The 144,179-nt window shown below is 34.1% G+C and overlaps 5 protein-coding genes, 4 long non-coding RNA genes and 1 pseudogene across 12 annotated transcripts; 5 read left to right on the forward strand and 5 right to left on the reverse strand.

Annotated features, from left to right (window-relative positions):
* Nucleotides 1–7,668: 7,668 nt before the first annotated feature.
* On the reverse strand, nucleotides 7,669–11,966 carry LOC105156417 (uncharacterized; annotated as a pseudogene).
* A 2,329-nt stretch (nucleotides 11,967–14,295) lies between these two features.
* Nucleotides 14,296–16,767, forward strand: LOC148789328 (PPR containing protein). Its single transcript, XM_088877648.1, has 3 exons — nucleotides 14,296–14,631; nucleotides 15,346–15,553; nucleotides 16,266–16,767. The coding sequence occupies exons 1-3, from the start codon at nucleotides 14,296–14,298 to the stop codon at nucleotides 16,496–16,498; spliced, it is 777 nt and encodes a 258-aa protein (XP_088733774.1). The 3' UTR covers nucleotides 16,499–16,767.
* Nucleotides 16,768–22,416: 5,649 nt separating this feature from the next.
* LOC105156437 (uncharacterized) lies at nucleotides 22,417–23,702 on the forward strand. The gene is made up of 3 exons (XM_088879454.1): nucleotides 22,417–22,626; nucleotides 22,786–23,123; nucleotides 23,243–23,702. The coding sequence occupies exons 1-3, from the start codon at nucleotides 22,417–22,419 to the stop codon at nucleotides 23,700–23,702; spliced, it is 1,008 nt and encodes a 335-aa protein (XP_088735580.1).
* A 1,016-nt stretch (nucleotides 23,703–24,718) lies between these two features.
* On the reverse strand, nucleotides 24,719–114,852 carry LOC148789329 (uncharacterized). 3 transcript variants are annotated; one of them, XR_016064013.1, is made up of 5 exons: nucleotides 114,706–114,852; nucleotides 114,131–114,197; nucleotides 26,274–27,477; nucleotides 25,694–25,760; nucleotides 24,719–24,930 (listed from the first exon to the last, which is right to left on the reverse strand). It is a non-coding gene; the product is annotated as an uncharacterized LOC148789329 (long non-coding RNA). The 3 variants fall into 3 exon arrangements; XR_016064011.1 differs by lacking the exons at nucleotides 114,131–114,197; nucleotides 114,706–114,852 and adding exons at nucleotides 28,241–28,307; nucleotides 28,821–28,996; XR_016064015.1 differs by lacking the exons at nucleotides 114,131–114,197; nucleotides 114,706–114,852 and adding an exon at nucleotides 28,821–28,998.
* LOC105155679 (inorganic phosphate transporter 1-4) lies at nucleotides 44,156–46,467 on the forward strand. Its single transcript, XM_011071602.3, has 2 exons — nucleotides 44,156–44,361; nucleotides 44,747–46,467. Exon 2 carries the CDS (start codon nucleotides 44,788–44,790, stop codon nucleotides 46,360–46,362), a length of 1,575 nt encoding a protein of 524 aa, XP_011069904.1. The 5' UTR covers nucleotides 44,156–44,361; nucleotides 44,747–44,787; the 3' UTR covers nucleotides 46,363–46,467.
* On the forward strand, nucleotides 63,462–71,324 carry LOC110012831 (uncharacterized). The gene is made up of 4 exons (XR_016064259.1): nucleotides 63,462–63,691; nucleotides 66,641–66,739; nucleotides 66,890–66,989; nucleotides 67,216–71,324. It is a non-coding gene; the product is annotated as an uncharacterized LOC110012831 (long non-coding RNA).
* On the reverse strand, nucleotides 77,226–79,399 carry LOC105155697 (uncharacterized). Of its 2 annotated transcripts, none has more exons than XR_002288038.2 (2): nucleotides 79,156–79,399; nucleotides 77,226–77,594 (listed from the first exon to the last, which is right to left on the reverse strand). It is a non-coding gene; the product is annotated as an uncharacterized LOC105155697 (long non-coding RNA). The 2 variants fall into 2 exon arrangements; XR_016066583.1 differs by lacking the exon at nucleotides 77,226–77,594 and adding an exon at nucleotides 78,676–79,076.
* On the forward strand, nucleotides 82,035–84,498 carry LOC105155703 (protein cornichon homolog 4). The gene is made up of 4 exons (XM_011071627.3): nucleotides 82,035–82,370; nucleotides 83,173–83,354; nucleotides 83,953–84,075; nucleotides 84,142–84,498. The coding sequence occupies exons 1-4, from the start codon at nucleotides 82,299–82,301 to the stop codon at nucleotides 84,173–84,175; spliced, it is 411 nt and encodes a 136-aa protein (XP_011069929.1). The 5' UTR covers nucleotides 82,035–82,298; the 3' UTR covers nucleotides 84,176–84,498.
* On the reverse strand, nucleotides 104,296–105,365 carry LOC148789330 (uncharacterized). The gene is made up of 3 exons (XR_016067920.1): nucleotides 105,261–105,365; nucleotides 104,715–105,178; nucleotides 104,296–104,633 (listed from the first exon to the last, which is right to left on the reverse strand). It is a non-coding gene; the product is annotated as an uncharacterized LOC148789330 (long non-coding RNA).
* Nucleotides 114,853–133,764: 18,912 nt separating the features above from the next.
* On the reverse strand, nucleotides 133,765–138,183 carry LOC105155713 (AT-hook motif nuclear-localized protein 1). The gene is made up of 5 exons (XM_011071638.3): nucleotides 137,265–138,183; nucleotides 136,102–136,169; nucleotides 135,552–135,683; nucleotides 134,757–134,918; nucleotides 133,765–134,383 (listed from the first exon to the last, which is right to left on the reverse strand). Exons 1-5 carry the CDS (start codon nucleotides 137,665–137,667, stop codon nucleotides 134,159–134,161), a joined length of 990 nt encoding a protein of 329 aa, XP_011069940.2. The 5' UTR covers nucleotides 137,668–138,183; the 3' UTR covers nucleotides 133,765–134,158.
* Between the last annotated feature and the right edge of the window lie 5,996 nt (nucleotides 138,184–144,179).

Genomic DNA, 144,179 nt, shown 5'->3' on the forward strand with positions numbered 1-144,179 from the left:
CAAGGACTCCGTGGAGGCCCTATTTTCGAGTCTCTAGCTAGAACCAGCCACTGACTTTCTATACGTGCTGGCTCAGGTTGAAAAGTACATGAACTTGGAGAACGCCTAGCCGGTGAGAAGAAGGAGCCGCAATAGGCGGAGGGAAAACGAGCTGTCTTCCCGCTAGGAGAGCCCAAAGGATGCTTCAACTCCATTAATTCAAAGAATAAGTACTATACCCCGCTTATCACTAGCCCGACTAGAGTGCTCATGGCAATTGATTGGCATCCCACCTTACGATGGCCTAAACGCTCAGAGGTAGGTCCTCAGCTCCCTAAATCTAAACATTTTTGCGGATATCACAGGGAGTATGGGCATGACACCAACCGCTTCGCCAGTTGAGGCAAGAGATAGAAAGGTTTATCCAATCCGACTAGCTAAAGGACTACGTGGACAAAGAAAGGAGGCACGAACAAAAGGAAGAACACTCTCGCAATCGCAGCTCCTACAGAAGCAAGGCGGAAAAGGATCTCTAGGAAGCTTTCACGACCCCAGAACACTTAAAACTTCAGGAAGTTTTATACTGAAATCTCTACTCTCTATTTACAGCTCGCTATCCTTGTAATCAACCATTATCTCACATGAATAAAAATAATTGTTGCTTTTTATCTTGTGTTACTCGCAGGCTTAGCTTTCAAATAAGCTGTAGCCACCAACTACCACATGTTTTTACATAAGTTTTCCCTAGATGGTAAACGCATTTATGTAAGCTGCCACCAGCCGGCTCACCCTCTTAATAAGTCCCTTTAGTTGGCGCAGGCTTCTACATAGGTTGGCCCTAGTTGGCGCACGCTTCCGATAAGTCACCCCTAGTTGGTGCACGCACTTGTGTAAGTCGCCACTAGCTGGTGCACATAGTGACATGAGTGGCTACTAGTTGAAGCGCGCATCCAACTCAGTCATCTTCAGTTGGCACATACGCCTTACAAGCAGCTACCAGCTGACACAATTACTTCAGTTTCTAGCAATGAGATATATTCTCTCCTACTAAAGAAATTACATATTACTCGCTAGTGACAGGATTAGCTGGAATAAGTACGCATGAATTAGCTGGGCGCAACAGGTCAACATTTCTTGCCCTATAACAGGTTGTCTAATCCTACAGGCTTGTGGCAATAAAGGTGTAGCTACTTGGGCTAAGAATTATCTTACCACTTGCATAGTTTTCTAGCTAAACTTGTGTGATAAAGCATCCTCTTTTACTACTTGGATAACTTTTACTAGTAAGGAAACCTCGCTGTCTTATGCTAGTTAGCATTACTCTAACACTTGCAGGGAACATTCTTACGTAGGATATAAATTGGGTATTTCCCAGCTATACTTACACTAACTTGCAGGAACAACAAAGCAAAACAAAAAATTCAAGTAGTCAAGTTAATTAAAAAATATCCTAAATCCATGCACGCTAGCTGGTAGAAGGACTCTCCAGTTGGAGTCCTTCAACTGGTCAACATTACTCAATAACTCCAACGAGATTCGTACTTGTGATTAGCATGAAAGGTCTCTTATGTTTTGCAGGATAGCCTACCTACTCCAATAGTCCAACTCTACAATTTGCACTGCTGGAGTGGGGAGGGGGGAGTGATGATGCTCCCTAAATCTTTCATAAACTAAACCCACAAGCAAGACTGATCAACCCAGCTGGCCCACCAACATGGAGGCAAGGCCCACAGGCTTATCTGTTACTTTATTGAACTGGTAGGCCCAATAAGCAAGCTCATTCCAGCTGGACACGTCATCATATATTATATCTTGCCCACACATCGAGACACATCATTCTAAGATATCTCCAAGTGGCTCCTAGTAGATTGACGACAAATGAGCTGGGAGTCCACGAGTAACGGATTTTTGAATTTTTAGGTAGACCTGGCATTAACTGGTAAAATTGTCATAGCTCTTTCAATATTTATCCGAATCATAAACTATTTTTTCTAGATTATAGCCAGCTCAAAAGGATTTTCAATGGCGTATGGCACACCACAACACCCATATAACCTGCCTTGTACACGACTGTAAATAGAGATTTTGTGCAGTCATTTAGTAACATCATTCTTCATTCTCAAATGCTCACTTATTCTCACTATTTTCTCTCGATATTAAAGCTATTCTAAGCTTATATTTGCACCCCATACAAATATTTGTCACTCTCACATTATATATTTTTACCATTATTCTAACTTTCATTCAAATTTTCTTTATCCTTTTTGAGTAAAACTATTACTGAATTAAGTATTAGAGTGTAAATCTTTGTTTTGCAGGGTTAGTCCAGTGATCTTAGGATTTTCCTTGTGGTGTGGCAAAAAAATTGGTACGCATCAATCTTCTAACAAATTCATTGTGTAGAAATATTATTTGCCTTTTTTGGTTGAATATTGATGCATACTAGAAATTTGGCACACCACAAGGGTTGAAGGATCTTCAAGAAAAATTCTAAAATTACTGTGGACTAACCCTACAAAATAAAGGTTAGCACGCTAATGCTTAAGTCAGTAACGGTTTGTGAAGAGATAAAAGGAAAAACTTGAATGGGCCTAATTTTTAGGCCTGTCAGCTTAGTAAAGTAGGAGGTAAGCCTATGGGCCATGCTGATGGGTCAGTTGGGCTTCAATCTAGCTGGGATGTCCTACCTTGCTGGTGGGCTACAATATGTTTTATAGATATCTTTGGAGTTTATAAAATATATGACTTTATTTTCGAAATAAGATCGTGAAGTTTTTAGACGATTTGAGTTTATGAACCTTATATGATGTTATAGTTATTATCACAACTACAATGTGATTTGTGTTTATAATTATATTTTAAAATAGCTTCATAAGTAAATTTTTAATATGATGAGTTTCGCAATGTATATGGCAACAAAATAAATTGTATAAAAATCAATAAATTGAAAAGTTGCACTAATGAAGAACACGATACTTGTTGTTGTGCTTAAGCCGTGAACATCTCTCTAAGTGGATGTATTGATGGCTAATCATAATTTTAGAATAAAACCTCGTTAACTCACAAAAATGTCTTATCCCATCTACAAATCACGAAAAATCAATCATTAGTCATATTCTTAGAACTCTCAAACACTCATGGGAGTATAAAAGAGTAATTTGGAAACTCATGAAAATTCTCAAGTGAAAGAATCTGTCCATAGCACTAATTGGCATTAGTGATCTTCCTTATTTTAGCCCTCCAGTATCTAGGAAGCCTTTTAAAAGCCACTTGGCAAATAAAAAAATAACGAAGACTGTGTGACTTTTCAACGTGTCAAATGAAGAAAGCAAACAATATTTTATAATTTTAAGAATTTTGACCGTTATAAAAAAAAATAGTATAACAAAACTTCATAGTAACATAATAAACTTAATTATAAACAACGTAAATATACATATAAACTAGGGAAAAGTATTATTTTAGTCGGCTAAGTATGTCTAATTTTAATTTTAGTCCGATAACTATGTTCATTTTTGTTTAGGTTCAGTAACTGACGAAATTACTTATTTTTAGTACTCTGACAGATTTTCGGATAATTTTACCCCTATGCAACTTTTGAAAAATAGTTTTAGTTCATATGCACTCATAAGGGTAAAATTGTCCGAAAATCTGCCTGAGGACTAAAAGTAAGCAATTTCATAAGTTACTGGATCTAAACAAAAATGGACATAGTTATCGGACTAAAATTAAAATTAGGCATACTTAACGAACTAAAATAATACTTTTCCCTAAAAATTATAACGATAAAATACTTATTAAACTTCATATAAGATCATAATTAAATGACTATAATAATGAGGTCATCAACATAAAATAAATATCAAATTAAAATAGGCTTTAAAAAGATAATAGCTTTACCTTTTGAAAAAGAGCTTATAAACTTTCAAAAAACACCAAATATTTTTCAACATCTTATATATAAATCCTCTTCAAAATATTTATAGGATATGGTTTGAAAAGTTTATAACTTCACCCAAATATAAGTACACTACCCAAAAAAATAATAATAACTTTTCGTTATATTATAAATGATCACAATACAAAATCATGGTAAATCAATACTGTTAATCATGGTTAAGTAAAATCGTAAAAACTTAAATTTTTACCACAATTAATCAATATTTGTCATAACTTTTAGCTATGATCAAAATATTTATCATGGTCTAGCTATGACTAATGTATTAGTCTCACTTTCAAAAACAACAACTAATGATCATTGCGGAATTGTTATTTATTATGATTTTTTTAACCATAATAATTAATTATAACAAAAAATCATATTTCCTGTATTACCTTAATATCCGTTTTATTCATCACCTTTTGTGGGTTTCATCTTAATCAATTTGCAGTTTTTCTTGTTTTTTTGGGAGAAAAAAAGGATAATTATTTTATTTAAGTGATAATCAAAGATCAGATTATGAGATATTAGATGACTAAGTAGTTGGGTGACTCCACAAAATATATATAAAAAGAAAAAAGAGTAAGTATTATAATTGGTCCTTAAATTTTTGTTTAAAATCGTTTTAGCAATTAAAGTTCATTTCTTGTGTTACATTTATAAACTTTAATTTTTGTCTCAAATTAATCCCTTTCTATTACATAACACACATCATTTGCTACAATAGTTAGTTCATCATCTACTTAACATTTACATTTCTAGCCCTCTCTAAATCACCAAAAACATCTTTCAATATTTTTGTGATTTTTGGAGTTTTTGTGCATCATTCTCTAAATTTCTAACTTTCTTTAGTCAGGAAAGGACTGAAAATTTTATTAATTTAAGAGGCTGAATTGAGAAAAATAAATCTAAATTAACCATATTTTTAACCCCCCAAAAGTAAAAAATTGAAAACATTTTCATCGAAAAATGGGCAGAGGGAGCAATCTGAGATAAATGTTAAAGTTTAGGGATGAGAATGTCAAGAAATGAATTTGAAGAATTAAAGTGATTTCAAATACAAAGTTAACGGTCCAATTATTTGACTTGGTTATCATATATTTGTGAATGGAAAAGTTAGGGTAAATGCTATATTTGGTCCCTTAAGTGTTCGTTTAAAATCCCTTTAGTCCCTCAAGTTCATTTATTGACTTTAGCATTGCTAAACTTTAATTTTTGCTTCAGTTTGGTCCTTATAACCATTTTCCGTCGAAAATGTGGCCGGAGTTTGACTTTTTGTAGGGTAAAATTATCAATTTAAATTTAATTTTATCACGTTAGTCCCTTAAATCTATAAATTTATCAACTTAGTCCTTTTATAGAAAGAAAACCTTTTTTTTTTGTAATTTTTATATGGTGAATATGATGTAATTATCTTGTATGAAAAATAAAAAAAAACTACTCTTGTAAATATAATATTAACATATTGCTTAACTTAAAATAAAATAGTCTTTTTTTTTTATTATTTTCAAAAGTCACAAAAAATCAAAATTATAAATAAATTTTATGAAACTGATCTAATCTAAAAATATAATAAAAAAATCTAAGTCGATATTTTAATTTTAGGAGTTAAATATATGTTTAATAAAATTAAATCTTAACAATGTTATTAAATATTAGGGTAAATTACAACCACCTCCTCTGAGGTTTGATATAACTACAAATACCTTCTGTTGTTTGAAAAATTTCAAATGCCCTCTTATTTTAAAGTCCGTCTAACAACAAACACATTCTGTTAGGTTGTCATTCAATTTTTATGGTGAACTTATCAAATGCCCTTTTGAATTATACATTATAATTTTATGTATATTTTATAATTTTCTAAAATAGTTTTATGACCTAATATTCTCTCTAGATTATTTAGTTTACCCACCCTCAAATATTTTTATACTTTTTCAAATATTTTTTTATTTTTATAAAAAAACCAGTAAAGATAAAACAGTAATTTTTGCTTTACCGTTTAGGGGTTACATAATTATTTTTTATTTGTGGAGGATGTTCATAATTTTTTAAATAATAAAGGGATATTCGTAATTATGTAAATCTCAAAAAAGTTAGTTGTAATTTACCCTAAATATTAGCAGCTACCGTTTCGAATATATTGGGCTGCTACCTTGTGGGCTATTGGAGTGAAGGGAAAAATACATAGAAGAGTTTGGGACACAAAACCAAAAAAGGAAAGAGAAAAGAAAAGTTAGCCCACAAGATATACTCAAGTCTTAGATTTTCTACGTCTCTTGCAAACCCCAAATTAAATACAAAAAACAAAATAGAGAGAAGAAATTCGTAATTTATTCACTCTGAAACATTGTTCGTGATTAAGTTTCGAGAGGGTATATATAAACAAATTAAAATTGGAGTCACATGGAAAACGATATATTAAATATTAATTTCTATTTATATTTTAAGAATTTAATTAAATTTAGTTTTTCAAGTAAATAGTTAGTTAATTGATATTAATGTTTACCTTTTCAGCTAAGTGTCCAACTTTATATTATTGGCAAAGAATCCTACCTTTTGAATCAAACAAGTGTAAGTTAGTTTAGAAATAAAATCGTATCTTGCAAATTAAGGATGTAAATATCAAACAGATCATTACGGGTCAGTCAAATTGCATTACCTCATTAAGTAAATATGACAGAGTTTACCATTCTACAATTATATATAGGGGGTTTCTTTCAATAGAGGAGGACATAATTAAAGATACAAATGAAGACACAAGCAATAAGGCATTCAAGAAGTTCCGAAATTCTCCTTAGTGCAGTTAAGGAAGATCTGTTCACGTTCAGGACAATATTCAAGTTGTTCGTCATGGAAATCATCCAAATTCAATATTTAATTTTTTATTATGGTGCGAAACCCACAAATGAAATTTTATTCTTTTTTTTAGTAAAAACCACCTAGAGGTGGGGGAGCTTTTTGGAGACCTCAATCATTCTATATTAAAATGTACAAAATAGTTACAGCGGGGAGAGCTACCATCCCTAGAATTTCTAGAAAATTCGTAAATAAGGAGTATTATTCCCTTACAAATAGAGGAACATTAAACCAGGAGTACTACTCGCTTACACAAAAGACACAAATAGGTGTACTAGAAAAATTATTGCGAATCAAAACTTTGTTATCCCACCACATCGTGGATCGCACGACACCTACAATAAATCTGTATCAAAAGGCCAAGTCAGAGTGTGTGTAATGTTCCAAAATGATAAATAAATGAACATTAGTATTAACTTGATATCATGTTTGTATGACTGTCAGCCTTTTAACCTGTGAAAGGGGTTCATGAGACATGCAAAAATATAACAACCAAACCTTTTAACCTGTGAAAGGGGTTCATGAGACGTGCAAAAGTGTGAAGTATCAGATGTGTGTGCCGTGTATTGCAACATCTTCAATTCTGAAGAAAACTGAGGTTTATTCCATTCCAGAAAGTGAGAAAATCTAAATCAGTTTTTTGTAGAAATGAGTGAAAGCTTATATACAAATTGAGAGAAATAACTGTGTCTAACTACTTATTAACAAACTAACTGCAAAGTGAAAGCGTATTCCTAACTAATAGAGGCGTGTTTACAAATACATGAGAAATACAAGTGTAAGAAATAAATGAGTCAGCTTCTAATCAGTAGCATGAGTCAGCATCTTCTTCCTTGCTCTGCGTCTGCAAACTCTTGCTGAAACTGAAACCACAACATAACGCCCCCCCCCCCTCAAGATGGAGCTTGGGGAGCCAAGCCCAGCTTGACAAAAAGGCGAGTAAAGTCGGCAACAGAGGTGGACTTGGTAAATAAATCAGCGAGCTGCTCGCGACCAGGAAGGTGGGAAGGCTGGATAAGACCCAACTTGAACTGGTCACGAACGAGATGGCAGTCGATGTCGAGGTGCTTCATGCGCTCGTGAAACACGAGGTTCTTAGTGATGTGAATAGCAGCTTGGTTATCACACCAAAAGGAGACAGGGGAGGTGAACGAGACCTGAAGAGCTTGCAAGAGATAGGTGAGCCACAAAAGTTCACAAACGGCAGACCCCATGGCACGATATTCGGCCTCAGCGGAGGAGCGAGAAACGGTGGCTTGTTTCTTGGTCTTTCAGGAAACGAGAGAAGGACCAAGGAAGATACAATATCCGATGACAGAGCGACAGGAGTCAGGGCAAGAGACCCAAGAAACATCAGTATAAACCATAGGCTGAAGAGAATTCGTGGAAGGAAAGAACAAGCCGAGAGATGAGGACCCCTTGAGATAGCGAAGAACGTACAAGGCTGTGTCCCAGTGAGAGGACATGGGGTGTTGGAGGAACTGCGAGAGTTGCTGCACGGCGAAAGAGATGTCGGGGCGAGTGAAACCAAGGTAGAGGAGGCGTCCCACCAAACGACGATAAGCAGAGGGGTCAGGCAATAGAGAACCAGTAGCATCAGTGAGGTGAAGGCCAGGAGGAAGTGGAGTTGAAGTAGGCTTGGCAGCTAAAAGGTGAGTGTCAGCAAGTATGTCTGCGAGATACTTTTGTTGAGAGATAATCAATTCGTGAGATGATCGAGCCAACTCAAGGCCCAAAAAATACTTTGCAAAATCGAGATCTTTGATGGTGAAGAGGGAGTGCAAATAATCCTTAAGTGCAGCAACCTCTTCTGCCGAATCTCCTGTCAATAAAATATCGTCAACATATATCAAAAGGGCCACAAAACAATGAGAGGTAACCTTGAAGAAAAAACAATATCATGAGGACACTGGGAGTAGCCAAAATCCTGTAGTTTTGTAGTTAGTTCAATATTCCACTGTCGTGACGCTTGTTTCAAACCGTAGAGTGAACGATGTAGGCGACAAACTTGTCCAGGAGCAGCCAAAAGGTAGCCATCAGGAGGGGTCATATACACCTCTTTCATCAAGGTGGCCGTGGAGAAAATCGTTGTTGACGTCCAATTGCCAAAGGGGCCAACCGCGAGCCACAACAACGGTCAACAAAACTCGCACACTAATTGTCTTGGCAACGAGCGAGAAGCTGTCGAAATAATCCACCCCCTCGATTTGGTTATATCCCTTGGCCACCAAGCGCGCCTTATAGCGTTGAATGCTCCCATCGGGATTAAGTTTCAGCTTGAAGACCCAACGACATCTAATAGCCTTCTTCCCCGGGGGCAGTGAAACGAGAGTCCAAGTGTGGTTGCGATCAAGTGCTGCAAGCTCCTTGTTCATAGCAGCAACCCACTTAGTATCCAAGCTAGCTTCACGATAACTCCGAGGTTCCTGAATAGAAGACAAAGAAGCAACGAACGACATATGTGCAGAAGTATAATGTGAAGGTAAACAAGTAGAGTTAGAGGTAAGATCATAATGACACAGATAATCATGTAGCCAGGTTGGTTTCCGAGAAATTCGAAGTGATCGTCGAGGAGCAGGGGCAAAAACAAAAATGGGGGAAATGGATGAATTCGGGGATGACTGAGAGGGGATATTAGGTGTAGAAGGTGGCTGGGACTCTGAGAGAGCTAAATGTCGAGAACCAGGAGCAATGTCACTCTCATCATCGCATATAGGTAAGGAACAGGGAGGTGATTAGGTGAAGCAAAAGGAAAAAAATGCTCTTGTGGAAAATAACATCACGAGAACAGAAAATGCGATCAGTATGCAAACCTAAAACCTTGTATCCTTTATGGTTTTGACTATACCCAAGAAAGACGCATTTGTGAGCACGGGGTTCGAATTTTTGTTTTGAGGATGAGGTGTTTGAGGCGAAACAGAGGCAACCGAATACTCTAAGGCAAGAATAAGAAGGTTGTTTACTAAATAAAATTACATAAGGGGACTTCCATTGTAGAAGGCGTGTAGGGAGTCTGTTTATCAAATGTGTAGCTACAAGTATGCATTCACCCAAAATTTTGAAGGAAGATGGGCTTGAAAAGTTAAAGCTCTTGCTACATTGAGGATATGTCGATGTTTACGTTCCACCACACCGTTTTGTTGTGGCGTGTAGGAACAAGTTCTTTGATGGATTATGCCAAGGGATTGGAAAAGGGATTGACATGTATGACTAGTGAATTCTGTACCATTATCCAACCGAATTATTTTGACTTTAGCACCAAATTGTGTATGAACCATTCTGAAAAATATGTCTAATGTATGATGAAATTGAGCTTTGTAACGAAGCAAAAAAGTCCAAGTGCCCCTGCTAAAATCATCGGCAATGGTTAGGAAATAATTACAACCATTTAGAGTAGGAGTACGATAGGGGCCCCAAAGGTCTATGTGAAGCAGTTCAAAGATTTGTGTAGACTTTATTTCACAAGAAAGAAAAGGCATACGACTCTGTTTTGCGAGAGGACAGACAGTACAAGGTTCAAGTGTATTACTATCACTTACAATGTCAGGTAAATGTTTCAAAGTAAGCGATGAAGGGTGTCCCAGTCGCCTATGCCATAGTGTGTGATCGCAAGGTGCTGGGACGGTACAAGGGCCAACTGTAATAGAGTTCAAAAAAGCAATAACAGTAGGGTCAAAGGACGACTTGTCCAGTACATACAAGTTCTTGCAGAGCCTCCCTATGGCTATGACTTTGTTAGTCACTGGGTCCTGTAAGAGACAACAAGAAGAGTGAAATTTCATCTCAAGATTCGAGTGGGAACAGAGCTTTGAAACTGACAACAAGTTATGATGAAATTGTGGAACAAAAAGCACATCTGTGAGAGTCAGGTGAGGATGCAAGTTAATAGTTCCTTTGTGTGTGACAGATTGCGTAGTCCCGTTAGGAAGATATATGAGTGTAGGCTGAGAAGAGGATAGGAAAGACTGAAACATATGCTTATGTGCACACATGTGGTTAGTCGCCCCTGTGTCAACTATCCAAAAATTTGAAGAATTATCATGAAAACCAGAGGATATATAGCTCTTACCAGCAAAATTATCAAGTTGTGCGTAATTAGCCCGCAACGGATCATCGTGTATTTGTCCATGATCCTCGTCCTTCTTCATCAATCTTATGAGTTCCTGTAGTAAAACCTCTTGGCTAGGTGCTTTATGTTGTGAGTTTGAGATCTCAGTGTGTGTGTTGAAGGCCTTTGCAGCACCTGCCTCTTTCTTCCTCTTCTCTATCAGTTCCTTATACCATTCCGGAGTGTCGTGGAGCTTAAAACAAGTGTCTCTCATATGTTCCGATCGATCACAGTTGCTACAATGCATCCCTCTCTTATCCGCATAAGCCTTTTGCTGACCATATTTCGGTGTATAGTCCCTTCTGCCCCCTCTTCGTACTTGCATCACCATGCTCTCACCACTTTCAGCCCCCTCCATACTAACTTCTCTCTGTTTTTCAACTCTCAAAACCATCGAGTATGCCTTGTTTACCGTCGGTATAGGGTCCATCACAAGCAATTGGTCACGTAAATGATCAAATGTTTCACTTAAGCCCATAAGAAATTGGATGAGTCTTGTAAATGTTGCCTGATCAGCTGCTGTCTTAAAAGCCCCACAAGTACATCCACAAGTGCATTGAGGCACAGGCATCAACACGTCTAGCTCGTCCCAAATCATTCGCAGTCTAGAGAAATATTCTACTACTGATTTGTTCCCTTGCATCAAAGACGCGATCTCGCGTTGTAACTGATATAAAAGAGGGCCATTTCATTCCCCATATCTCTCCTCTAAGTCTAACCATAAAGTTCTCGCTGATTTTGCATACATAAAACTTCCTACGATCTCTTTGAAATGCAATTAAGTATCCAAGTTGTTACCATACTATCCACACGTATCCATTGTTCGAAATGAGGATCTGTAATAGATGGTTTCGCATACGTATCGTCAATGAATCCTAACTTCATTTTCGCTCGCAAAGCTCGTGTCACCGCATAGCTCCAAGTAAGGTAATTGTTCTTCGTGAGCAATGTGCTCACGAGGATCATTCCGGGATGATCTGATCCATGCAATTGAAGTCCCTCGGGGATTGATTGTTTTCCAGTTTCACCTGCGTCCATTCCCAGCGGAGTCGATTGTCTGGTAGCTCTGCCTGTGTCTGCCATGTCGAATCAAGGTTGAAGTGTATGAGATACGTATCCAGAGACCTTCAGAAGAAGGCTCTGATACCATATGAAGTATCAGATGTGTGTGCCGTGTATTGCAACATCTTCAATTCTGAAGAAAACTGAGATTTATTCCATTCTAGAAAGTGAGAAAATCCAAATCAGTTTTCTGTGGAAATGAGTGAAAGCTAACTGCAAACTAACTGTGTCTAACTACTTATTAACAAACTAACTGCAAAGTGAAAGCGTATTCCTAACTAATAGAGGCGTGTTTACAAATTCATGAGAAATACAAGTGTAAGAAATAAATGAGTCAGCTTCCAATCAGTAGCATGAGTCAGCGTCTTCTTCCTTGCTCTGCATTTGCAAACTCTTGCTGAAACTGAAACCACAACATAACAAAAAGATATAACAACAAGCAAACCAATATAGGAGAACACAAAAAGTGACAAAATTAGAAAGTACCAGACAAACATTGAAAAAGATCAAGGCGTCAAATTCCACCTTTAAAATTGTGAAATCGAAGATCGTGTTCTTAAAATATAAAATCAAAGGACTTAAAGAGAGATTTTGTAGGCACAAAATATTCAATCAAATTCAAAATTTTATTTGTAATATTTTCGTAGTTTATCAAATTCAAGAACACAAAAAATCTGCATTATAGCATAACAAGTGTATATATGAATAGACAATTTTAATTATATTATAAATACATTATAAGTTAGTATGATACGTGTACATTAATACACAATCTTAAATATATAATAAAAACATATAAATTAATAGGACCTGGACAAGTACAAATACTTCAGAAAATTAGGTGAATTGGCATCTGCGTCATGTCCATTAATTGAACAATAATTTCCTTTTTTATAACTAGTTATTGTTGCGCGGATTTTCGTAAATACATAAAAAATTATAGTATAAGATAAAGAGAATTTTTTTTAAAAAAAATAGCAAACGTCGGAGGACAAAGTAATTATAATTATGGGTTTATTAAAAATATGGAAGTTCATAAGAAAAAATAAATATGGAGAATGCGAGAAAAAAAATAATTAAAATTATAGAAATTTGTGAGGACAAAAAATATGGAGAACATGATAGAAAAAAATGGAGTAGTGGGTTGAGAAAGAAAAAGGAATTAGAACTATTAAAAATTAAAAAATATTAAAATTACTATTATGAATATATTTTTTTTAAAAGAATAAAATGAATGAAAGGGAAAACGGGACAATTAAAAATTGATATGACCTATAAATTTTATTTTATAATAATATAGATAAAGTTTGAGTGACTTTTGCTCCGATTATTACCATAGAGAGCATGCCCCTAAAATTATAGGTCACTTCTAGAAATATTTACCAATTATTCTCTATCATAGTTTTCGTATGGATAAATGGAATCGAACCCACTATAATTTAATTAAAAATAATTTATTATTATTAATTGAGCGAATAAATATTGGTAATTAGGCCTGTTTGTTTGTATCCCATTTCATGCTTTGAAACTGTAATTAAAGTGAAAACATGTTTGTTTATACGTATTGTTATTGAAAATATAATGATTTAACACTAAAATTCATTATAAAACGGGTTTAGTGCAATTTACTCTGTGATATTACAAATGAACAAATTAACTATTTGAAAAAATAGCAATTTACTCCTCTATATTTTTTAAAATGATGCAATTTACATTCTTATTTAGAGAAGTAAATTGTTTTATCTTAAAAAATACAGGGGGATAAATTGCTGTATTTTAAAATACAGAGGGGTAAATTGAATTTTTTTCATAGAAATGTAATTTGCTCATTTATAATATCAGAGGAGGATTGCTGTGTATTTTTTACAATAGCAAATACAATTTCATTAATTAAACACAACTCATTAATTTATATGAAAACTTATAAAAAAAAAATAAAAATATAGATTTTCCATTAAAATTTGAAAATAAAAACACAAATAATTTGACTTTAAAAGAAAAATAAAATAACAAGTATTTGGAAGGGTTGGATGTATACTTCATACGCGTGAAGAGCCAATTAAAGTTTGGTGTGAAAACGAAGAAAATAGAAAGTAATAGGGGTAAGGAACGAATAAGAGAGTAAATGGAGGACTAAACTGAAAAACGAGAGAGTGGAAAAAACATTGGACCTGTCTTCTTATGCCAACTACAGACCCCACACCGCAAATCGAATTAACTGCCTCTCCCTGCAAGCAACTTCCTTTGTCACTTTCATTGCACTTCTGCTATATATATACATACGACATCTTCTGTATATAATTGCTTGTGATCTACTGCAGCATCTGTGAGGCGTATTTTGTGTTCATATATGTCAGAGAGGGATTTGAGGAAAAGGGTTCCGGCAAACCGGAGATCGATCAGCAACACCAGAGCACCAAGACCGTCGCCATCGCCGGTGGCTAGGCGGAGAATCAGGCGGGTCAGTGGGGGGAAGTTGAGGAGGCCATCAGAAAGCGTTAAGGGTCTGAAGAGAAGCAAGTCGGAGCCGTCGCTGTGGAAAGCCTTCGGCGGAGAAACGGCGGTTGCGGTGGCTGCTTCAGGAGAAGATGAGGATGAGGGAGTACTTTTTCGGCCGCGGACATGTACGGACATTTTCTCCTCTTCGGATTACACGGTGGCCCGATCACCGGGGAGACTTTCGGAGGTAATTCGGATTATTATATTAGGAAATTAACAAAAGGTTCTCGCTTTTGATTGGTTGATTTTTGTCCTCTTATTTTAAAAGGGGATTCTATTCTCTCTGCACATTGATAAGAAACTATTTTTATACATTGAATTTTTCAAATGCAACAAAATATTTATTTAATTTTTTTAATGCATTAACTATATATATATCTATTTATTTTGAAAATAGCTATCAAGCAGAACTGAAAAGATAATCAAATATTACTATTTGAAGTATAATTCAGAACTGTAGTCAATGAGGCTGGTTTATTGGTTTATTGGTTTATTGTGAGCTTTAATCTTTTAATTCATAGGAGGGCTTGTGTCCAAATTTTGTTTTTTGTGTCGATTTTAATAATAGATGTTGTTTAATTATAAATTATTATAATGTGTGTGATAATTTATATACAGATTGCTATAATTGTAAGCTATTGATACTTATGATGTAATTGTGGTTGATTTATTAAAAGAAAAATTCAAAAGTCAAAACTGCAAGAAAATCGACATAATAAGGCAGTCAAATAAGTTCACTATAGAAAAATTAATATTGATTTTTGGACTTATTATGTGAATTCTGAGGAGTGTAAAGCATTCTGATTTTGATGGATGAAAAGCTGTTGATGCACTTGGTTTTGAGCTATTACTGCAGTTTTTTGCCCAAAAGATACATGATTTGTGCATTGTTGGTTTGCAGGGGTATAACAAAGAAGCCAAGGTTGTAGTTAATGTGACTGTTGAGGGAAGTCCCGGGCCTATTCGAACGATGGTCAAATTGGGATCCAACGTTGAGGAGACAATAAAGCTTGTGATCAACAAGTACAATGAAGAAGGAAGGACTCCTGCTCTGGATAAGCACGCTGCTTCAACATGTGAATTGCATCACTCTTATTTCAGTCTAGAAAGTAAGTTCACATTCGTTTTCAGACTTTATATACATATCGTGTTTGTCTTAGTTCTTCTGCCGAAGATGGGGAGTGGATGACATGTTTCGACTCAATTTCATGCAGTGAAGTGCATTTATTATGTCTATCTTATAGCCTTGGACCATACTAATATGTATGTTCTTCCAGTCTGTTGGCATTTATCACTTATGTTGCTGGAAACTAATCTATTGACGATACCTGTGATAATGGGGAATTAAGCCTGTTAGGTGCTGGCGACCTAAACTTGCTTGAACAAGTAATATAGCTGAGAATTCACCGATCAATTTCATACCCCACGTAGTAAGATGCCTTGTTATCACCAATTCTGAGTGATGATCACATGTTTTTGAATGCTGTCGCAACTTACACACATTTTGTTTGAAATAGCTTGTGGGAGATACATGACTGAATTTAGCTACATAAGTCCGATGGTTTTGTTATTCTTTGTTTAACGTGTACAGCGGAAACAATCTTTTCTATCTCACGGCTGTTCCCATGAGCAACTCAACCACCCTTTCTATTGGCACTGTTTCTTGGCTGATCACAGAGTGAAACTTTGCTTTAAATATGGGTTGAAGCATCAAACTTCCTTTAATTTTCTTGTCATTGAAGCAAAATGTGCAAGCAAATCTCCACTCAGATCCCCTTCCAGATGTTTTGGTTCTTAATTCTTGTTCATTCATGTTCATAGGCTTGAGCAAGTCAGATTTGATTGGTGATGTTGGCAGCAGAAGCTTTTATCTTCGCAAATGCAGCAGCAGTGGCCGTAGTGATGATGTTCGACTGGGAAAAACTTCTGCCTCAACAAATCAACTAGATCTCTCGCCTCTACCTTTTCTTCCAAGTTTCATCGATCGGAAGATCAAGAAGATTGTCCGAAGAACACGAAAACTTTGGAAACTCTTGGGTTGCATGCCCGAGTAGTTGCAGCCCATATCTTTGCCAGAGCAACATAATATTTTCTTGTTGCTCTGTCAAAAATTCATCATTATTTTTCCTCTTCCAAATGTGTGAAAATGTACCCTTGTGTTTGCTCTATTGGAGAAAGCTAGGATAGGATATTGAAATAAGCTAATTTTACTGATTTGAATGTGTAAATGATCTATGTCATGAAGTCAAATGATGACTTCAACTGTATTATACAATGATACTAATTTCTGGCATGAAATCAGCCTTGTGATGGTGTTGAATCAGACTGCAACTCTCTTAATTAAATGTGAAAATAGTCTACAAGTTTATTTATTTTGAGAAAGACAACATTGTTTGAGGGCCCCTGGCATTTGGTACAATTATTTAAATAATGCAAAAAAAAAAAAAAATTACAGATCTGGTGCGATTTTGAATCCTTCAAAATTCTGAGCGGCACCGCGGTGAAAAACCGCGGTGCCACAATTTAAAATAAAAAAAAAAAAGGATTTTACTATGTCACCGCGGTAAGACACCGCGGTGACATAGATTTCAAAAAAAAAAAATAATTTAAAAAGCCACCGCGGTGATTCACCGCGGTGGCAATTAAAAAAAAATTATATTTCCTGTGTCACCGCGGTAGCTCACCGCGGTGACACAAAATTATTAAAAAAAATAATTTTTTAATATGCCACCGCGGTGATGAACCGCGGTGGCATATAAAATTTTTAAAAAAAAATAAAGAATGAGCCACCGCGGTTCATTATTCACGTTTTTTTTTTCGTACCTGACACCGCGCTAACAGAGCGCGGAGATTACTTTTCTGCTTTTCCAGTCTCGCTGACACCGCGCTAAGATAGCGCGGTGATAAATAATTTTTCTGTATTATTGTCTGTGACACCGCGGTTGTTTATCGCGGTTTTTTTAACTATATATATCACACTCCATTCCCTCAGTCATTCACATTGAAAAATCGAACGACAACTTCAAAAAATTCAACATTCATTTCTTAGCTCTTACACTCTCAAGAGCAGTCAGCAAAATTTCATACTCCACCGTTGAAGATTTACAATTGGAAAGACGTTTAGTAAGTTATTTATTAAATTCTTATGTTATTTGTTCCTTTTAAATATCTGATTATATTAAAAAAAATTTATTGATGTGTATATTATTTTGTTTTGAAGATATGGCGGAGCAAAATACCGTTGATATTATTATATATTTTGGAGGTCAACAAATCAATTCGAATGGTTCTGTAAGTTATGATCGTCCTCCACTCGGATTCATGCAGATTTCTCGTAGTACTACATTTGCTGAGTTGGAGTTAATTTTGTATGATGAAATTGGTATGAATAGGAATAATGTTAAACTGAATATATTTTTTAAATACATAACATTTAATTTTGGCCAAAGGAATGAGATGTTGTTGGCAATTAAAAAGGATCGTGATATGAAATTTTTTTTAAATCCGGTGAATGGATATGTGTCGATTGATATTTTTGTCGAAGCGGAAAAAGTTCAGCAAGAAGCTGTACCCGATGACTCAGCTGTTGGTGATTGGGGAACGTATATGTCTATGATAACCCAAGATTTGCCGAGCTTACCAGTAGTAACTCAAGAAATGGGCCGGTTTGGTATTAATGAAGATTATCCAGGTCCATCGTCCTATGCAGGCCCATCATCATATGCAGGTCCATCGTCCTATGCAGGCCCATCATCATATGCAGGTCCATCGTCGTATGCAGGCCCATCATCATATTCAGGTCCGGCTGCATATTCAGGGTCATCGGGTTATGCATGTCCATCGGATTATGTGGATTCATCTGAATGCGATGATGAAGATGCCGAGTTCGAAGCTGATAGTTTGTTGAACACTGAGCAAGCTGACTCAGAACCTGATGAGGTCGATCTGCCAGAACAGATTGAACAGAATAATGACGATGATGGTGACGTAAGTATACCTGTTATGATGGATGTTCTTGGTGAGAATGCACAAGAGCAATTTGACTTGAACATGCCTGCCATGCCTGACCGAATGACCCTATATCCGGACATTCCATTTTTTAGCACAACACATCCAGAAGTCCCTGCTGACTCTATTGATATCCCTACTGGTAGGTGGGGTAATTTTTATGACTCTAACACTGGGGAGCTCGCCAACGGGATGTTGTTTAAAAGTAAGGACCATTTAAAAGGAAGCGTGCAAGATTATTCGGTCCGGTTTGCAAGACGAGAATACCGGGTGGTGGAGAGCAAGAAAAACTTATGGAAAGTCGCTTGCAAATATGATGCACAGACTGGGTGCTGTTGGATGCTAAGGGCCATTTTCAAACCAAATATGGGATTATATAAAGTTACCAGGTACGTCGGACCACATACATGTCTGATGAATGAAATTTCTGTTGACCATGGTAACTTAGGAAAGAGTATGACCACAAGTACGTGCTCGCCAACAATATCAGGCTCGTCAAGCTCGGGGTTGATTCTAGCTTGTTAAATGCAACTTTGTATCATGCTACATATGTATCTCAGATAGCGGTTCTTCACCTATTCATTTTTTTTTTTTATATTTTATTCAGCCACCGCGGTCGCTGACCGCGGTGGCCGTTTATATATTTTTTTTTTTTAAATTTCTGTGTCACCGCGGTGAAGAACCGCGGTGACACAATTTGTTTTTTTAATTTAAAAAGTTGGCACCGCGGTGGAACACCGCGGTGCCGCTCAGAATTTTGAAGTTTCCCAATTCACACCAAATCTGTAATTTTTTTTTTTTTGCATTATTTAAATAATTGTACCCTGGCATTTTGTCTCAGGACTCAAAACCAATATTCAATTATGATGGTCGGCAAACTTCTTGTCAGTTTTCACAAAGTAGATATTTCAAGTCTGAAACATTGATAGTGTTTTATTTTGTGTTTTGGAGATAAAGAGAGAAAAATAAAGATAAATAAATTTGTGTTGAAAATAGCTGAAATATTTGGATTTGTGCTTTGAGGTAATTCAAAATATTTTAAAATAAATGGTGTAGGTTTGATGTTGAAATTTGGGAGATAAAAATCACTGTTCATTGTCAAATCATATTTTTTTATATATATTTTATATATAAATATGTATATATATAAATATTGTACGTTTAATATTGTATTTTTTGGAGAAAAAAATCACTATTTGTTATTAAATCATGTCTCTTTTATATTATATATATGAGTGTATATATATTATATATAGAAAGTTAAAAAATAAAAAAAACACACAAAATAAGGTGTAAAAACACAAAAACAAATATTGAGTGTATCAATAGAATATCTTGTACAAAATTTAAAGAGTCAGACATTTTGTATAAAAATAAATAGGAATAGTTAAACCCACCGTCTAAGGTTTGTTGTAATTACATATAGATTTCTTATGATTTGAAAAATCACATCTATTGCACTTGGCATTTGTTTTTATCTAATCAATAGATTCATCTACCAATCAAAATTTACCGAATTTGCTGATATTAGTAAAAAAGTTGAATAAAAATTCATATTTACCTCCAATTGATGTATTACTCACTTATTACAGGTGAAACATCTTTTCCTAACTAAATTACCTTTATACATATTTACACACTTGCATAAGAAGAGGTATATCTTTCACCCTTATAACGATAGTTATGTAAAAAAGATTTTTTTGATTTGCAAAAAGTTAGTATTAAGACAATTTCCGTTAAATATTTTTGTCAATATCAACAAATTCAATAAATCTTTACTAACAAAAAGATTTATTTATTAAATAAAAATAAATATTAAAGACATTAAATATAATTATTCAAATTATAAGAAATCAACGTGTAATTATAGGAACCTCAAATGAGGGTTGTAAGTTATTCCATTGGAGGTGTTTGATCGATGTACAGTTACATTTTTTTGTTTCAAATGGTTATTTTAACCTTTCATATTTAATTATTAACCATCACCATAATGTAATATATTTATAGTGTTTTTTATTAAATCGTAAATTATCATTTTTCATACTATATTTAAGAAGATACATAAAAAGAGTGTGACTATTGGAAAAATCGTATTTTTAGTCTCAAATCTTATGATATTTTTTAACTTAATTCAATTTGTTGTGATTGCATCTCATAAATTAATTTTTTTTATTTTTTAATCCGTACGTGACTTTTTTCTTCAATAATTAATAAAGAAGTTACGTGACCATTAGTTCAAAAACGTGTTGGACTAATGGCCTAATAACTTTTCTGTCAGTTATGGACAAAAAATTCATGTGAGAAATGAATAATAGGTGCATTTTTATTATTGAAAAATTGAGAAAAGTGAAAGCAACCCCCTTGTAATATCACAAATGAGCAAATTACCCTCTTATGAAAAAACAAATAACAATTTACCTCCCTATATTTTTTAAAATACAATACTTTATCTCCTCTATATTTTTTAAAATGAAACAATATACCTGCCCGTATAGTTCAAGGTTGAGAAGTGTATTTGTCCCTATATTTTATTAACAGTTTAAAATCACACGCTCATCTCATGACTATGAACTTTTCTTCCCATTCTGTTGTTCATTAATGATCCCAAATTTATCGAGGATTAATAATTTAATTTTGGAACTCAAGAACTAGAAATTAATCATATCTAATTAATGCTATGGAGATTGGAGGTATTTGCAAAAATTTAAATCACTACAATAAAATATAATATCAATTATTATTAAAAACATATATTAAGTGAAAACAATATGATCTTATCACACTATAATTATTAATAACAAAAAAATGTGCATAAAGTTGTTACTACAAATAATTAGTGATCCATTTATAACGATATTTTAGTGACAATAAATAATTATTATTATTAGGTCATAACTATATTTTTCACTAATTATTGCTTCTAAGGACAATTTTATGTATAATTTTTGTCACCAATTCTTATTGATGATAATTCTCATTAAAACAATTATGACTATTAAAACTATAAAATTTATTATTGTGATAAACTTAAAATTTACTAAAATATATAATTAGTGACAACCTTAAAATTGTCACTTGATAATTTTTGTAACTAATCTATTTTTTTTTTTTTTGAAGTGAATTAATTGTTTTAATTAGAGCTTAAATTATGTGAAATGAGGGTGTTTGAAAATACAACTTCTGCTTATGCTTCTCTTGAATTAAGATTATGAGAATGCGATTATTGCAATTTAAGACATTTTTTTTTAAAATAAGTTGTACTTTTTTATAATTTCTTTTTTGCCCTAACTGTTTTTTATATGTTTCGAAAATACACCATTCCAATAATTGCTAAAACCTATCCACCTACTAGGATAGTTAGGTAATTGAACACATAAGCTAGTAGGGCAAAATATTTTTTTTGGTATCATTAAACATGGTCAATAACGCCAGTTAACTCCTATTGACCTTGATGGGTATCTAGTTAATTAAGAGTGCAAAATAACTAAAGTGCCCTTAATGAAGGGTATTCTAGATTTTTTGTAACGAGGATCCGCGCCTTCTTATCAACCGGGTCAGGTTGACCCTCATTTAGACCCGAATACCCACTTGAAGATCCAGGCAACGACTACCGTCTGATCTTGGACAGAGCTAATAGGATAAGGCCATGTGGCCCATTCAACAGTATCCATCTAAACCTTATAAATACCCTAAGACGCCATATTTTAAGGTAACAAATTTCGAATTTTTTTTATGTAAACCTTTAATCGAACCATTTCACCTCGATCTATCTAACTTGAGCGTCGGAGGATCGTTGTCGGGGACGTGCCCGACGAGCTCATCATTCTTGTTTTATTCCCAGGAACATAACACTTGATCCTGGAGTAATTAACTATCTGTGAGGAGATTGGTCTTCGGTCGTTGAACTCGTGCAAGATCAGTTGGCGCCGTCTGTGGAAAACCTCCCTGAGGATCGACAGTCAGCATGGAAGGTTCATTGAGGAGAAATGCAATGGAGGAAGAAACTCCCAGAAGAGGTGGAGGATCAATGGTGCCTATGACAAGAGACGAGCTTCAGAGAAAGATAGAAGAAGCGAGCAGGAATGCAATAGTGGCGTACGAGAGAAGGATCGCGACCCCTATGGTCAAAGAGACAGCAAAGAGGCAATTGTTTGAAAATAGAGAGCCTCGTACGGTATCTGGGGAAGCGAGTCAGCAGGAGTATAGAAGTTGAAGACAAGTACCATCAGAAGTGGGCTCCAGCAGCCAAATTCGAGTCAAAGCAAGAGAACCGGTAATATCCCGAGCTGAGGTTAAGAGTGTTGGAAGACAGATAGAGCTTTTGGGTAAACAGATAGATGAATTAAAGAAGCGAGGGGAGCTAGTCGCACATAACAAGAACTCTCCATTTAGCAATGATATATTGACTCATGTGGTAGAGCCAGGGTTTAGAGTACCCGACCTGCAGAAATATGATGGAACAAAGGATCCCCACGAGCACATAACTGCATTCGAGCTGGTGATAAATTTATATGGGCAACCAGGTCCTATTATGGCTAAGCTATTTGTCACTACTCTTGCAGGAAAGACTCAAGAATGGTTTACTAGCTTGCCCAGTGGAAGTGTTGAGTCATACGAGCAGCTCATACAAAAATTTTCTTTCCACTTCGCCAGTAAGAGAAAGCAAAAGAGGTCAGCTACCACCTGTTTAATATACGCCAGAGGGAGAAGGAGACCTTAAAGAGCTCGATAGGGAGATTCAATAATGAAACATTGGAAGTTCAGGATCTGTGAATTGATATGATGGTAAGTATTTTGATACACGGATTGAAGAAAGGCCAATTCACTTTTGCACTTGCACGCTATCCCCCTGATGATGTAGAACAGTTAATGGCCTTGGCACAAATGTACATTGACGAGGAAGAAATGAACGCTATGAAAGATCTTGAGCGTCGAGAAAGGGAGCAAATATATCACAGACCTCAGGAAGCAAGTGAAGGCAGGGGTACACGAATGAAGAATGACAAGCCGAGGGAGCCAAAGTATCAGCCCAAGTATCACACTTATACTCCCTTAACTGTAACGCGAGTAAAAGCCTTAATGCTAGTGGAGAATGCAGATTTGCTGAAGTGCCCTATACATACCAGGTACACTCTTTTTAAGAAGTTTTCTAACAAGTATTGCAGGTTTTATCGCGAGAGGGGGCACGATACTGAGGATTGCTTCCAATTGAAAGATGAAACTGAGAGGCTGGTGAGGCAGGGATATTAGGGGATGCAAGACGGGAAAAGACGAAGTCAGAAGAAGTCGATCAAGGATTCAAGACCGCAATCCAGGTCCTATTAAGACAAATAAGGCACCGGCGAACAGAAGTAATGAACCAACGAAAGGAGTAATATATACGATCGCTGGGGGCTCAAGTGTAGGGGATTCAAAGAGAACTAGGAAAAGGTGAACGAGAACCTTGGGATCGATTAGAGAGAGGGAGTTTGTACTAAAATTTGAACAAGAAAAAGCTATTTCCTTCGATAGTTCAGACCGACTTGGGGATACTGGAGCTATGAACGATCCGATGGTCATCAAGTTGGATATAGCCAATTTTACCGTTCATAAAGTGTTGGTTGATAGCGGGAGTTCAGCAAACATTATTTTTAAAAGCGTGATCGACAGAATGGGGCTAAAAAATGCTCGGCTGGAACCACTAAAGACCCCTCTAGTAGGACTTGGAGGAAGTGAAGTCGCGTTGTTAGGAATGATCGAACTGCCTGTTTCTATGGGAGTGGAGCCTAAACGCAGGACTCTAATGGTAAAATTTTAGTAGTGGATACTCCATTCGCCTATAATGTGATTTTGGGAAGACCAGGGTTAAATTTATTTTGGACAGTCATCTCCACATAACATATGAAGATGAAATTCCCCACGGAGCATGGAATAGGTGAAGTAGTTTGTGGCCAGAAGGAAGCTCAGAAATGTTATAATCTTTCAGTGAAAGGGGAATATGGACAGAAAAAGAGATAGGTCGGAGAAGATGCTGAGCCCCGGCCGTATGAAGCGATGATCACTTGAAACAGGAGGGTAGCAAGGTAAAATTACTAGAATTGGTTTGAAGATGAGAGAGATGGAAACAACCTTGGTCAAATTGTTGCGAAGGAACGTGGATATTGTAGCACCCCCTTCGCTACAAGGGCTATATCTATCCTAAACGTCATACTTATAGCAATCCCTGTGTTTATAAATATAAATGCACATAATAATTTAATCCATATGAATACGTAACCCATACGTCATAACAACATAATCAACCCACAACATCATATATACAAATCAAACACCTCGAGTAGTCCACCACAGTTAATCTCCATTCCTACGTTCTCTTTATACAAACAAAATAAGATTCGTACTCTAGCTGACAAAAAGGAGAAACAGCATACTGGCCCGACCGGACTAAGTATAGTGCGTAGACCTATTCTTCAACAGTCAGATACCTCAAAGTCTACTCCTGAAAGAAAATGTCAACAGAGGGATGAGCCTGCCACTCAGTAAGTAAATAACCAGTCCTATCTATATATGAATGTCAACCATAGCCCAAACAAGATAGACAAGCAACACTAATGGAATACAATCAATTTAATTCCAACATAATCAACTTTATTACACCACATGACTATCTCATAATGAAACAACTAACCAAACTCCATTTTTCCTAGTTTGCTTACCAGAAGGTGATATTGTGTTTTTCCCGCCAACTCAATCTCACCGTTATATAAATTCAAGTGAACCCCCTTGACAGCCGGCTCATCAATCTCGCACATAGCTGTTTCATTTCGCACATAGCATTTTCTTTTCGCACATAGCATCGCATCAAAGCTCTTTTCATTGCGCACATAGCATTTTCTTTTCGCACATAGCACTTTCTTTTCGCACATAGCATTTTCAACACGTCAAGGGGTATTCACGCCACAATTATATTCAATTTCCACCACTCCCTCATTTCCACATATCACCATTCTTGTAAGCAACTAGTAATGTAAAACCATATATCAACAAATTCTCATTTGTAGACACCCACAACACAACATACAACAAACATGATATTTCAACGTGTCTTCGCATTCCACGTACACAGTATCGTCAATCAAATCAAATCATTCACCATGCATATATTTTCAGATAAAACAATATCAGCATGAACCACAAAGTCATATAATAGTAATACCACACATAAAGACGACATATATAGATAATACTAATTATTTACTTACCTCGACCTTACAACGTTTCTTTCTACTCTGTCACTAATTGTCAGCCATTTCACCTCACCCCCGTATCCTATAATGAGTTATACCACATACAGTTAATATATCGAGAATATCGTAATTTCTTTTAAATATAATATTAAATATTATTTGTACAATTTCTAATAATTCTTTAATATTCTATTTCTATCAAAATACAAATCTTCATTTTTCCTCTTTATTAACATACCATTTATTAAATATAATTTTCAGAATATTTCTATGAATTTCCTATCAATTTCTTGCTATTATACACTTTAATTGAACAATAATACACATAATTGCGTATTTGGTTAATAATTCCGATAGAATTATACAAATTAGCTATAGTAATATTAAAATCTAATAAATTTAATAATCTAATTAACCAACGATATCATTTTTATATCCGCTTTGGTATTTAAGTCAGTACTAATTTAAATAGTTAAAATCATAAAGTACTCCGATTAAATAGTACATCACTTAGTATAAACAACATTTAATAAAAGAACTAATTAAATAATATTATTATATAAATTAATAAGTATTAAAATCATAATCTTCGTACCTCTGTTTCTTCTTTTTCCTTTCAGCCGAAAATGGTGTGTGTGTGTGTTGGCAATGTGTGTGTGTGTTATGTATGTGTATCTTCATTAAAAAAAACAACAAAATAAAAGAAAGAAGAGAGGCGGTGGACTGGTGGGCCCACCCTCAATTTTCTTTTCTTTCTCTCATATATATATATATATCACTTACTAATATATATATATAACTTACATATTTATATTTACATTATATTACTTATTTATATATATATACTATATATATATATAATATTATTATTATTTTATTTAATTAATTAGACTTTTCTCAAAATACCATTTACGTCCTTCCTAATTTTCTTAATTAATAGAAATTATCCCAAAATATTATAACGAACTCCAATTTAATTCATTCAAGTGTTATTATGCTCCAATTATGACCCATAATTTAGTGGCTAATTAACTAAATTTCACGAAAATTTATCAATTAATCCTACAATTATGTATTATAATATTTGGGGCGTCACAATTCTCCCCTCCTAATAAAAATTTCGTCCCCGAAATTTAACTATCTTACCGGCTCAGGGGATAAATATAGGTATTTTTCTCTCATGTCCTCTGCATCATTTCAACAAACTGTTACATAAAGGGGTTCGTTTCTAGTTGTGAGGCATTTTTGTTTTGGAATTCTAACCCCTGATGTTCTGATCCTGAATCATGACCCTGCACACACTCTAATGACTCAGTTGGGCCAGCAGCGTTTTCCCTTGACCCTTCCATCCTATATGAAATACACACATGTGAGTAGATTCCTAGCATATACATCTTACGTATAATATTACATTTCGTCTACTATCCCAAGGAAATCTAATCCCTGCTCTGATACCACCTAATGTAGCACCCTCTTCGCTACAAGGGCTATATCTATCCTAAACGTCATACTTATAGCAATCCCTGTGTTTATAAATATAAATGCACATAATAATTTAATCCATATGAATACGTAACCCATACGTCATAACAACATAATCAACCCACAACATCATATATACAAATCAAACACCTCGAGTAGTCCACCACAGTTAATCTCCATTCCTACGTTCTCTTTATACAAACAAAATAAGATTCGTACTCTAGCTGACAAAAAGGAGAAACAGCATACTGGCCCGACCGGACTAAGTATAGTGCGTAGACCTATTCTTCAACAGTCAGATACCTCAAAGTCTACTCCTGAAAGAAAATGTCAACAGAGGGATGAGCCTGCCACTCAGTAAGTAAATAACCAGTCCTATCTATATATGAATGTCAACCATAGCCCAAACAAGATAGACAAGCAACACTAATGGAATACAATCAATTTAATTCCAACATAATCAACTTTATTACACCACATGACTATCTCATAATGAAACAACTAACCAAACTCCATTTTTCCTAGTTTGCTTACCAGAAGGTGATATTGTGTTTTTCCCGCCAACTCAATCTCACCGTTATATAAATTCAAGTGAACCCCCTTGACAGCCGGCTCATCAATCTCGCACATAGCTGTTTCATTTCGCACATAGCATTTTCTTTTCGCACATAGCATCGCATCAAAGCTCTTTTCATTGCGCACATAGCATTTTCTTTTCGCACATAGCACTTTCTTTTCGCACATAGCATTTTCAACACGTCAAGGGGTATTCACGCCACAATTATATTCAATTTCCACCACTCCCTCATTTCCACATATCACCATTCTTGTAAGCAACTAGTAATGTAAAACCATATATCAACAAATTCTCATTTGTAGACACCCACAACACAACATACAACAAACATGATATTTCAACGTGTCTTCGCATTCCACGTACACAGTATCGTCAATCAAATCAAATCATTCACCATGCATATATTTTCAGATAAAACAATATCAGCATGAACCACAAAGTCATATAATAGTAATACCACACATAAAGACGACATATATAGATAATACTAATTATTTACTTACCTCGACCTTACAATGTTTCTTTCTACTCTGTCACTAATTGTCAGCCATTTCACCTCACCCCCGTATCCTATAATGAGTTATACCACATACAGTTAATATATCGAGAATATCGTAATTTCTTTTAAATATAATATTAAATATTATTTGTACAATTTCTAATAATTCTTTAATATTCTATTTCTATCAAAATACAAATCTTCATTTTTCCTCTTTATTAACATACCATTTATTAAATATAATTTTCAGAATATTTCTATGAATTTCCTATCAATTTCTTGCTATTATACACTTTAATTGAACAATAATACACATAATTGCGTATTTGGTTAATAATTCCGATAGAATTATACAAATTAGCTATAGTAATATTAAAATCTAATAAATTTAATAATCTAATTAACCAACGATATCATTTTTATATCCGCTTTGGTATTTAAGTCAGTACTAATTTAAATAGTTAAAATCATAAAGTACTCCGATTAAATAGTACATCACTTAGTATAAACAACATTTAATAAAAGAACTAATTAAATAATATTATTATATAAATTAATAAGTATTAAAATCATAATCTTCGTACCTCTGTTTCTTCTTTTTCCTTTCAGCCGAAAATGGTGTGTGTGTGTGTTGGCAATGTGTGTGTGTGTTATGTATGTGTATCTTCATTAAAAAAAACAACAAAATAAAAGAAAGAAGAGAGGCGGTGGACTGGTGGGCCCACCCTCAATTTTCTTTTCTTTCTCTCATATATATATATATATCACTTACTAATATATATATATAACTTACATATTTATATTTACATTATATTACTTATTTATATATATATACTATATATATATATAATATTATTATTATTTTATTTAATTAATTAGACTTTTCTCAAAATACCATTTACGTCCTTCCTAATTTTCTTAATTAATAGAAATTATCCCAAAATATTATAACGAACTCCAATTTAATTCATTCAAGTGTTATTATGCTCCAATTATGACCCATAATTTAGTGGCTAATTAACTAAATTTCACGAAAATTTATCAATTAATCCTACAATTATGTATTATAATATTTGGGGCGTCACAGATATGTTCCCATGGAGCCCATCAGACTTTAAAGGCATCAACCCAGAAGTGATCATGCATAGGTTGAATGTTGATCCCGCGGTTCGACTCGTTCAGCAGAAGAAGATGTCATTCGGGATTGAGAAGAACCAAATTATAGAACAAGAAGTGAACAAATTGATGAAAGCAGGTTATGTCTCAGAAGTCCAATATACTGATTGGTTGTCCAACGTAGTGCTTATTCCAAAGGCATGGGAAAAATGGCGGATGTGCACGGATTTCATTGACCTGAACAAAGCATACCCTCTACCCAGAATCGATGTCATGGTCGACTCAACAGCGGGCTTTGAAATTTTTTCGACGTTTATATGGCTAAGGAAGATTGTGAGAAGACATATTTCATTACTGATGGTGGTATTTACTGTTATAACATCATGCCTTTTGGTTTAAAGAATACAGGTGCAACTTATCAACGATTAGTGAACAAGATGTTTCACGAGTTGATCGGCAAGACCATGGAAGTTTTTGTGGATGATATGCTGGTGAAGAGCAAGAGATCGGAAGATCACCTCGAGCATTTGGCGCAAGCCTTCACTATTATGAGGTCGTATGGAATGAAATTGAACCCTGATAAGTGCACTTTTGGAGTGGGTGGAGGCAAGTTCTTGGGATACATGATTAGCGAGCGAGAAATTGAGGCCAATCCAGAAAAGATCAAAGCGATCATGAACCTACATTTGCCGAGTACGATTAAGGAAGTGCAGAAATTGACGGGTAAGATCATTTCTTTAAATCGATTTATCTCTCGATCTGCTGATAGGAGCCTCCCTTTCTTTAAAGTTGAGAAAGGCTAAAAGTTTTGTATGGGACGAAGATTGTGAGAAAGCCTTGCAGGACCTTAAAGAACAATGAAGCTGAGTACGAGGCGTTAGTTCTGGGTTTAGAGCTCACATATGAGGCTGGAGCCAGAGACCTAGAGGTTTTCACAGATTCTCAGATGGTCGCGTTACAGATTGAAGGTACATATGAAATGCGAGAAAAGACGATGACTTTGTACAAAGATGTTAAATGATGGGTGGGTAAACTCAATAACTGTTCTATCTTGCAAGTGCTGAGAGTGGAAAATGATAAAGCTGACGCGTTATCAAAATTCGGAGCAGCGATGTCAGGGATCAAGGATCGGAAGATAACAGCTCTAGGGCGAAAAGAGACGGCAATCGCAGAGAAGATGGTGGTACAAACAGTGTCCGAGGTCGTGTCGTGGAAAGATGAAATAGTAAAGTATTTGGAGGATGGCTCATTACCAGACGATCTGATTAAAGCAAAGAGAGTAAGATTCCGAGTAACACGCTTCACTATACTATCTGGACAGTTGTATAAACGAACAGTCAATGGTCCTCTGTTGAAATGTTCGGATGAAGAAAGAGCTGAACATGTGATGCGAGAAATCCATGAAGGGAGTTGTGGAAACCATTCTGGAGCACGATCGCTAGCTCAGAAGATCATCCGACAAGGTTACTTTTGGCCTACTATGATTAAAGATACAAGAGATTTCGTTAAAAAGTGTGAGAGCTGCCAGAGATACACGTCTCTGATACATTAACTAGCGACCCCCATCGAGCCGATCAAGATAGCTTGCCCTTTCGACCAATGGGGGATAGACATTGTAGGACCCTCCCACCTGCTCAAACTCAAAAGAAATTTATCATTATAGCAGTAGAGTACTTCTCTAAATGGGTAGAGGTAGAAGCAGTAGCGAGAATCTCAGAAAAAGATGTTATCAATTTCATTTGGAAGAATATCATTTGCAGGTTTGGGGTGCCTAGAATCCTGATTTCTGACAATGGAACTCAGTTCCAAGGAAGGAAGATCACTGAATGGTGCAAAGAGCTCAAGATCGCACAACATTTCACGGCAGTCGCTAATCCTCAAACTAATGGGCAAACAGAGGTGACTAATAGAACTTTCTTGCAACACTTTAAAAAGTGATTGGAAAGCAAGGGGTCGTGGGTCGAAGCATTGCCAGGAGTTCTTTGGGCTTATCGCACTACATCACGAACAAGAACAGGTGAGACACCATTCTGTTAACTTTATGGAACTGAAGCCATTATACCTGCAGAAATACCCGAGGGTAACAATGTACGACACAGAATCAAATCGGAGCGAACGGAACTTCGACCTGACCGTGATAGAAGAAAAGAGGGATGCTGCATACGCAAGAATTCTACATCACAAGGGGCTAATAATGAAAAACCATGATCAAACAGTGCGACCAAGGCAATTACAGGTAGGTGATCTAGTGCTTAAAAGAGTCGAAGCTTCTAAGCATGTCGATAAGTTGGACCCATCTTGGGAGGGTCCTTATAAGGTGATAGAAATCAGAAGGAAAGGAATGTATAGGCTGCAAGATATGTAAGGGCAGAACTTACATCGACCGTGGAACATTCAAAACTTGAAAAAGTTTTACGCATGAAGACTATTTTCTTATTCTGGTGCCTGAAAAAGGCCAAGGGAAGGAAGATCGCTCGCTGTGTGCCTGTGAAAGGCCATCCACCTCACTCATGAAGACTATTTTCTTATAAAAGTAATGGAGTTAAATGTTTGGCCCCATACTACAAAAGTCCAAAATAACGAGTATATAGCTAAGCATCAGATTCGATCTCATTGAGCAAAGCAAAGATTCATCATCTCCAAGGGCTGGTTCATCGGGATATGGCTACATCTTTCCATCTAAAGTGAGATCTAGATGGCTACGATCAAAGGATTCTGCGAAACCACCTAAAGTATCGAGCTGCATCTCACAGGTCTTGAATCCTTTGTTGAAGAAGTCAGCAGATTTTATTTCGACGGCTATTTTAAAAGAGGCAGATTTTAGGAAATCGCGAGCTATGGGCACATGCGAGCTAGAGAGAATGTTTCGATGTTCCTCAAGAGTTATCCGATCAGCCTTGCCTTCATCAAAACCTTGCTCGTGGCTGGCCCGAAAACCTTCTTTATGACCCTCTACTAAACCGACTTCCCTTCCAGCCTCGAACCCCTCTTTCTTGCCTTCAGATAGTACGTCCTCTCTAGCCTTAGATGCCTCCACAGCTTGAGCTGACAATTGATCTTTCAACTTTTGCACTTCAGCACTTAAAGCTTGCACCTCAGCAGCATGAGTCGTTTCGATCTTCTCCTCCGCCATTTGAGCCAAGAGATCTCTTACCTTCTTCTCAGCTACTATTTGGTTCCTGCAGTAGCTAGTGCATTTCATAGATAGACCCCGAAAGAAAGTAGCCATCTGCAAAGACGAGCAATGAGAAGATGGAAATTTACATAAAGAAAGAAAATGATTCATTACCTGCATCAGGGTATGGGCACCATGTTCCTCTAACCAGGTAGGAGCATTCATCAGTAGGGAAACCTGGTCGTGGGGGAGGATGCATGAGTCAAATAAATCCCGAGAATCTTATCCTGGCTCAGTGAAAAAGACAGAGTTGTTTTTCAATATGTTCCATTTTAGGACAAGACGATCCCCCTTTAGCTCAGAAGAAAGATAATGCTTACTCTTCAGTTCCTTTCTGGTCTCTTCCCAACAAGAAGTTATCAGTTCGAGCCTTAAGTAGTTCTCACGTTCCTCGTGTTCTTCAACTCGATCAGCAGCTTCTTTAACCATCCTGCTTTGTGATCTGGCTCCATGACCTCGATTGGATTTCGAAGACTTTGAAGATTTCGAGGATCCGAAAGGTTCAACAGGGCTCTTGCCTTTGCCCTTATGCTTATGATGATGTCTTTTCCTCCTTTTTGACCCCGTAACCTCATCGTTCGGACCATCTGGACCTTCATCTTGATTAATGTTTTGACCTTCACTCTGATCATCATCGAGATTTAATTCTAAGTCCTCTGAGTTGTATTCGTTTTGAAGAATAGGAAGTGGCGAAGTCTCCTCGCTATCGATCTGGATAGGGTTAGCCGGCATTGGACTTTGACTAGTACCTATTGGGCTACCTAGGATCGACCCACGAACAAGGGAAGGGGTCGAAGAAGTGTCAACAGTGGGGACTGTAGGCCCTCCTCTAGCTTTATTTTGTATGGCTTGAAGTTGCAGAGCAAGGCTGGAATTCATGACTATCTCATCTGCAAAACAAGGAAATTGAGTAAGTGATCTGAACACAAAGAATAATCACTTCAGCATCAGATAGAGAGATCACCTAAAGATTCTTGAATGTGGAGGGGTGCTGGAGATAAACGAGCAAGTCGTAGTACCTTCTCGGTTAAAAGCTTCTTCGGATCGTATCTATAAGCCATAAGGCTATTTATTTGATCGGCTTCCAGCCCCCTCCACTCGTTTTAGATACAAGCTTATATTTGCTCCATTCTAATCGAAGGGGCCATTCTATACAAGGGGAGGTCGGATAAAAATGTACTTATCGCGCCACGACTCGACATTGGATTTCAAAGTTTTGAGATATATACAGTCAGATTTAGCGGATAGATAGAAAAAACCCGTATCTCCAGATCGCTTGGAAGTAGTGAAAGAGTATAGAGTTCAAAAATTATCAAAACTGGGTTTGAGACGCAAGAATTTCATTATTACTATGAAAAGAATTATATGAGTTATAGAATTGGTTGACATCTGCATGGGACAAAGATCCAACTTATGGAAAATGGAAGCTAAAGGAGGGGCCAGAGGAAGTCTCAGACCGGCGTTGAAGTGCTTGATTGCACAGAAACCTGACAGAGGTCGATGCATGTGATCGAAAGATCTAGGAATCATGATCTCATAGTCATGGGGTATATAATAGCGCTCCCTAATCTTATGGATTGGGGACTTAACAGTGCTAATGATGGCCTCCCAGGGGTTTTTAATCATCCTATCCTGAAATTTCTCAAGAGTTGAAGGATTGGCATGCTTGTTTGATGGATTTCTGGTTTTCTGTGGTTTTCTAACAGTTGGAGGTTTCTTAGTTACCCTAGGATAATCAAGAAGGGGGATATCAACTGATTTTGGGGAGGTCGCAGACGACCCCGAACCATAACCGGAACTAGAATTTGAACTAAAGCTAGACGACATCGTACCTGGAAAATAGGATGGCTCGAGAAGCTGTAGATCGAAATCAAATTCGAATTCTAGCTACTCAAATAATGGAACAATGATACTTTTGAAAACGTTTTCACAATAGTCAAACAGGCAAAAGAAAATGCCACTAAAGTGGAAAAAAAATTCGATAATGATCCCTCCAAGGCCAACCTTATGAACCTCAAGAGAAGTAATGTGGCTCTCGTTCACACAGTCACATTAGAATCCGAATAGTGGAAGCAAAAGAGCAACTATAAGTGGCTCGAGGCAGGGGAAAGGAACACAAAATACTTCCATTCATTAGTGAAGAAAAAAAGGTTAAAGTCCACAATCCACAGAATCAAAGAAGAGAACCAAGAAGTTAGCAATCTGGACCAAATCAAAGACTCTGCTGCTTCATATTTCAAAAACCTACTCTCTTGCAATCCAGCCAAAATTCCCATTTCAATTCCCCCAAATCGCAGAAGAATGCACTCGCATTATTGGTAGTCTACCAACAGACGAAGAGATTAGAGATGCAATTTTTCAGTATTGATAAGGACAGCGTAGTAGGCCCGGATGGTTTTTCATCAGTTTTCTATCAAGCTTGCTGGGATTTCAGTGCAATAGATACTTTTTAGGCAGTCAAGGACTAGTTTTGTGGCACTCCAATGCCTAGGAGCTTCAAGACCACAACAATCGTACTCGTCCTTAAAGTCTCCTCAAACCTGGAATGACATTAGACCCATTTCCTTGTGTAATTTCACCAATAAAATTATGTCCAAGCTCATTTACAACAAGCTTCACCACACTTTCGGGTCTAATTTCCCCTTCTCAAAGCGGCTTCGTTCTAGGAAGACTAATTGGTGACAAAATTCTTATGGTTCAAGAGATGATTCACCATCTTGATCTTCGATATAACAAAGGCAATCTAGTTTTCAAATTTGACATGTCTAAAGCGTACGACAGAGTCAACTGGAATTTCCTCCTTATAGTCTTGTGGAAGATGGAATTCCCTCAAAGATTCCTCACTTTTATCAAGCATGCCATCTAAAACTGCTGGTTTACTGTTCTTGTTAATGGAGAAACGGCAGGATTCTTCAAATCATCCTAGGGTTTAAGACAAGGGGATCCACTCTCCCCAGCTCTTTATTCTACCAGCAGAAGCACTCTCAAGAGGCCTTGATCTCTTCTTTAATGAGAACCCAAGTATGTTCTATCATACTAATTGCGAGTTTAAGATATCACATCTCTCATATGCCGATGATGTTATCTTGTTCACGAATTGCTAGGAAGAGAGTTTGATCAAGCTTATGCAATTCTTGCGTAACTTCGAGGAATCCTCCGGGCAAAAAATCAATCATGCTAAGAGCGCCTTCATTCCCGAAAAAAAAGCTAACCTCATGGCACATCAAATCAAACATATCATCGAATTCTCAAGGAAGGCACTTCCCATTACCTACCTTGGCGCTCCTCTATACAATTGAAACAAGAAGAAATTTTTTTATGAAAAGCTGATTGATAAAGTCAGAATCAAAATTACGGGATGGGAACACTGCCACCTCTCTTATGGCGGTAGACTTTAATTACTCAAGACCATGCTTTCTTTTATGCCGATCTACCTCCTCCAAGTTCTAAACCCTCCGGTGGGAACCATACAGAAACTTGAACAACTTTTCGCTAAATATTTCTGGCGTAACACAACGGAACGAAGGAAAATCCACTAGACAAAGTGGCAAAATATTTTCTATCCCATCCAAGAAGGTGGACTTGGAATTAGGAACCTTCGGAAGATGATCACAGTATTCTCTTATAAACTGTGGTGGAGATTGAGGCTCAACAATTCTCTATGGTCTAAATTCTCCATAAGTAAATACTATGGAGGATATTTTTCCACGCTTTCCAAAATCTTCATACTGATTCAAGTACCTAGAAAAGACTCTGCAGAGTTCGAACAGAAGCACAAACAAATATCTTCTGGAGCCTGAGGGCTGGTACTATCTCTTTGTAGCATGACTGGTGGCTACAGGAAGGCATACTAGCAAATATCTTAGGCACTCACTGCAAGCTTCATGTCCCTGCTAACTGGTTTTGGAACAACTCTGAGAGGGATGTCAACAAACTCCAACAAGCTGTGCTACAACACATCATCGAATTGATCATGAAAGTTCCTATTACTGACAGCCAAACTGACTTTCTACATTGGAAGTTGTCCAAGAACGGTGCGTTTACCACTAAATTAGCTTGGAATGAAATTAGAAGTCATCAATCTCTCAGCTCTTCTATCGTACTCTCTGGTCTAAATTGATTATCCAAAACATTTCAGTATTTTCTGGAGGTTGATTCATAACTCGATACCTATTGATGGAAGGATTAAGCAGAAGGGGGTCATAATGGCCTCCAAATGCAACTGTTGTGAAGTAGAAGAAACCATACCGCATCTTTTCTTACATAATAATAAGTCTGTGGAAGCTTGGAGCTATTTCGCAGCTAAATTCCAAATTAACATCCCCCAAACAAATGACATCACAATCTTCATCCAATCCTGGAAAAATAGAATCTATGCTAAACCGCACATCAGAGATATTATCCCAATCTTGATTCTCTGGAACATATGGAAGCTTCGGAATGATGTTAAGCACAGGGGAGTCGCATTTAAGGCCAACACCATTATCCACAAAACACTGGCGTACCTGCATAACCTTTATAAAAGTGAGATGCTAAAACTTGTGCATTAGCAAGGGGATTTTTTCGCTGTAAACACTATCAATATCCCCCTCCAGCCGAAGACTAAGCAATAGAAAGCTACTATTGTCCATTGGAGAAAGCCTTAAGAAGGGTGGTACAAACTGAATACAGACGGAGCGTCTAAAGGTAATCCAGGTATTTCCAGCGTGGGCGGCATCCTCAGAGATCATCTCGATCAAGTCATCTTTATCTTTCAAGAACCTCTTGGCATTACTTCTAACAACTAGGCTGAACTTCGAGCTATACACAGAGGACTGAAAATATGCATCAAAAGGGATTTCACAATATTTGGATTGGAACTAATGCAATGGTTATTATCAAACTCATCTCCACACAACGACAAGGGGCATGGAACCATCAGATTATCCTTCAAAGCATTCGAAACCTTCTAAGGCAAATTGAATATAAAATCCCCCACATCTTTAGAGAAGGCAACCAAGCAGTGGACTTTCTAACCAATCAAGCTTGTACATCCCAACAACTTAGCATCTTTACTAAAGAACATCTCACAGGTAAAGTGAAAGGTATTGTTAACCTTGACTCTTGTGGCCTATCACACGTTCGATTCAAAATTATTATTGATCCCCCCTAAGTAGCTTACTTGTTACCGGTAGCCTTAGTTTCGCGTGAATCCTGGGTGGGCTGCTTTGTTGTATTTGTTACTGCATTGTTGTCTACCTATTCTGTAGCTTAATTGCGTGGCTGTTATCTATGGTGCAATCTCGTTTCCTTTTGTCTTGTGAGCATGCTTAGGTTGTGCCCCATTTTGTTACACATATTGTTATTGCTTTGTTGCTCATATTTTGACTTATTTTGCTCCATTATTTTGACTTCAAAGCTGAGGTTTCATGTGACTAATATTCAATCAGCTCTTCTCCCATTTTGTTGCATTACAATTGTTGATGACGCATCACTTATGGTGACAATTGTTGGATTGCTTGTATAGCTTGATCCACAGATACTAGTTGGAACCGATGATTCGAGTGTAGTGGCAGAAACTTTTTGACACACTGGATTATCGTCTCCAACTTTTTCTGTCATCTTAGCACGTTTTACTTTTATATGGGAGTAGTACTCCTTATTTTTACTTTCGTGATTTATTGTAAGGGAGTAATACTCCCATTTTTACAGTTTTTTTAGGAATGATAGGGAATCAGCACTCCCCGTTATAAATTTTCTCACATTTTGATCTTAATAAAGAAGAGTTGGGGAATCCAAAAAGCTACACCCTCCTCCGGGTGGTTTAATTTAAAAAAAAAAATCGTTATTAAGTTGCGAGCGGCGGATGCTTTTTCTGTTAGGTGGGTGCAAATTTGGAGGGAAAATGTACCAATAAATAAAAATTCGTGGGAAAAGTTTATTTCTTCTTCTTCTTCATATAAATAGCCGATTTGTTTCTTATTTCTTCCATTTAGTAGAAAAAAAAGTGTAAAACATGGTTGCAAATGGAGATTTTTTTTTTTTTTTCATTGTGGAAGGATTGCAAGTTTGAGAATCTCTTAAGGAATGATGATAACTCAGGTAGGAGGTTTTTCTGGTGTTCAACAAAGAAAGAAGTGGATGTGGTTTTTGTGTTTGGAAAGACCCGTCGATGTGTGACGAAAAAACCACATCCACTTTTCTTTTTACGAACAGCCAAAAGACTTCTGCCTAGGTTGTCATTGGTCCATGAGGTTCTCAAACTTGCAATCCTTCCACAATGACAAAAAACTTCTCCATTTTTGCAGCCGTGTTTTACACTTTTTTCCTACTAAATAGAAGAGAGAAGAAAACAAATAAGCTATTTATATGATGAAGAAGAAGAAATAAACCTTTCCCACCAAATTTTCATTTATTAATACATTTTCCCTCCAAATTTGCACCCACCTAATAGAAAAATCATCCGTCGTTAGCAACTTAATGGCTATCTCTCTTGTATCCTGAAATTAGAAACAAAATGCACATATGAAATGCAATATGCAAATTATCTACAGTATGAGACCAAAATTGAAAACATGTCCACTTATAAGACTAAAATACAATTTTCCCAATCAATCACAATAGGAAAACAAAAATTTATTATGACAATATATATTAATAGATTTCAAGGTTAAATATATACTTGAATGTGAAATTAATTAATAATTTATGATCAAGAATCCATGTGATAATTAGGTGTACACTCAATAGGATTATCAATCATCTCTCTTGATTTCTACTCTAGTTTTTTACTCTTACTTTCAGTTTATTCTCGATTAATTAGTTAGTTAACGTCAAACCCCCCTTTTTTGCATACCAGAGTTGATATTGAAAAATTAACACTTTGTTGTCTCGAAATTTGACGTGCTTCTGCTGCTGCTATAATTGTAGAATCAGTAATTAATTTTGGTGGCTTCTACAATCAATACATCAATTTTTTTTTTATTTATAACTATTACTTTCAAACATTCTGAAATTTTATATTTTAATTATTTACCACTTCCTTTAACATTAAGCACTCTTGAAAAAGCATATCTTTTTGCGAAAAAAGAAAAAAAAACCCTTGACATGTACGTTCCTAAAAGTTAATTACGTTTTCCAAAGTGATTGAATATATACAATTAAACTTTATACGATTAAATGCAATTTATCTCATGTGAAAAAAGAATTAATAAATTATCCTCTTTATTTCAAAAAATGAAGCAAATTATCCCGTATCATTGGTTTAGATAGAGGGTAATTTGCTTTTTTTTCCAAAATACAAAGGCTAATTTGCTATTTTATTTTTCACAAAGAATTTTTTGCTCATTTTTTATATTATAGGCGGATAAATCACATTTTTCCACATATATATATATACAGACACAAATGTGATGATTTAACAAAGATATGCTGCCTACTTGACTAGAAAGCTGCTTTGAATTTTGCTTCCTATATAATTGTGCTATTCTTCCCACAAATCTTGGATTCATTGAAAAAAACATGAGTGGGCTGCAAGAAAATGGAGAGGAAAACATATGATTAACTTGGCTTATTGTGCACTCCTGGCTGCTTGCATTTATCACATTTGGAGGGAATGAAATTTGAGACGCTTTGAGCATACGGAGCGACCACCGAATATAATAGCCACTATTATTGTGGAAAATATTAGACAGAGGATTATCAGTGCTAATTTATCTCGTTCTGTTAGTTCATGTCATTATATAGATTATGGCGTATCCCTTGACCTGTCGAGAGAGAAACCACCAGTTGAGCACTGTTGTACTGTACGATCTTGTTTTATTAATGAAACTTACATTTACCAAAAAAAAAAAAGAAAAACATGAGGAAAAGTCATTCCACCTTTTGGTTTAATTACTTTGTAGTTTTCAATAATCAATGTTGAAGGTGATATTGATGCACTGAAAAGAAAAATGATCAAAGGACGTAAGTGATATATATTATTTGATTGTTCCATCAAGATATCGACTTATTTGTGATCAGGAAACGACAATCAAGATTTAGATCGAGGATGAAATTATATTTTCGTATATGTAAATAGTAAATACCCTCAAAGAAACTTTTGGAGGAAGGAGACTGAAACAATATAATTGTAATTTAGGGATGTTTGATTTTTTTTTTTTTTTTTTTATTGAGTGGTGAGGTTAAGATTTCAAAATCAGGAGGTTGTGAGTTTGAGTTTTACGAATGTAGGTGTTTAGTCTGCTTTTATAAAAGTATATGTATGTTGTTTCTTTATTTAAGCTGTCGATTGATTTAGAAATATTGTTGTATTGCGTAATAGTGTATATGATTGATTTAGAGATATCAATATATTTTTAGAAAATTATATTTTTTATTGAAATTAATTAATAATTTCTCCTAAACCAATTTTCACTAGATCAGTTTTTTTTTTCTTTTTTAAAAAAAGGATCAAAATTGGTTCCGTAGTTAGAATAATCATGAAAGATCAGTTTAAATGTGTTCTTGGTCCTGCAGTCATGGTCTTTCGCCATTTTGTTCTGTAACTTATTAGGGTAGTAATTTAATCATATATATTTTTATTTTTCACTATTTTTAGAATAAAATTGACCGAAATTTCCAAGTTGGGTGGAAAGGGATGTCTTTTTCCGATCATCTTTAATAATTCCGACGAATAATTTATTCTAAAAATTTTAAAATTAAAATTGTATAAGATTAAATTACTATCCTAATAATTATAAAATTAAAATACCAAATAACTATAATTCCAGAAATAAAATCCAATTAAACCATTAAAGATCTAGGAAACTCCAACTTTGAATCACGGCCTTTGAAATTGGACTTGCACTATGACTACATCTACCTCTTTTGCTGAGCATATGCAAGCACGAACAAAAGTGGAGTTGACCAAAATTGTTGATATTTTTCTAAAGATTTTTTTCGAGCACTAACACATTGTCATTATTTTCCTATGAACCCTACAATCTCTATAAATTGTCCACTCTATTTTACTATTTAAACACTACTTAGTTTTATTTTTTATAAATTACATCCATCGTCTCTAAAATTAAATTTAGTTACAAAAATATCATCTATCTTTTTACAGAGTACAAGTATTCGTAGGAAAAAGTATTATTTTAGTCCGTTAAGTATGCCTAATTTTAATTTTAGTCCGACAACTATGTCCATTTTTGTTTAGGTCCAGTAACTTGCGAAATTGCTTACTTTTAGTCCTCTGACAGATTTTCGGACAATTTTACCCCTATGCAACTTTTGAAAGGCAATTTTAGTCTCTATGCAACTTTTGAAAGGCAATTTTAGTCCATATGCACTCATAGGGGTAAAATTGTCCGAAAATCTGCCAGATGACTAAAAGTAAGCGATTTCGTAAGTTACTGGATCTAAACAAAAATGGACATAGTTGTCGGACTAAAATTAAAATTAGACATATTTAACGGACTAAAATAATACTTTTCCATAATAGGTATCAATGTAATTTATTTTACAGGTATTTGTGTAAATTTTTGCTTCGAATAGATTTTGATATAAATTATAATTACAATTTCATGAACATGCTTGTAATTTCATAATTGATGTGAAGAATATTTGTATATTTAGATATAATATCAAAAAAAATTGTAATAATTATCATTTTATTTTTCCATGTGTAAAATGTTTTACTTTATGTTTGAATATCTTCAGAGTTTCATACGACTTCACTACTTCAATACGTTTTTATGTTTTTTATGGGGTTAAGTGTAATTTATCCTCCTGCGATATGGGATATGAACAAAAAAAATTAACAAATTATTCTTTTGTACTGAAAAATAAAGTAAATTATCCTTTATATATCATTGGTTTACATACGGAGTTTTTTGATTCATTGTTTAACATATAATGGATATTTTACTTTTTTTTTTTTATGTATTGTATAGTTGTAACTTGTACATGGATATCAATATTCTTAATCGTGGTAATTATCTGCTCCGAACAAAATCTAATGAGTTTCTCTTGGATAACGTTTCTTTGGCAAAAAATAAAAATAAAATAAAAAAAAGGAAAAAGAATAAAATAAAAATCGTAGGGCTACATCCTCATCCAAAATTCCCCAATGGTCGAATCACAACAACAAGTATAACATTTAACGATATTAATTATCATAATTAAAAATAATTAATCATAATAAATAATTATACTGTCGACTACGGCTATATAATGGTTGTTGACTGTAGTTTTTGTCTAGATAACTACAATATTTGCCATGATAAATAATTTTTTTATTATGAAAAACTATATATATCCATTAAAATTGTAGTCGATAGTAATTTTTTTCATAATGAACTTAGTCAGGAAAGATGTAATATGTTCGAAATTCACCAATGTATGAGAATTGGTCTATTGTGAGAAATATCATTTTTTGTCCTGTAATTTAGGGAATTTTCACTTTTGATCCCGTATACTTTAAAAGTAATAATTTTGGTCCCAAATACATTTTTATTAGATATTTAATGGAGAATGTCACATGATCGTAATATCACGTGATCGTTAAGTGCCATGAGATCCAAAGTGCTACTTTTTTAAAGTATGAGATCAAAAGTGAGAATTTCTAACCAATGAAGCGGAAGTATAAAGGCCTTAAAGGTAACTTGCGAAGCACGTGATATTTTTAGTTTAATATCTAATGAAAAGATGCCAAGGAACCAAAATTGTTACATTTTAGAAGTTACAGGACCAAAAGTGATAATTCGTAACCAATGGAACCAAAAATTGAAATGTCCCAAGTTATGAACAAAAAGTATTAGGGCAAATAGCATTTTCGATTTCATAAGTTAGGATTGTTTCACTTGGGGTTCTATTCATTATAGGATTAGTACTCTAGTTCCATAACTTACAAAACTTAGCACTTTCGGTCGATTTTTACTTTTTCATCTATAATTTAACGGTGTAGGTCATGTGTCCAGCACGCAGCCATTAAATACTTTTGATTGGAGGAAAAATTAGCCCTTCTTCTCACATTAACATATGAATGCTCCAACCTACTTGATTTATTTGTGGAAAATATGATTCTTTATGTTCCTTTTATTGGTCTCAACTACAGCGATATGGAAAGGTTGGAATTCAATTTTTAAAAGAGAAGACAAAAACCTCGATTTCATTGCCCTAATTTCCTTCAAAATTAATGCAGTTATATTTCCCCTCCGAAGTGGTTACAAGCTAAAAATCGTGCAAATTTTCCTCCATCCAAAATCCGCAGTGGCCACGCGTTGGACTCGTGCCCTACGCCATTAAATTATAGACAAAAAAGTGGAAGAAGACCAAAAATGCTAATTTTTATAAGTTACAGGACTAAAAATACTAATCTTCTAACGAATGAGACAAAAAATAAAACAGTCCTAACTTATGAACCAAAAATATTGTTTTTCCAAAAGTATTATTTTCTCATTTATTATAATAGTAATTATTAATCAGTTATAAATATTCAATGTAAATAAATTAATATAAATTTAAAATTAAAATTTATATTATAATTAAAGTCAATTCATTAGAAAAAATAATTAATATTCTCTTCAAATTCCTATTTGTCGCAGGAGAGAGTATTCCAATCCTCATTAGAACACTCCACTACCGCATATACCGCCGAAGTTAAACGGTTGATACAATATATTGACAGGTGGGTGGAGAATGGGGAAAAGTAGGGAATATTCCGTCGAAGATCCCAAAGGATTACTTGATATAAATACCTCCCACCACTACCCGATCCACTTCACCTCCGAAGCTCAATTAATTCTCACAAGCACCCAGAAAAGAAAACATCACATACTTTCGATAACAGGGTTTTGTCTTTTCTCTACCAGGTCAGCTTTTAATGCACGTGCATGTATATATAGATTGTTTCGTGTATTAATTTTTCTTTTTTTGTGGGTATTTATTGAATCTGATCTTTGTCTTGTTCCATCAAGGTTCTTCAACTCCACGATATTATTTATTTGACACGATTATTTTCTTGTTTGAAGAAAAAAGAAGAAATTTAAATCGGGTTTTGTGGTGTAATTTGATTGCTTTTCATGCATAGGCGACGGTTGTCTTTAGTGGAGATTTTGTAGGAACTGTCAGTTTGGAATATTCAGATACAGATTTGATGATTCAGGGTTCTTGATTTTCTTTTCTTTGTATAGAATAAGTACTGTAAGTTAGAATTACAGATCTAATCATGGTGACGATGACGAACTTCCATTGCAGACAGAGAGAGCCGAAAGAGAGCATCTGATCAGAGCGTGACAATGGCGGAAGAACACTTGAAAGTACTCAGCGCCCTTGATGTGGCCAAGACCCAATGGTACCATTTCACTGCAATAATCATCGCCGGAATGGGCTTTTTCACTGATGCCTACGATCTCTTCTGTATATCTCTCGTCACGAAAATGCTCGGCCGGATTTACTACCATGTCGATGGCTCCCCTAAACCCGGCAGCCTGCCGCCCCACGTTTCCGCCGCCGTCAACGGCGTTGCGCTCTGTGGGACACTCGCGGGCCAGCTCTTCTTTGGCTGGCTCGGCGACAAGATGGGCCGGAAGAAGGTTTACGGTGTAACTCTTATGCTGATGTGTTTTTGCTCCATTGCGTCAGGGCTTTCGTTGGGGAGGGACGCTAAATCCGTCATGGCGACTCTCTGCTTCTTCAGATTCTGGCTTGGCTTCGGCATTGGAGGTGACTACCCGCTCTCCGCCACCATCATGTCGGAGTACGCTAATAAGAAGACTCGTGGGGCGTTTATCGCTGCGGTGTTTGCGATGCAGGGGTTCGGGATTTTGGCTGGTGGGATTTTTGCTATGATTATGTCTGCTGCTTTTCAGGCAATGTTCAAGGCGCCGGCGTATGAGATTGATCCCATTGCCTCGACTGTGCCGGAGGCTGATTACCTCTGGAGGATTATTTTGATGGTTGGTGCTGTCCCAGCTTTGCTTACTTTCTACTGGCGGCTGAAGATGCCGGAAACCGCCCGTTACACCGCCCTGGTGGCCAAGAATGCGAAACAGGCGGCTGCAGATATGTCGAAGGTCCTGCAGGTGGATATCGAAGCAGAGCAGCAGAAAGTGGAGCAGATTGCGCAAAAGCAAAAGGGCTACGGGCTATTCTCCACAGTATTCCTTCGTCGCCACGGATTGCATTTGCTTGGAACGACGAGCACATGGTTCTTGCTCGACATAGCATATTACAGCCAGAATTTGTTCCAAAAAGACATCTTCAGTGCAATTGGATGGATACCTGAAGCAAAAACCATGAGTGCAATTCAAGAAGTGTTCACAATAGCAAGAGCACAAACTCTGATCGCCCTCTGCAGCACTGTCCCTGGCTACTGGTTCACTGTGGCCCTCATCGATGTCTTGGGAAGATTTGCCATTCAACTGATAGGATTCTTCTTCATGACAGTTTTCATGTTTGCCCTAGCCTTTCCTTACGATCACTGGACTAAACCAGACAACCGAATCGGGTTCGTGGTTATGTACTCACTGACGTTCTTCTTTGCTAATTTTGGGCCGAATGCCACCACATTCGTTGTGCCAGCCGAGATTTTCCCTGCAAGGCTTCGCTCAACCTGCCATGGCATATCAGCAGCGGCTGGGAAGTTGGGAGCCATCATTGGGGCTTTCGGGTTCTTGTACCTGGCACAGAACCAAGACAAGAAGAAGGCCGATGCCGGTTACCCCGCCGGAATTGGGGTCAAGAATTCACTCATTGTATTGGGGGTTGTCAATCTTTTAGGCTTATTGTTCACTTTCTTGGTTCCTGAAGCAAAGGGAAAGTCTTTGGAGGATCTGTCAGGAGAAAATGAGGAAAATAGAGATGGAGATTAGCGTTTTACATTTTTTTTTTTCTTTTGTAGCGAGGTAGGCTGTTATATTACCTGCAAAATCCACTTGATCATGAGAATTGCAATGTTAAATTTTCAGTTTCAAGAACTTCAGTGGGTCAGTAGTGTATTTATGATCTCTTTTATAATTAGCTTTCTCAGACCTAATAAGTTTTGATACAAAACTTGATGATGATGCATCGGGCTGGGATCATTTTTGGCGCTAACTGAAGCTTAATTTACATTAAGACAGTCGTTATATGTGTGTGTATATATATTCTCGATTTCTTGCAACCGATCGAAAATCAGCTAAAACTATTAAATTTTGGCAAAAAGCCTTCAATATTTAGATTAGATAAGGTGATTTAAGATAGTTTGGAGAGCACAGTAGAAGTAGGGCAGTGAGTTTCTCGTACCTACGACACGAGCACTAGTTGCATTTCTACTAGTATTACATGAGTAATTATAATTATAGATGTGCGTGAACGTTTTTTTTAGTATTTGGAACGGTTTTTTTTATGATGAATTATTTGGAATTGACATTTGGAACCGTTATAGAACGGAAAGTCTTACATCCTAATACATGATGTTACAAATAATTAGGAACGACTTTTGCAAAATCATTCTTAATTTGTAATGGTATTTGTACTACATGTACAATGACGGTTACTAATTACGTGACCATATAAAATATATTTTCTTTATTTGGAATAATTTTTTTTTATTTTGGAATGATTTTCTTTATTTTTTAAAAATAGTTTGGAACCTTTTTTGCAATAGTATTGACATAAATTTGGCACTGTGGTTGTGTTTCCAGATGATATACTTGGAACGGTCATTAGAATTGAAGTTGATCCATAGTTTGGAATAGACATATGATTGGTTCTTCCTTTATTAAAAAATTACACAATTTACAGAAGAAAAATAGAAAAGATACTTTAAAATATTTTCGGAAAATAATTTAGTTTAAGAAAATATTTAAAAAAAATTAATATTTCAGAAAATTATTTAAAACAAAATTAATATTTAAAAAAAATTCATATTTCAAAGAATTATTTTCAGTTACAAACTTTTCATATAAAATGCATTTTAAAAATTAAAAAGTTTAGATTAATAAAAAAATTCACAGAAATTTTCAAAAAAATAGCCAGAATATCCACAATATTGCACAATATTTTCAGAAAATACACAATAACAAAATAATTATAAAAATTACATATTAAGATATAAATTACACAATAATTACAGAACTTACACAATTATACAATTATTACATACCAATATTTTCAATAATTTCTAAATTACACAATTATACTCTAATTACTCAAAAATTACACAATATGTCCTAAACTACAAAATAATATTCAAATTTCAATTTCTGCAAATATTTTAGAAAAAAATTGTGGAAAGTATTTGAATTTAACGAAAAAATGTATTTTAATTTTTGAAAAAACAATATTTTAATTTCATAAACTTTGTTAATTTAAGAAAATATTTTTAATTTTATCAAAAATATATTTTATTTATAAAAAACATATTTGGATTTCAGAAAAGCATATTTTAATGTTAGGAAATATTAAATATAATTTCAGAAAATATTTTAGTTTAAGGAAAAATTTCAAAAAAAAATGCTTTTGGGAAAAACAGAAAATATTACACATTTTCAAGAAATATTACACATAAAAAATTTGGGAATAAAACACGAAAATATTTTAAAGAAATAAAAAACAAAAAATAAAAATATTTTCTGAAAGTATTTCAGAACAAGTTTCTGAAAATATTTTCACAAATATTTTTAGAAATAGGGGAAAATATTAGAGAGAGAGAGAGAGAGAGAGAGAGTGCGAGCGAGTGAGGGAGGAGAGGATGAAGGGAAAGAAAAAATCTGCTAAGTGTTGTATCTATACTTAATTTTTGGAACGGACTTTGAAACGGTTAAATTTTTAAAAAATCGTCCAACGCCCGTTCTTAATAATCAAAACTATGTCGTATCAGTTGATGTGCATTAATCAGATTCTTGATTTATTTAGGCACAGTTGGTCATAGTGTTCCTAAATCTATTCCTAATTACAAAAAATGATGTTGTTTAATTCGAGATTTAGAGGATATTTAGATGACGTTCCTATATTTGAAAAAAATGTTCCTAATATTGTAGAAAAATTATTTTTCTTTTTAAATAAAAAATAAAGAAAAAATCATTCCACACATGTTAATGATCAAAGAGAAGTAGACCATAAATTAATTAAGACCATTGGAAATAAAAAAATTTTTGAACTAAATAATTACATGTTTGGAAGATCAAGTATATTTGCATTTATAAGATTGTTAGTCTTACATAAATGTAAGTAGCATCTTATATTGTTATATTGGCTTGCCTAATCAGACCGTTAAAATTTTAGTCAGACAATTGGATATGATTAAATCGATAAAATAATACAGTCGATGAAGTTTTGGACATTTTTGTTATATGAATGGAGAGATATCCTATATGATCCACAATCAACTAGTTTCAAAATGATGCAACTGTCCATCAGACCATGTGATTTTACATCAGATCGCTAGATATATTCACATATGTACAGTATTGTTATGCATTTAAGTTGAATTAATCAGGCTCGCGGATGTTGAGATATCGTAACCGGAAAGTGAACAAGAATTTTTTTGTTTATCTAGGAATTGTTTGGAGTATTTCTTTAGGAACGATTTTATTTAAATCACAAATAGGAAAGGTTAATTTATATATTTAGGAATAGTGTGATTTATATTTATCTAGGAACGGTCAAATATTTAACAATCAATTATAGATGTGATTTTCCTTCCACTTTTTATCTGGCGCCAAAATTAATTTATTTGGAACTAATTTAGGAACGTTCAATTATTTTGACTATTCCTAGCTTTTGATTTTTCTCATTTTTTAGGGGAAATTACAGATTTAGTCCCATAGGATAAGGTAGATCTCACTTTCGGTCCCTTGCTTTTTGGGGCCAACAGTTTTAGTCCATTAATTTTATGAAATTAACACATTTAGTCCCATTTCATCTCGAAACTGTAAAAGTACACCCAGCTTGCAAGAATGGTATCAGAGCCTAGGTTTATTGAAGAAATATATGATCATATTATATTTTGATATTATCCACTAATGGAGGAGACTTTTCAAGAAAATATGGAACCGAACGAAAGTTCGAGTTACTGTGAAAACAGGGAATATTTCCAAACTCTGGAAATACAAAGAAGAGAATTTCTCAGGGAAATTCTTGACAAATGTGACAATGGTCCCAAGAGGATTGACCCGAAGCTTCTCACGCCAGAAGAAAAACAAGAATGGCTGAGAAATTTCGAAGTTCGACAAGTACTACCAGGAAATGCAGTGAGACGTCTACACTCCACTGAAGTCCATGGTAGAATCCCAGCCAGGAGAAACGGAACGGGTAAATTCCTTCATAATTTCAGTTCAAAAAATTATGACTGATTGGAAAGAACTCGAGCCAGATACATCAAAGATCTCCCAAGATCTGAGGGAGATACAAAAGACGGTTCAAGACTATGGACATAGGTTAATACATATACCTATGAAAATAGAATCTTTGAGCCAAAAGCTGGACGAGATACTTAAGATCCTTCCGGATCTACACAAGGGCCTTACAGATCTGAGGATAGAAATTACAGATCTAAAGAAAAATCAGAGAGAGAGCCCTGAAACATCTAGATCCAGACAGGAGCGAATCAGGGACGCCCTCGGAACAGTACCCCTTCTACACTAGAAAGGGAAGGCCACGGAGATTCCAAAACCAAAGTCAAGAGAAGATCTGATCATTGCATCTATCAGATCTATAAAATAATGGAGGTAACAAGAGCAGATCTTTCAGATCTACAAGAACTGGCGGAATCCTTTTCCCAACTCGGGATCGTGGATTTAGTCAATATCCAAACAAATGAGCTCACTCCAGCACTACCACCGCTGGAAGGAAGTACATGTTCTAATGATCCTCCACAGGATCAACCGATGAGGGAGAGTGTGGATTTCCACACTAATGCCACACCAACATTTGTGGGAACCAGATTAAAGGAAAATCCAGGAAGAAATCCAAAAAGGGTGCCGGAGAATACACCTTGGGCAAGGACCATGCTACAGCCCTTACATCCATACGGCGCTATACTAAATCTGGATATTATCGATTTCCGAAATATCGAGAAATTGATAGACGAATGGGTTGCAGCAATCAAGATAGCAGCAACTACCCTGGAGCTCGACAAAGAAAATTTCATAAAACTTGTAGAGTTGAGCTTGGAGGGATCTGTAAAAATCGGATGGGATAATACCCCAGAAGATACCAAAGCAAGCATCCTTGCCGGAGATTCGAAAGGCGCGATAGCTGACCGGCTAGGAAGGCTTATCAAGATACACTTCATCGGAGATGGATATTTCGAAGGAAGCAGGGCAGAAAAAGCTAGGGAATATGCACAAGCTCTTTTCAGCCTCGAATTAAGAAGTATTTGCGCAGTAGATGAATACATCTATTGGTTCCGCAAGTATTTCTTCCAAAGTGGAGTAGCAACAGAAGTAGCAGCTCCAATGTTCTTCGCAAAAATATGCAGTCCATGGAGGGAAATGTTGATTCAATCATACAAAGTACCTGAAGGACAACTAGATTCAGTGGCACGAAGAATGTCTTTCCTTAAAGACAAGTTGAAGGATTGGTGTTATCAAGCATCCATCCAGAAGAACATGAAAAGACTAAGAGGTAAAATCAAACGAACCCCTCTCTGTTGTGATAATAATGATTTTCCAACTATTATAGGAGAATCAAGTGAGCCAAAGAAAAGGAAGAAGCAGAATAATGACTCCTACACTAGGAGCTCCAGAAGAACTTTTTCCCGACGAAGATCATGGTGGTCCAAATCCAAAGCCAGAACATACAAATTTGGACAAAGAACGGGACCAACAAGGGTTTCATCCCAAGGATCTAGATGAACAGATGCAAGATCCACCGGAAGAACCCCTACAAGAAGAACTTTCAGACGAGCCCATACCCGAGCCAATGAAAGTTTTAAAGATTGCAATTGCTGGACTTGCGGAGCAAAAGGACATATATCTCCCGATTGTCCGCAAAAACGTGGTGAATTAAGAAAATTTGAAGCCACGAATGACATCCTAGATGCAGTTTACTATGGTGACTTGGTACCCATCTACCAATTCGAAGATCTTCCTTCAGACGAAAGCGTCTATGAGGAGGAAATAGAGACTGATTCGGATGGATCTTCAACTGAGTCAGAATAACTACAACGAAGGAGATAGGCTTCAAACATCCGAAAGCCTATCAGGATTCTTTTCCAGAATGACGGTGTCAAACAAAACCATGGAAAGAATCATGCGGCAAGATTCCAACCTCAGCCCATATGATGGATTTAGGATTGGAGGAATTGGGAAAGTCCTGAACCAGATAGGACTAAACCAAAGGAAACATCACATAATCTACAAAGTAAGTTCAGGTGAGTTTGCTATACCTATGGAACTTACTGGTAATGTGATGGAAATGCAGTTAATTCCTAAAGAAGAAATTCTTGAAGAATTGAGTAAGCTTAGAGAAGAAGTAGCCATTACTATGAAATGGATCCACATAGGAACTATTGAAGTAGTAATAAAAGCAACTTTTAAGGAAGGAATTGATTCAGAAATACATTTATCAATAATGGATAGAAGAATCAATAACTTAAGAGATGGTTGTCTTGGAACAATGATAGGTAACTTGTATGCAGGAAAACTGATGTTTGACATTCATCCTAGGATTGCATACAACCTAGCAGACCAAGATTTTAGTAGAGTCTTAACCCTTCATCAAGATTTTAAAAGAAAAGATCTAATGAGAGAAGGAAATAGACCGTATTCTATAACTTATAGAATTGCATATGCACTTTCCAATACGCATCATTCAGACTTATTTCTTAGGAAAGAGTATATTGAGATTCCTAGAATTTTCAAGGAATTCGCCAAAGTCATGACACCAGACCCTATTAGAATACCTAGAATAGGTGGTGTTGATATTATTATAAAAGATCACCCAGTCTTAGATCGAACACTTAACTCTAGGACTGAGTTTAATAGTCGAATGTCCTTTTCGGAAGATAGGATTATAGGCTACAAAGGAAAGGAGAAAGAGTTACTAAAAGCTTTAACTCCTCAAGAGATTAGGGTTGATAACGTAAAACTTAGATGCCCTGAAGGATGGAAAGAAATACAAGTTATATTCGACATCACTAAGAAAGAAAACCTTTTTCCTTGTGATGACTTATATCATTTGCAGCAACCTGTTGTTGGAAGATATGAGGGCATGCTAGAAATAGCGGGCCATGAAATTTTAGTTGCAGGTGTTGCAGGAAGAGAAAATGGGAATATGACTTTGGGGTTAAGTTTCCTCGAAGATCATAAACCATGGGGAAGAAAAGGTAATGGAATGGAATTCAGTCTTGATGGTGTCACCATAAAGATTGAATGACGAGTCCCTTTTCTATATACATATCTGTTGGTATATTGTATGATCAATATAAGACGGAGTATTTTGCAGCTTATATTGATTCAGGATCAGGTATTTGCACGGCAAAACCTGGAGTTTTCCCTAAGGAAGCAAGGGAAACCTTACCCGTCATTGCAGGAAGGGATTTTTCACAAAAAATCCTGATACTCAATAAAGGAATACGAGAAGCCAAGATCCTGATTGGAGGAGCATTCGGATCATCCTGGTTCAGGGTAAAAACACCTCCTATCTACTTTCATGATACAGGGGCCGATATCTTGTTAGGTAACAATTTTATTCAAACATTTGCAAGATATATGCAGGATAATCAAAAGAATCTGTTGATCTTTACTACTAACTGTGGTAGTGAGATACAGGTGTTGCGAAGAGAAAAGGCATTTAATAGGATAATGCCAATAAATTTTCGCAGCAAACGTGGTGATTTTGATGCCAAATTAACTCATCCAAAAATGCAGGATAAAAGAAAATTTGGTAAGGTCCTTTTGTCTTTCAGGCAACAGGGACTCATAGACAGCGATAGCTTCTATAAGGAATCCGAGGAGGAAATCCTGAACTTCAGCGAGCAGACTTTCTCTTGAGAATGTCAAGAGGCTTATCCAGAGGAACTTCAGCGAAAATCCTCTGGCTTGGTGGGATAGGAACAAGATCGAAGCTACTCTGAAGGTCAAAGAAGAATGCAAATACGAGTATGTTAGATACAAACCTATCCAGATGAACATGAAAGATAAGAAGGATATGCAGATGATAATCAAAGAGCATATCACTCTTGGACTCATCGAGCCTGGAATATCTACCTATAGTAGCCCTGGATTTTTGGTAAGAAACCATGGCGAGATCAAGAGAGGTAAACCCAGGTTGGTAATTAACTATCAAGGCATTAATAAAATTTTAGAGTTTGATGGTTATTACATTCCTAGTAGAGAACACTTAATTGATTGCATTAAAGGAGCAAAAGTGTTTTCTAAATTCGATTGCAAATCTGGTTTCTATCAGATTAAAATGGAGAACGAATCAAAGAAATTTACTGCATTCTCCACACCACAGGGACAATATATCTGGAATGTGCTTCCAATGGGTTTAGCAAATGCACCCCAGATATTTCAAAGAAAAATGGATAATCTTTTTAAAGATTACTTCGAATTCATGTTTGTCTATATTGACGACATATTGATTGCATCTAAAAATATGAAAGAACATATTAGACATCTTGAAATATTTTCTGATGCATGCTATAGGGAAGGTTTAGTACTTTCTGAAAAGAAAGCTACTATTGCAGTCAATAAGATTGAATTTTTAGGAATCCTTATTGACGAAACAGGAATTGAGTTGCAAGACCATATTGTGGAAAAAATCCGCAATTTTCCAGATGTACTCAAAGATAAGAAGCAATTGCAAAGCTTCTTGGGAGTCGTTAATTTTGCAGGAATCTTCATTAAGGATCTTGCAAGATACAGAAAGGATTTCCGACCACTTCTAAAAGAAACGGAGAGTTCAAAGTGGAAATGGGAAGAAATCCACACCGAAAGGGTTCGTGAGCTGAAACAAGTTTGCAGTAACCTTCCAAAACTTGCTATACCGCAAGACAGGGACGAATTGGTAGTCTACACAGATGCCAATGATTACAGATGGGCAGCAGTGCTCATGAAGAAAACAACTACAGGGGAAGAACCCTGTAGATATACCGGAGGGTTGTTCTCAGAACAACAAGCCAAAGTTTGGCACATAAATGAGAAAGAATTCTTTGCGGTTTGGAAGGCTTTCAAAAAATGGCCTTTATTTTTACTTGCGAAAGAATTTACTTTAAAAGTTGATAATACTAATGTCAAGGCTTTCTTAAAAAATAAATTAGAATAAAAAATAGAGAAAGCTCGTATTATCAGATGGCAAGCAGAATGCCAATATTATTGTTATAATATTGTCGTTATAAAATCTCATGAGAATGTTCTTGCAGATTTCCTGACAAGAGATGGAGGCATCTGAAGCAAACTCCATCATGCTGAGACTCAGGCACCTCCGAGAAAACCTCGAGGAGCTTGACAGAAAGTTCGGACAGCTAGCAGTTAATGCTCAGGTTGCCGGACAAATCCAAAGAGCTGATCTAGACACGGTCCAGGTCGCAATAAGGAGTTCCTTATTAGCATCCACTTCGCTATGGAACGACTTACGAGAACCAATTCGAAAGGCATCACCTTCGGGGATGACTCGCGAGTTGAGGGAGCATGACCCAAAACATGCCTTTAGAGTACAGGGCTCTACACCTGTAGCGTCGGATTCAAGTACCGATTGCACAAGGCCATCACCAGACTCTGGTGAAACGGCAACAATTGAGTCTCAGGAAGTGCAAACTCCTGTTGATTCAAGTCAACCCAGCACCTCAGGGGTTAAAGAGGGAGAGATTAGCCTTAGGCCAATGACAGGCACCTTTAAGGCTAATACTAATGAAGTAATATCTTCTTCTGCTTGGCAGGATTATCAGCGTATGTGGGAAAAATTAATTTCCCGCAAAGGAGTCAATCCAGGCAAGACCATTATAGAAACGACCGGAAAATATAACAGAGTCTGGATGTTAGAAGGGTCTAAACCAGAAGAGGTCAGAGAATGGTATGATTTTGGAGCCCTTGCTTCAGTTCATACTATGTCACCGAGTTTTCCGGAACTCTCGAAACTTCCGGAGTGGATTAGTGGGGCGGTCTTTGATTCATGGCAAAACAACCCCCACTTGAAAAGAGGTGATGTTCTGGAGATAAAATTTGTTTCAGTAGCTCCAGAAACTGCAGGAAGAGGGTCTCATCCAACATTCCATTTCATGAAGCTGCAGAGGCCAGATATGGTAGCTTTCAACAAAATCAAAGCTGCCTCAGGAGAGGCTCCCTTGGTATCAGCCATTAGCGAAGATAGTATCTCTACCAGGAGAGCTTGGGGACTATGGGTTTGTCTCACAGAGATGGACAAAGTCAAGTATCCATTCAAGATTTTCTCAAACAAAGTGAATGGATCATTCCTGTTAAATTCTATGACAGGAAAAAGCACGGAGTTTGCTGAAAGCCTATTCGAAAAGAAGAGGATGTTAATCTGGGAAAATAAGCTGCCGGCAACCGAAACCACAAGGATGAAGACGTGCAATATGTTGCATGTTGGGCAATGGCATAACCATTTGTGCCCTTGCTGCGAGAAACAAGAAAAGCCCCTATTCGGGACAAAGATTCGGGTCACGAAAAATAAACCCGAACCGGACCAAGATAAAGGAAAGAGAAAAATTTTTACCAAGAGAAGTAAAAGTTAAACGATGTAAAAAATCGAGAGGATAAGACTGTCGGCAGAAAAAGCCAACAGACAGCCAAGCAGCCAACTGGAGATCATGTGACCGACAAACCATTATGACAGACAGCTGGAAATCACAAGGAGATGACGAACGCAATGGCGTCATCATAAAAACAAGTTTGGAGTTCGTATTTGAAGTCCGCGGACGCCTATAAATAAAGATGCAAGGAAGCAGAAGGGGATCATCAGAAAACTTCTCCTACTCTTCAAAAGCATTAGAATTCTGAGTCATTTTTCTGTAATATTTCAAATTTTCAGTCTATGGGGGTTTCCCCAACAAGTCAAGTCCTCTACACCATGAGAGGCTAAATAGTTGTTTCCTCCATCGGAGGCATAATATCTATGTAATATTTCCTATATTTCTTCAATAAAAGATAGGCTTTTGTTCAACTTGTTATCCAAAATTCTATTAAGACCCTGTATTGGAATCCCTTTCACGCCCTAAGGTAGGAAACGAAATAGGGCTATGCTGTTTTGTTACTGAAGGAGCCACTTTCCTGCGAACCATCTGCTGCGGTAGTGTGGTTGGAAGAAGTCCGTAAAATCGAGGACGTGGAGTACCCGGAAACAAAGCGGTCAAAACAAGGTATGAATTTATGGGGTTTTAATTTATTTCGGAAGCATGTTGGGCCTATTCCTAAGCATGAGGGGTAAAAACAAATTACAAAAGAAAGGTGATTATAGGATCAACAGTGTTAAATTTTGGAAACCAGGGGACCATAACTGTCGACCATACAAAGCGTGGGACTAGAAGTGATAATGGCCTTATCTAACGGGACCAAAAATGCAATTTTGCCCATTTTTTATGTAGAATATTGTAATATTTTTAGGAACGGTTTTTATTTATATGTCCGTTCCAAGTAAAAATTTAATATTATTCCCGTTTATTGAGGAACTGTTAAATAATAGGAACGGTTCAATTTAGGACCGTTCCTGTTTGTAACAGAGTTAGGAGTGGTTTTAGGATCACAAATTAGAATTGCCCGTTAATTTATAGCTGTTGTACTCTTTTTGGAACGATCTTAGTAATACAATATTAATAATACACATAACCGTTCCAAATTGGAACACATTTAGGGATGGTCTTAGTAACACAACAGTTTTCAAGTAGAAATCTAACTTAGGAACGGTTTTTGTAATACTAAACTAGTTGCTCACTCACACCGTTTCAAAATTGCACCTCATTTTGGAATATATTTTACTAACTGTCATTTTTTTTACATCAATTGTCTCACATATAGGAGCGATCAACTCAAGATTGTCCCTAACTTTATTAATGCGTTCTAGAAAGAGTTTCAATTATTTACCGTTACAAGTTCGGAATGGTCTTAGGAACAAAAATTGTAACTATTATTTTGAAATATAATTTGTAAATATTTTTCTGTTCCAAAAAAATTACACACAAAAAATATGGATCATGACATCATCAATCACTTTCCATTCCCCTTGAGTTCCAATACCTGTTTCAATGTGGCATAGGCTTTGGAACTATCATAAGATCCGTACCAAATCTCACTTTTTTTTTTATAGTGGTAAATGACTAAAGTTTAAGGGTTAGAGGGTCTTCGAATGGGATCATGTAGATCAGAAAAAGTTTAAGCTAGCACATGCATTTTAATTTGGTCATAATGTAGGCTCTTCGTGAATCTTAATTATAACATGAAAACATATAAGGAAAGACATTGCGATTGATAGCTTAACTCCAATGCTACAAGTACAAATTTCAGTTGTGCATGAGGCAGTTAAAGCACTAAATTGGTTGGAAAGAATTAAAATTGATTGAGAACAACATCCTCCAAGAAAGTTCAAGCACAATGAATTCCAGTATATGCAAGAAGAAGGAAAAGTTAACAGTATGAGCGTTTTAACAATTATATTGACTAATGTCACCATGAAATAAGGGTGCCTAATGTAAGTTAGTTTAACCTGATTTCTCTTACAGATAGCTAAATAAAGTGTGTATAGCAAAAAGGGGATAATTTTACTTGTGATACTATGATGCAATTTGAAATCATCTACTAAAAAAAAAATGCAGGATTTAGGGGAATAACACGACCGTTCCAAAACCCATTTCTAATTGGGACGGTCATTGGAACTCCTGAGGAACAGAGTGAGGTCGCTCACGTTACAATCCTCTCATATTTTATCCTTTATTGTGGAACAACGAAACCGTTATAATAGTTGTTCCAGAAAATGAGTTACAAGATGTGTTTCTAGTATTGTGCTAAAAGTGAAATGATTAAGTATTGTAACAAAGTTTGGAACTCTTTTATAACCATAGGAATGGCCTACCAATGACAGATGAGTACCGTTCCAAAATGAGGTCCAAAAACCATTTAAAAATGGAGCAGTGGAAAAAATCATTCCAAAATGAGTTACAATTTGAGACGGTTTAGTTCTTAAAAAAGCTTGTATTACAATACCCTTTCATAAGTATGGTCTTTGTGGGATGTAGTTTGTGTTCCAAATACCGTTTCAAAGTGAGATACAATTTGGCACGACTTCAATAGATAGAAAATATTGTACTACAAGACTCATTCCAAGACCTAAATTTTAACGGTTATTTTTGTGTTCCAAATTGTGTTCCAGTTAACATCTTTCTGTGAAGTTCCAAACTAAATGATATTTTTGTAAAATCTGCAATAAGAACGATTATTTCAAATTAACCGTTTCAAATCTAATTCCATAATAATTTGGAATAGCTACTTTTCAAATTGCCCGTTACGAAATTAGGTTCCAACATAATATAGCATGGCACCTTCTGAAAAAATAGGTGGGAAATTTAAAACTTGAAATAGTTAAATTTTCTAAACCGTTCCAAAAAATATTTTTGATTCACCGTTCTTAATTGTATTTATCAACGATTTCAATTTTTAGATTATCATAACCGTTACAAATGTAACTCATAGCCATTCCAAAATGTGTTTAAAAATATCTAGTATATGTTCTGGTTATGTGTAAAAGTTTCACAGCGAAAGCATAAAGGAAGAAACTTCTTTCTTCATTGATAGCAAATCTTTAAAGCAAGAATCAAGAAGTGTATTTACAGTGGAAAACTTCACTGTATTTCTCTCCAGCTGAGGAAGACGATGACAGAGCATAAGTTTCCCAACTACATTAACTAACACGCGTTTCCTAACTAAAAGAAGCGCAAACGCGATTACAGTAAAATACGATTACAAGGCTGAGCTCTGAACTTATAAAGTCGCACTTTATATTCTTCAAAGAAAAAATGTTGTTCTTCATATTACATTTTCATCTGCCTGAGGATTCTCCTTTCTCCTTATTCATAACTGTTGTTTACTGTTGTAGCTGCAAGTAACCTTTCTTTACATTCCATCGTCAAGTGGAGCTTATCAAGACATTGACAAGATTCAACTTGGAAACTAGAGACATAAACTTGGGACCTAGTAGTATCTTGGTAAAGATGTCAGCAGGTTGATCACGAGAGGCAATGTGCATAGGGGCAATGAATCCTTGCTTGTACTTGTATCGAACCAAATGACAATCTATTTCAATATGCTTAGTCCTTTCATGGAAATCTGGATTTGCTGTTATGTATAAGGCCGCCTGATTCTGCCGTAGACCTGGAAACTATTGTTTGTTTCTTGGTTTTCCATGAGACTAAGCTATTTCCTAAAAATATGCAATATCCAGCTAAAGATCTTCGTGTCTTCTTGCAAGTAGCCTAATCAGCATCACGAAAGGCCACTAATCCAAAACTGTTTTCTGAGTTGAAATGCAATCCCCTGTTTACAGACCCTTTTAAATATTTCATCAAATGCAACGCTGCTTGCAATGACCCTTGCATGGATGTTGCATGTATTGGCTTAGTTGTTGGGTAGCATGACAAACATCAGGCCTAGTAAAGCCTAAATATAGTAGTCTACCCAACAATCTTCTGTATGATTCTGGATTGGACAATCGTTCCCCTGCTGCTGCTGTAAGCTTTAGGCTTGCTGGAAATGGTGTGTTGGCAGCCTTTGCTTGTGATAAACCTGTATCTGATATAATGTCTTCCACATACTTGCTCTGAATTATGACAATCCCTGCATTAGACCTGGCAATTTATAAACCAAGGAAAAATTTGGCTATTCCCAAATTTTTAATTTTAAACAAGTTATGTTGTTGGTTTTTAATTTCTGTAATTGTCTTCTCACATGGACCTGCAAGGAGCACATCATCTACATATACAAGTAGGCAAAAGAATCCAGTGACAGTATGTTTAGTAAAAAGACAATGATCAACTTCAGATTGAACAAAGCCAAGATTTTCTAATTGTTTTGTGAATTCTTAGTTCCATTGTGTCCATATCATCTTGTGAAAGTTTTTCAGTAAATTTATTGTTTGAGATTTTTTCTGCATAAGATATGTCCAAGTACACCTACTGTGATCATCTACAATGGTTTACATGTATGTACATTTGGAGATAGAATATTCATTATAAGGACCCCACAAATTAACATGCATCAAATCAAAACATTCTGCAGAATATGAGTTAGAGAAAATGGCAGCCTCTGTTGCTTTGCTTGAGGACAAACTTCACATGACAAATTATGGTTCTTATTCTCCTTTAACAACCCTGTATGTATCATAACATCACGTGACAAATGTCCTAGCTTATATGCCATGTTTTTGGTTGTACAGATGACACATTTAGCCCAATTTCTCTCTAGTTACACAAGGTTCCTTCTATGTATTTCTTCCCAAAGCATTCTTTTCTGAGGATATACAATTTTCCTACTAAGCAAGCTGTGGCAATGACATCCTTAGTCTTGTGGTCCTGCATAACACAATAAGATTAAAAATTTTAAATCTTGTTGATGATGTGCTACATAATTTGCTGACAGATAGAAGATTAAACTTAAGGTTTGGAACATTTAATGTATTTTCTAATAGTATCTTGTTGCTGAGTTTAATATTTCCAGAACTTTTAACTTGATGTCTAGTTTCATCTGCCAGATGGATATAAGTATTCAATATAAGTGTCTTAGGTTGAACAAATGTTAGATCATTGTTGCACATATGAGTTGTTGCACCATTGTCTATTATCCATGCATCAGAAGTCCAAGCTTCAAAAGAATGATGTTCAAGACACTTACCTGAGAATTCTTGGTTGCCTCCATTTGTTGCTGTAAGTGTCTGAGACTTCAATCCTCCAAGAGGTTTATGGAGTTCTGTTCGTACTAACTCTGCTATTGCTTTCCCGTTTACTGCATTGTTCACCTTCTCATTTTCTTCACTGACAGTAGTAGCTTTATTTGTGATGGTTGTGTTTCTTTTCTTTTGTTCCGAGAATGTCTTATACCATTTTGGATAATCGTGGATCTCAAAATACACCTCCTTTAGGTGTCTTGTCTTGCCACATTCTTTACAAATTTGTGATCTTTTTATCCACAAAATTCCTTTTTCTTTGAAAATTTCTTGAAGGATCAAGTTTCTTATACACTTGCATGGCCATATTCTGGGATGTGTAGTGTTGTCCTGCACTTATTTCTTTCTGCTTTTCAACTCTAAGAGCCATAGATTATGCTTTACTAACACTAGGCAATGGCTCCATCACAAGAATCTGGCTCTTCACATGATCATAGGTTCATTTAAGCACATAAGAAACTGTATTAGCTGCTCTGCAATTTTGAGATCAGTAGCTTCTTTAGCAGCTCCACATGTGCATTTAGGAGTGTGTGTAATACAAGTCAACTCATCCCAAAGCACTTTTAGCTTAGAAAAGTATGATGACACTGATATGAATCCGTGCGTCAGTGAAGCCATTTCCTTCTTTAGCTAATAAACCATAGGACTATTGCTTTGTCCAAAGCGGTTCTCCAATTCGACTCAAAGTTGCCTTGATGTATTTGTGTATATAAAACTTTCCACAATGTCTCTTGACATGGAATTTAATATCCACGATGTGACCATACAGTCTGCCCTGATCCATTGCTGTAGCTCCTTGGTATTTTCATCTAGTTTTTGTCCTTCCCCATTGATGAAACTCAACTTCATCTTGCCTCCTAGAGCCAACTTAATCGATCTGCTCCATGATAAGAAATTCGACCCATCCAACAAGGTAGTGACAAGACTCATCCCTGGATTATCACTTGGTTGTAATTTCAAGATTTCAGGATCCTCTCCCATACTTGAAATTGCGGATGATTCTTGAAATCAAGAAAGTGAGCTGCCTTAATTTCTTTATTCGACAGAAGTCAGAGATCATCAATTGATGGCTTTGATACCATGTAAAAAGTTTCACATCCAAAGCATAAAGGAAGAAACTTTTTTCTTTATTGATAGCAAATCTTTAAAACAAGAATCAAGAAGTGTATTTATAGTAGAAAATTTCACTGTATTTTTCTCCAGCTAAGGAAGACGATGACAGAGCACATATTTATACATAAGTTTCCCAACTACTTTAACTAACACACATTTCCTAACTAAAAGAAGCGAAAACACGATTACAGTAAATCACGATTACATGGTTGGGCTCCCAGCTTATAAAGTCGCACTTTATATTCTTCAAAGGAAAAACGATGTTCTTCATATTACGTTTTCTTCTACCTGAGGATTCTCCTTTCTCCTTCTTCATCAAGAAGTGTATACTGCTGCAGCTGCAAGTAACCTTTTTTTACATTATGATAATTCAACATTTGCGAATTGGATTAGTTCCAAACTTAAACATGTATAAGATTATGTCTATTTGAATGTATGTAACAGTGTGATTTAAAATCGCATGGTTTGATTGAATGTTGCACCGTTTTCAATATTTTTTAATATTAACCAGATATGATATCTCAATATCTGTGTAACAAAAATGTCCAAAACTTCATAGAATATAGTCTTTTATTTTTTAATCATATCTAACGGTCTGATCAAAATTTTAACGGTCTGATTAGGTGATGCAGTAAAATAATATAAAATGTTAGTTATATCTATGTAATACTAACAAATTTGAAAATGCAAATATATTTCATATAGTGCACATATATCAATCTCATGAAAAATATTTTATGTTCTCAATAGTCTTAATCCATTCATTGTATACTTTTCTTTGCTCATTAATGTGTCCGGTATGGATTTTTCTTAATTTTTATTTATTTTTTTTAAAAATAAATATTTATTTGAAAAATTATTAGGAACGGTTATTTAACATAATAGGGATCGTTACAATATTCGGATTCACAAATGACGTCATTTTTCCAAATAGGAACAGTCATTGGAATGATTTAGCTTGTAAATGATTGTTCTTATTTATTTTATCGTTGGAACATCATAATAAAAATGACCATTCCAAAATTGAACTATAAATCTATCCCTTACAAAAAATTTTACTCTTTCACTCACAATCTCTTTCTCTCTCTCTGTCTCTTTCTCCTCCCCCTCCACCCCCATCGGTCTCCAGCCACCCACCACCAGTTGCCCGCCATTGCCGCCACTAGCCCACCAACTGCCATCACTCGTCCACCACCGTGCACCCAAAACAAGGTTAGTTATTTTATTTATGTATATAATGTGTAATTTTTATGTCACTTTTTGGACGAATTATTGTAGGTTAAATGTATAATTTTTTGGGCTAATTATTGTATGTCAATTTTATAAAAATTTATGATTTTCACTGATTTTCAGTAATTTTTTCAGATTTTTCTGTAATTAAAAATTTAGAATGTATGTATGATTTTTCATATTTTTTTGTCATTAAATTTTTTGGATTCTTCAGATTTTTAGAATGTGCAATTTTTCTAAATTTTCTGAATTTTTTTTTTGAGAATTTTCTAATTTTGTTTTGCAATTTTTTGATTTTTCTGAGAATTTTGATCAGATCGTCAGATCAGATCAGATCAGAATTTTTTTGAGAATTTTCTAATTTTTTGTTTTACTTAATATTTATTCAATTAATTAAACTCATACATATAATTAAATTTAATAATTGTTATAATTTTAAATTATTAGTTAAAATTATATAATTAAAAATTATTAGGAATAATTTCAGTAGTTGCAAACAAAATATTAAAAATTTCAAAAATAATACCGTTCAAAAAATTATTGCTAAAACAGTTCTAAGAAAGTATTCCTAAACAACAATTTTTAACTGTTCCTAAACATATTCCAACTCAAACTAATGCATACACCACAATGTGTTCTATGAAATACTCCTAAAATAGTTACAAGAGAGTGTTCCAAATAAATAATAAATCGTGCCTAATAATATTCCAAAAATACGCACAAAACAATTCCAATGACCATTCCTAAATATATCAGCATCTTAAATAACAACAGTTCCAATTTTCAGCCGAACACATTCCAAAAATCGTACCAAAATATCACGAATTTATTTATACAATAGGCTAAAAAGCCCCCTCCTATTTTGTTTTAGTCAGCAAAAAAACCCCATTCTGTTAGAAACTAACGGGAGGTGGAGAAGACGCACGTTCGCTGCGTTTGGTAGTGTTTTTTTGCGATTTAAGTTGATATTTAATGACTTTTTGGACCAAAATACCCCTCTATGGGTCTATATAATATGCAAAGGGGTTTTTTGCTTATTTTGTGTCTTCTTTTGCCATTTCTCACCCTAAAAAAAATAATTGTTAAATTTTACCATATTAAATTTAAGTTTAAATTCAAAGAATTTTATATTTGTTAATTGTTAAATCCAAAATTATTTTAATTAATTAAAATAAATATTTAATTACAGTAATTATCATTGTAATGTATTCTTAATTAGTTAAAATAATTAATTATTGTAATTATTTAAGATATTCTTAATTAACTAAAATATATTAATTAATATAATTAAAATTAATTAAAAAAATTACAAAAAAAAAAGAAGAAGAAGTCAGACGGCGAAGCATTCGCGGTGCTCAGCGATCGGAAAACAGAAATGCATGTATAGAGTTGACGAAAATCAGTGGGAGGGGGCTCATTCGATTCGCAAGGAGGAGACGAAGCGATTGGTGGTGGTCCACGACCGTGGGTCGCTCCGGTGACGGCGAATCGACGGCGAAAAGCTTCGGTGGTCGTGGTGGTAGCCCATCGTCTATGATTGATGAAATTCCAAATTGTTTGAGGGAAAATGTTCGCCTCATCAAGAGGATTCGAATGATATGTGTGGCGCCCGGTGACTCGCCGTGACGACGCCGGAATTTTAGAGAGAAGATGGCGGTGAAATATTGGGCGCACCTATGAATTTCAAGGGTGCCGTGGTGACGCGTCTGGAGGAATTTGACCGGTCGTACGACGGCGAGTTGAACGGTGGTAGTCGTGACGGCAGACGCGCCGACGTTCGGCCGGCCGGTGGCAGCGGCGAAAGGGTGGGGGTGGGGTGGGGTGGGAGTTGTTAGTTTATAATAATAATAATAATAATGATAATGTATTTTTAAATTTTAAATTATTTTTAAATTATTTTTTTAAAATCTAACGGTTGAGATTAATTGATTAGATCTAACGATCAGTATTTGATCAAAGAAGATCCAAGTCATTAAAATAAGAAATAATATATATTAAGTAAGGGTATAACGGTCATTTTCTAAAAAATTAACGTTGTTAATTGGATTTAACGGAGAGGGGGAGATTGAGCTGAATTTTACAAAATACAGGTAGGCTTTTAGCCTATTCTTATAACAAGAGGGTTGGTTTTGCAAACTTTTTAAAACACAGGAAGGTTTTATGCATTTTGTCCCATCTTAAATAACAACAGTTTCAATTTTCAGCCGAACACATTCCAAAGATCGTACCAAAATATCACGAATTTATTTATACAATCATTCCAAAATTTATCCAGTGTGTTCTAATCAATTTTTCATATTAATGTACACTATTAGGAATGGTCAAGAACAATGTGGTACCATACCCGTTTCATTTTAAAAACAGTCTTGTACAAACCGTTCTTAATTTCTAAAAACGCCGTCTATAACGACGGAACATAAATCATTTTAAAATTGATTTCTTCAATTTCCAACCGTTCCAAAAGACAAAACAATCATTTCTAAATCTACGTCAAACCCCTCATTTTTTTATAGTGATGGCATAAACATGAACACATGAAAACTCATTTTGAATATAGATTGAATGAGTACTAATGCACCCTATAATGGCCATAAACATGATCATAATCTCCAAATAAACATCACCACAGGTCCTACTTTTCCTATACAAATAGTCTAGAACAATGAATCTTTGCCATTTTTATCACATAAAACAAAAATAGCCAAGGATATGTGATGAATAGTAATTAAGGTTAATTGTAATTTCCATCCTGTAGTTATAGCTTTCTGACATTTTAGTCCTTAAGTATTTAGGATAGCAAAATAATCCTTCAACTTTTCAATTTTTGTAAATTTGATCCTTCGATCACCTGATTTTACCAAGTTGCCTCTCACGTGATGTACTTAAATTGGGGCTTTTAATTTTATTAGTTGATATTTTCTAATGTGGCAGATGATATATTAAAAAAAATAATATTCACATGGCTTAAATAGCCACGTCATGAAGCTTAGGTGGAAGTGGAAGGAAAACAAGACAGCATGCAGGTTGCACGTAAGTCATGCAGACAAAAAAGTCCTAATCTCTATGATAAACGAGCAATTTCCCGAATTCCATATCCCAAATCCCTAATTTTCTATCAACTCACTTCACAATATTCAAATCTAAAAGTGTTAAAAAAAAGTAGTTATTTGTCTGTGTTAGAGTTTGAACAAGCATCTAGCTAGTGTGAGGACAAGGAAAAGTGCTGTAATGGTGATGAAAAGGCCTGCAAGGCATGTGTCTCTGCCCCCACCTCAATATCGTAAGATTCCCGCCTTTTTTTACTTTTTTTCGGTTTTATATTTGTCAAAGATGGTAGATGTTAACTTGGCATGATTTATTCGAATTTTAAGTGTATGTGGTCCATTTATGCATGTATCAGTGTATATATGTGGTCTCTTGAAACTTCAATGTTTTTTTACTGTTTAGAACATGTGTTGTTGCTTTTACTGTTCAGTGATTGTATTTTTTTTGTAAATTGTATGCAGATCCAGACAGTCATTCAATGACACCGTCTTTGTATTACGGTGGTGAGGTTAGACGTTTGCCTCATGCCATGTATGTGGGGGGAACTGTTGATAAATTTGATTATGTTTAGCCAAGAGAGTGTTGCTTGGAGACTCTGAACATGTTTTGTTATGGTGTTGGGACAGAGAGCGATAGGAGATATTATGTAATTGTAAACAAAGGCTTAAGTTATTGATAGATAACAAAGGCTTATGAAGAATTTAAAGGAAAGGAAACTGACTATTTATGGTAAAAGTGACGACAGATGGCTGAAGTGGGTGTTATATTTTTGTGGACCAAGTGTTAGAGACCCACTTATCCGGTTCACTCGGACGGCCCACTATTCGACCCACGACCCGTTCGACCCGATCCGGACTGCTCCACCACTTAATCGGGTAACCTTAGTTTTGTGTCCTCATCTTTCTTCTCTCCTTCAACGCCGAACTTCTCGGTCTCCAGCTTCCATGGGAGTCTTCCTTAGCCAACGAAATGGCTTAAGGAAGGACTCTATTGCTGTCCTTATCTAGAAATCTTCACCCTTTGTAAAGGGCTTCTCCCCTCTCGGCCAAAGATAGAAAAAAACCAAACAGCTTACTTCTACTCTCCAACATTCTTTGTGAATCTATGTGATTAAGGTCTCTGTGACCAAGAAAGAGAGGAATCTGTGTGATCGAGAAACTAAACCTGTTCTGGTGTTTCGGGTAGTAGAGCATCCGTGAATTGGGTTGTGGGTGCGGGACTTTTGTGATCGTGTACCCTTTTGTGTGTTCAAAGGATCTGACTTGAATCTGAGCCTAATTGTTACTGCAACATTCTTTTCGTTTGATTTGTTCATATCTTATTAATTTTGTAATCATTATAATTTCTGTAATTATTTTGGCCTATTAAGGAGTTTCGTACTCCATATTCGTTTGTAAAAGTTGGATAGGTATTTCTGATATCCACTCTACAGTGGTATCAAAGCATTGGTTGCTGATTCGTAAAAGCTCCGGTGGTGGTAAACTCTCTTAAAACCCTCTCTACATTCTCTGCATTTACTTTCTATCATTCACTATTTTTTTGGTTTTATTACCGAGGTGCGTATCCCCTTGATTACCCTCCTGGCCGGACCCTTGAGGTCGTCAGGTATCTGGATTTGGGTGTTAGGCTGGAGAGGCCTTGGCCCTGTGGTTACTTGATTTAATATTGTAGTTTTGATTTAGGTGACCTAAATCTTCCTCTGTCGTTAACTACTAATATTGCTATTAATTCTTCGATTACTCTTGATTTACTGTCTCTGGTATTATTCTCTGTTATTTAAGTATATTTTTTAATCGCTATTGTGACTAGTATCTCCGTCTGATTTGCTGTGATCGCCAACTGCTTGTGTGATATTTTTTGGGAACTGAACCACTTGGATAACATTGAAATTACTCTTTGTGATTTGTGGTTTTTCTGTCGTTAGTCCGCTGCTAAAACTTTTCTTAAGTTGTGTTAAAAGGTTTTCTAAAAACTCTAATTTTTAAAAAAATGGCCGGTTACAACTTACAACCGTTTGACGGAAAGGGTGATTTTTCAATTTGGCAACAAAAGATGAAAGGCATGATTCAGCAAAAAGTTTTCAAAGCTATAGATGGTAGATATACGGAAAACATTTATGAAGAAAAACAACTTGAAAATGATGAATACGCCTACTCTTTTATTATTCTTAATCTATCAGATAATGTTTTAAGAAAAGTAGGGAAACAAAATTTTGCAAAAGAATTATGGAAAAAATTAGAAGAGCTTTATACTGAAACTTCCCTGCAGAGTAAACTGTTCTTACTTGAAAAAGTTTTTAGATACAAACTTGATTTGTTGAAAAACATTGATGAAAAAATTTGGATGATTTCACTAAACTGTGTCAAGACATAAAGTTGACTGGTGATAAAAATATTGATGAGTACTCTCTTATTGCGTTTTGGAATACTATACCTGATACTTATTCTGATTTAAAAGCTACTATTAAATACGGTAGAGATAGCGTGAACCTTGATACTGTTGTGAATGGACTAAAAAACAAGGAGATAGACCTAGCAACAACCAACATGAGGTTAATTCTGTTAGAGGTAGGTCTAAGTTTAGAAATTCTAGCTATAGACACAACAATAGAAGCAAAACCAGAAATAGAAACAATAATAGGAGTAAATCTAGAACCAGGGATAACTCACATAGAGATGATAAAATCAGAGAAAAAAGGTGTTATAATTGTGGTTTAAAAGGGCACTATATTAAGGATTGCAGAAAACCAAGAAGGGATAACAGAGATAATAATACTGATGAAAAAAAAAGAGTGAACAATGTTGCTGATGATTCTGGTGAAGCATTTGTTGACTCTGGTTGCACTTTTCATATAAGCCCTTTTAACGATATTTTTTCAAATCTTAAAATCGAAGTCCTGGTTTTGAAAAATGGTATGAGGTTAAAGGCATTGGTGATATTTCTTTAAACTTTAATGATGGCTATAGATTCACTCTTAAAAATGTTCGATATATTCCTGAACTTAGCCATAATCTTATCTCATGTGCTGCTTTGGAAGAAGAGGGATTAGAGGGTAGATGGGGAAAGGGTTTTCATGAGAATTATGAAAGGATCTCTCATTGTTTTTAAAACTGAAAAGAAACGCAATTTATATTTATGCACTGTCTCATATGATTCTGTGGCTGCATCTGTGAATGAGCATGACAAAACTTTTCTATGGCATAAGTGTCTTGGGCATATCAGTCAAAAAGGGCTTGAATTGCTGAACAAGGAAGGTATTCTATGTGATAAGGTTGATAAATTTCAATTATGTGATGAATGTGTTATGGTTAAGCAACACCGTATGCATTTTCCTACTACTCCTTCCCCTAACCCATCTATGTTATCTTGCATTTTGGATTATGTTCATGCTGACGTATGGGGTCCTTCAAAAGAACCCACCCATGGTGGAAATAGATATTTTCTTCTATTATTGATATTTTTTTCCAGAAAAGTATTTGTTCTCTTGTTAAAACACAAATCTAAGGTTTTCAAAAAAATTTGAGAAGTGGTAAACTCTTGTGGAAAACCAAACTGGAAAAAGACTTAAAACCCTTCGCACTGATAACGGTCTTGAGTTTTGCAATTAAAGTTTTAATAATCTTTGTGATAAATTTGGGATTAAAAGGTACAGGTCAAATCCCTACACCCCTCAACAAAATGGTGTTGCTGAACGCATGAACCGTACCTTGCTTGAAAAGGTTAATTGTTTATTGATTAGTTTTGGATTGCAAAAATCCTTTTCGGGTGAAGCAGTTTTAACTGCTGCTTATTTGATAATTTGTCTCCTTCCGTGCCATTATTGGGTAAATCTCCTGAAACTATTTGGAGTGCTAAGAAGCCTGATATTTCTCATTTATGTACTTTTGGTTGCTCTACTTTTGTTCATCAGAATTTTGATAAACTTGAACCTCGTTCCATAAAATCTATTTTTATTGGTTATCCTGATGGGGTTAAAGGGTATAGGTTGTGGGTTCGTAGCCAACCTGGTTTTAAAGTCATTATTAGTAGGGATGTAACTTTCAATGAGAATGAGATGCCCTGTTTTTCAAAACTAGAAATAGAACAAAAAGAAACAACCGTTAATAAGGTGAAGGATAACCTAGGAGGGGGAGATAATTTAGAAGAAAACATTGATGAATAAAACTTGGAAGCACCTATAGAAATCAAGAAATCCCCTTAAATGATTAACAATTGGCATGAGATAGAAGTAGAAGAGAACATAGGATCCCTTCTAGGCTTAAAGATTTCCAAGTAGTATTCAATATTGAAAATTCTGAACCCTCGAACATAAACATAGCTCTTAAGTCTAAAGAGTGGCTTAGTGCCATGAATGAGGAGATGAAATCCTTAAAGGATAATCATACTTAGGATCTAGTGCCTAAACCGGAAAATTGTTCCTTAGTGGATTGCAAATGCATTTTTAAAATAAAGCAAGAAAACCCCATAAAATACAAAGTTAGATTAGTAGCCAAAGGGTTCACTCAAAAAGAAGGGATAAATTATAATGAGATATTCTCCTTAGTTGTTAAATATACCACTGTGTGTATAATTTTTGCTCTTACTGCTCATTTTTATTGGGAGTTAAAACAAATGGATGTCAAAACTGCTTTCTTGCATAGTGATCTTGATGAATGTATTTGCAACAACCGATTGGATTTATTGATAAAACCAAACCTGACCATGTTTTCCTGTTTAAGAAATCTTTATATGGTTGGAAACAGTCACCAAGACAATGGAACAAAAAGTTTGATATGTTTATGCTTTCCCTTAATTTTAAAAGGATTGATTATGATTATTGTCTCTATTTCAAATTTTTGAATGATGTGCCAATTTTTCTCGTATTATATGTCGATGACATACTCATCGCTAGTCCTAACATAAAGCTTGTCGAATCATTACAAAAGGACCTTTCCAAAAATTTTGAAATGAAAAACCTTGGTGACGCAAAAAGAATTCTTGGCATGGATATTCGTAGGAATAGAAAAGGATTTTCCATACTTTTCAATCAAAAGTCTTACATTCACTCCATTTTGAAAAAGTTTTCAATGGAAAATTCTAAGCCCACCTCTGTACCATTAGCTGCTTACTTTTAATTGTGCAAAAACCAATGTCCAAAGACCGCTTCTGAAAAAGAGAAAATGAGTAAAATTTCTTATTCAAATGCCATTGGGTCTATAATGTTTCTCATGGTATGTACTAGACCCGACATCGCATATGCAATAAGTTGTCTTAGCAGGTACATGTCCAATCCAGGACCTCCTCATTGGGAGGCTTTAAAGTGGCTTCTAAGGTACGTTCGTGGTTCCGACGATATTGGTATAAATTTCTCTAAATTCTCTAATTCTATTGATCTTGTCGGTTACGTGGATTCCAATTATGCGAATGAAAAAGATAGTAAAAAATCCACCACTTTCTATATTTTCACTTTGTGTGGCTCATGCATAAGTTGGAAGTCCCAACTACAACATATTGTTGCATTATCTACTACAGAAGCTAAATATATTGCTAAGACTGAAGCTTTTCAAGAAGCAATTTAGCTCGAAGGCCTTATTAAAGAAATTGGTTTTGTGACGCCCCAAAAATAATAATATATAATTGGGGGATTAATTGATAAATTTTTATAAGATTTAGTTAATTAGTAAATAAATTATGGGTCATTGAAATATAATAACACTTGAATGAATTAAATTGGAGTTCGTTATAATATTTTGGGTCAATTTTATATTAATTAAGAAAATTAGGAAGGACGTAAATGGTATTTTGAGAAAAATTTAATTAAATAAATAAAATAATAATAATATTATATATATAAAAATAATATGTATATATATATAAGTAGAGAGAGAGAGAATTGAGAGTGGAGGTGGGGCCCAATTCCCACCGCCTCACTCCCTCTTTGCCTTTTTTTTTTATTTTAGTTTGTATGTTGTTTTTAATATACACACAAACATATGCACATACAACACACACAGCAAATTGCAATTTTTTGGCGGGAGAAGAAAAACAGACGGAGGTAAGAAAATTGCTATTTTAATTTTTATTAATTTGTGTAATTATATTATTTAATTAGTTCATTTATTAAATATTGATTATATTAAGTGATATACTATTTAATCGGAGTATTTTATGATTTTGACTATTTAAATTAGTACCGAATTAAATACCAAATCGGATATAAAAATGATATCGTTGGTTAATTAGATTATTAAATTTATTAGATTTGAATGTTGCTATAGCCAATTTATATAATTCCATCGAAATTGTTAACCAAATACGCAATTCTACGTATTGTTATTTAAGTAAATTATATAATAGCGAGAAATTGATAAGAAATCCGTAGGAATATTCCGAAAACTATACTTAAGAAATAATATATTGTTAAAGAGGAAGAATAAGGTTTTAATGATAATTTAATTTAAGGATGTTATTAAAAATGATAGTTATAAATGTATAAGGGGTTTAGTTAAATAAATTCCTATGAATCACTTGATAAATTATAAATATTTTTATTGAAGCCTATAGTGTCTAGTTATTGAGAAGAACTAGAACTAAAATTTATATTTCGGTAGAAGTGGAATATTAAAGAATTATTGAAAATCCGTACGAATAAGATTTAATATTATATTTAAAAGAAATTACGATATTCTCGATATATTAATTGTATGTGGTATAACTCATTATAGGATACGGGATGAGGTGAAAGGACTGACAATTAGCGATTGAGTAAAAAGAAACGTTGTGAGGTTGAGGTAAGTAAATAATTAGTATTATCTACATATGTTCTTTTTATTTGTGGTATTACTATTATATGACTTTGTGGTTCATTCTGATATTGTTTTATCTGAAAATATATGCGTGGTGAATGATTTGAATTGATTGATGGCATTGTGTACGTGGAATGAGAAAATGTGTTGAATATCATGTTTGTTGTATGTTGTGTTGTGGGTGTCTGAAAATGAAAATATAAAAATATATTATTTTATGTTACTAGTTGCTTACAAGAATGGTGATATGTGGAAATGAGGGAGTGGTGGAAATTGAATGTAATTGTGGCGTGAATACCCCTTGACGTGTTGAAAAGCCTATAAGGCGAAATGAAATGAAAAGAGTTTTGATGCGATATGAGAAAGAAATGAAATGAAAAGAGCTTTGATGCGATATGAAAAAGATGTGAAGTGAAAAGAGCTATGATGCGAATTGAAAGAGCTATGATGCGAAATGAGATTGATGAGCCGGCTGTCAAGGGGATTCACTTAAATTTATATAACGGTGAGATTGAGTTGATGGGAAAAACACGATATCACCTTCTGGTAAGCAAACTAGGAAAAAAGAAAGTTTAATTGATTATTTTATTGTGAGATAGCTGTGGTGTACTACAATTGATTATGTTGGAGTTAAATTGACTGTAATCCATGCATGTTGCCTACTTGTCATGTTTGGGCTGTGTTTGATGTACATATATAGATAGGGCTGATTATTTACTTACTGAGTGGCAGGCTCATCCCTCTGTTGACATTTTCTTTTAGGAGTAGATTTTGAGGTATCTGACTGTTGAAGAATAAGTCTACGCACTATACTCAGTCAGGTCGGGCCAGTATGCTGTTTCTCCTTTTTGTCAGCTAGAGTACAAATCTTATTTTGTTTATATAAAGAGAACGTAGGCATAGGGATTCACTGTGGCGGATTACTTGTGGTGTTTGATTTGTATATATGATGTTGTGGGTTGATTATGTCATTATGACGTTGGGGTTACGTATTCATATGGATTAAATTATTATGTGCATTTATATTTATAAACACAGGGATTGCTATAAGTATGACGTTTAGGGTAGATATAGCCCTTGTAGCGAAGGGGGTGCTATAGGTTTTCTCAAAAATAGGCTTATTGTTTTCTCTGACAGTCAATCTTCGATCCAACTCTGCAAAAACCCGATTTTTCACGATAGGACTAAACACATTGATGTGAGATTTCATTTTTTTCGTGATATTGTGAGCAAAGAGGTTATTAAATTAGAAAAGGTTAATACTAAAGAAAACCCAGCAGATATGGGTACAAAATGTCTTCCTGTTGAAAAGTTTGTTAACTGTTTCAAAATTCTAAATTTAGCTCCTGACTAATTTTTTTGCAAAGATACAAGTTCTTTCTTTTGCAGGTACATTGGAGCGGGCCCCTAGGCAGTGATGAGAAAAGCCAGATCCTAACTCCGGACCCTATTCCTCTAAAGGACTTGGTCCAAGGTAGAGTGGGTTATATTTTTCTGCCCAAGTTTTAGAGACCCACTTACCTAGTTCACTCGGACGGCCCACTATCCGACCCACGACCCGATCCGGACTGCTCCACCACTTAATCGGGTAACCTTAGTTTTGTGTCCTCATCTTTCTTCTCTCCTTTAACGACGAACTTCTCGGTCTCTCTCTCTTATCTTTTCTGTATCATTCCTCCTTCAAGTCTCTAGCTTCCATGGGAGTCTTCCTTAGCCAACGAAATAGCTTAAGGAAGTACTCTATTGCTGTCCTTATCCAGAAATTTTCACCCCTTTATAATTGACTTCTCCCCTCTCGGCCAAAGACAGAAAAAAACGGAACAACTTTCTTCTACTCTCCAACATTCTTTGTGAATTTGTGACCAAGAAAGAGAGGGATCTGTGCGATCGAGAAACTAAACATGTTGTGGTGTTTCGGGTAGTAGTGCAACCGTGAATCGGGTTGTGGGTGCTGGACTTTTGTGACCGTGTACCCTTTTGTGTGTTCAAAGGATCTGACTTGAATCTGAGCCTAATTGATACTGCAGCATTCTTTTCGTTTGATTTGTTCATATCTTATTAATTTTGTAACTATTATAATTTCTGTAATTATTTTGGCCTATTAAGGAGTTTCGTACTCCATATTCGTTTGTAAAAATTGAATAGGTATTTCTAATATCCACTCTGCAGTGGGGAAAGAAAATGAGGGTGGTGAAGTTGTTGAAGTAAATGAGTGTGGGGGTGAAACTGGTGAAGAAAATGAGGGGTCAGAATTGAGGGGGAGCGATTATGAGGGAAGGGAACAATGAGAGTGCTAATGAACCTAATGTAGTTGATAAAGTTGTCCATGATGAAGATAATAAGGACTCTAGTGAATCCAATGCTGAGGAGGAAAATGATGTCATTGATAATGAGGTTGATCTAGATGAAGATAAGGATTTTGATAATGGTGCGGGAGATAGGCCTAGTTATCCTGTATTTAATCCTGAGGAGACTTATGATCCTATGTTTGAGTTGGGGATGATGTTTAGTAAGAAGGAGAAATTGAAAAAGGCCCTGTATTCTCATGCCAAAAAAACCAAAAGAACCTTGAAATTAAAAAAAAAGATGACTAAATCATGGTGTATGTAGAATGTGGGGCTCATGATTGTGATTGGAAAATGCATGGAATTAAATTGAAGGATGAAGAAACATTCCAAATTAATCAACTTCACACTCATCATTCATGTCCACAAATATTTGATGTCAAGAAAGTGAAAAGTGCATGGTTGAAAGAGAAATATTTTTAAAAGTTTAAATCAGATCCTAAAAGATGTGTGAAGAGTTTTAGGGTTGACATTATAAATGAATTGAGGGTCAATGTATCCAAAGATCAAGCTTATAGGGCTAAAATAATAGTACTCCTAAGGATAGCCCTGAATATCAAATATACTAAATTTTGGGATTATGCTGATGAAATTAGAAAGACTAAATCCTAGTTCAACTATAATTGTTGGGATTGAACAAACTGCCGGTGAAGAAAGGTTTAGTAGGTTCTGTCTGTTTTGGTGCTACGAGAAAAGGTTTCAATGTTGGATGTAGGCTTATAATTGGAGTAGATGGGTGTCATTTGAAGGGATCTCATGGGGGTATCCTTCTAACTGCAGTTGAGGTTGACCACAATAACAACTTGTTCCCAATTTCATATGCTGTGGTGAATAGGGAGTGTAAGGAGACATGGGAGTGGTTCTTGATTGTGCTCAAACATGATCTGGATATAGTGACATATGATCAATTCATCTTCATGTCTGACAAAGAAAAAGAGTTGATGCAAGCATTTGATGAAGTTTTCCTAGGAGCTGAACATAGATATTGTGTCAGACATTTGCATAATAATTTTAAGCAAGATGGATTTAGAGGGTTAGCATTTAAGAATGCTTTGTGGAAAGCAGCAAAGGCATGCACTATGGCTGAGTGAAAGCTCAAAATGCAAGAGAAGAAATCTTTATCACAATCAGCTCATACTGGTTTGATGACAAGCCAACAACACAATTGAGTAAATCAGAAAGTATAAAGTTGTACTGAATAATATATGTGAAGCTTTTAATGGATCCATATTGGAGGCTAGATAAAATCCATTCTAACTATTTTAGGATGGATTAGAGAATATATGATGAGAAAAATGCAGGATAATAGAGATAGAGCTTCAAACAAATGAACAGGAAAAATGTCCTAAAATTCAGATCATCTTAGAAAAATAGGCTGCAAAGATATATGACTGTATGCCTATTAAGGCTGATGACACAAATTATTAATTTTTCTATTTTCATGGAAGCCAGAACTGTTTTGACTTCAGTGCAAGAAGTTGTAGTTGCAGGAAGTGACAATTATCTGACATACCTTGTAAGCATGCTTGTTCTTGAATATACAATCAAAAATTAGATCCAGTAAACTTTGTGCATGCATGTTTATATTGTTTGATGCATATAAGGTTGTTTATGCACCTGCGATCAAACCAATGAGTCATGAAGGAATGTGGGCTGAGTCTTGCATCATGCTTCCTCTACCACCAAATTTTGGAAGAAGAGCAGGAAGGCCTACTAAAGCAAGAAAAAGGAAAACAGATGAACCAATAATAAAGAACAAGAAAAAGGGAAAGACACTTAGCTGTAGAACTTCTTGGTGAACCTGGTCACAATACATCAAAATGTTTAGAAAGGGTACCTTTGCAAATGTCCAAAGTCAAGTGGTATATACATTGTGTATATATATGATTAGTAAATGGCAGGTTTGTTCTTGTTCTCATGCTCATTTTGTAATGCAGGTGGATGACAATGTGCAAAAATTCCTAATTGTCAATGAACCAAATGACGGAAGGGTAAGAAGTATACTTGCAACTACAAACATTATAAGCGATAGAACTCCAAAATCAACATGTTCTTTAATTGTAACAGATGAGAAAAATGAAGGTGGCTTATACAATTGCGTTAAGGAGAAGTAACAAACTACAGTGAGGGATAGTAAGTCTGATTTTTTTTTTCTATTTTTGACTTGTGCATTTACATTTTATAAATGTCTTATGTGTTTGTGTTTAGGAGTCCCAACAAATATCCTACCTCCAGCTCAGGTAGATAATGAAGAGAGATGCAACTCCTAAAAGTGGTATCACTTTAGAAGAAATTCCACCTCCTATTATGGCTCTCTAGAATGTAGGACTGGTCCTTCAATGTTTCAGCAGTTTACAATGTCAAATGCTAATCTCGATTTACAACCAAGGATGCAAATCAGAGCACCTCCACAGAGGAGGGTTACTTTTTTCTTCCACTAGGGTGCAAACCGTTGCAGTTAACTCAATTATAAGGGAAGAAGGACAAAAATTTTTGGATCTAAGCCAGCACAGTCAAATGGACAATTAAGATTCAATTTTAGGAACTTTTGGCAATCAAACATTTTTTTGAAATATGTGCAAACTTTTTGTTGGTAATAACCTATTTTCCTTAAATAGTGCCACATTAGTATAATTTTGAATGTAAACATTGGCATTTGCAATGTTAAGTACCTTTCAATTTTTTTGGAATTACTGTTTATTATGCTATGTTAAAAGGAAATTTTTCAATCCACTATTAAGTAGCTTCCAGTTTTTTCACTTTCAGATTTAATGCAGTTTATGCTGCAATGTTAAATGCAGTGTTTTAGTCCACTGTTAATTCCAGATTGCACAAAAAAAATGAGTACAATTCTTCATAAAAGTGTACTCCTAGCATACATTTGTTACCAAAACTGAAATATATACCTAATACATATATTTTACAATCCACAATAATAACAAATAACCCCCCAAAAATATCCAAGAAAAATCAAATCTTGAAGCCATTTTTCTAGCCCCACCATTAGCTCCAAATGATAAAAAACAACACCATGGCCACTAACTTTTTTTTTCTTATTTTTCTGTTTCTCCTTCTCAGCTCCTCAACATTTTCTTCCAAGCGATTTATCCTCCTCAATAACCCTGGTATAATCACCTTAGTCCTTCGAAAAATTGGGGGATCCTCCCATGAAAAGAATCTACATCCACCATTCTACCATTTTTTTTTTACAAAAAACAGACACAAAAATCAAATTTTCTTTAGAAAAAAAGTGAAGAAAAAACGGCAATACCTTGTAATGTCAACAAGAATGGAATCGACGACCTAGGTTTTCCTCTGTCCATGATGTGCGAAGAACGGCCGATCTCCCATAGTAACATTCAACTTATTCTGTGACAGAAGACATTGGCCCTTGGATGTGCGAAGCAGCTGCTTTTAGGGTTCTTAGCTTTAGTCTATTTGGGGATTTCTTATACATAGTAGGGGAATTAGTTTTTCCCTCCACTTCCACCTAAGCATCATAACGTCGCTATTTAAGCCACGTCACAATTTTTTTTTTTTAATAATGTAGGAATCCATGGAGATCTTTTAGTCAAGACGTTTATTTTATCCTTAGAAGACTCGACTTTTGATTGGTACATTGATCTTGAAGCAAACTCCATCCTGAGTTGGGATGATTTACAAAACAAGTTCTTAACTCGTTTTCATAGTTTTCGACGTACTGTTAGCATGATTGAACTTGCTAATCAGCACTAAAGAAAAGATGAGCCAGTGCTTGATCACATCAATAATTGGAGAAATCTATCATTAAACTGCAAAGAACTTTATCTGAAATATCTACAGTAGAGTTATGCATTCAAGGCATATATTGAAAACTTTGCTACATTCTTCAAGCAATAAAGCCATAAACATCTAGAGAGTTAGCCACTCAAGCACATGGGATTGAAATAAGCTTCAATTGTAGAGAAGACGAATATTTAGTTGATGTTAATGATGATGATGATGATGGTGAAGATGGTGACTATGCAATACCATGAAATTTAAAATTTTTCAATGCTCCTGGATATGAGCATAAACTATCTAATATCTAAAAAAAACTTCTCAATACTCTTGCATATATTAACATAAATTATGTCTCAAGAAAATAATTCTCAATCCTCCTAGATATCACCATAAACTATCTAATGTCTTTAAAAAAAGTTTCGTAATGCTCCAAAATATGAGCATAAACTATCTAATATCTCTAAAAATAATTTCAAATACTACTTGATACGAATATAAACTATCTACAAATTCAAATTGATAATTCCTCGGTACGAGTATAAACTATCTATAAATTTACTTGAAGAACTCCTCGATGTGAGTATAAACTATTTACAAATTAAAATTAAAAGACTTTTTGATATGAGTATAAACTATCCACAAATTTAAATTGAAAACTCCTTGATACTAGTATAAATTATCTACAAATTCAAATTGAAGAACTCCTCAATATGAGTATAAATTATCTACAAATTCAAATTGAAGAACTCCTTGATACAAGTATAAATTATCTACAAGTTTACATAAAACTCTTTGATATGAGAATACACTATGAATAGAATACAAGTGAACTACGTTATGACTTGATCCTCCCAATGAAGTACGTAGGCAGCTTGAGGTATATTTTCAAGTTCAGACAAATGTTAAAAAGGCAAAACATCTCATGAAGAAGAATCAATTCCGGGACATGTTCACTCCTTCACTTAGCTGCAGTAAATGTCCGTGAACAAGTCTCGTAGACAAGTAAAGTTTTATGCCCAATTGAATGATGACAAGTGTTAAACAATATATTAATTATCAATTATATTTCTTTTTAATTTATATTTTGGAATTTACTAAATTAATTTTAAATATAAATAGTTAATTTAATTGATATTTTAATATATTTTTTGTCCTCAAATCAATGGCCTACAAGTGTGAAAATTAAGTATTTCTGCCAATCAAATAATACTTTACAGTCAAAGATTCTAACCAATCAGACGGAGCTACGGGAGCAACTACATGCACGTTCCAATCCAGTCAAGACAAATATTTTTTATATTATCTCTTTGAGGATTACAAATATTAAAGAAATAATATCAAGTTAACCAATCATATCATTTCAAACATATGATGTATTCATCTCTTTAAACTAAATTGTAAAAAGTTAATACAAAAGGTGTTCAAGTGCATAATTATTCTACCTCTTTAACACCTATATAAAGAGATCCCTAGAGCTCATTCAGAATAGACAGAGCTAGAGAACGAAGACTTAAGCAAGTGAAGCAGGCTAAATAATTCTCTCTATGCAGTTTCTCGAGTCCAAGAATATTTAAAGGCGTTCAAGGCATTCGGAATTATATTCGCTAATCCATCGAATTAACGTTATAAATATCCAGATATATTCTTCAGAAGATTTGAGTGACAAATTCACTTTCAATTTCTCAAATTCAAAGTCAAGACTATAACGTTTAATTCGAAATCACTGACATAAACTTTCGAATTAACGTTATAGAAATTCAAATTTAAATCCAAGAAAGATCCAAAGAAGATTTTATTTTTGAAATACATTCTTGAAAAGAAGAATCAAATACATTGTTGAAGAGAAGATTAAGACAATTAAATAAAAATTGCACTCAACTTTACCTACGAATATATATTTCTATTTGTGATAATTTTTTGTGTTTTAATTTTCAAATACCATAAAATTAACACCCACATGTGAGACTCTCGTCTATTGGTGCTATCATTTCGGATATTAATAATGTCTTTCTTCTTTCAATATCTGTTTTGTTTGTCAGACGTTCTGGTAGCTCATAGCTTAGCATGCCATTCTCATGGTTGGCAAGAGGGTTATAGTGATCTTCCCTTAGATGCTCTTGGTCATTCGTTACCGGATATTTCTATTGATGATACAGTTGATTTCCCTCTAAAGAAAATGAACTTTTGCGAATACAATAAACAAAAAATAAAAGAAAAAACATTTTGGGATAATGGAAATTTGTTTTTGGGGGAAATATCCGAAATTTGGGGGACTAAAAATAGAAAAAAAAACATTTCCCAAAATAGAAGCAAAGATGTTGTACGGCAACAAATAAAGTGACTATTTTGGGAGAGAGAGAAAGTTGTAATAAATAGTAGATACCAAGTTTAGAAGATACATTGACTATTTTGTGAAAAGCCAGAAGCTGAGCAAACACCGGAAAAGACTCTGAGTGATCATTCCTCGTCTATTCAACTTTTCCTTCATCGCTAGAGTTTCAGGTCTGATCAGCTCTGATTCTTTTCTTACGAATTCAAGCACCAGGGGCGTTCTACGCACCTGGCGCTACCCATCCTACTGTCTCGTTTTCCTCTATCTTGCACGCTGGGAATACATTAATTGGGACAGGCAAAGAATAAGGAGGAGGAAATATGGGGGACGTGTTGGCATGGGTTCTCTTCTTCGTCATGCTCATTGCCATTATCGTTATGCTGGTTTTCCAGGTTTGTTATTTTTAGCGCAACCCCAATTTTATGGTTTTTTCTTTTAAAAAAAATTGTTTTGTGTGTTATTTTGTATGTTTGAGGTTGTGTTACTGTATATATTTGTGGGAGCTTTTGTTTAATTAGCAAACTGTTATCTCCTGATCAGATTAGGGAAAGTTGGTCAAGTTGTATATTTTAGTCGTTTGATTGGATAAAGTGAATGAATTTGGTTGCTATCTGAAAGGAAGTATTGAATTCCTTGAATGGGCGTGATGCTGATCATCAAAGAAAAGAAAGGGAATCTTATTGGCATGATTTGGATCCTTAATACGTAATGTAACTTCCAACATCCGCATATTTTGCGACTTTCTGCTTTATGTTGAAGATGTGAATCTTTGGGTGCAATTCATACAGTTAAGTCTGGAATTCCCATTGCATAGTTTTCACTCTGTTTTAAAGATGTGGGAACATGTAACTTTCGAAACTTATGGCGGTTGTTTGAGGATTAAGATCTACATGCTTTTCAAAATCAAGATGTGGTTTTCTGGGCTGCATTTGACGGCATGGCATCAGGTCGGCTTGAAATAGAATCTGTACCATAGAATATGCTTAGAGTACCCTGTGTAATTTTGTGATTTGAGTATTTGCTTATGGTATTTAAGTGCATACTAATCTTCAGTTTGGATTTGATGTCAGTTGGTCAGAATATAAATCTGTCAATGAGAATTTAGCTCACATTTGAAAGTTCTTATAGCTTGAGCTTGTGAGAATGGGAGGGCTTTAAAATGTGAAATTTGACAATTGTTTCAACTTTATGCAGCTCATGTGTTTGGCGGATCTAGAGTTTGATTATATCAATCCCTATGATTCCGCAGCTCGAATAAACAGTGTGGTTATGCCTGAATTCATCACACATGGAATTCTATGCTTCCTCTGCCTTGTAACGGGGCACTGGGTTATGTCACTTCTCAGTATTCCATACCTGTACTACAACATGAGATTGTAAGATCACTTAACTTTTGCTTTGCATCTAAATCCACATACTAGACGGATACATACACGCAATCATCTTGTTAGTTTCGGCAACCCCTAAAACACCTGTCTATTGATTGTGCAGTAGTGTGTATGTCTCTCTTTGCCTTTTAGCTTCTCACATTTTGCATGAAGCTTTATTGTGGGCAATTGTTTTAACTCAACTTTAGCTCAACTTGGGCCATGAAACTTTGCACAGCTTTAACTCAACTTTGAATTAAAACCAAACGCGACGAAATTCATGGCTGCCATAGAGGACATGAACAGGCACAAGAGAACAATTTCATAAAACTCAAAAAACGCAATTGGGACTGCCCCAAGATCTTAATTCTTCTCTATCACTAGTATTCTTGTATGTTTTGCCTCTGGGATACAGTGTGGCAGCTGCTCTTAATGAATATACATTTCAGTTTCTATCTTTCTTTTTTTTTTTTTTTTTTTGTTTGAGAGGTTCAGGTGATTAACTGAATATGCTAGAGATTACATACACCACACAAATTCATTGATCTTGTTGCTCAGATGTATAAAATACAGACCGCCCTTTTTCACTCGTTATTTCTTGTACCAGGTATATTCGAAGAGAACAGTTTGTAGATGTAACTGAGATATTTAACTTGCTCAATCGGGAAAAGAAGCAACGGTTTTTCAAGCTCGGATATGTCGTAGTTCTTCTCTTTATCACCTTGTTCTGGTGAGTGAAAAGCTTTAACTCCTTCAATCATCTCAGATTTGCTAATCACATTGCTCATTACTGCAGGATGATTTTCCATGCACTTGAAGACCATCACTGATCATTACACATTTGTTAAGTACTTGTATGAAATATCAGCTCTGCAAGCGGCTGCGTTGTATGTATGGATGGAATGACAGGCTCGTCCAATTACATTTTGCTGTCTTTGTAACATAGGAGTAGTTCAAGATTGAAAATCCGGCTCCTCCTCTAATCTGATTTTTTATTGTAAAGCTGCAACAGTATTTATATTGAATTTTAGGGTTCCTTTTCCCTTTTGTTAGGCCTCCATTAGTGTGTTGTTTAAGTTGCTTTGATTCTTTGGTCGTCCACTGAACATTGTTATCTTTCAAATTAATGTACGTTTTGGTGGATGAACTGTTATTTTATTTCTAAGGTTAAATTTCAATTCATGTATTTGAAGGTAAGAATTTCAAATTCTAATAGCAAATCCTTTTGATTTTTCTGGATATCTTTACATTCCACAGTATTTCAAATTTTCCAGCTCTTGTTTTGTGAATATCAACGGATTTTATATTATTTTGATACCGAGTCATTTGAAATAATTTTTTTAAATTTAAATAATTCCATCCAAATGTAATACGGAGGAGGCAATTGTTACGTAAGAATGATTTAGGTGGGAATGGAATAATTTTAGGAATGGAATAAAAATAGAAAATGAATGATTTTGGTATATCATTCATATGTTCGGTATGCCAAAAGAATAAGAAAGAAATTGAATAAAAACATTTCAAATTGTTCATTTATATGTTTGGTAAATAATAATACAATTAAAAAAAATTAAATAAGGAAAACAACTGCAAAGTCTCAATACATGATAAATATTATTTTGAAATGTTAAATTCAGTATAAGAACATTATATACTTTTTTCTTGTTGTCATATATTTAAGTTTCTAATAATACTTAATATTATTTACAAATTTTACCATACATCTTAAAAAATAGAATAATGCAATAAAATTTGTTTTGAATGTATATTTGGTTATAAATAAGGGGACAAAAGCAACTATGAGTTAATGTCCTGCGTTTTCCACATGTGGGCCGAAAAATACGTCTAAAAAAAGTTTGTCGACGCCCGAAGGGAGCTAGTGAGGCCACTTTGGTTGCCCAACGAAGTTTGGCTCCAGCTCCAAGCGTACTGGCCAGCGCGGACTTTCAGGAGGAGTCCACGAATAGTAAGGCCAACAGGGCCGCAAACCCCACGGCATCATCCTCTATGTATGGCAGGGGATCCTCCTCTGTCGGGATACACAAGAGGAAGTTGGTAAGCCTTTTTAAATATTTTTAAGTTTTATCATTATTTTACAAATGTTATGTTAACTGTTTTGATCTTCTACAAGAGACAGAACTTGGTCGGACGCCTAAGCAGATGGACTTGTTCCCCAGATGCTATAAGAAGAAGGCCAATGACTCGAGCTGCCAGAGAGCGGCTGAGATGGTGGTAAGTAAATTACAAATTTTATTATTATTTTTTATTGATTTTGGACTTAAGTTCTAAAAAAATTATTTGTTTTGCAAAAGACGTTCGAGAAGTTGATGGAGGATCATAGCAGCCCACGACCAATGACTCCGAGGCCCCAGTCAAATCAGAGGCTTCAATGGCGATGACTGAGCACTAAGTGTGGTTGGCTGCAGTAGGGGGCAAGAACAACTTGTTTGTTTTGCAAAAGACGTTCGAGAAGTTGATGGAGGATCATAGTAGCCCCGACCAATGACTCTAAGGCCCAAATCAAATCAGAGGCTTCAATGACGATGACTGAGCATCAGCTGTGGCTGGCTGCAGTAGAGGGCAAGAACAATGGCCTTGTATTCGGCATTGGTTCTGAGGCTTACGCCACAGCAAACCGGACCTGCACATCACCATCGCCACCCTCACTACCACCACCACAAACAAACATCGCAATGGAGGACATCGGCCGGCTAAAGTCGATGATGGTTGATATGATGGTGATGATGAAAGAAATGCGGGTCAGCTCCTCCACTGCGTGACCATCACAACCGTTGGCCTCCACTACCGCCCCAGCCCCATTCGAGCCTCCGATAGATCGACCGTCCACGAATGAGGAGGATATGGACGTAGAGGGATTAGATTAGACTTTTCTTTTCAAAAAATTTGTACTTAAATAATATTTTTTAATAATATAATATTTTTTATTAATTATTTATGTTTCATGATGTTTATTAGATTCCATTATTTTATTTTTATTTATTTAAAAACTTCAAAAATATAACTAATTTAAATTAAATAAAATAATAATTACAATATATAAATTAAGTTATATACTAAAATTTATTAAATATATAAATTAAATTATTTATTAAATTTTATTACATATATAAATATGACCATTCCAAACATAATTACTAAATAAATTCCAAAAAAGTATTCCTAAATTGCCTAAGACTGTTCCTAAATGAATGCCAAATGCAATCTCTAATGTCATAAACATACCATTTCAAAAATCGTGCCTAAATATATTTTCTTCATAAATACAATGAGTTCCAATATTGTGTCCATAGTATTACGAAGACCATTCCAACTACGTTTCACAAAAGTATTTCTAAATTATCAAAAAATCGTTCCTAAATGTATGCCAAATACAATCTCTAATTCATAAGGATACAATTCCTAAGACCATGCCTAAATATATCCCCATCTTAAATACCACGAGTTGCAATACTCTTTCACAAGTATTACTAGGACCGTTCATACCAAATTATTTCATTGAACCGTTACTAATTTCAGACCGTCCCAATAAAATAAATTATATTCTCATATTCAGTTACAATACTAGGTAGTCAAACACTCTATACTATACCCGTGCCTATTTTGGCACAGTTTCCTGTAAACCGTTCCTAAATTTTTATAATGCCGTCTACAACGCAGAACACAAACCGTTTCTAAACCGTTCCTAATATCGACTCAAATTAATGACCCTATTATGAATCATTCCAAATGTTAAAAAAAAACGTTCCTAAGTCCGTGCCAGTTCCCGTATTTTTTTGTAGTGACAAAGTACTTGAGTTTGTAGGATAATCCTACACGTCAAAGAAATAGTGGGAGTTTGGTTTTATGCAGTTTCTCATAAATATCATTTGTAATTTCATTTTCTCTAGTGACTATTTTCCAATCTTTGTCTGTTCGATCACTTGGATTACATTAGAATAGGACATAAGGAGAAGAGATGTGCGACATCAGTTAGAATAACCTTGGAGTCTTATGATTTGACATGGACAGGTTTGTAACTTCATGTAACTGGAATATTTGATTTTTCAAGGTTATACGGAATATGACTCAATAAAATGAGCTGAAAGAACAGTGGGAGTTTGGTTGTTTTCCAAAATATTTGAACGTTGTGCACAAAATTCTCTATAAAAGGAATTAGGTTCCAAAATAAAGGGTTAACCTATTCAAAACTCAACCACAGTAGACATATGAGAAAGTTTAGATATTTTGACATCCCCTAAGGAGTATGAAAATGTTGTTCGACGCACTAGACCTGTGCCATAGGTTGCCCTAACATTTGAGAGTCAGCCCAAAACTTCTAAATTGAGGACCTTGAGACAGTGCATCGAGTGTCCTATAGAGACTTGCACTAAGTATTGCAGTCGTGTTTCGTCGGTAGGAGACGTAAGTCGTCTACGCAATTTTAGTAAGTCAATTGGCAAGGTAGTCGATTGACTAAACTGACTCGCAGGGATCGTCATATGGAAGCCTTGATGGCTTGGTCGATATGAATTGAATTTTCGTTTCTGATAGTATGGGATTAGTTCTCGAACTTGAGGAATCATTGCAGTTGTGTGCATACAAAGACTATATCTTGAATCTAGCAAATGGTGACTGTATCATGAGATATAGTCATCATAAGCCTTATCCAGTATAGTCGGGGTACGTAGCCAAGACAGTGAATTCCAAGAAAAAATCCGTCCCCTGTCAATATTGTGACAACAGTATCTCCTATACGCTCCGAGACCCGTTTAAACCCTTCAAATCTGTAGCCATAGTGACAAAATGAATGGGTTTCTCTTGTCAATCAGTAGGGTAAATGAGGACTCGAGTTATAAGTATAAATGTCTAGTCCAAGATAGGAACGGTGTCCATTCCATGCCTAGACTAAGGCCGGGAGATGGTTGATGGAAGGACCATACTCTTATGAAACTCGAAACTTAGATGTTCATGCCACTATTCAGCAAGTATCTAATGCCATGGACTGTTGCTAGACGGTTACCCATGGTAATGAGCCATTTATAGTTATTGATTAATTAAAAATAATTAATTAAATTAAATTTAATTAATTGTATAGGTCATACACGGCCAAGTCTAGCTATGGGTGAACTTAAATAGTCAGATGCTTATCACTGGAATGTAATGGAATTAATTTGATTCATTCCGGAGGGAATGGACTAATTTAATTGGATTAAATTAGTTTTTTCATAGAGTATAAAAGATTGGATCATTTAAGTAAATATTCATGATTGGATTTTCCAAAATATTAATTAATTAGATTAATTAATTTTAGGTTAGAACTTTTAAATTAATTAAATTAATTTAATTGGACTTGGTTTGATTTATAAATAAAGAGAGAGAGTGGGCTGGGTTCTTTTAATTAGATTAGAGGATAGATTTTATTGATGGGCTTATAATTAAATTAGATTAATTAAGTCCAATTGGATATTGACTTGATTTATTTGAATCAAGCCTGGTCCATTAAAAAATATTAAGCCAATGTCCCGATTTGATCTACTCTAAATCAAAAAAGGAGATGACTTCTCTTGAGAGGGAGGTTGGCTGATTTTTTTACTTCAAAAGAGTCTAATTTTCGGCCATGATTGAGTGGTGGTGAGAAGTGGTTTAGCTAATCACTTAGCATAACGTCAAGTGTGAAAAAGATTAGGTGTTTTAGATATAATTGTATCTCTATCTCACATGCCAACACACACATTTTCCACTCCCTTCTCTCTTATAGAATTCGGCTCTGTCCTCTTTGTCTCACCAGCGAGCCAAAGATTCTCGATGAAAAATCCTAGTTCTTTCATGATTTTGAAATAAAGAAAGAATGTGGAAGATCAATCTTTTGATTTAATAATGTGGTAATGAACTTCTCTTCTTCATGTTTCTTTTCTTGCTACTATGAGGAGGAGACGATCTCCAGTGGTGGTGTGGATGGTTTAGATAATCTCATCATTGAGATCTAACTATGAAGAGAGAATTGGAGCAATGTTAGAAATCAGTCGAAGAAAAATTACAAGGTTAAAGTCCCATTTTATTACAATGCACCCACAATTTTTCTCCTTGTTCTTGACTTAGATTTTATTTATTGTCCACTAAATGCTCAGATAGATCAAGCGTATATCCCTTAATTGGGTTATGTTATGCTTGTTTATTGTTTTTCTATTTTTGGGCTTCCACCGCGCCTCCTGAACCGATTCACTTCCTAAAGCAGCAAGAAGGCGTCACCCTCAATCTGGGCGACAATGACCATCGTTTCTTTAGACAATATTCGTCGTCACGTCGCCCCACCATATGTATATACTATATGTAATATATATATATATATACATGTAATTATGTATACATATAATATTATATATATGTAATTTTTTATTTTCGTAAAAGTAAAATATAATTTAAAAAATTGATATACTTTTTTTCATTTTGATATTTAATTAATATATTTTATAATAAATATTATCAAAATATTTTTAAATTAATAATACTTTATATTAGTTAATACTATATAAATAATTGGTGGAGGAAAAAATATTATTTTAAATTGAATGATGAAAATAAATACTTTTTTAAAATTTTTAAAAAATAAAATAGAAAATTTAATTTTTCAAAAATTTAAAAACAAAAAAAAAGTATTAATTTTTTCTATTAAATACAAATGAATGTAACTTAGTAAATAATAAAATTAAATGTCACATGGCCACTCATGCCATATCACATTTTATTTTATGTTTAATTAAAGTCATGTAATTATCACGTCATGTATAATTAGTCAATAAAATTATTTTTCCCAATTTGAAATGCCACGTCAGATTTCAATGCCATTTTCTGGCAATTCGGACAAATTAAATCGCACCACTACTGTCATTGAAATCGAGCAGATTAAGAAGTTAAATGATCATTTTGAAATCCTAAAAGGTTAAAGAACTAAAATGAAAAATGACTAAAGTTAGAGGACAAGAAATGCCTTTAACCCTTAATTTAACATGAGTTGGTAGTTGAATGATATTTTTGAAATTATAATAATTTTGTGTAGTGATGTCAAAACTACCACTTGGAGTTTCAAAATTCTCTTGCCTTTATAATAGTGTATATATATAGGGATAATTACACTCTCCTCCCTGAGATTTAGTGCAATTACACGTAAACCCCCTATATTTGAAAAATTACATCTAGCACCCCTAAGGTTTAGTTTTGTTTAACAAATAAGTCCATCAATTAGTCAAACTTCATCGAATTTGTTGATATTAATAAAAAATTACAAAAAATTTTGTATTTACCCCCAATTAACTTCTTACTAACTTATTGCATGCTAAATAAACCTTTTTATGATCAAATTACCCTCATATGTATTAACGTATTAATACATGTAAGGAGGTATATCTTGATCATTATAAGGGTAGTTTAGACCGAAAAAAATAGTTTGAGCTACAATAAATTAATAATAAGTCAATCGGAGGTCAATATTAATTTTTATTCAATTTTTATGTTAGTATCAATAAATTCAATTAATTTTAACTCGCCGAAGAACTTATTTGTTAGATGAAAGCAAACATCAAGGGTGCTAAATATAATTTTTCGAACCATAAGGGATTTACGTATAATTACACCTAATTTTAGGGGAGGAAAGTGTAATTATCTTATATATATTGTGAGAAAGGGTTACATCTTTCAATATGGTAGCATTTAGCAACTGCAAGTTTTGTCCCCAACCTCACACTTTGAACCAGATCTGCAACCGATGCTGATGTGACTAATAAAAAACTAAAAAGTTTCTGGCAAAGAAAGAAGTAATAATGCAGCTTGGATGCAATATTTTAAAAAGAGAGATCATGTGGCGACTGACGAATTATTTCCGAACAATTGAGGGCTACTCTATAATCTGTGGTCATTAAAGTAATTTGTATTCTTGATCCTGATGAGCCTTCCTGTCCAAACATATAAACCCACCTCAATACATGGGTTCGCTTTACTTTTTTGCTATGGCACGATTCTTGGCATGATCTTGATTCACTCATCCAGCAGTTTTTGCAGGGCCCTCGACTTACAAATATTATGGAAACGGACAAGGTTGCGGTTTTCCTTTTAGATGGGCAATGGTGTTGGCCCTCTATCACTGACACTCACTCCTTACAGCTCTTGCAATCTCTTCCACCCATCCATGGAGGGGCTGATCGTATCCTTTGGCGGTCAAGAGATACATAATTAACAGTTGCTATGATGATTCGTTCACTACGGGGGGAAGGACCCAAGGTAGGCTGGTCTTTACTATTGATGGGCCGCTTCAAGACCCCTAGACATACTTTTGTATTATGGCTGGCGATCCTTGGTAGACTCTCTACTATGGATAAGCCTTGGTTGGCTCATATTAATAGTTCCTACATACTTTGTTCTGATGGTGTCGATAAGACTCATGATCATCTTTTTTTTCGCCGCACTTATTCGTGTAGCTGTTTGACGGTGATTCGACCTATACTTCGATTTGATTGGCCCAACCAAACTTGGGCTACTGACGTCTTATGGGCTGCTTGCAGATTGAGAGGCAAACATTATGTTTTTACGGCCTACCGTGCTCTTTTCGCCTCGTGTGTGTACTATATCTGGCGTGAGCGCAACATTAGGCGATTTGATGGACTACATAGAGATACACGCACTGTGGGTGAGTTGATGGTTCGAGATGTGCAGCAGAGGATTTTTAGTGTAAAATTACCTACTGCTATTAGCACTTGTGCGCTTTATCGCTTATGGCGAATTTCTTGGCCTGTAGAGGAAACCGCATAAATTAAGCAAGATGTATTGTATTATTATATTTTTTTTATTTAATGAAATTTACCTTTACCGGATGAGTTGGCTTGTTGGGCTCCCAACCTCTAAAGTAAATGCTTGTGTGTCTGGATTGAGTTGGTTAATCAGCCTAATTCAAGAGGGTAAACATAACCTAATTTAATAGCCCTTAATCAATTTTGAGATAATGGCAACAACCTCTGTCGAGGTTTGGCCTAATTATTCATGGATTATCCCAATTTAAAAAAATATACACGATACTCTTGTTATTTATCATCGTATAATAAATAGATTCAATCATAAATTTTATTCATATTAGTACAAAAAAAATGAATTATTTCTCCTAGAATATAAAACGCTATGATTTTAAAATTATATCAAATTAATACTATCTATAACAATCAAACAAATTCTATGTGAATAATTAATTTAGAATTGATTATACTTAGACACCCCTTTAAAAATAAAAAATTGTACTTTCTCCTAAAAAAAATTTGAAATTACACCCTACACCCCCTATGAAATTTTTCATTTAAACCTGATCCTCTTCTATTAGAGTTTAGATAAAAAATGTTGATGTTAGCAAAAAGAATTATATAATTTTTATTTTATCAATTTGACATTCTCATGTATATTTTTAATTTTATAAAAGAATAAATATAATATATATATATATATATATATAAAGTGAGGTTAACATAATTACATTTTTTCTATTATAAGTATAAATATTTACATGGGAATGGAGGGGCAAAATTTGAAATTTATGGAATTTTTTACTAACGTCAGTATTTTTCATCTAAATCCTAACTAAATGGTATTAGGTGTAAACATTGAATTTTTAAAGGGATCATGTGTAATTAACATATTAAATTAAGTTTTAATTAAAATAATCAACATTTATCATGATTTTATCTATTACAAAATAAATTACTATAATTTTTACTTATAGCTAATATTTTGACATTCCTTGGAAATTAAAACAACCTGTTGCGTAACCTTTGTTGATTAATTTTTGCCATAATTTTATATTTTAAACTACGATAATTAACCATAACAAAAAATTATGTTTCGTCTAATTTCATAGATTCATTAATATCAACATAAAAATTGAATAAACATTCCATTTTATTCTTGAGTTGACTTAGGAGGAAGAAAATTTTACAAATAATTCCCTTATATATATATATATATATATATATATATATATTTCAATACCTCCAAGCATGATAACTCCCGGACGGCAATGGTCGACAGAATTGTACATAACTAGGCATATATAGCCATCTAATTTCATCACATACATCAGATTTCTAGCCCATTATAAAAGTGGGCAATTTTTCCAAGAAAGAAAGCAAAATCAATAGCCAGAAACCCTAAAAAAGGAAGGGTTTTTGATCAATCTTGAAAGGAGAAACATATGTAAAACCTTAAAAGAAAAAGAGGGAAAATCAAAGTAAAAAAGAGCCATGCATAGTTCCATTTAGATAATTATGATTAGCAGCTGTCCGAATTCAGTTCTCTTGATTGCTGTTCATTTTCTCCATCAGTAATTCTTCTCTCCATCCTTTGATCACCTTAGCTATAAACTCTTCAATTCTGCCCTCCAAATTTTGGTCGTATTCTTTGAGTTCTTCGTCATCGTCTTCATCAGTATCATCGTCATTATCATCATCGGTCCACTCTATTTCCGAATCATAACCATCTGAATCATAAAAGTCATCGTCATCCTCGTCACTGCTCATCTCATCCATTGTCTTCTCTTCCCAATCTACTTCATAACCAAACCCTAAAAAGTCCGAAATCCCATCAAAATCTTGAGCCGATTTTCTATCATCTCCAACAAGTACTGCGCAGAAGACAACATTGAAGACAGAAAATACGAAACAACGACTACTAAAATCGGCATTCGATGAGAGTGAAAAGTAGAAAACTAAGAGTAGGGTTATGAAAAACAGCAACAAGAGTTGCCAGACAAATTTCATAACCTGATTAATATATAAAACTTGCACTACAAGAAAGAAAGCTGAATGTTTCCTTGTCATAAGCGGATGCCTATTTATAGATTGTAATTTCATTACATCATATTACAACATTTTCCGGGAAACTTAATCTCTGAGTAGTATATTCTTGAATACGCACATCACTGGATTTATTCCAGGTATTAACCATTTCCAGACTAGTTTTATACTAGGAAATTTCCAGTTATGACTTGTCATTGTCAACTTACGCTCACATTTTGGGGAAAAAGAAGCGTGTCGACGTAATAATTAAACGTGGGAAATTCTTGTCTGTCTGACAAACTTATCACAAAATATATATATATATATATATATATATATAAAGATATTAATGTCAACTCTTGTTTTAGTTTTTTATTTATTTTTAACATCAGGAAATAAATATTATGTTAATGACATGTGATGTGGTCGAGGTTTTACGAATTGATAAAATTGAGAATTTTACCTACGGCACAATTATACACCAGATGAAACTCGATTTTCGAGGGAGGTCTTTTTGCAAGAAAAATAGTCACTATCAATTAATAGTGCTTAGCTTTAAAAAATAATTATTTTTATATTTATAGTAGTGTTGGTAGTTATATTGTGTGGTGAGTTGCATTTGTTTAACATGTGCCTCATATATGTTAAATTACTTTTTTACTCTTGTAGGTTAATATTTTTTACCAATATACATCAACATGTGATACCCTTCTAAAAATACTGATTTACATTGTTGCTTAAAAAAGTTTCAAAATTATACTTACAACCCCTTAGAAAATTGTCTGTTTACGCCTGACCACCTCTCGTTAGGGTTTGGATGAGAAATATTGATGTTAGCAAAAGAAATTATATAAATTTTTAATTTTGCTCCTCATTTATATTTTTATGTTTATTTTTTTCACTTGTAAAGGGATAAATATAATATCTATATATGGAGTGAGGTTAATGTCATTATATTTTTTTCTTATACGGGAGTGTTAAATAGGGGGTAAAATTAAAAGTTTGTGTGATTATTTTGCTAATCAGCAATTTTTGTCCAAACTCTAATGAAAGAGGGTCAGGTGTAAATAGTGAGTTTTTTAGGAGTGTGAGAATTTTGAAACTTCTTTGGGAGAAGTGTAATTTCGCATTTCAAAGGGATCTAAGTGTAATAACCCTAAATATTAACATACAATGTTTTTTCTTTTTTCATAAGCATTCATGCACTGAAAATGTTTTTAAAACAATTGCATTTTTTTCAAGAAAATTATATGATCATTATACATCAAAGTAACATTGTTAAATTCTTTACAGAAAACGAACAAATTATATTTTTTTAAACCAAAACTATAGAAATAATTAAAATTTAAACACTGGTAGGGTCAGCCACCGCTTAAAGATCACTTGAGGATTTTCAGTAGTTGTGTATATTGAAAACTACGTTCGCTTCACGTACCAGATTATAATTGATTATGTTAATTTATACTTAACATATTACGAGCAATTTTCACTAATAAAATTAACATTACTCGTTTGAAATTCTTACAACGTATTGAAAATAAGTCCAGTTTTTATTTTTTATTTGGATTTTGGGTTGGGTTTGTGGACCTATAATCCAATTAGCATTTATATTTGAGATAGAGTTTGAAGTGGTCTAATTTGATGTTGGGATAAGAACTCCCTTTGAGATAGAGTTGAATAGGCTTAAATATATTTTTATATCCTATATTTTGACATTTTTGACATTTTTATCCTTTATCGTTCTAATATACAAAATAGTCATGTAACTTTTTGACAATATGCAATTCTGATCCTCTTGGTGTCAGAATTTGCAAAAGTCACTAGAATAACTCATGTATCTCACGTGGTTCATTTAAATTGTTGCTTTTTGTTCTTATTTGTTCACTTTTGTCAACACGGGCGAAAGTTAAATAAAAAAAAAAGGAAAAGGACGTGACTCATGATTTATTGCTGCAATTTTTGCAGAATGAGGCATCAAAAGACCAAAATTACGAAATCTCAAAAAGTTATAGTTCATTTTTGAAATCCTTAGAAGATAAAGGATACAAATGTCAAAATCGTGATGGCCACATGATTTATTTCGTCAACTTTTGTCAAATTCAGCATCGACTGGACCAAAATTGCGAAATTTCAAACGTTACAAGACTATTTTGCAACCCTGTAAAGCTAAGGATAAAATAATCAAAGTGTCAAAATTACAAAATCAAAAATGTATTTAAGCCGGTCGAATTTACCTATAAACAAGGTATATGATTGCCATCAAACAACGCTTGTGAAAGTATAAGTGAGTTGATCATTACACAATTGCAAGTCTCCCCAAAATACTCCCCCAGATACTTTCACTAGAAAAAAAACTGACTATTGACTACAATTTAATAGCTTAATGTATATTAGTAAAAAATAATAACCTGCAAGGGTGAAAAAGTAATTTAACATACATGAGGCACATATTAAATAAATGCAACCCACCAAACAATATAACTCCCAACACTACTATAAATACCAAAAATATTATTTTTTTTAGCCAAAAACTGCTATTCATTGATAGTGACCAATCTTACTAAAAAGCTCCCTCGAAATATCGTGTTTTCATCTGGTGAATTTTCGTGTCGTGGGTAAAATTTTTAATTTTATCCCTTTATAAAAGCCTCGACCACATCATTGGCGCCTTTCGTGAGAAGATTTACCTCGACGCTGAGTATGCAAACTAGCTCTCGAGCATGTGATGTCCACAATTTGGACGTGATCCGCAAAGCTCAAGTAAATGGGGGACAAGCCCCGCCTCACGAATAGTCACCACTCCAGGAGATAACTCCCCTAACTTATGAGCAAGTACCCCTTAATGGGGCGATCCCCCCGCCACATCGACAATCTTTGCCCGCGCCTCCAAGGAGAGCACTCCCCTGAAAACTCCGCCCTAAGAACCGATGATGCAACTAACGCAAGTAGCTTTGCTAGTTCTGATGCGCGACGCATCTACTCGAGCATCGGCACAAGCCGTAGCCCAATTTGTAGCGCAACAACCTACAAACCCACCCCTTCCTTCCCCTTGCAGAAATCGAGTATTATCCTCGGCTCCCGAGGAGGAAGAGCAAAGGCGAGAGGAAGTGAACAGCAGGATCTCTAGGCCTGAAGTTGCACAAACTCAAGATCAAAATCTCCGCAGTCGAGAATATTCCGCTCCCCCACTACCTAGGGGAGTCGAGGATTCCTACTTGCCATTGGTCGTAGCTCCTCCAAGATGTAGCCCTTTTGCCCCGAACATCCTAGCCAAAACGCTCCCAGCAGGCCTCAAGGTCTCGAATCTATCGGAATATGATGGGACAAGAGACCCATAAGAACACTTAGACAAATTTTATGCCAAGATTGATTGGTACGATCTGAGTGACGCTGCTTACTGTAAGGTTTTCCGCACTACACCTCTCAAAACGTGCATTAGCCTGGTTCAACCAACTGCCAGCCGGAATTATTTCCAGCCTCGACTAGTTGGTTCAGCATTTCTTGCATCACTTCTCCATGAACAAAAAAGTTCCAAAAACGGCTGTATTTCTATTCACCATTCGCCAAAAAGAGGGAGAAACTTTGGAAGACTACATTCAAAGATTCATAGACGCAGCGCATGAAGTTTTCCATGTTAATCATGAGTTGTTGGCTAGTATTATCTAACAAAACCTGCTACCGGGAAGATTCAAGGAATCCATAGCCGGCAAGCCCCCTAGCACTATGGAAGATTTACTCGTGTGCTCCTAGAAATACATCCGGATTGAGGATTCTAATATTTTGGGTCCTTCCCTTGGCGGCAAAAAGAAGGATCGGGAAGAGAAAAAGGAGCCCAGAAAGAAAGAGGAACGCAAGCATGTTCCTCCGGTGGGGTTCGCTCACTGTACCCCCCTGAACGCTCCTAGGGGGGAGATATTAATGATGGCGGAACAACAAAGGTTAGTCGGTAAATGGCCGACAAAGATGAAAGATAACCCCAAGAGACTCAAATCCAATAAGTATTGTCGTTTTCATCGGGATAGGGGACACACGACGAAGGAATGCCATCACCTGAAGAATGAGATAAAAAAATTAATCCAACGGGGACCCTTGAAGGAATATGTCAACCACTATCCACAAGGACGGCATATTGACCGTGGGTCGAATGTGCCAACTCTGATAATGATAATTATCCCATAGTAGGAGTCATCCCATAACCTCAAAAAAATTAATAAGTCATGAAGGAGTAACTCTAAGTTCACGTAGTAGAAAAAATTATATTTTGGCTATTCACTTGTAATAGGAGAAAACTCGAGTAGTAGCTCGACATATCCTTCTCCCCTTTTGATTTTTCCTAAAACATTGTATTCTGAATTTTAAGTAATGAAGTTAGTTTTCTTGTCGTAGTCTTAACAAACCAAATGAATTTGGAATGATCATTGGAGTTTGAAGAGGACCCTAAAGGCAAAAATCGTCATTATCGTATAGGCAAAAGTCATTATTGGCTCGGGACCCCCTAAACAGAACTTCATTCCGATCCTCGTAGATAATGTCGCCCCAAAAACTTTACATCCGTCTGAAGTTGGTAAAAGACCAACTCCGGGACATGAAGTATCCTTTGAGGCAACATTCCTTTATCAAAAGATTTTGAGACAATGTCCCCTGATAAAAATGTTGGACTTGAAAAATTTTGCCCCCCCCCCCCTTTCCGAAGTTCGTAAAAACCTAACTGCAGGGCATGAGCAAAAATATCCCTTGAGCCAACATCCAACGAATATAAGTAAACAAAACAACAACTGAATAAGTACAGTGATTACATATATGAATATGGAATACTATCGAGTTACCTACCAAAATTTTCAATCGCATGAATGGTGAAAAAATCACCCCAAGAGGCAACGTCCTTAAAAAAGAAAAAAAATGCGCCGCTTCACCTTCTCGAAGGTCTTGAAGATGAGGTCGAATTTCTCAAAACAAATGAAAGAATTCGGCGCAAGAATCTGAATAATCTCTACTCATAAAGAATGAGAACAAAAATTGATAAGAAATATTTGATGGTGTATTGGTTTGAGTAACCATTTTTCATCTTTTTGACCTAGGTTCAAAACCCATGGAACGCAACAGTATGCGCCTTCTTCCAACATTTGGAGACTTGAGGCACCAGTGCCTCGAGGTTCGGTGCCTCGAGGCTTAGCACCACTAGGCGCCAGCTTGAGCTGGGCACCAGACACTGTTGGGCCCAGTTGGGTGGACTCTGATTCAACTAAACTATGGTTAGTTATAAGGCTGCAATCGTATTCTCACATCCCCAATGATTTGAAAACAATAAATGACTCTCCACCCACCGACTCCCATCTATTAACTCAATTCAGAAAAGTGTTTACTCTCGGACAAAATATTACACTAGCTTGTGCATATTCTATCCGAGAGTGGGGGGTTGTATGATGTATATTGGTAAAAAATATAACTTGTAAGGGTAAAAAGGTAATTAAACATATATGAGACACATGTTAAACAATGGCAACCCGTCACACAATATAACCCCCTACACTACTATAAATTCAAAAAATATTATTTTTTTAACCAAAAACTACTATTCATTAATAGTGACCACTCTTACTAAAAAACTCCCTCGAAAATCGTATTTTCACCTGATGAATTATCGTGTTGCGAGTAAAAATTTCCAGTTTTATCCCATCATAAGAACCTCGACCATATCATAGCTATAGACTGAAAATCATGGTAAATAATTTTTATTGACCACGATTATATAAACGGATGCAAAAACATAAAATTTCCACTAAAAAAAGTTATTTACCATGGCTTTTAGTCATGGCAAGTGTTTTAACCACCCTCAAATACCACGACCAACAATCGTTGCATGATCGTGGTTAATGGCTATTTGCTACTGCTATTTTGTTTTAACCATGGCAATTGGTCATGGTTAAATGTTGCATTTTTTGTAGTGTATCTCTATTCTTGTCTTCGTGAACATCACCAATGACTACTTAGATTTAAGGTGCGTAAACAAGCTACTCTGATAGTAATCCATCAAAGAGAATAGAGCGAGTTCTTGGATTTGTGCAACAATTAGAACCAGGTAAAACATAACCATCTTGAAGATATTTATGCTAGTGATTTCAAAATGACGAGAAAAATATATTCGTAATCCAATCAAAATAAGGACTTGTAGCTAGATAGGTCAGATTCAAGTATCTGAATTGACATACTTCTATTGTATCCTGTAATAATTAACTCGATCCACATGTCGGTGCCTATGTGTTAAATGCTTGAATGTGCACATATCTTTGAAAAAAATATTTTATTTTTTATCTATTATTTACAACAAGTTTTGAAACCATGAACTAGAAAAAGAAAAAATTATGATTTTAATCCTATAATTGAGAGAGGGTAGCAATTTTTTATCCTGTACGACTTAATTTTCGCAATTTAGTCCTGTAACATTAAAAATTTTAGTAATTTTAGTCCTTTTTCAGCCATTTTGGTCAAAATATTGCATATAACTTGCACATAACCCAATTAAATTGAAGTTTTAGTCTTGTGAACCAATTCGTGCACGACTAAAAATATCGATCTCTCTAAGTTATAGGATATATTTTTTTCAGCCAAATTGATCGAAAAGAGACTAAAGTTGTCAATTTTAAAATTATAGAAATAAATTACATAAATCATTTCGTTAAACAGCATCAATAATATCATCCCTAAATGAAATGACTAAAAATTATTTTTTTTTTCCTTCTACTAAAGAAATAAAAATTAAATTGAGAAGGGGTAATCAATTTTTAATTCAACTAAACCCAAAATGAGTTGAGTATAATTAGTATACGCATTTATAGTTAATGATTATAGTATATGTAGACGACAGGGTGACAATGTCAACTGCGTAGTTGAGATTTTGGGATCTTTTAGCCGTCTTGTGATTTCATTCTTTGTGTACAAGCAATATTGTTGCGCGGTTGTGTCTACCATGAAACTTCTCAATCTGACAAAAAGTAAATACTTGACGTACGATACCATTATTATGTTTGTTTTCATATTCAAATTATCTTTGGGACGAGTTAAAATATATTCAATATTTGCCATCATTCAAAAACATTTTATCTAGGTGTTTTAAATTATTTTAGCATAAATATATATATATACACATACATATACATAAATATATATAAAAAAGACATGATTTGACAATGAATAGTAATTTTTGTCTCCCAAAATACAACATTAAATATACAATACTTATTTTAAATTATCTCCAAAAATAAATCCAAACATACATATTATCTGTGGTACACACTTATTTATCTTTGTTTTTCTCTCTCTATCTTCACAAAATACAACAAAACACTTAGAAAACGAATCCAAACATTATACATATTTGTAAAAACAGTACCCCATAGAGGAGAGAGAAATAGCTAAAGAAATTAAGAAAGAAAAATAAAAATTTTTAGAATTCAAATTTACGGGGTGGCATTTTTGTCGTGTACAAATTAATTTTTGAATGTAGTCATATTGCATTAAAAAAAATATTGGTAATTTTAGTCATATAACTCTGGAGTTGGTAGTTTTGATCCTACGCAAATTGATTTATAGAACTAAAAAATTATAATTTGATTGAATTATTTGTAAATAACACAAATTTTCAGCCAAAATTGGTTGAAAAATGGCTAAAATTGACAAAATTTATAGTACTAAATTACGAAAATTAATTTCTATAGGACTAAAAACGCCACTCTCTTTAAATCATTGAACTAAAATTATATTTTTTTTTCAACAATTAAGTGATAATTTTAATATTATTTTAAATTATATATATATTAAGTGACCGGAATTGTATTATGTTATGACGATGATTTTCACAGTTTTAACAATGATAATTATTTTATAAAAGTTGTCATTAACAAAAACTACTAGTGAGAAAAAAAGATATGCATAAAGTTGTCACAAAAAAAATTAGTGACACTATAAAAGAATGGATTGTTCTTTAGATTATAAATGACTATGACTTAAAAACTATGATAAATTAATCCAATACACCATTACAATTGTTTTTTTGAAATAAAAGCAGTGAAGTATTATTATTATTTTTTTAAAAAAGTCGATCACAATCATTAATATCAAATATTTATAACTAACAACTATCGATATTATAACAATACAAATTATCAATATCGGATAATTAATTAACAACTACTATTATTAAAGTAGACTAAATCTACTATTAAAATTGAATAGCATTGACACGTAGATGGGGTTCTGAAGAATCAAAATCGTAAAAAATTAAAAAATTATAAAACTTATTACTACTATTATAATAATAAATACAAATATAGAGCACAAAAATTGCATTTAATTCTGTGTCAACCTTTGTTGAGTGGTAGCCAAATTTCAGGCCATCTACAGGCTACAGCCAAAATCAAAACAATGATGATTTGGCTACAACTTCCAGGAGCTACCTGTCCAATATTATTAAGGGTAAATTGCAATCATCTTTTTTAGATTTGACATAATTGTAAATATTTTTTATTATTTGAAAAATTATAAATACTTTTGATTTTAATGTCCCTCTAACAACGAGCTCATTCCACTAGAATTTTATCCAATTTTTGTTGTGAAATAACCAAAATATCATTTTGAATTACAAATTACAATTTTATATATATTTTATAATTTTCTAAAATATTTTTATGAAATAATAATCCATCTAAATTATTTATTTTATTCACCCTCAATTTTTTTAAATATATTTTTTTATTTTTTAAAAACATTCAACAAGGGTAAAATAATAATATTCACTTTACCTTTTAGAGGTTATATAATTATTTTTTTATTTTATGAGAGTATTTATAATTTTTTAAATAATAAATACGTCAACTCACTGTTTGAGATTGCAGAAGTAATTGGGAAACCAATTAAATTTTAACAATGCTCTGCAGGAAAGAACAAGGCCGACATGCAAGACGAAGTCAAACAAAAAAAAGAAAAAAAGGAAAAAAGTCATGCAAGGGATGGAAAGTTATTACACAAAGGCCAATGAGAAACCATAAAATGTAAATTTTATGCCAACTACATGGTAAGTATATTATTCTTATTATATAATTAATTCAAATTTAATTAAATTTAATTTGAATTAAAATTTTTCTACGGATAACTCCTTTAGAAACTTGGATCACTTTCTATCATAAGAGAAGCATTCTTCAAAAAAATTACACAAAAAAAAAGATGAAGAAAAATTATAATTTTAGTCCTGTAACGTAAGAGTTGGCATTCTCGTCCTGTATAATCGATTTTTACAATTTAGTCCTACGACTTTAAAATTTTATAAATTTAGTCTTTTTTCCGACCACTTTGACTAAAAAATGCATGCGACTTGATGACTGACAATCAAAACATCAATTTATTGAAACGGTTTTCGGAACGATTTTTTTAAAAAATTTATAACGCTTTTTTTTTTTGTGTAATGGCTAGGCTTACCGTGGCTAAACGAGGCGTTACAAAGTATTTGTAATGGTTTCGCAATAGACATTACAATTTGTAATAGCTTTTGTAACGGGCGTAGCCATTACAAAACTAGTAATATAAAAAAAAGAAAAAAAGAAAAATCAATTGGAACGGTTTTTGAAGTGTTAGGTTGGATTTGATATAAATGTTATTGTAATAGCCTTTATAACATATTTAGATATGATTTTGCCAGATATTTGGAACAATTTTTATAATACTCTTTGTAACTATTTTGTATTATATTTGTATCTATTTTTGGCTCTGCATTTGTAACTACTTTTATAACGATTTTCGGAATGACCTAGTTTTTAATTAGTAACTATTTTTTGCACATTCTTTGTAACGGATTGACGATTTTACATTTTATTGGTATTACAAAATGTAGTTATAAAATTTATTATTTTTTAATATATTTTAAAATTTATTTTATTTCATATAATTTAATATTTTTTTTATAAAATTAAGTAAAAAAATTTATATAAAACACACATAATTTAGTAAAAACAATAATCATTTAATTAAATAAAATAAAATATTATTACAAAATCAAATTTTTGCAAAATACCAAAAAAAAATCCTAATCTAAATTATTATCCCCAGCGGCAATGTGTTCGTCGTTGTCGTCACCGCCGTTGGGTGCCGGGGGATTAGTTGGAGGCTCGGGCACTAGATAATTGGGCCAGTTGGGATCGACGCTTCTAATGTACCGCTTGAATACCAACACCCGATCATGTATGTTGGGATGCTGCGGCTGTGGAGGCGAGGGTGAGGGAGCAGTCAACTGGGTCACCTGGGATGGTCCAGCAATCGAGTGGTGGGCTTCAAAATCGAGATTGAATACTCGGCTCCTCTTCCGACCACCCGTTGCTAACATCCAGACTTACTGCTCATCCGAGGCCACGGAGCCTTGAGAGGACAATGGAGGCTCTTCATTGTTATTCTGCTGTCTCCAACGTTCCTCCATCATCCTCAAGAATATCTCCTGCTAACATATTAAATAATTAGATTAAAAAATAATATAAAATTAAAAATATAAATTACGTAATTTTTTTTAATTACTTACCGCGACCTCCTGCGCCCTCGGGCCGCTCCACTGGTCGTCCTCATTCTTTTTGTACACCTTCTTGAACACCTCCATCTGAGTGATGGGGCGTCCGAGTTGTGTCTCTTGTTCAAAACCAACTTAATAAATGATTAGTTATAAAATAATTAAATCAAATTACTAATATAGTTTGAAATACTTACCATCTTCTACTTGTGCGCCCCAACGGATGATGACCCCCTGTGGTAGATGGTCACAACTACTTCTTGATTGGCGGCCTAATTGATCTTATTCTTGGCCGACTGTATTTGGAATTTTAGGCTCGACCAGAATTCTAGGAGTTGGCGCCAGATCTCCTCGACCAGCCGGAGTGGTTGGGCCAACTGATTCCGTACGTCAGCGAACCGCTTCCGCAGGAACTTTCCCACCTGGGACTTAACGAGTTTGAGCATTGACTTGTTGTCGCAGTCCCACCAATACGACATCTGAAAAATTGACAAAAAAAGTTATTTGAATATTTAATTTTAAAAATATAAACTACTTAAAATTAAATAATATTATTATTACCTTCAATTTTTGGAACTAGAATAACTGGTGCTCCTGTAGGATCTGCAATATGTTGGCCCAAGGATACGAATAATGCCCTTTGACGCAGAATTGATGGCTTTGTGAAAATTACGATCGCACTTGAAAATAATAATTAAATATTAAAATTAATTCGATAATAAAAAATATTAAATCAATTAACAACAAATATTATACGTACCTCACATCCCAGAGGCTAATGAAATACCTCTGGGCCATTGGGGGAAGTAATGGCGCTGGTGGTGGTGGGCTGTATCCCACAGCCTAGTCAGGGCCTATGTACTGCTGGCCCCTGTTACCGGATCTAACACCATTGTGGGGGGAGTCTGCAGGTATCGGCGGGGGCTGCGATACTCCCTCCAAGGATGGGGCAATCGGAGGTGCATCCGCTGGCTCATCCCGAGGAGGACTGGAAGGGCCATAGCAGCGGGCGCGACCACAGCCCGGGGGTGGCGGAGAACTGATAGTCATTGCCTACAATTTAAAAATTCATTAACGTTCAAAATATGTAATTGTATTTTAGTATTGAATAAATTAATTTTTTTCGTAACTTACCTAATAATTGCAACAAGGCCCAACTTTTGTCTATAAATTGTATTTAGGTCCATATTTTTTCCTAAAATACATAATTTTTTTAAAAATTGTAATAAAGCCCAAATTGCATTGGCGTCCTTAATTTTCTAATAATTTCATAAACTTCCTATTTTTTTTAAAATTAAGTCCTCTAATTTTCTAAAAATTTCATTTAGGTGCATAATCCCTAAAAGTTGCATTGTAGTCCTTAATTTTTAATAATTTTATATAATTCTATTTCCTTAAATTACATTAAAGTCCTCTAATTTCTTAAAAATTTTATTTAGGTGCATAATTTCTCTAAAAATTGCATTGTAGTCCTTAATTTTCTAATACTTTCATAAAATTTCTATTGATTTTTTAAAAATTTCATTTAGGTGCATAATTTTCCATTAAATTGCATTGTAGTCCTTAATTTTCTAATAATTTTGTTAAAACTCCTATTTTTCTAAATTAATTGAGGTCCTCTAATTTATAGAAAAATACATACATATTTTCTAAAATTACATATAAAGTTGAGAAAATTACAGAAAATTATACACAATTGCATAAATTTACAGAAAATTGCAGAAATTACAGAAATTATAAAAATTCAGAAATTATGAAAAATTTCTGAAATTCTTTTAAAATTACAGAAATTAAAAAAAATAGAAAATTATGAAAAAAAATCGAAATTTTTTAAAAATTGCAAAAAAGGCCAAAAAATTTCAGAAATTATGAAATTAAGCAAAAATTTCAGAAATTTACAGAAATTCACAAAAAATTCAGAAAATTTTTTAAATTACAGAAATGGAAAATTACACACTAATTCTACAAATATTATAAAATTTACATGAAAATTATATAAATTTTAAAATAAATCAAAGAAAAAAATACAAAAAAAAAAATAGGGGACTTACTTGGTTGTGGGGGTGGCTGACGACGGCGGCGCGGCTGCAGATAAGAGAAACAGGTAGAGAGAGAAAGAGAAGAGAGGGAGAGGGGTGGGGCAGAGGAGCCGGTGCTTACGGCGACAGTGGGCCAGGTAGCAAAGGGAGAGAAGAGGAATAGAAGAAAAAAATCTACAAGTGTTGTATATATACAATATTGGAACGAACATGACCGTTTCAAAGAGCGTTACAAAATTCAAAAAGCCGTACAACTTATATAGTATAAGATATCCGTTTAGAAAACCATTACAATGTATTGATACGACGTCGTTTTGGTTAATCTATTACAAAAGTCGTTACAATTAATTAATAAATTTTATTGAAAATTATAAAAAAAAAAAAGATATCATTTTCAACGATTTAATGCTGTGGAAACGTATAATTGTACTGGAACAATATAATTGAAATACATTAAAAAGAGAAATATTTTTATTTAAAATTGATACATGTACGCAGTATGAAATAAACTTGTATATTTATAAATGTTAATATTACATTGATGTAACTATCATCGTACAGTTTGAACTGCATGGGTTAATCAGGCCGTCAAAATTACAATCAAACTGTCAGATATGATCGCACTTACCAAAAAGTTGTAGCCTCATTGGGTGTACGGATTTCAACATATGATTCCTGGAATGTAATAGTACACATTCAAGATAGTGTATTTCTAAATCAAGCCATGTGATTTAAAATCATATCGTCTGATATGATTTAATGGACACATAGTTGAATATATTTAAATTTGGTATGAATTGGGTGTCTGGATGTAAAAATATCATATTTTCCAATCTGAATTTATGAGATGGCTCATTTTATGTAACTGTTTTTATAACAGCTGATATAATTTACCATTGTAACGGCTTTTGTAACAAACTTTGTAATGTCCAATCAAAATTAAAATTTCCACCTATTTTTTTTATTTTGATTTCAAAAATTTTAGTTTGTAACGGCCTTTGTAACGACTTTTTGAAATTTGGCTGTTACAAAATTTCATTTCTCGCTTGTCAACAAAAGTTGACCACCTTATTTTGTAATGGCCTTTGTAATGGTTTAAATAAAATGGCTGTTCCAAATAATAAATTTTTAAAAAAATATTGCGAACAAAAAATATTTCATTGGAAAAAATATACATTATGTAGCCTCGTATTCATCATCGTCAGTCTCGTAGACCTTGAAGTTGTTTTCATCGTCCTCTTTATCTTTATTACTAAATTTGACCAACTTGAGTTTGTGAAGTACCCGCACCCTGCTGGTATGTGATCGAAATATCGACCATAATTTATAAATCATTGGGATCACGTAGATCTATGATTGATTGTCCGTAGCAACTTCAGGGACTGGTACCTAAGGACAGCATACGGGGACTTCTTGCGATGTGGGTCTCGCCCTCTAGTCGGCTTATACCTAGCGTCCTCACAAAACTTGCAATACTCCAAATCAACGTCGTCTTTCTAGTACAACATGTAGCCATTCTTACACGCATCAATCTTCTCAACGGGTAAATCTAAATCCTTTATCAACTTTTTCGTTTTGTAGCGATCTCTCAGCAAAGTGTGACCCAGGATTAATATTTTATTAGCCCACTGGGATATTCGATCATATGATTGCTCAGAAATATGGCCGTCCACCTTGATATCCACAAACTCAGGAATAGTTGCCAATTGAGATTGGGTGCAATCATTCACAATGGCTAGTCGGCAGCAGTCACTACATTGTAAAAACGGTCTGTCAATCCTGACTCATAATCATAGAAGCCACTGCCATAACAATATGAAGAAGGACCGGCATCAACAGGGCAGGACCTCGTACCATCATCAGAACAGCACCGAGAGAAGAAAAAAAATAACTTGGCCCAGCTGCATAAAAAAACCAACCAATGCGTCCAATTCATATGTTGTTTAACACCCCAATGAATAATTTTCCTCGACATGGGCAACTGGGGTTTGCTCCTGAGGCACTGGAGGGACAGTCATAGCGTCAAGGTACTCCTGTACCATATCCTCGCCATGAGAAGTCCAATTATAATATTATGGCAAAAACTCTTGCATACACAAGTGATAATTGACGTCGTTGGGTGTTTTGAACTTTGTGTTTTTGCATTTTCGGCAAGGGCATCTAATTTTGTCTCCATCCATATGTCCACGCTGACACTTTGTCCATTCTATGAAAGTTTTAGGCTCATCCTCAAACTCCAATGTCAGACCTACTCTCCTTGGAAGATTCTTATTATGCACCCATCTCCTCGATTCTCGTAACATGATGAGATATATATCACTATATTCACACACATATATATATATATAAATATATCTAATTAATGTTCTAATTTGACCGACCTATGTATTTAAAAAAATTACAGTACTACGTATGCACACTATTTAAGAAAATACATACAATTAACATGATATAAGATTATTAAAGAATCATAAAACTAAAATAAGTAAACTATAATTATTTTAATGAAACACAATAAAGTATTAAATTAGTCTGTTACCTGATCAACCAACTTAAGCGATGATCAGACTAGTTGACGGTTCAAAATTCGAGTAATAATCTACAAGCTATAATAAAATATATATGCACGAAAATCAGATTGTTGAGAGTGTTTTTGGTTACTAAAAATTTTTACAATGAATGAAATGAAATTCATCTATATATAAGTTTTTTTGTAAAGGTATTGGGAACCCCCAAAATAGCCGTTGAAAACTAGCAGCTAAAAAATGTACCCGTTATTTTGTAATGGCTATTGGAACGACTTTTATAAAAAAATCATTCCAAATATGACGGTTCTTATAACATCGTCTTCTCGTACACTTTGTGACGATTTTTGCCGCTGCCATTGTAACGGCTAGTTACTTGACCAAATATTCATTACAAAAATATGTAACCGTTACAAAGCAAACACCTACAAATTGTAATGGCTTTTGACACCACACAAAATTTGTAGCAGTGTTTGTATTTTTTTTACGATTATAAAAAAATCCATTTTCATTACACTCTTAATGACGTCAACAAGTGCATTTCATTACAAAACCAATACAAGAGCCATTTGTAACAGACCGTTCTAAAATAGCTGTTACAAATCCTGTCTTTTTTGTACTGCGAATTAAATTGTTTTATTCTTGCAACTAAAGACAAGGAAAAAAAATTGAAGATGAAGCAAAAATCACAAGACAAAAGGTCAAGAGCCATCAACAGTAAAGAAAAATAATTGTAACACGAAAGAACAGAATAGATGACACGCCAAACAGTAATCGAAGTCCAATTGCATTAAACGATATCAGAGTCACACGTGGCCACCATGCAGAGAAAACAACTTTCAAATCCCCAGGTTTTGAGGCATTTAAGCAAAAAATCAAAACAGCTTTGGGTGGGGAAATTGCAATTTTAATCTTATATGATAAGGTATGTTATAGTTTTAGATCAATAATTTATGAACTAAGCATATTTGATTTCGTAAAATAAATATTATAATTTTTTAATTTTATAAAATAAAAATTATAAAACATTTGGTCTCATAAAACATAAACAACTTAAAATTCTATAAGACTAAATACGTCATAATTTTAACTTATGGGACCAATAATATTTATCTTATAAAACTAAATATACTAAATTCGTAAATTATAAAACTAAAAGTACAACACACCCTATCACATAAGACTAAGAGTGCAACACACCCTATCACGTAAGATTAAAAATGCAACACATCCTGTCATACTCGACTTAAAATACAATTTTCCCCGGCTTTGGTCATACAATCTCAGTCACCCACAGTAGCAGCATGTGTATTACAAATTGTATTGCAAACACAAACCTCTTATAACACTCTAATTACCAGAAATTCAACCTCCCCGCGATCTCAACCTGCAAAATGCCCCAACACCACCACCTTCCAACGCTCACTCCCGACGCCTCATCCCCAACCAGCCCCACAATAACCCAACACAGCCACATGAGTTCCAATCCCCGGCCAGCACAAGGGCAAGAAATCCACCAAGGGAACGTCGAGGAAACACATGCAAACCGAAAATCGAAGCAACCTTCTGACATTGGGGCGATTCGAGTTCATAGTACAGCCCTTTCATGTGCTACCACACCTTTTCATCAATCCCTCTCATGCACCAAAGGTAACTGTCGAAGTGAACCAGGAACGAGAGCCTTCCGCACGAGACAGGGAGCTGCAATTTCGGCTCCTTGTGATCCCAACAGCGCAGCAGAACGGACATGCAAACATAAGGAATGTGATGCAGGACGGGAGTCAGCTAATGAAGGTACTGTCGTGGAACAGTAGAGAAGTTTCAAGGCCTGATTTTATGGCTGCAGCTAGGTCGCTCATTACACGTTACAGCCCACAAATTTTTGTGGTATTGGATACAAGAATTCAAGAGGAAAGAGCTCAACCCGTCATTCGTAGGCTGGATTTCCGACAGTTCTGCAATGGCATCTCCACTGGTATTATCAGGAGGCATATGGGTGCTATGGAAGTCGGATATGGTGGACCTCAACAGGTTGGATTTATCAACCCATACAATCCACTTAGCAGTCATAATGAGGAACGGAGGAGATCCTTTCTTGCTGCCTCATGTCTATAACCACCCACACCATCATTTACAACTCCAGGTATCGTCTGAACTCAAAGACAATTTTATATTAAGATCTATAAATCGTTTAGGTAATATGGATTGATTTCAAATGGAACCAATTGAAATCCTTTCTCTAAATTTTTTCTCCAAATTCAAATCTATCAATCTAAATTATACGTTATTGGCAAGGACATTTTATTATAAAAAATTCTTGCTCAGGCCGGCTCCGCCAAATTTTAACACAACTACAATACATTTGTCATGTTATTGATGCACAGTTCACTGCTCGATCCGGGCAAGAATTTTTCCATCTTGTTACGGGTTTCTCACAATTCATGGGGCTTTGTGGTTGGGCTTGAAATTAGCTCTTGAATTAGAAATTAAGAGCCTTAAAGTAGAAACTGATGGCATGCTTATTATACTTTGTATGGACAGGAACAAGAAGCAGTACAAGACAGCCTCCTCAACTATGCTGATCCAGGACTGCACAATGATCTCTGACTGAATTTAGACGCATAAAAGTAATTAAGCTTTAGTTACAGACAAACTGACGAGGCCGCTGCGAACCTTTTGACGAAGAAAGTATTGGCGGGAAGTATGAATGAAGAATGTGTCCGCTATTCTTGTCTGAAATTTTGCTCTCGGGTGTAATTGAAGTTGTACCTCGATCTACTAACTCTATCTGTAACAAGTCTATTTCTATTATATAAAGAAGTTATCTGTTTTGTGTTAAGAAAAAGTAGATCTTTAGTCTAATAATATTTGATACCATCATGAACATCGATAATTGAACAACACAATTTTTAGGTAAATTACATCACCCTCCCCCAATTATGGTTTAATTACCAATATCATTTCATTATTTTAAAAATTACAAATAGTCCTTATATTTAATAATCGTGTAACATTAATAATCCTATTTCATTAGTGTTCGATAGAGTTTTATCCAATTTTAATTATGAATTGATAAAAATATTTTTTTTAAATTATTTGATTATAATTTTATATTGGTTTTTACAATTTATGAAATATTTTTGTGGACTATGTCCTTTGAACCTTAATGTAACTATCAACATTGTTTTTATGGTGTCCAATTGTCGTGTTGATAATCACTAAACGGATGAAATGGTAAGATATTTTTAGCAAGCTGAATGCACGATTCTTGGAAGTAGAGTAACAAAATTATGTTGAATAAACACGAGTAAAGTAACGAAAGGAATATTACAAAATAGAGTAATGAAGATTATCATTCCATTCAACAAGTGTTTCAAAGTAAGAAAAAGACAATCACAAAATAAAGCTATTCATTGTCCATGCAATAGTTCTAAAACATTACAACATCAATTTCAAGAAAACCATTATCGATTTTAGAGCAATCACTATCACTTTTGGTGGTATAATCACTGCAGAAAAATGTTGAGATTTTACATTATCAAGACAACCGTTTCAACCTTCCATTTTGGAACAGTCATTGGAATACATAAAGAATAGATATTGAAATATGACGTCAAGTTTAAAATTTTTTGAGTTATAAATTTGGAACGATCAACCGGTTCCAATATGAGTTCCAATAAATCAGTTACTAAATCCATTCCAACTACCGTTCCAAAATAGTAACGGTAATGTTTGGAACTCTGTTTGGAAAACTATATTAGAATTAGGTACGGTCCTAACCCAATCGTTGTATATGTGTTGCAATGTGTAACACCCCCTTTGATACAAGGGCTATATCTACCCTAAACGTCATACTTATAGTAATCCCTGTGTTTATATATATAAATGCACATAATCATCTAATCAATTTGCATACGTAATCCCAACATGTCATAGCAGGTATTATCAACCTACAACATTATATATATATACATATCACACATCACAAGGTGATTTGTCACAGGTAATCAGTACACCTATTTTCTCTCTGTACAGACAAAATGTGATTTGTACTCTAATTGACAAAGAAGAGAAAACTGCATACTGGCCCGACCTGCCTGAGTATAGCGCGTAGACCTATTATTCAGTAGTCAAACACCTCAAAGTCTATTCCTGAAAGAAAATGTCAGCAGGGGAATGAGCCTGCCATTCAGTAAGCAAATAATCAGTCCTATCTATAAATGTATATCAAACACAACCCAAACAAGATGAACAAGCAACACGCATGGAATACAATCAATTTAATTCCAACATAATCCGCTTTATTACACCACATGACTATCCCATAACAAGACAATTAATCAAACTCCATTTATTTCCTAGATTGCTTACGAGAAGGTGATATTGTATTTTTCCATCAACTCAATCTCACCGTTATATAAGTTCAAGTGAATCCCCTTGACAGCCGGCTCATCAATCTCATTTCGCACATAGCATTTTCTTTTCGCACATAGCACTTTCTTTTCGCACATAGCACTTTCATATCGCCTTATAGGCTTTTCAACACATCAAGGGGTATTCACACCACAATTATATTCAATTTCCACCACTCCCTCATTTCCACATATCACCATTCTTGTAAGCAACTAGTAACGTAAAACAATGTATCAATATATTCTCATTCCAGACATCCACAACACGTCAAATAACAAACATAGTATTTCAACGTATTTCCTCATTCTACATACACAATATCGTCAATCAAATCAAATCATCCATCACTCATATATTTTCAGAGAAATCAATATCAGCATGAACTACAAAGTCATATAATAGTAATACCACAAATAAAGACGACATATATAGATAATACTAATTATTTACTTACCTCGACCTTACAACGTTTCTTTCTACTCAATCGCTAATTGTCAGTCCTTTCACCTCACCCCCGTATTCTATAATGAGTTATACCACATATAGTTAATATATCGAGAATATCGTAACTTCTTTTAAATATAATTAAATATTATTTGTACAATTTCCAATAATTTTTTAATATTCCACTTCTATCGAAGTACAAATCTTCATTTTTCCTCTTTATTAGCATACCATTTATTAAATATAATTCTCGGAATATTTCTATGAATTTTCTATCAATTTCTCGTTATTATACTCTTTAATTAAACAATAATACATATAATTGCGTATTTGGTTAACAATTCCGATGGAATTATATAAATTGGCTATAGCAACATTCAAATCTAATAAATTTAACAATTTAATTGACCAATGATATCATTTTTATATCCAATTTGATATTTAATTCGACACTATTTTAAATAGCCAAACTCGTAAAATACTCCGATTAAATAGTACATCACTTAGTATAAACAATATTTAATAAACGGACTAATTAAATACTATAATTATATAAATTAATAAAAATTATATTACAATCCGTACCTCTGTTTCTTCCTCTTTCTTTTCGCTGAATTTGTGTGTGTGTGTTATGTGTATATTAGTATGTGTATACAACTACAAAACAAAAGAAAAGAAAAGGAAAGGGAGGGTGAGGCGGTGGGAGGTGGGCCACAGCCCACTCTCATCTTTTTCTCTACTCTTTCATATATATATATATATATATATATTATTACTTAAATATATATATATATATTATTATTTACATATATATAATAATATTATTATTATATTTATTTAATTAAATTTTTCTCAAAATATCAATTACGTCCTTCCTAAATTTCTTAATTAATAGAAATTGTCCCAAAATATTATAACAAACTCCAATTTAATTCATTCAAGTGTTATTATATTTCAATTATGACCCATAATTTAGTGGCTAATTAACTAAATTTCACAAAAATTTACCAATTAATCCTAAAATTATGTATTATAATATTTAGGGCATCACACAATGGATCTCCCAAAAATGAGAATTCGAAAATGTATTTCAAAATGAGGTACAATTTGAAATAATTTTGGTAGACCCTTAATCAAATATGCGAAAAATCGTTCTAAATTATATGTTTTATTTAAGAAGCTATATATTTCTAAAGTCGTTCCAAAATCCGATGCAAACTGGAATGATTTTTTTGAATTATTTCTTTTGTGTGACTGAGACCGTTCCAAATGAAATACAACGTCTATATTTCAAAAATCCGCGATTGAAACGAAATACAACGTCTATAGTTTACTAGCTTTGGTTTACTTGTTGAGAATATTGATGCGTGTAAAAATGGTTGCATGTTGTACTAGAAGGATGACATTAATCTGGACTACTGCAAGTTTTGTGGAGAAACTAGGTACAAACCGACCAGGGAGCAAAATCCTACTCACAAGAAGATACTGTATGCCATTTTTAGGTACTTGTGGATTACCCCTCTCCTGCAGAGGTTGTATGCTTCAGAAGCGACTGCCGAACAAATGACATTGCATGCCAACCATCAGACGAAGGAGGGATCCATGTGCCATCCGTTTGATGCAGAGGCATGGAGGCATTTTGATCAAACATATCCCGATTTTGCAGCAGAACCCCGTAATGTTAGACTGAGTTTGTGCACAAATGGGTTCGCACCACACGGGCAGTACGATCGTACATATTCATGTTGGCTCATTACACTTACATCATATAATCTCTCCCCAAGAATGTGCATAAGTTCTGAGTATATGTTCCTGAAAATTGTGATCCCCGGTCCTTCCAATCCAAAACGTCTTATCGATATTTACCTGGAGCCGCTGATCGAGGAGTTGCAGAATTTATGGCATGTGGGTGTACTGACGTGTGACAATGTGAAGAACAAGACATTCCTAATGCGCGTCGCGTTGATGTGGACTGTAAACGACCTACCCGTTTATGGGACGATGTTTGGATGGAGTTCCACTGGTGTTATGGGGTGTCTAGTTTGTACGGAAGATACACGTGCATTCTAGCCGCAGAATGGTAGGAGGGCACGCTATTTTGACTGTCACAGACAGTTCCTCTCCCAAGACCATCCGTACCATAGGAACAGGAAAGCATTCACTATGAACCGAGCAGAAAGAAAGGTTGCACGCCAAGATTGAAGAGAGAACAAATCCGCGAATGGGTTGAAGAGTTTAGTCATACGGTTGAGGTGTCATTGTCACTCTTGAACGGGTATGGTAAAAAGCATAAGTGGACAAAGAAAAGCATCTTGTGGGAGCTTGAGTACTGGTCGACCTATCTTATACGGCACAATCCTAATGTCATGCACATTGAGAAGATTGTGTTTGATAATATATTTAACACCATGACGGATATAAAGGGAAAAACAAAGGATACTCTGAATGCACGAAAGGACCTCAAGTTCATATATAATCGACCTGAGCTTGAAGTGAACGAAAGAAGGCCGAACATGATACCCAAAGCCGTATATACCCTGACCAAAGAGCAAAAGATGAGGATATGTGCATGGATTAGTCATATGAAGTTTCCTGATGGCTATGCACCTAATTTGACCAGTTGTGTTAACATAAGGAGATGATGCTTCAGGCCATGAAGAGTCTTGATTGTCACGTATCCATGGAGAAGTTGATCCCGATTACCTTCCGTGAAATGCTTCTTGAGGTGGTTTGGGTACATTGACTGAGGTTAGCCTTCTATTTCAGATTTTATGTTCGGTGACGCTCGATGTGAACAAGATACAAGAATTGGACGCTAGTGTCGCAACCATCTTGTGCAACCTCGAGAAAATATTTTCGCCAGCTTTCTTCGACTCAATGGAGCACCTAACTATTCATCTGCCATATAAGCGCCCGTGGGAGGGCTTGTGCCATACAGGTGGATGTATACATTTGAGAGGTAATTGTTACACGAATTATTCTAAATTTTTGAAATGGTTCTAGTGTCATTATGTTTCTAATAAATATTTTTATTATTAGATTTCTTTGAGGCTTGAAAATGAAGGTGAAAAACAAAGCACACATCGAGACATCAATTGTTGAGGCTTACCTTGTACAAGAAATTAGTCTCTTCACTTCTCACTACTTTGGTCACCTATTCCAACAAGATCAACATCCTCTTCTTTTCAAATAAGCTTTCCGTGAACTCAACACTTTTCTCCGTCATGAAGTTTAATAGGAATGATCCGTTTAAATTGTTTGAGAAGATTTTAAATGGATAGTTCACTTTATCTATCTTGATGAGATAGACCCATAGACCCCAAGCTCTCCTGGTGGAAATATCATCCTCAGTTAGGCCGACAATGGAGCTTCTCCTAAGGCAGCTTTGATTTTATTGAAAGCTATCATGTCTAGTCTATGCAGCTTGATGAAATGGAATGCTGGATGAGGTCCTTTTTCCTGCAATTTGTAGAACCGCTTATATGAATTTCAACTCTAGAATATCGTCTCTCTTTAAGTGGGGGTTGTTTTTCCATCAATCATAAACAACCCCACTAATCCACTCTGGAAGCTTTGAAAATTTTAAAAAACATGGTGACTTAGTATGAACTGAAGCCAAAGCTCCAAACTCATACCACTCCCGGACCTCTTCTAGTTTAACCTGTCTAACGTCCATACTCTATTATATTTTTCAGATGTTTCGATTATGGTCTTGCTTCAAATCACTCCTTTGCGAGAAATTAATTTTTTCCACATTCATTGGTAAACCTACCAAGCAGAAGAATATTTAAACTAGTTAGTATTAACCTCAGAGGTGTCAGTCAATGGCCTAAGGTCAATCTCTCCCTCTTTTACCTTAGACGTGCTGGGTTGACTTGCATCACTAAAAGTTTGCACTTCCTGTGATCCAATTGTTGCCTTTTAACCAGAGACTAGCGATGGTCTTATGCAATCGGTACTTGAACACGATGCTACAGATCTAGAGCCTTGCACCGTAAGCGCATGTTTAGGGTCATGTTCCCTTAACTCGTGAATCATCCCAAGGGTGATGCCCTCCGAAGTAGTTTTTGTAGGTCATTCCACAACGAGGCTGAAGCCAACATGGTACTTCTTATTGCAATCTGAACAGTATCAATATCAGCTCTTTAAATTTGTCTGTCTACTTGGGCATTCACCGCTAGCTACCAAACTTCTTATCAAGCTCCTAAAGATGATCTCTGAGGTGTCTGAGACTCAATACGATGGAGTTTGTTTTAGATGCCTCCATCTCTTATCAGGAAATCTGGTAGAACATTCTTGTGAGATTTTGTAACGACAACATTATAATAATAATATTGGCATTCAACTTGCTATTTGATAATATGTGCTTTCTCAATTTTTTATTCTAATTTGTTTTTCAAGAAAATCTTAACATTAGTATTATCAACTTTAATGTGAATTCTTTAGCTAAAAACAAAGGTCATTTTTTAAAAGTCTTCCCAACGGCGACAACTCTTTCTCTTTGATGTGTCAGACTTGGGCTTGTTGTTTTGAGAACAACCCTCCTGCATATCTACAAGGTTCTTCCCCTGTAGTGGTCTTTTTCATGAGCACTGCTGGCCATCTATAGTCATTTGCGTCCGTCTAGACCTCCAATTCGTCCTCGTCTTGTGCTATGGCGAGCTTGGGCAGGTTGCTGAAACCTATTTTAGCTCACGAACCTTTTGAGTGTGAATTTCTTCCGACACCCACATTAAACTTTCCATTTCCTTCAAACGTGATCGAAAGTCCTTTCTGTATTTCATAACATCCTTAATAAAGAGACCTGCAAAATTAACAACTCCCAAGAAACTTTGTAAATGCTTCTTATCCTTGAGTACGTCTGAAAAACTGCAGATTTTCTCCACAATATGGTCATGTAACTCACTACATGTTTCATCAATATGAATTTCTAAAAATTTAATTTTGTTTACAGCGATAGTAGCTTTCTTTTCAGAAAGCACTAATCCTTCTCTAATGCATGCATCAGAAAATATCTCCAGAATGTTGAATATGATCTTTCATACTCTTAGATGCAATCAATATATCGTCAAAGTAGACAAACATGAAAGCAAAATAATCTTTAAAAAGATTATCCAGTTTTCTTTGAAATATCTAGGGTGCATTAGCTAATCCCATAAGAAGCCTATTCCAGATATATTGTCCATGTGGTGTGGAGAATGTAGCTAATATGATAAAACTCATATTTACAATCGAATTTTGAAAATACTTTTGCACCTTTAATGCAATCAATTAAGTGTTCTCTACTAGGAATGTAATAACCATCAAATTCCAATATTCTATTAATGCCTTGATAGTTAATTACCAACCTGGGTTTACCTCTTTTTATCTCACTATGGTTTCTTACAGAAAACTAGGAGTACTTTAAGTAGGACTCCAGGATCATTGAGTTCAAGATTGATATGCTCTTTGATAATCACCTACATTTTCCTCTTATCCTCCATGTTCATCTGGATAGGCTTGTATCGAATATACGCGTACTTGCACTCTTCTTTAACTTTCGGAGTTGCTTCGATCTTGTTCCTATCCTACCAGACTAGAGGGTTTCACTAAAGTTCCTCTTGATAAGCCTCTTGACATTTTCGAGTGAAAACTTGCTTTCCTCGCTTATGTCTAATGATTTTATCTCCTGCAATGCTTACTTGAGGTTCTTAATCTTTTCTTCAGATTCCTCATAGAAGCTATCTCTATTGATGAGTCTCTATTGTCTGAAAAACAAAAGACTCTTATCAAATTTTCTTCTATCCTGTATTTTTGGATGGGTTAATCTGGCATTAAAATCACCACGCTTGCTGTGAAAATTTATGGGCACTATCCTGTTAAATGCCTTTTCTCTTCGCAGAACCTGTATCTCACTAGCACAGTTAGTAGTAAAAATTAACAGGTTTCTTTAATTACCCTGTATATATCTTGCAAATTTTTGAAGAAAATTGTTACCTAACAAGATATCAACACATGTATCATGAAAGTGGATAGGAGGTGTTTTTACACTAAACCAGGATGTTTGAATGTTCCTCCAATCATGATCTTGGGTTCTCGTATACCTTTATTAAGTATTAGGATTTTCTGCGAAAAATCCTTTCCTACAATAATGGGTAAGGTTTCCATTGCTTTTTTAGGAAAAACTCCAAGTTTTGCCGGGCAAATCCCTGATCCTGAATCAATATAAGTTGCAAAATGCTCTGTCTTATATCAATCATATAACATACCAACAGATATGTATATAGAAAAGGGACTAGTCATTCAATTCGTATGGTAACACCATCAAGACTGAGTTTCATTCCATTACCTTTTCTTCCCCATAGTTTATGATTTTCGAGGAAACTTAACTCCAAAGTCATATTCCCATTTTCTCATCTTGCAACACCTTCAATTAGAATTTCATAGCCTGCTATTTCTGACATATCTATCAATAACAGGTTGCTACAAACGATATAAGCATCACAAGAAAAAAATTGCTTTGTTAAAATTTTCATTGCAACTTTCTCTTCTCTCGTATTTTATGTGTATTTTTCTGTTCTAATCATTATTGAATTTGTATGTGTGGTGTGTGCTAAGTGTGCATTGTACATTTATTTAGGTCCTTTTTGTTAATCATGTTTGTTGTTGAGCTAATGAGAAGCTATTGTCAAATTCTGGAAATATAGTTATAAGAATGAAGCTATTTTTGCAATTTATTAGGACAATTATTTCATAGCATTTGGTATGAAGGAACTGTTATTGGAGACTGAAACATTGGATCAAATATGGTAGATATTTTATCGAACTCCAGTGACAGGCTCTTTATAATACATTGATTGATTTTGTATTCTTTTAATATAGAGTGATATTAAAAGAAAATTCTTGTATTATGTATGTTTAGTGGTACCATAGACAGAAATGAGGACATTTATTGGAAACCTATGATACAGATGTTTTCCATCTTGAAAATCTTGTGAAGAAATGCTATATAGTCTACATTTGTTGTTGCTTGTTTTCGATTATTTGCAGGTTACTCTATTAATACTTTAGATGTTTTAGTAATATACGTTGTGACTTTAACATGGTAGATGAGTCGAAAGGGGAAGGAGCCATGCGGTACGTCTTCGGAGCCAAGGTCACGAATTGACGATGCTTGGTGGGATCTGCCACAGGTGTCTTTATTCATTGAATTGATGTATGAGCATTGCAAGAAATGACACTTTATCTCATCTACATTTAGTGAGCAAATTTAGCGTGAATCGGGGTTGAGTTGTACAAATGTAATAAAACACAATACACCGTTGCGCAACTACAAGGTATGGCTAACAGGCTTCGGATGCTTTGGCGTAAGTTTTATGATTTGGTATACAAACGAACTGGTTTTGGTTGGGATCCAACTACGTGCACTATGACTGCCAGTGAGGATCGTTGGGCTGAATGGGTTGCGGTAATTACATTTCTTATTTTCAAACATATATTCATCATTTCTTGTCATACGTTAATGAAGTATCAATGATTGTGCAGGATAATCCGAGAGAGTCTGGCTTGAGAAGGAAGGTTCTTCCTCATTTCGATTTATGCACTCAGATGTTCTCTGTTTCTGTAGCCACCGGCAATATTGCCCGTTTCTCTGCCATGCCTCCTGTCATCAACAATGACAATGATGAAGTTGATGTAAGCTATCCTACAATGAATACTGGTAATCCACTCTCATCCGGAGCTGGGAAAATTCCAAGAGCAACAAGAGGAGTGCAGTGAAAAGGGAGGCAAAGTGAACGGTCAAATCGAATTGATGCTTGCATTGATGCATAACGGCTTGCAGTGAAGCCAAAACTCGAAAGCTGGCAAAAATATTCAACGATGATATTGAAGATTACATGCTTGCGCTTTCCAAAATGGAGGGACTATCGGGATTTGCTCTTTGCAGCGCAAGATCAGTTTGTGTTGAAAGTGAGGCGTCAAATGTTTCTTCTGATGAGTGATGTGGACAAACGTGCTTGGGTTGAGAGATTGGGCAAGTAAAAAAACTTCTTTATGGGATGCATGAATTTGAAACATTTTTTTTTTAAACTTGTAATGTTAAAGACATGGTACTGTATGATGTTAGTTCTTTTTTTTTTTTTTTTTTATATAATAGATTATAATGTTCATGGTAATGATTTGTTTCAGGTTTTATTTTTTAAATAAGGTATTCTAATAATGAAAATTTTCGTTAAAATTATTTTTATAAACAAAAATAATATTAATTTATTATTTTATTAAACTCGTTTTCTTACAATTTAATGAGATTGACCAGTTTCGTTAAAATTATTTTTATAAACTAAAATAATATTATATTATTATTTTATTAAACTCATTTTCTTACAATTTAACGAGATTGACAATTTTTATTAAATTATTTTTATAAACTAAAATAATATTAATATATCATTTTATTAAACTCATTTTCTTAAAATTTAACGAGATTGGCAATTTTTTCTAAAATTATTTTTATAAACTAAAATAATATTAATTTATCATTTTATTAAACTCATTTTCTTACAATTTAATGAGATTGACAATTTTCGTTAAAATTATTTTTATAAACTAAAATAATATTAATTTATCATTTTACTAAACTCATTTTCTTACAATTTAACGAGATTGATAATTTTCATTAAAATTATTTTTATAAACTAAAATAGTATTAATTTATTATTTTATTAAACTCATTTTCTTACAAATTAACGAGATTGACTAGTTTCGTTAAAATTATTTTTATAAACTAAAATAATATTAATTTATTATTTTTTTACAATCATTTTCTTATAATTTAACGAGATAGATAATTTTTGTTAAAATTATTTTTATAAATTAAAATAATATTAATTTATTATTTTATTAAACTCATTTTCTTACAATTTAACGAGATTGACCAGTTTCGTTAAAATTATTTTTATAAACTAAAATAATAATAATTTATTATTTTATTAAACTCATTTTCTTACAATTTAATTATTTTCATAAAGTATATAATTTCGTGTAAACAACTATTAATAACCAAACTACCACTAATTGCACTTGCTAGGTAAAATAAAGTCAAACCCCATGCATGAATTTGGTCAGGCTAAAGATATGCAAAATCCAATTCGTCAGGCAAAGTAATGTAATTATTGTAATAATATAACTATTATGTACAAAATATTTATGGCACTTTCTCACCAACCCTCTTTCTTGTCAAATAATGGTGGTTGATGCACAAACCTCAAGTGGTAGAGACTTAGTTGGTTACAGTTAATGCATATTTGCATTATATAGGTATTTCACCAATACCTTTGAGCATAAACAGAGGGATGGATGAATCAAGCGGCAACACTCGTTCTAGTGATCGAGATGAAGAGACAGATTCTTCGGACATGTCTTCCAATGAGGAAAAACACTTAATGTTACTTTATGAAGTGTTATGCCCTTCATATTTTCCAACAAAACAACCCCAACATATTTCTTCTTTACAAGGCTCTGATTGGATGAGCGAGCATATGTCAGGACACCCAGATCGAATCTACAATATGTTATTGGAGGCAGAAAGTTTCCAAAATTTGTGCTCATTCCTACAAGCGAGACGTGTTCTATTAGAGGCACAACGGTCACGTGTCTCTGTTATGGAATCAGTGGCCATTTTCTTACAAACTATTGGTTTAAGCGAGCGTCAAAAAACGAGCTGCGAGGGAAACCATCTCAAGGCACATGAAACGTGTTTCTCGTGCTCTGAATCTTCTTGCACCGGAACTAATTTGTCCTGTAAATTTCAATCATATTCATCCTAGAATCCAGTACAATCGACACTTCTTTCTCTATTTTAAGGTTAGGTATGATGCATTCATTTAATCCACAAACTGCTAGTTTTCCTTCTCATAACATTTCAAATTTATTTAGTATTAGGATTGCATTGACACAATTGATGGCACACTTATACCAACAAGTGTTCCGGTGTCCATGCAAAATGCATACCGTTCACGACACGGCACAAATGTTATGGTTGTTTGCGATTTTGACCTAATGTTTACTTATGTTATGGCTGGATGGGAGGTTAGCGCAAACGATGCTCGTGTGTTCATGGATTGCCTCAACAATGATCAGGATTTTTGTTTAGAGGTAAGAACCGTCAAGCTCGTGAACTGAAAAAATTATTTAACCAGCGTCATTCTCAATTGCATATGTCATTGAGCGGGCATTTGGTGTGCTAAAAAACAGATTCCCTATCCTTAAAGGACCTATACCGCACTGCAGCTTAGAGTGTCAGCGGGATCTTGTCATCGCATGTTGTGTTATCCATAACTTTAGACGAAAATTTGCCATCGATGACCATTTTTTTGAACGTGGAAAACGCAGAGAGTTTGACATTTCTGACAATGAAGCAAACAATCAAGTTCGTCGTTTGCCTCAACAATCGCAAGAAAATATTGATAGGCAAGCAGCCTTCCGCGATGCAATGGCCGCCCATTTGTGGAATGGCCAGGGGATCGCTAACGGCAATGTTAGTTTGAATGATTGTATCTGCGATCTCTTAAAGTTGATCGGAATGGAACTAGTTTCATTATGAAAATATATTAATATTATATCGCCGTTGGATTTACAGTTCAAATAATTTATTACACATCTATAAATTATCGTTAAATTCCAAAATCAACTTCATGTCAAGTGGTGTTGGTAGAATATAATGATTGTAATTGGTACTCAAATAAAAAATAATTATAATCAGAATAAAAGCCATAAAGTATAGCTTTTATCTATATAAACGTGATTTTTGTTTCACAAAATTGATTTTGCAAAAATAGGTAAAATGACAAAAAAAAAAAAAAAAAGTTTTGCACTACAAATATATACAAAAAATGACACCAAAACTTTCCTCAAAAAATTTATAAGCATCAGTTCCTAATAATTTTACTGAGGATACAGTAAGGTACAGTACATATAAAAATTTATGAGCAATTGTGTATATTTTATGTTCATTTATATATGATACAGAAAATTGCAGAAACAACATTAATATATAACTTTTTCATTTTATTATTTTTATTATTTTTTATTTCTTTAACTAAATTAAAATATAATTTAAAAAAGTAAAAAGGTCTTTTTTAATTCAAAACTTGAAATTGGGCAAAACTTGAAATTCAAGACATATTCAAAACTTGAAATTCAAGACATATAATGAGGATAAAATTTAATTTTTATCCTTGACTTTACAGACTAACTGCAAAATTTTCCCTATCATTACAATTAACTTCAAAATAATCATTCCTAGGATTTTCCAACTTTAATTTTTAGCCAAATTCATATAATTTTTCTAAATTACCCTTCACAAAATTTTACCTTAAATCATTTTGTCCCTCGCATTTTTATTTCAATACAATGATCTCTTGCATTCAAATAAATATATGTATACAGAATTCGTCAAGTTCAAAATGAATATATTTGAGCACGAAAAAGATATTGCTAATTTGTTGAAGGCAAGTGAATAACACAAACATAGATGTAAGCAAAAGAAATTTATTAAAGATAACCATTTAAAACAAATCATTCCTGCCATTACATCAACTTTCCATCACCACACCATGAAAGCAGCCTACAACACCTTTCATTCCAAAAAAAGAAAAAAACCAACATAACCTTCAACAACATCATCCAACAGTGGGGGCTCATCCGGCAGGGTACGAGCTTGCGCTGTCATTTTTCGGAGCCTTTAGGAGAGTTGAGTCAGCATCATCGTCTTTGAAAAGCGCAGCAAATGATGTGGACTCATCCAAGCTATACAACACGTGCATGCAGATAGAATCAAATATTACAATGACAGGCTCATTGCAAGGGTGGGGGGTCCACCAAACCTGGATTCTCCGCAAAAGGATCATCATCATCTTCTTCGTTGTCGGATGTCCAGATTGTGACGTTCTCGTCATCGTCGAATAGCTCGCACATCTCATCCCACTTCAGCTTGTAGGCATTCATGTAGCACCAAGCGAGTTTCTTCTCCTATGAATTAGCATTGTACAGTTATATGAATCATTATCGTTAAATAAAAAAAAAATCGTAATAACAATAAAAAACATAACCACTTAAAATAGTAACACATACCTTGCAAATTTCCTCCCACACAGCATCCTCCGCTGTCAATCTCCACTCGTCGTGGTTCTAATTCACGCCGAAGTGATTTCCCACCCATTGAAACGTATAAAAACGCTCGCAAAGTTTATCCACCCTCCCATAACCTCACACGTGAGTTAATCGCGCACTGAACGCCTTGTTGACGCATATATTGCGGAATGAACCGCATGCATGGAGTGGCCGTAAGCTTTAAAAATACCTAGTCGCTTTAGGTAAATGAGAGATTGGACGAACAAGCCCTCTATCTCTCTTGTCCACTTTTGACTATAGAAAACGACTGACTGGATCATATCCTATCGGAGCTATGGTAGCTTTAGTGGTGAAAATGAGAATGAACTTTGCAAAGGGTTGAGTGAACAAAAAACAGGAAGATGGGGCAAGTAAGGGGATTTACGGATTTCAGGTATTTATAGAGAGTGTGAAGCTTGCATGGTTGCATGGAACATACACAAATTGATAGGGACATGCTAGTAATAACACACTATAATACATCATGACAAAGTATAATCAAGTGGCTGCAAATTTCTTGAAAATGGCTCAATTGCTTCCACAAGCAACCTTCAATCCTGATTTGATTTGATGGAGCACAACCATTTTCACATCAAATAACTCCCAACCACCATTTTCACATCAAATAAATATATATCATCATTCTTCACAATAAGTTACAACTACTAATATATTTTTTTAATCGTCAACATAAAATAATAGTAGGTTTGAACACACACGAGATTCCAAATTTAGATTTAACAACAGTTTTTTGTATTCTTTTGTGTACAATAAAAAATATACAAAGAAAAAAATTATTATCTATAGTGATTTTAATGGATTCCCTATCGTAATTCTTACAAGAATTTTCTGTTCATGTTCGTTTTTATATTCTTGCTTTTCTTTCTCCTGAATTGTTATCAAATAAAATTACTGAATTATAATAATAGATAGACTAAACTTCTTACTATGATATATCAAATTGTTTAGATGCAAATAATTAAAGGATGGGAAAAATTGAGAACTGATCAAATTAATTTACGAATGATAGTTATTCCAAGAAATAGGACATACTCTCTAAATTTAAAAATAAAATTACTGAATTATACTTATAAATAGACAAAACTTCTTATTATGATATTTCGAATTTACATTCAAAATAGCAGAATCAAAAGTAAACAAAAAAAATAACTTACAATTACAAAATTATAAAATTACAAAATGAATGAATGCAACTAAAATTTGAATAAGGTAAACAACAAAATTATTTTCATTACTTTAGAATGGTGATTATTTTAAATAATATAATATGATGTTGAGTTTTCTATTTGAGACTAAGATATATCAAATATATCAATTTTTTTTATTTTATTTGAATAGTATTTTTATTGGTGATTTTCTTTTCTTTTTACTTAACTTATTCATGTCTGCTTTTCCACAAATGCACCGTTGTTAGAATTTAAATTCAAATTTCCAATAGGAAATAAAATTAAATAAATCTCATTGTCCGTTATAAATACAACAATTATTTGTTATGTAATTAATTTAAATTCACCAACTGGAAGAGGACAAAATAATAAAAAAAAAGTAATAATAATAATAATCAAAGACTTCGTGCCTCGTCTAAAATGATTTTAATAGAAAACTACACCCAAGAAATCAAAGGGCAAAATAGAGTGAAAGTCGTATTATAATGCCGATATGTCATAAGAGATATGAAATTAGGATCATAAAATTATTGAAGTTGACCCAAATAAATTTTAATCTACAAATTTATGTAGATTATTATCGAATATTTGCTTTAATTGAATTTAATTATTGATTCAATTCAGGTTAAATGAATTTTAATTGTATTATATGTATATCGAATTCAAATAATTTAAATATTTTTTGTCATTCTGAATCAAACTAATGCAATTGAGCCCAAAATTTTGTCATTTTGTGTATTATCGTACGTGAAACTACCACACTTCAATATTAGAGCCCATCATATTAACTTCAATGCACATGTCTACATTTAGCCCATCATGTGAACAAAATTGTTGTACCTTAAATGAACCAAACAAACAAACAAAAATTGTACTGAAAAAAAAATGGAAATGGCAAGACTTATTTTGATTATTTTATAATTTCTCATATTCAATCATTTTGGTCAACCCTCATAACTAATTTCTGCCACATCAAAATACATATATCTATATTCTTAATTCTCACACCTATATACCTATATTTGAAAATAACTAATCCAAACATATTCTCAGTTTTCGCACAGAAATCAATAAAGCATTTTTACACAAATAAAATTATTTAGAAACTGTAAATGAAAATGAAAACACAACCAAACGGGCTCTAATTTCCTGTATATATATTACCTATCATTGTCCAAGACAACCATCTCTTAAGTTATTGATTCTTCTATCCATTATTGATAAAATATATTTTTTAATCAATTCCTTCCTCAAAAAGTTGCTTTTATTACTACTTCACTACTTTGTATGTGGATCTATTTTATAGTAACTACTACTTCTTCTCTAAGCTTACTTAACTTTTCAAAAATTTCTTCTTTAGGAAAAGTTGCATTTCCATCACATTACATGTAAGTTCCATGAGAATAGTAATCTCACCTGAACTTACTTTGTAAATTATGTGATTTTTCCTCTGTTTCAGTCCTATCTGGTTGAGGACTCTCCCAATTCCCCAATCCTAAAACCATCATATGGGCTAAGGTTGGAATCTTATTACATGATCCTTTCCATGGTTTTATTCGACAGCATCATCTTTGAAAAGAATCCTGACAAGCTTTTCAGATGTTTGAAACATATCTCCTTCGTTGTAATTATTCTAACTCGATTGATGATTCATTCGAATCAAACTCTATTTCTTCCTCATGCACGCTTTCATTGGAAGGAAGATCTTCGAATTGGCATATGGGTACCAAATCGCCATAGTAGACTATGTCTAAGATGTCATCCGTGGCTTCAAATTTTTTTAATTCAACACGTTTCTACCGGCAGTTTGGAGATGTATGTCTCTTTGGTCCGCATATGCAGCAGTTGTAGTCTTTGAAACTTCCATTGGCTAGAGAATGGGCTCATATGAAAATTTTTCATGTAGGAATTGTTCCTATGGATCTTGCATCTGTTTGTATAGATTTCGGGAATGAAGCCTTTGTTGGTTCAGCCTTCTGTCCAGATTTGTATGATCTGGCTTTTGATTTGGACCAACATGATCTTCACCTGAAAGAAGTTCTTCTAGAACTCATGGGATATGAGTCACTACTTTGCTTCTTCCTTTTCCTTGGCTCGCATAATTCTCCTATAATTGTAGAAAAATTATTGTTATCACAATAGAGGGCTTCGTTTGATCTTACCTCTCAACCTCTTCAACTTTTTTTGAATAGATGCTTGATAGCACCAATCCTTCAACTTGTCTTTAAGAAAAGATAATCTCCTTGCAACTGAATCCAACTATCTTTTTTGGGTACTTTTTATGGTTGGATCAACATTTCCCTCCATGAACTGCAGATCTTTGCAAACTTTTTGGAGATGTGTTAAATAGATGTTGTATTTTTGATTTTATATCTTGAGAGACAAAATTCAGTATTTATTGTCAAATCGTGTCTCTTTTATATATATTTGTAATTGTGTGTGTGTATATACATATATATTATTGGCATGTGGTTTGAATTATATGTATATTATTATATATATATATATATTTGGATGAAATATGTTTAGGAGATAAAATTAATGGTTTGTTGTCAAATTATGTTTCTTTTATATGTATTTATAATTGTATATATATATATATATATATATATATTCGAATTCAAATTTTAAAAAACTCAAAACCTACAAAAACACATAGTTAAAGGTGAAAAAAAGATCTACCTTAATGTGTTTCATCTCGAATATGATTTGAAAATGAAACCAAATATTTTAGGACTCTCAAATACTTTTACAATATTTAAAAAAGAGTTTATAATGCACACTAAAATATTCTCTTAAATTGGCATAAAATCATACCAAGTGTATCTAATTTAATTGGCGAAGTGAAGGCCCTCACAAACTCTTTCATTGAGTTCGACTAACATGTATGTATCAGTCTTTTTTAATAGTAATTTTTTGGTCTACTACAATAGTAGTTATTGATTAGTAATACATATTTGATTTTTATATAATTTGCATATTTATTGATAATTAATATTTATAATGTAATTATAATTAATTAACTCAAAACCACCAAACACTCGGACGAGAATGCTAAGGTGGCAAAGTCCCCAGCCCGACACGAGGTCAACCCCTATTGCCTCCTATGTTTGTGCCCTTTTTCCTTAAAAATAACATAAAATAAAATAAAATAAAAGACAGCTTTTTAGATTATAACAAGACATTCTGTTATGATCATTCACTTAATTATTGCCGGCCAAGTAATTGACATTTGAAAGTAGATGAGTGTTGTGGAAGCAAAGACATCTCTTTTTTGTACCATAATTATATTTACACCCCTTAATTTATAAATTATTTATACAAATCACCCCTATTTTTTAGACAATTATGCATACACCTATTAAAATATTATTATCACTTACACAAATCATTCCTTATTTTTTTAAAAAATTACACACATATCCTAAATATATTAGCATTATTACACAAACTACTCCTATTTTTTGCTGTTAGGGGTAGTTTCTGGACTTCTACAAAAAACAAATATAGCTTTTATAAATAGAGCATAGATTAAGGACTCTAAGTGTAATTATCTCTTTTTTTTTTTCTTTTGAATTTGCAGTTAGTGCTAAAACTAAGACGTCTTAATTAATTCCACCTAGCAAAGAACAATGTGGACGGGCGGTGAAGTAAAAGATGGGGGGTATTATTACTAATCATTATTGCAATTAAAATTGCTTCTAATTATGTTGCCCATATGCTTACTTTATTCTTCTTTTAATTGTTGCGTAAAGCAACACTCTTTCGGCTCCGTTGATAACACCGTAGGTCTCATGAACTAGTTTGAAGTCATGTATTCGAATTTTATTAGGTATATTGATGATTATTTTATTTTACGTAAATTTATTATAATTTATGTCACAAAATCGGTGTAATTTATGTCATTTATATTAAAAAAAAAATACCTTATTATTTATTGTATTTTTTCCGAATATCTAATAGATATATCGAATTAATTATTACTTACTATCTTGATATCATGATACGTTGAATTTATTATACTTTTTATTGAAAAAGGCATATTTTTTTCTTGAAAAAGGTTATTTTATTGATAGTATTCCATTTATACATTGATGGAGGAAGAATTTACAAAGGGCAAAGATGTCATTTTTACAAAAAGATGGTGAAAAAGAAACCACCATATTTTTGTAGAGTAATATGTATTTACAAGATTAGCCTTAACAAAATAATTATATCTACATGTAGATAATTAATGGAGGGACAAAAATGATATACCCCCCCCAACATTAATTGCCAGTAGTAGTATAAATACAATTTCAGATGGGAAATTCTAATCCGTATTTGAGTTGGCCTAACTTGAATTAATCATATGGCAAGTCAATACACTTGCAGTGTTGTGTACAGTTTAAAAAAGTAATCAATCACGCAGCAAGTATACACTTGTTCTGTAATTTGTTTGATTCGGTCAAACCCAATCCAGGCAAAAATTTCCACTTCGGACATTGTAAATAGGAGATTTTGGCTGAAAAGGGACAAGGTTTTGCTAACTTGAGACTTGTACGTATTCAAGTGTGTTCGAATTGCTTACTCTCTACTTATTTTCGATCGTATATATTTAAAGTTAATTTATTTTATTATTTTTAATAGGCTATCCATCTTATCTTCCTTTTTTTATTTAATTAAATAAATATAATTAAATTTTTATATTATGCATAAGCAACGACTATACTTCAGTCAACAGTAAAAACTATAATCACGTAATGCTTGTCCTGTCCTTAAAACACAAGTAATTCTTCTCATTTACAAGTGTACTTAGAGATAATACTATAGAGCATACAAATTCATTCTCTGGTGTTACATTTGAGAGAATATTTCCAAATATATATATATATATATATATGGATTAATTATAATTTATCATCTGAAATATGATTATTTTTACACTTTAACATTTAAATTTCTTTTTGTGTCAATTTACCATTCCAACTTTATGAAATTTTGCACTTTTCCATTCATAACTGTTTTTCAATCAAGTCTTTTGTTGAATTAAATCACATGCAGTGAACATGTGATATTTAAGGATTATGGGATGTAATATTTTTTACATGTGTACAATATATAATGTTTTTCTGGCAGAAAAATCAACAAAAAAATGATCGTATATGGCAAAATTAAAATTTCGCAAAGCTGATATGATAAGTTGACACAACAAAAATTCGATGTAAAAGTTTAAAAATAGACAAAATTGAATGATAAAACATAATTTACCACATATATATATATATATATATAAATATATATATATATGTATTGCAGGTTTGGAAGCAATTTATAGACCGTAGAAAACATGACGGGAGAATCATAAAATCCATCAAAACCTTATCATAATTCGACATAATTGTTGGCAATAAGTTAAATCTAACACATATATAATCCTTTACATATATATTAGATTATTGAGTGGGGAAGTATAAAAGCTGAGGATACTTATCTCTGATCGTTGATTCAAATGACAAAAATCTAGGAAGAAAACCAAAAAGACTGCAGGGAAAAGATGATAGATTTTTCCATAATCCGATACATCAAATCAAATGGAGTGTACTTTGAAGATGGAAGGATTGTAGGAGACTCAGGCCTTAAATCGTGTTTTCAATGAAATCCCAATGTTTATCTACATTTCTTCGTAAGAAATGCTTCATATGTATTTATATAACGATTACTCGAAAGTTACTTGAAATTGGATAGTGAATCGCATCATAAAACTGTCATTGCAAAGAGGCTGTAGGCACGACTTATGTCATGTGTGCTGCAGTAGTGAAGTATAGAAACGGTCATGCGATAAGATGCGACCGCAATTATCTCATGTCCGCTCTAACTGTGAAATAATCTGTCACACACGAAAACAACTCTCATTATACTTATTGCAATTTTCAATTCTTTATTTGAAAAAATATTTTAAAGTTAAGACGTGACCACGACTTATAAATCAGCTCAAACTTTTAGCCAAAACCACCTTTTCTAATATATGTCATGCATATGAGTTCTATAAGATCAGACTATTATGCAGAAGATATAAGAACATTAAATAGGAAATTGATTATACAACCAGAATTGATTCAAGTACCATGCTTAAAATGAATTTATTGGAACAAAACCAAAGGAAATAGTAAAAAACATAAGGAATTTTGTGGTTCAACCATTAGTCCCCTGAAAATTTCATATGACCCCACTCAGCTGTTGCTTATAAATTCAGATCAATCACACGACGAGTATAACGACTACAGCCTCAACATTACCGCGTAAAACAAGAAAGAAAAAATAAAAGTGGTGTTCCAACTGGGAGATCATAAAAAGGAAATGGGTTTTAACAGCAATCAATCACTGCTCCAACAATCATCTCTTTTTTCCTCCAACAATCATCAAGAAAACGAAAGACAAGGGCCGAGTGAAAAAACGGATTCTAGAGCAACGCTAGACAAAGAGTACCAATACATAAGTTCAAATTAAAGAGTAAATTTACAAATCTAAATCGTTCTACGACAGAAAGCAGGATGAAAGAAATGGCCGACCTAATGCACTAAGTAACTTGACAAACCTCGCCTGCAGCTGGTGTGCATCCTGGTCCTGGCTTTGCAGGCGAACGTTGAAGAAGTGAAACTCGTTCTGATGCCAATGTTGTCAGTAAGAACTGTGTTCGAACAATCTGGAGTCTAGGCTTTCTACCCGGGTAAAGTTACGTTTATGTCTGTGGGCTTACTTCTTGAGTCCGAGGGCATTGACGACCAGCTATCTCCTCGAAACGACGGGGAAGTATGATACGTATCTTCCATTCCTGCGCTGGATATGGGGATAGCAGCAGTAGGTATAATAGACATGGACTCGGGCTTGTGTTTCTTCGTCTTCTGCTCGAGCTGGTTGCCAGCGAGAAAACTTCCCACCACAATCTAGTTCACAGCCAAAAGAACACAACAAATATTACAATCATACTTAAAGAGAGTTGGAATCAGACTTCGACGAGGAGAGAGATAAAAAACACCTCGATTTAAAAGACTAAATTGCAGTCTATATGGTCATGTTTGCCTCATACAATCTCCCCAGCCATCAGGCCTTTGGGGAGGAATCTGTAATGTAAACATGAGCATAGGGGGTGCAGAGCAATTTTTCAAAACCCAAGGGTGCGCGAAAGAGCGCCTAGACTCAGGGGGGCTGTCTGTGATATTATAACTAAAGATTATCATAACAATGGGAAATGTAAAATCAAGAACTTTTACAGCTAAAAAGAAAAATGTATTTCCTGCCTTCTACGAGAAGTCGTACCTGCACCGGACTGGCAGCTACTAGTAAGCCGGCAACTCCACCTCCAACAACACGCCCGTCAGGGCTAGCCAAAGAAACGCTCATACCACCAGATCTGTTTCTCATTCCTCCAGTCTCGGAAGGCATGAATGATCCAGTGAGTGACAGTATCTCAAAGCGACCCTGAATGGATGAGGCAGTTACATATCAAATACATTGTTCAACGACGACCAACTTATATATACAATGTTACGAGCACCACCGAGAAAAGAATAAAATGCTATGCCTGTAAAAAAGAAAACTTGACAGTGTCTGCTTTAGATGCTTGAATGGGTGAAGTGAGAGGAAGAAGCATTTTTCGTTTAGTTAGACAAACAGACATCCAAGCATGTCTGTGCCGCTATATATAAGATAAGGTTAAGAGTCCTAAATTAACCTCAATAACATAAGGTTCAACAAACTATTCATTCAACAAGTATTAACAAATAGGAGAAGCAGATGGCCAAAACCATCACCAAGGCCAAGAAAAGTAGACATGAAAAACTTAGTTAAATTTCGATAATAAAAAATTATACCAGCGATGAAAAAATAATAAGAGAGGCAAATAGGTCCAACTCATCATAGAAAGCCAAGAAAAGAACAGAAAAACCATCAAAAACAGTAAAGAGGTGAAAATATTCTGAGAACTTATTGTCCCAATTAGCAATTCAAACGATGTTAAAAGTCAATCAACCGAACACAAGCACACTCTCACATGGACCTTCAAATCTGTCAATTAATATATCAAGGTAAAGGAAATTTAATTGATTGCAGTACCTCATATGTCAATGTCCCACCAGAAGAATCAGGCTGACGAAGAGTTACACTTGAAATTACGCCGTTAGCTGAGAGAATGCATATTGCCCGAGGACCTTGCTGAGAGAAAGATATAACCTTCATTGTCACATCCTACAACAGAAAAAAGTAGAATTAATAATGCCCTGAATTTCAACGTTCACATTGCTTATACACACAAGAGTTATTGAACAGAAACAGCCTCCAAAAACGAATCAGGACGCGACAAGTGGAAAGTTATGTGCACCATATCGAATGAACTCAAACCATGAGGATGAAATTTGATAGAGGCATAAGTATAATTTCGTTAATCACGAAGCAGGCAGCAAGCAGATCGTATCTCAACAGCACGCATAACTGGAGAGGAACACTCAAGAAACATCCACACACACATTCCCTTAAATAAAAAGCTTACAAGCAAACGATTGGCAAAAGATTAACTTAATCAAGTTCAGCCATAAGTGGAAAGGAAAACTAGGAAGATAGACTAATCCATTAACACAAAAACATCAGGCATGTATCGTAATTTTACCTCGCCAGCGTTGACGGTGATTATATGAGGTGTAAAATTAGCACCAACAGAACATGAAACCCATTCACCTACAAAAAGAAAAATCAAAGATCATCAACTATGATCTGGAGAATATTTGCTGTGTGCAACCAAATCACCATACCAGCTTAAACAGGACAATCAACATACAGCATGCAATAGAAAACATTCAGGTTGAATTCAGGGTAGAATTATGTTTAAAAGCAAATTCAACTTTCTACATACATCACCAACTAACATAATCATGAAGTTTTAGGTAAATGCATTCAGCTTCCTTTTTGTGCATCCTTTTCAGAGTAGTGCACAATGATATAAGTCATCTAGCTAGCCCATCATCAGTTGGATTCTGATAAAAGGAAATCTAATTCACTAAATTATGAGCTCATAGTCCACTCAACAAGGAAAACCAAACAATCAATTTCATTTGTCTGATTCTCAAGACAAGGGCAAATAGATTTTTGTCTTAAGCCTAAAAGGTGGAATTTTTCAGAAAGGCAAAAAGAGAGAACCAGAGAATGTAAGCTAACTAATTATAATAGTGCAAACAAAACAAGCCATAACTCAGTCCAACATCCCAGCAATTCGAAGTATAAAACTTGTCAAGGATTTGCTTTCAAAATGCCAAAATTCAACAAAAGCATACATCACTTTGCAAGAAAGCAAACCAGCACTATTCCATGTATAGCGATATGCGGCTAACATAGAAACGAACGACTTTTGTCCCTTCAACCAAGAGATCAGGAAGGTGGGTGTGGGATACTTAAACCATTACTCAAGTGCAATTACCAGGTATTTCTTGTTCCACCCCCCTAGCAAGACCCTTCTCTCCAAAAGGAAAAGGGTGTCTAATACCGTCCATGATTTCAAGATTCCCTCTTTTCCACACCAACCCGAAAAATCCACCTGACTCTAAGAGCTACCCATTTGAAACAAGAACTTGGTTGGCGCATCTATTCACAGGTCCCACTACTTCACTACATCACATGTTTACAATTCCCACAAAGAAGCATTTAAGTGCCGATTTCAAACAACAGAAAAAAACACATGCGTCTCGCAGATCACTGCACAAAACAAAGCTTCGTGGACATGCATGCAGTAATATCCAAACACACACATAGTAGATGGAGAATCATAATTCCCATTACCCAAACTCTCGGTTTCCATTCTGGATTGTTGAAGCTTGACAGCTGCGCCGACCGGCCGGACTTTTCCGCGCTTCTCCACGGCGGAGAAGTCGATAACCGGAGGAGGGGCGGAGGAGGAAAGAGGCTTAGGCGAGAGGGCCATAGCCACCGAGCCATCAGGACCGTACTTTCTAGGTCTGCCCCTCTTCTTCTTCAAGGTGGTGGCGCCGCCCAATCCGGCAGCGGCGGCCGATGGAGGAGCAACGGAAGCTGCTGCAGGAGTCACAGTCACAGTTGGTGGCGCTGATCCAGTCACCTGAGTCGGGTTATCCGTGGTGGTCCTTGGAGCCACATGGTAATCTGAGGGAGCATCTGATCCCACCACTGTTACTCCACTGCTACTCAAAGTATTAGCACCTTCCATACTTCAAACTCCAAGGAAAAGAAAACAAAAGTTGCTATCAACTTTGTTCAACACCCCATCATTTTCTTCTTGCAAGCAAACTATCCCACAGGATTTCTTGAAATAATTAAATGAACAGAGATGAAATAGAGAGAAGAAAAAAACAAATGAGTAGACCTCAAAATATAAAACCCATTTGCAAGAAGTTAGCAAGAACCAACGTCGTCGATTAACAACCTTCAACTGACGGAAAACAAGAAATTCTGGGATCAAACTGAAAGCAAGCTCCGACTGTTCATTTCTTGTAAAAAAAAAAAAAAAAAGATATTCGAAATATCAAAAAGAAGAGCTTGGGAAGGAGGAGGAGTAAACACGATTCTTGAAAATGAACAGAGGATTTGTGAGGAAAAAAGATTTGATTTTTGCAGAAAAAAAAAAAAAGTGAGATTTAACAAAAAAAAGATGGAATTTTTCTGGGTTTGGTGGGTGATGAGAAAAATAGGAAGAAAATAAAAAACGAGGTTTTGGGATATAAAAAGCTAAATTAGGTTCCTAACTTTATTCAGATTGTCCAAATTGCAATTTAAAAAAAGAGAGTAATTAAGGGAGGAAAAATATTAAATATTTGGGGTCATTAATTGTTAATTATTTCAAAGCCCAGAAAATTATGTATTTTGGTTAATAAAATGGTTGGAGTCCGGTTAGGAAAAAAATTTAAAAAATAAAATAAAATAAAATAAAAGTGATTGTAGTTGGGAAAAGTGAAATTAGGTTGGCAGGGCATGAAGACAACCATCCCCCCTTTTAAAATTCAAAGAAAATATTTAATTAATTATATACATATATATATACACTCACATTATTATACAATTATATCTCTATTCATTTCTCAATAAATGTCAAATACAGACAAAATTAATTTTTTTTTCTTTCTTATTTTTCATTTACTTTTAATGCAAATAGAAACAAATAAGAATATATATATATATATGTGTGTGTGTGTGTATATTAGTTTTGATTTTTGAAGTAGAGTGAAGAGTTTGCTTTGTCATTCTGAATGGCTCTACGTTAGTACGTTGAGCTAATATAAGTTCGGGTGGCTCATAGATACTGCATGCCTATGGGTTTCTTACATGGCACAAGTTTTTTCTTTTTTTATTTATTTATTTATTTGCGATTTGATTCGTATTGTATTGTCAGGTGTTGGTCGATATGAAATTTACGATTCTATTTTAAAAGAATGTTTCATTATGAACAACAATTTTTTGGGCTTATAAGCCACTCAAGCTCATTGTTTACAATCAATATGGGATACGTACATAAATTAATAAAAAAATATATTTTTATTTTATTTAAAAAATTTTACGTTCAGGGGAGTATATGTTAAATGAAATAAGAGATATAAGATGAGATGAATTAAAAAATTCTACCTGATTATTAGGCTTGTTTGGAAAATTTTGAGAGTTAAAAATTATATATTATGAATAATGAATTCATTGTAATTAATTTGGGGTTTTGTGATATTTTCTTTTTTTTATGGAAAATCTTGATAAAATGATATTTTTGAAATTCATTATCTAATTCTATAAAAAAAAAATTAATCAAACATGATATGGTAATTTGAATAGTGTAAAATTGAAAATGAGCTTTTAAAAAATAGAACCAAACAAGGCCTTAAGTCCTTGAACCACATAACCAAATAGGGAAGATGGATAGTTTTTATAAACATTCACAAAAATAGAGATCCAATCAAATGGCATAAAATTTCAAGATAGAAATTCAAAAATTAGAGAATGCCTATTTTTTTCAAGAACTAAAATTTGTTTGTTTTCATTAAATGTGACCCTAAGTTTTCATAACTCATATTTTTCGGTAATAATGAGGTTATTTAATTTTATTTCACATTTATTTTCTTTTAAGCATAATAATAATAATAATAATTATCATAAACTACGCATGTATAATTAAACATATAACAATGAAAAATTTAACACAATATTTCACTATAAAAAGATTGAATTTTCGCTACACTATAAATGACTACGGCTTAAAAAAATCATGGTAAATCAATACCATTAACCACAATTGAATAAAATCAAAGTAAAAAATTTACATTTTTACCACGATAAATCAATATTCGCCATGATTTTTAGCCATAGCCGCAGCAAAAATATTTATTATAATTTTAGTCATGGCTAATGTTTTAACCACTCTTGCAGATACAATGGTTAATGGCCACTCTTTTGACTACAGTAATTAACCATACTGAAAAATTATATTTCTTTTCTTCTAGTGTTCTCTAATCTTGTGAGAATTAAAATCAATCGTGATATTACGATAAAATTTAAATACTCTCAACGAGGCCTAATTTAATCAACGTACTGAGTCTGATGACTATAAAGTTATGGGTTCAAATTCCATCGATACGATGGATTGTAGAGTTATTCTACTTTTAGTTACAAATATTTAATATTAATTATTAATATATTGATTGTTATAGTTACTGATCATTGAGATTATGATGTGATTGCAATTAATTTGTTTAAAAAAAAGAAACACAAAAAGATTTAATAATTGGTAATGCCATAAGAAGTTTAAATATTTTTTTTTTGCATATTTTACTATGAAATATTTACTTACCTAGTTTGTTCTTCCCCAATTTAAAATATTTGTATATCATAAATAATAGGGATAATTACACTCATATTCATTGAGATTTGGTGTAATTACACGTAGATCCTCTGTGGTTTGGGAAATTACATTTAGCACACCCGAAGTTTGCTTTTATCTAACAAATAAGTCCCCCTTTTAGTCAAAATTCACTAAATTTGTTGATATTAACAAAAAAGCTGAATAAAAATTGATATTTACCATCAATTGAGTTATAACTAACTTACTGCAGGTCAAATAATTTTTTTCCTGATTAAACTGCCCTTATAACGGTAAAGATCTACCTCTTCTCATGCATTAATGAATGAAAAACGTATGAGGGTAATTCAATCATAACAATATTTATTTAACCTGCAATAAATCAATAACAAGTCAATTAGAGGTAAACACAGATTTTCTTTTTCATTTTTTTGTTAATATCGACAAATTCGGTAAATTTCGACTGACGGATGGACTTATTTGTTAGAGGGAAGCAGACTTCAGGAGTGCTAGATTTAATTTTTCAAACCACATCGAGTCTACGTGTAATTACACAAAACCTCGAGGGAGGAGAGCGTAATAATGCCTAAATAATAAATTTTCATCTTAAAGTAAAGCACAAATAAAAATCCTCATTAATTACTCCCCAATCTCAATTTAGCACTTCTATTTTTCTGGAAATATTTTAAATAAAATTTTATTCTTAAATATTCACTCTCATTTAATATAGTGATTTAATAGCATTAACTCAGAAATTAACTACAGTTTAAAAATAATACATTACAATTATAATTTTTCAAATTTATCCTTTTGCTCATAATTCGTGCAATAATTAAAATTTCAAATTAGAGACGAAGTCAAAGAAAAAATCAAAATCGGCGTGCAAATAAAAATATCTTTTTATTCTTTTCCTTTATATATAATAATAACAACAACAATAATAGAGAAAAGCAATAATTTTATATTTATTCAAAAAATTCATAAATAAGCAAAGTAGTACCATCGTTCAAACCAATAATTTCTATATTATTAAAAAGGGAAAATTACATATATACCCTTGATTTACTATCTATTTCCATAGACTATTTTTGTCTTTTACGTAATTACGAAAATCATCCTCGTCAGTAAAAAAAAAAATTGTGTAGTTTGTGTAATATTGTCTCCAATTTTAGGAAGTGTATATGTATAAATTTATTGAAAAATTAAAGATGATTTGTGTAAATAATGCTGACGTTTTTAATATTAATTTTTTAAAATATAGGAATAATTAATATTTATAAATAAATTACAAGTCGGGGATTATGGATGTAATTATTGTTATTAAAAATTATTAAAAAATTTGGAGGTTGGTAGGGGACCATTGGATTTGACCAAGGCAAAGGAATGGAACCCCATATATAAGTATGATGACACCTATTTTAATTAAATAATTAATTCTCATTAAATTACTTTATTTCCCATCATAAAACAAAATACACTATACTTATAATATAATTAAAATATTGGAAAGTAGTTTTAGATAAGAACGATGCCCTCTTTTTCCAGAATTACTTAATAAATAATAAATAAAATATAGAAGGGCAGGTTGCGTTGCATCGACAATAATCTATTTAAATATAATAATCTATTTAAATATACTAAACTACCTTTCGTTTCTCTCTTATCTATTAATATTTAATAATTTGCATCTTGGTTTTTGTTGTAGTATCCGGAAATTTTGAACAACCAATGCCACCTTGCAAATGGAATAATACAAAGTAATTAATTAAAAATAATTTGAATGATGTTTTCTTTTTTATTTTTTTAAATTTTCTGCTGTCGATATGAAAATTTAATTTTATTTTATTTTAATATTCGAGAAAATATTGGCCAATACTATTGCTTGACTTGACTAAAAAGTTGTGATGATATTGTACGGGTGTTTTTCGTATTTTATATTGGAGATGAAATTAATTCTGTTTGAAAGGAGGAAAAGGGTCGAACGCCTTTTAATAAGTGTGATTTTAAGGTATTTGGTTCGTATGATTAGGTATGATAAGATTGTCTACTACGCATAATTATACATTTGGGTTATAGTATTAGAGCTCGATATTAATATTGGGCCGAGTCTTAGCAATTTTTTTTTTTTATAAGATAGGAGAAAAAATTTTCTTCCTTATATGCTCTTCAACTTTTATCACGAAAATTCATTTTTTAAAAGAAAATAAAATGAAAATTAATTTTTTTACTTTGTCTTTTTGTGGAATACATTCGTTCTTGAAAGAATGTATTTTAAATTATAATAATTTAATAATAAAATATAATAATAAATGTTTTTATTTTTTTTCTTTTAAAAAATATTTGAGTTTTGATAGTTATTGAATTTCAGAAAGTAGAATTTTTTCACCATATTTTTCTAACTTTTTTTTTTTTAAAAAAAAAGTTAACCTTCACTATTTTTTTTTTGTTTATTAAATATCTATTTTGAACTTCTGCTTCACATGAATATCGAGAAAAAAGAAGATATTCTACAAGAATTATTATTTTTAAAAAATTGTATTTCAATATATATATAAAGTTTTTTTAATCATTTTTTTAATAACTCACAAGTACAAAAAACATAGAAAAGGATGTTCTTAATGATTTATTTATATTTAATCATACTTTGTAATTATTTCAACCAAACACCACATAATATTATCACATGAAATATCACACATATAATACATTAAACCAAATATCTGGAGATGGAATTAATAATAATTATATTTTATATCCCACTCAATTCCATCATACCTGATTCTGTCACACGAACCAAATGAGGCCTGATCGCATATTTGGTATAACTTAGGATTAGGAATTCTCATTCATGTTGGAATGCCAATCGCCACATGTATTCTTTGTTTTTTAAAGCCGCCTGTGCCTAGACGGGAGGTTTGACGGACCCCTACCTATTTATTAACTCACAAAAAGTTATAGTGTGTACAATTAAAAAACAGTAAACAACGAGTACTTAGCCAATCCCCACATGTATGGAATAAAGGCATTCCTTCTACCACCCATATTTTAGCTATTCTCACCAAATTGGGAATAGATTTTTTTTTTTTTTATATCGTTAAAATAACTTTTAATAAGATTATAATGATAAGATTTATAGTCACGAGATTATATATAATTCTAAATATATTAAATATAAATGTATTTAAGTATATGAAAATATCCACTCTGTTTTGTAATTTTTTAAAAAAATTTATGTTCTATTTACCAAAAAGATAAATTAGTAACATATGAATGATATATTAAAAACATTCCATTATTACTTTTATTTCATTTCTAAATTTATTCTGTTCACACTTATATTTGTTCCTACATATCAATGGTGCCTTCAAGGTCTGAGTCCTGCTCATCATGGGTAACAATCCGTTTTTCAATCCAGCTCATTTATGTGTTTTTTATGTTTCAAGTATTACACTTTTCAGAACAACCCAAAATATAATTCTTGATAATAATAGAAAATTACATGCATATCATTGTAAAAAAATTATTTTATTGGAATGGTTTTTTAACGGTCCCCAGATTAAAAAATTAATTATATATATGTGTGAATACAATGGTATATATATCATCATGTTACGAGAATTGAGGAGATGAATGTATAATAAGAATCTCCTAGGAAGGGCTGGGTCTTACACCGGAGTTTGAGAATGGGCTTAAAACTTTCATACAATGGGCAAAGGGTAAGCATGGATATATGGATGGAGATAAAATTAGGTGCCCTTGCCGAAAATGCAAAAATACAAAGTTTAGAACATCCAACGATGTCAGTCATCACTTGTGTATGCGAGGGTTTATGCCAAAATATTATAATTGAACTTTTCATGACGAGTAGAGGGTGCAGGAGGTCT

Source organism: Sesamum indicum, linkage group LG1 (genome assembly GCF_026168435.1).
Source record: "Sesamum indicum cultivar Baizhima isolate 11 linkage group LG1, ASM2616843v1, whole genome shotgun sequence".
In the NCBI taxonomy this organism is placed as follows: Eukaryota; Viridiplantae; Streptophyta; class Magnoliopsida; order Lamiales; family Pedaliaceae; genus Sesamum; species Sesamum indicum.

Excerpts from the sequence above, each read along its gene's own strand:
- LOC148789328 (XM_088877648.1), top strand. The coding sequence starts at position 14,296 with ATGTCAGAGAGGGATTTGAGGAAAAGGGTTCCGGCAAACCGGAGATCG. Across the intron at positions 14,632-15,345 it reads CACCGGGGAGACTTTCGGAG|GGGTATAACAAAGAAGCCAA; the intron begins GTAATTCGGATT and ends GTTGGTTTGCAG. Across the intron at positions 15,554-16,265 it reads CTCTTATTTCAGTCTAGAAA|GCTTGAGCAAGTCAGATTTG; the intron begins GTAAGTTCACAT and ends TCATGTTCATAG.
- LOC105156437 (XM_088879454.1), top strand. The coding sequence starts at position 22,417 with ATGGAAGGTTCATTGAGGAGAAATGCAATGGAGGAAGAAACTCCCAGA. Across the intron at positions 22,627-22,785 it reads AAAATAGAGAGCCTCGTACG|ATAGATGAATTAAAGAAGCG; the intron begins GTATCTGGGGAA and ends TTGGGTAAACAG. Across the intron at positions 23,124-23,242 it reads AGTAAGAGAAAGCAAAAGAG|TATTTTGATACACGGATTGA; the intron begins GTCAGCTACCAC and ends TATGATGGTAAG.
- LOC105155679 (XM_011071602.3), top strand. The coding sequence starts at position 44,788 with ATGGCGGAAGAACACTTGAAAGTACTCAGCGCCCTTGATGTGGCCAAG.
- LOC105155703 (XM_011071627.3), top strand. The coding sequence starts at position 82,299 with ATGGGGGACGTGTTGGCATGGGTTCTCTTCTTCGTCATGCTCATTGCC. Across the intron at positions 82,371-83,172 it reads TCGTTATGCTGGTTTTCCAG|CTCATGTGTTTGGCGGATCT; the intron begins GTTTGTTATTTT and ends AACTTTATGCAG. Across the intron at positions 83,355-83,952 it reads CTGTACTACAACATGAGATT|GTATATTCGAAGAGAACAGT; the intron begins GTAAGATCACTT and ends TTCTTGTACCAG.
- LOC105155713 (XM_011071638.3), bottom strand. The coding sequence starts at position 137,667 with ATGGAAGGTGCTAATACTTTGAGTAGCAGTGGAGTAACAGTGGTGGGA. Across the intron at positions 135,684-136,101 it reads TCACCGTCAACGCTGGCGAG|GATGTGACAATGAAGGTTAT; the intron begins GTAAAATTACGA and ends TTTCTGTTGTAG. Across the intron at positions 134,919-135,551 it reads GTGGGACATTGACATATGAG|GGTCGCTTTGAGATACTGTC; the intron begins GTACTGCAATCA and ends TCATCCATTCAG.